We start from the raw sequence: 144179 nt of genomic DNA on the forward strand, positions 1-144179 counted from the left end.
ACAAGTCTGGTCAGACTCATCTGTAAGGCTAAGGAAAGGATAATTCTGGAATTAATAAATAAGGACATAACTAACCTACAAACTCTTGATTCAAGCCAGTTCAGATTTGTCAAGGGTAGATCCTGCCTACTTAACCTGGCTGACTCTTCAAGAATGTTACTGAAACTCTCAGACATCTTAACAAGATAAACATATGGAAGGAAAGGGTAAGGACAAATATAGGGTAAATCATAATAGAAAAAAATCCCCCCCCCCCTCTTGGAAGCAGTGGCCGGAGGATCCCTGAGGACACCCAAAGGTTCCTTGCTATCACCAGCCTGGAATCACAAGGTAGTCTGGGTATGGAAGGAGGAGCTGTCATACTCTGAGATGTACCGAGTCATTGGGGTAGGACTGGAAGATATGAAGCAACTGAGAGAGGGGATATTTTTTCTAGGTGCTTTCCCTTTCCTTCACCTGCCAAACATCAAGCTTTCAACTATCAGATATAAGCCCATTCACTCCATAGTAGCAGTGAATTCCCAAATTTGCGAGGGCAATAGCCATCCCAAGAGACAGTCATTCAAGCAGACATCAGGGAGTCTGTGTTCTAACTAATGTATGTGTGTGTGTGTGTGTGTGTGTAAGCACAGTAAGGATTTTTTTCAGATGATCACAGTCAAATATTAGAGGTATGCACTTTAAATGAGACAGCCTGTGTGTAAACAGTGCAAAAGCATGCCTTAAATTATTGTTTTATAATATTTCATAGACAAAATGAAGATAATACCAGTATTTTGGCTTTCAGAATTATTGCTTTATAATTATAGTTTCACAGCATATCCATTATGGTTTCTCATCCATTAGACTCAGACAGCATTAGATTTAGATCAAAACAAATGTGGTAATTTTATTTTTCCTCAAGGGAAGAATACAGAATACATCAGAGTCATAAACATGTTTTTGTTGTTATACCATCATAACTATATGCCATATTCCTTTGTTATTAAGCCTGATGCTTTCATGGATTAGAAATGTCCATTTTCAGATATAAACAATAGAATTATGATCAGAGATCTCTAGTTTCAAAGAGACATAGTGGATACAGGGGTTGGTATATGACTATTCAGGGTGAGGAATTCAACAGATATCCATAACAGATAGCGTTTACCTGGCAGTACATCCTACCCCTTGTTGTTGTTGTCTTTCAGCTTTTCCCGGTTAGGGGTCGCCACAGCGGAACTCCGGTCTGCTAATGATTGGCAGTAGATTTTCACAAACATTGAGGTGCCACATCGACGTTCAACCTTCAACGAAGGCACGCCCATTTACACATCTTTCGAATGCCCACCCAACCGCGGGGAAGACATGCAGACTCCACACAGAAGGCACTCCCCGCACTCCAGCCAAGAATCGAATGAGAACACCTCTTGCTGTGAGGCAACAATGCTACCGCTGCACCACCACGGAAGTCTGCAGTACATCCTACCTCTCCTACTTCAAAATCATATCTGTCTCTATAAAGTAACTTTTCTGCTTTTGAAAATAATGCTAGTTCCTCCAAAATATATCTGTATAAAATGATACACAAACCACAAAGATGAAATTATGTACTTATTTTTACAAGGAAAAATCACTGGGTGCAATCTGTAGCTGAAAGTTATAATAACTTATTCATGAAAATTTACCTATAAACTTTCAAACTGTTTTGGAGATGCGATACTAGATTTTAGGTCAAACAGTATGCCTACATAGCCATTGGGTTGTACAGTTTGCTTTTTTGTTCATTTCATTTATTTGTTTTATTTATGTGAGTTTAGTTAGTTAGTTAGCTAGTTAACCAGGTTAGTTTGACTAGGCATAACCTTTTTTTTCCAGAGGGAACCCAGAAAGAAAAGATCCAAAACACAGAAAAGAAAAAAAATATAACAGTTACATTTCATAGCACTGACTACAAAAAATATAGAGTGCAGAGCACTATTAACAACATTCCAATTAAACTGAAGAAACAGAACAGGTAACAAACAATGTAACAAGATAAAACAGATATAGATATAAATATTAAAAATACAAAGGAAAAAATACATAATAAGCTCCTCTAATGAAAATGAAGCAAACGTTCACAATATTTTGTGATTCTGTCCAGAATGTCCAAGATAATCGTATGGGAATTTAAGTGTATTGAATGTCTGAGGTACTTGCATGTACATATGGTAGTATTTTACTGAACCTGATGCTAGTACTTGCTGCTGAAATATTGTGTACTGAATTCTGTTTTTCTAAATACTAAAGGGAAAGCTTATGAAGATGAGTAGGGAGGTACAAAGGGAACGGGATTAAAAATCAGGGAAATTGCATTAGAAGGGGAAACTGGAAAAAAAAAAGAGAAAGAAAAACAAATGCTGGCAAAAAATTAGAAACACGGAGAGGGAAAGTCAACAAGAAACAAAGAAATACTGGTAATCAATTGAAACAGTGCTACAGGTGAGGCTTTAGTTTACATTAAATCAGTTGTTAAACACTTAGTACAATCTGTGATAAGGAGGAAATATTGTTTAAATTAGAGTTTGAACCAAGATAAGTGATCAACAGACCAAAGGGAGATATACTGAGTTTATTCCATTTAGCAGGACTTAACCAAGAGGCTTTGTCTACTGTTTTTTGTGTTCTTTTTTGTGTGGACAGAATATAGAGGAAATTTTTCTTTGTTGATCTCAGGACTCTGTTATTGGTGTGCCATGATATTAAGTTAGCTAAACCGGGGCATTTGATACAATGTAGAAGACTAGTTGGTCAACAGTGACTTCTGGTAGAACACCTCCCATTTCATTTTTTGTAGGCTGTGGCAATAATGGGTAGCCGAGGGGAAATCAGCAGAAAATTTGGTAAAATTACTGTATGCACAGGCAATTTTATCAGTGAGACACTTAGATGACACATGATGATAGGAAAAGGGAAGGAGAATTTTGGTTTCATTCCCATGAAAAACAGAAGTTATAGACTTACAATGCTGTATTTTTATTATCCCTAGTATATTCACCCCAACCAACTTCTCCCCAAGCATTTGAGTTCCTTCCATAGTCCCACAATACACCTATCTTTGCTTTCTCTGCTTGAGTTTACTGCCTATCTTCTGGACAGGGAACACAGTAAGCACTAGGAATTGGAAGTGAGAGAAGACAGGCTTCAGAGTAGATCTATTATGTCCATCCAGAACAAGGAGATGTGAGAATTTGCATGGAGATGGAAGGCAGGTTGTTGAAATAGATGGACTGGGGATAATAAAGATCCAGCATTATAGTAAGTACATAACTTCCATATCTTAAATTGTCTCATCTATCCACTTTGACTGTTGGGACAGATTTTCCAGCTCCCTAACTTTCTGTGTGGAATCATGATAAGATGCCCTTAAGAACAGCAGCCCTAAAAGAGGACCAGGATTTGCAGATTATATCCAATTTATAATGCTTAGCCAATCTGTGCAACATAGTCCAAGTTACTGTTGAGGAGCTCAAGGTTGTAGCAGTTGCAATGGATCGTGTGGTATACAAAAGTTGAACAATTTGTAAAGACATCTGGACAAAGTTGCTTTGCAAACATTGTTCCCACAGATGATCCATAAGAGATGAACAGTTGAATGTCTTGACTGATTGCTTTAGTTCAGTGTAAACAGAAGCTTAATTGTCTACGAACATCCAACGTGTGGTAAGCACAACCCTTTGTTGGAATGGTTCAGTAAAAAAAGATAGAAAGTTGTACAGACAATGGAGCAGAGAAGGAATCCAATGTCTAGTGACAAGCCCACAATAAACATTGTTTCCATTTGCTTTTATTGAGTTTCTGAGTAGATTCTTTCTACAGAGCTGACTGAAATTAGACTACTCTGGTAGTATTAGCTGGATTTCTGGCCATCAATGTTTGTGTCTTTCGGCTTTTCCCGGTTAGGGGTCGCCACAGCGGAACTCCGGTCTGCTAATGATTGGTAGTTGAGTTTTACATGCCGAGTTACCAGCCCTGACACACAACCTTCAAGAAGGTACGCCCATTTATGCACGTCTCCACGCAGAAGACGCTCTAGCTGAGAATCGAACCGGACAGCGTCTTACTGTGAGGCGACAACGCTACCGCAGCACCACCTGGAACTGGAAAAAAACATGTGGTTAATTTGAAGTACTGGATGTCTGTGTGAGGCTTGCTAAATAGATGGGAAAGGAAATCCAGCTGCATCTGGAAGCCATGGCTGTTTGTTGAAGTGAGGCCATAGCAAGGGAAACTAAATTTGCCTTAACCAAAAAGGGACTATTAGGATTATTAAAGCATTCCAAAGACATTTCGTTATTGATTGAAAAGGTTGAAAAGCAGGCAGTCACTGACAAGTCATAACTGGATGAATGTCCCTTTGCAGAGATGAGGTGAAATAGTTGCTACTTTTGGTATTGGTAGGATATGCAAATAGATCATAGTAAGGTTCACCCCAGTACTGCAATATCATACATGCCATTGATAGGTTAAGGAACCACTTCTAAGGCATCAAAATTGATATGCTGAGCCTGTTCACTAGGCTGTTAATTTATGCTGGAATGTGCATTGTTACTAGAAAGCACTGCAAAGACATCACCCATTACCACACCCTCACAGCTTTTCAGCATAGCAGTAAGATCTGGTTTCCCATTTCTTGTTAATATACCAGACTACTGACTGAGTGAATAGAAATTACACTCTGTGGAAGGCAGTCCTGGAAAACCTGTAACACCAGGATAACTGCTCTCATTAACAGGATATTTACATGAATATTTGTCTCTAGATTACTCCAGGGCAAATGGACCATTCTTCACTCAAACTGCCTACTTATCTCAAAGAGGAGGCATGTTTGGTCATTGTGGCCTTGGAAAGGGGATAAAAGTTCTCCAAGATGACGCTCTGGGGGACCCCATCTACCATAGTAATTGTCATCTGCAAAGCGAGGAAATGAGGATTAGACTGTTCATAAACTCCACTGATTGAGACTATTGAATTCTTAGAGTTCACTGTAGAACCATCAAGTGAAACCTAACAGAAGGTATAAGTAGAACAGAAGCTGCAATAACACTGCGAACTTTTAGAGAAAGTGAACCTGGTGGAGATTGATTAGCAAGAAAGGAGAGAAACTGCAGTTCTTATGACTCAAAGTCTTTCCTGTGGGAATATGACAATACATGATCTTGTGTCTGGATAGCTTCCTGTGAAACCCAAGGTTTGCAAAGGTTCTGGAAGAGATTTTTCCATACTCACTGAGATGCCTAATGACAGACACAAGTGAATCAAATAATCTATGGCTTACAGAAGGGACTACCTTTGTTGGGGCAGCAAGCAGCTACTTGTCTGGAAATGGTAATATGCAAAGCCCACTGAGTCGCAGATTAGCTGCAATAATAACCATGAATTTGGTGAACACCTGGGGGGGCAGTGGTAAGACCAAAAGAACAAGGCTTGGAACTGATAGCAAATTGCTCCTAATTAGAAGCTTAGATACCTTCTATACTCCTTGGCTATCTTTATGTGAAAGTAAGCATCCTGAATATCTACACAGTATATCCAGTTGCCCTCCTGTAGACACAGATGGATGGCTTGCACCATTTCCATGCAGAATTGTTTCTTCTTTACATTCTGGTTCAGACCACTCAAGTCTAGAATTGTCCTGAGTTCCTCCAACTTCTATGAAACTAAAAGAATCTGAAATATGCACTGGACCCTTTGTAGTCTGGGTGGACCTCCTGGATGGCTCTTTTTGGTTGAGGTTTACAATCTTATTGACTGCTGCCTTTTTTGATGGGTGGCATGTCTGGAAGGGGCAGGGATGATATTTCAGGGGTTGAAGAGAATGAAAAGAGATACCCTCTGGAGATTATACCATTCAGCTAGTTATCTTGTGTGATGGCCATCAGCACATCTAGGTGAAGAGACAGTTTGCTCCCAATTGCCTCCAGAGGGGATAAGTAAGGCAACTTTTCAGGGATGCTGAGGTTGATTCCTGTAGAAAGATTCCTGAATCCCTGGTTCTCCATACCTCCTCTTCCTCTGAGGCCATGTCCTTTAAAGGGGACTCGTCTGCCATAGTTGCCCCGTCTGAAATGAAGTCATAAAAAAATTGCGGGGATTTTTTGAACCACAGTGCTTTATACCACTTCTGTCTCCTTTTTGGGGTTCCAAAGCAAACCTATATGGCAAACAGTGTCTTACATTCTTGCTCACTCTTCAGGGGTTTTTTTGGCTTATGGACCAAAGAGTGAGGACCCATCAGAAGGGGCATTAACAAAGGATGCTTGACATTTTCCACAAGAATCACATAAACAGAGTCAGCCATGGCACCTTATGATAATGCCAGTACCTGCCACTCTCACCACTCCATTTACTGTGTTGTCCTAGAATCTCATGGAGAGATTAGAAATGGTTAGCAGAGTTGCCTTCTGAGATTCGAGTTGCTCCAGAGTGTCAGAAGTGGTAGGTTGCCGTCATGGAGTCTAACCCTTAATCTGCAAGATCTCTTTGGAATCTCATTATATGGGTCAAATATTTCAATGCTCTGAGGGCAAACATACCTGAAGTTTCCACTTCCTTCCCCTTGCAATCTATTGCCTTAAACTACCTTTTGAGAGGATGGACTGCTTCACTGTTATCTGACAGTTTCTGCATGGTGGCTGCTGCCACAATACTGCAGTGCACCAGAAAGCCCTTGCTCCAATATGGTCTGTCCTTAGATGGGCAAATAATTTTGTCCAGCTTTCAAGGGACTCTCCACTACATCAGACTCCTGTAATGTCATCTTCACCACCAGGTCCATCATAAGGACAATGGAAGAGATCTCCAAGAAGGTATAGCAGACTGACCTGAAGGCCTCAAAATGAACCTCCACACCCAATGAAGGGAGAGGGGTGCAGGCCAAGTTCCACTCTGATGCATTAATTCTAAGAATTTGCTGAGTTTGGCATGGACTGGAAGGGACTATGGGGACCTTTCCCCTTCATAAACTTTGGTAACCCTGGTGAGGGACTCCACAGGGGAATCAATGTGCCTCTTCTAGCACATATGTTTTTTTGTGGTGGTTCTGTACAGAACTCTTCCAAAACACCCAAAGACTCATAATTACCCTCATAGATGACTTGTTAAGGCCTTCAGATCTGTCATGCCCATAGGATGGATGACAAGTAGGAAAAACTTCAGACTAGGGAGTTCTAAAGAATGCAGCCAAAGTCATTGGAGCATCCCCTGCCTGCACAGAAGGACAGACTATGGTCCTCTTGATAAAGCTGAAAGTCAGTGTGGACTCTATCAGCACCAGAGACTAACAAGTCAGTACTGAGGTGAATGTCAGCAGTACCGAGGATGAAGACACCAGTGTAGATGTACCAGATGGCTCCAAAATCTAGAGCAAAACCTATGCTTCGAACACAGATGACTACCACACTGGAAAGTGTACTGAACATATGAGCACCATAGATGGCACCAAAGACCTGGAATCAAGAGGTCAGTACTGAGAAGCTGATTCCAAAGCAATCCAAGTCAAGTGAGTCAGATGCTTTGAAGCTGGCAGCAAAGGATCCAGTCCTACTGATGCCAATTTAGGAAGATTCAGGAAAGACAGTAGCTCTAAAACCTCCATACAAGGGAAGGGGGCCTCTGTCTATCTTTATCCTTGTCTTTGTCCTTATCTTTTTTCCTTGTCAGACTCTACAGAAGAGGCAGGAAGAAGACATTTAAGTATTAACTTATTCTCTCTCTCGCTTAGAGAGAGAAAATGAATGCTGGAGACCTTGCAGACATTGCAAGTGGTCTGTAAATCCTCCAATCCCATGCATACGACACAGAGACCTTTAGTATCCTGGGGGAAGATTTTGTTTCACCAGTGAGTACACCTTCTAAAGTCCTTATCTATAATATGGCTAGCCATTAATAAAATGCTACAAAGACATTAACAACAGCAATAACGGCAACCACAGTTATAAGAACAACAGTAATAGTAGAACCATAGCTGCTGTAACCAATTAGCTAACTCTCAAAAAAAAAGAGAAGTCACAAGAGTGGAAGGCAATAAAAAGTTGTTTTTTTTATCCAAAAGGATTAAGAAGAAAAGTGGAAAAAAAGGAGGGAGGACTGTGAAGAGAAACTTAAAAAAAAGAGCTTTAAAGAAGTCATAACTGAAAACTTATCTGAACACTGGTCATGTTATTTGCTGAAGCAGCAAACAAAATTTGTGAAGTACAGGACACAGGTGTACTACGAGAGCATGGAAGGAGCTTGAGTACTTGGAGAAATCAGTTGACCAATCAAATCTGCCGAATGGTGCAGACACCAACACTAAAAGTAGGTGACAGGATAATATAACATCATTTTATTCTGTGCAAGCTACCCAGTTGGTTTGGTTCCTTGAAAGTATTTCTAATGTGCTTCTTAAAGGTAGGGGCCATTACCAGTGAGGTCTCCTAGGAATTTTCAGTTATCAATTTCTCTATTGGCCCTCATTATAACTACATAGTCTGGCTCTGGTTGTGAGATTGAGAAGATTATAAATGTATTTATTTATTTTTGAGCAGATACTAGACAACTGTTGTTAACCTATTACTCAAAAGAACTAAATACCACCTATAAATCCTTGGAAGAGTTTCTGTCAGGTAATTGCACTATAGTAGAGAGTTGAGCTGCCAGCTCACTGAATGAACTGAATTATTTTCCTGAGCTGAACAGCGTCACTAGTATAGGTGGAAAGCAGCAGATGGACAAGGAGTGATCATTGATGTTTTTCAGAAATAACGGAATCAAGTAATATAATGACCACATAATACTTGGCTTGTTTAACATAATAATATGGGCTACAAAGTTAAATATTTTTTAAAAAGTCTTTGAAGATAGCAGAAATGTGTTGTCCTGTATCTAGGCATGTAGTAATACAGTACAACATTTAATTGTTAGTTGTGTAGCTTAATTCTGGCACTGTGACTTTGTGAAGGTTAGCAGACACAACCCAACAACTAACATTAATTCACTGCAGTTTTTATTATATTATACGCCAGTCTTAACATTAGACACTTTGCATGATTAGAAGGCATGACTCAACAATGGCCATTAGTAATCTGAAGGCTTTATTGATTACTTGCAAATAGCATCAGGCTACTGTTTTACGACTGGGCCCTTCCTATACGCATACTTCATAGAGGTTCACGAATGACATGCAAGTTTGGGCGTGCTCAAAATATATTAATGTACGGTAATAGAGAAACTGTATGTGAATAGAGAGGGAAATGTACCTATATTCTTTGGATTACATGGGAGACTTGGCAGCAGAATTCTTGGATCCTAACTGTTTGCAGGTGATAGTACAGCAGCCAGTTTAACACAGGTAAAACTTTGGGTGGTGCCTAGCAGCAAATGTCATATTTGTATTATAAGGGGGTGTGACTATGACTGACAGTCCTTTGATTTGTCCGGTATCCCTTTGAAGTATGATTATAGGCTCCGTTTCCCAGAAAGAATATAGAATTGTGTAGTAGTGTGGAAGAAAGAATCATTTATGCCACTCAGTTCAAAACAGATATAAAACGATGACATGTTCTGGCAGGTAGCCTCATTAAATATGAAAATTATATATTTACAGTCATTTAACATAAGAGCTAAAATATCTACTTCTGAAAAACTTAGTGCTTTTCTCATTGTATATGCTGCAGCAAAGAACACAGTCTTGACAAGTATACACTGATAGCTGCATATTCAAGATGGTACCAATCCATTGCCTTTAGTTATGTGTGTCCAAGTACTTTATTTTGAAAATGTAATTAAAATAATCTGAAGGCATTAGAGAGACATCAGCATTTTAGACAGCATCAAATTAAAGTCAGAAAGGCTACTTTGTAAACTGCAACAGAAAACATATATCTGAAAATAAGATCTGTATATATCCATTCTATTCAAGCTAGCAACTACAAAAATATCAAAATACAAACCAAAAGCCCTTAATGAGTGCATATTTCAGTCAGAAATAACATATTCCACAATTTATAACTCTGACAATAAAAATTACACTATTTTTTCATTAGATTTCAAGCTGCAGCTGCTATACCAGTGAAGCTTCTGGCTCAAGTTCACAGCATTTTATAGGTACATGATCCAGTATAGTCAAGAAAAATAACTTGCTCAACCGAATAAAGCAACCAACATAAAAATGTATTGGATAAAGACAGACAAAAATGCTGGTTCCACACTGCAACACTACTTTAATAGGTATTCACCACACAACTCAGATAGTAAGCGCTTTCACGGTTAAAAAAGGCTTAATCAGACTACAGTAGTCTGATGAAGCGGTTTTTAATTGTGAAAGCGCTTACTGAGTTGTGTGGTGAATACCTATTAAAGTAGTGTTGCAGTGTGGAACCAGCATTTTTGTCTCTCTTTATCCAATACATGACCCAGTATGCTTAGGGAAATTTCACAAGATTATGTCAACCCATTTTTGACATTCAGTTCTTTCCAGAGAGGAAGTAAAAGTAGACAAAACCAGCTAGTATCAGACTTAAAACCATCCCAAAAACTGCTAGGTCTAAATGGTGTTCACAACTATTTTTGTCAATATATCACTCTTATTGTGAAATTTGTCCCTGGATTTTTCAATATTAAGGCAAATTATTTGTTTTTCTTTGAAATAAATACAGATTATTGCATATCAGGCCATTCCTGTAATTTTGCTGAGTAACATTTCATGTCTACTCCTCCCTTTCTATCCACTATATTGTAAATATTAGTGTCATCAGCAAACAGGCAAAGAGTGATGCCTTACCTTCCAGCCACCCCAGCAATGACACCAATATATATATATATATATATATATATATATATATATATATATATATATATATATATATACACATACATACATATATATACATACATACATACATACATACACACACACACACACACACACTCACACACACACACACACACACACACACACACTAACAAACACTGATCCCAGTTTGTTTTGTCTTTTCGGCTTTTCCCGGTTCGCCACAGCAGAACTCCGGTCCGCTAATAATTGGCAGTCGATTTTTTTATGGTGCCGAGTTGCCAGCCTGACGCCCAACCATCAACAAAGGCACGCCCATTCACGCATGTCTTTCGGAGGCCACTCGACCGCGGGGAGCACATGCAGACTCCACACAGAAGGCACTCCCCGCACATTAGCTGAGAATCGAACGAGAGAACCTCTTGCTGTGAGGCAACAATGCAACCACTGTACCACCGTGGCTATTAACAAACACTGATCCCAGAGTGGACAGTTGGGGGCTAACCCTCCAAAGTTTACTTTGGTCTTCATTAAAGATCAATACTGGGAACAAACACTGATCCCAGTATTGATCTTTAATGAAGACCAAAGTAAACTTTAGTTTAGTTTAGAGTTAGCCCCCAACTGTCCACCTTTATCCACTTGCACTAGCCCGATGGTTGAGAACTGCACTCCCCTTCCCTCCAAAGACTGCAGATGAATAAATACAACATCCATCCCTAAAAAAAGTTTACAGACTTGTCTTTTTACTCAGTATAGTCATGGACTGCACTCCCAAAGACTGCAGCAGAGTAAGTACAACATCCAGCCCTGCAAAGATCTGCAGAACTTGTCTTTTTACTCAGTATAAACTGTGGACTGCACCCCCCCCCCCCAAAAAAAAAAAAGACTTCAGCAGAGTAAATGAAGATAAGATCTGTATATATCCATTCTATTCAAGCTAGCAACTACAAACAATATCAAAATACAAACCAAAAGCCCTTAATGAGTGCATATTTCAGTCAGAAATAATATATTCCACAATTTATAACTTTAACAATAAAAATTACACTATTTTTTCATTAGATTTCAAGCTGCAGCTGCTATACCAGTGAAGCTGCATAAGCTTACAGACTTCTATTTTCACTCAGTGTAAGGGGATATTACTTGTTCATTCTGTTATCCTAATCATGCTCTGTTCAAAATGGTACCAATTTAATGTCTCTTTTCTGCATGGTCAGTACTTAGTGGTCTACTTTTTGGATGTTTTTCCAAACTAGAATCAAAAATAATCACTGAAACCACTATCAAAGTTGTAGCAATGTAAAGAAAACGACCAGCCAGTAATCCAAAAAAAAAATATTAAAACTCTGAGGTCTCAGCCAAAGCCTTCAAGGAGTAAAACAGAATACTTTTCCTTAAAATGTCTTAAGAATTGCCTTAAACATAAAAAAAACATTCAATTAAATATTTAAATAGGCATTCTCCATTTACATTCTTCATTTAACCCTCTAGGGGGACAGAGTATCAAATTTTAAAAATATAAATAGATTCTTTAAACAATAATTGTTTCTTTACATATGTCACATCAAACTTAGATGCTTTTATTTTTTCCAAAACAGTTCCATGTAGTCCACTACTAGCTTCCTGATGAAATAAATTAAAATGCATGGCTATAGAGCTTTCTATTTTCCTGTTGTTACTATCTCTAACATGCTCTAACAGCCTTATTTTAAAAGTCCTTTTTGTCTCCCCAATATAGAATTTGTTACATGGGCATCTTAGGGTGTATATAATGCCCTCTGTATTACAACTAAATGTATCACATACTTTAAAACACATATTGTTAATTTTAGAAAAAACTTTGTTACATGCTTGCAGGTTTTACATTTACCACAAATAAAAATGCCATATGTGGATAAAGTGACTGTCAGATTAAAAGGTTGAACACTAATGAAAGAATCAAAAATAATCCCCACTGCTCTTAATTTTCTCCTCCTCTACCTCTCTGACTAATGAGCTACACCCTACTTATGCTGGCAGCCTGCACTTTCTTAACTGCTCTTTCCCGCTACTTCTTTTGTGCATCTCTGTCATTGCTGGTATAGGCAGTTTTATGTTTCTTTGCTTTTTCCCTTTTCCATTTCCTGAAGTTTAACTAGTAACTAATTGCTGTATTACTATTATGTCTTTCTGCCCTTATTGTTTTTTGTCTACTGCTTTTACTATTACATAGTCTAAGATTTACTTTTGCATTTACACTAGTAATCACCATTAGTAATTTGCATGCAAACTCTAGCAGTTCCAACTTTTTATTGATTATTTTTGGTCATGCACTGGCCCTAAACTGCTGAAACCCACTCCATTCACCCTCGCTTAGCACAGGCTTACTGCACTCCACTACCCTACCCCAATTCACACACACCCTCAATAAAACTGCATTTATACTTCCCTAACCCCACCTTCTCAATGCCTACAACCAATCATACACATTACAGCCATCCTATTTGCTCTTCCATCTTATACATGGCTATATTGTATCAAGCCACCTTTCTTTTGGTCCTTCATTCCTCACTCTATTTTTAACTCCCCCTACTATTCCACCCACCCACCCACCTCTATTCAAAAAATATACCTTAATTTATTCTACTATCACCCGTACTAAATTTTTTAAACCTACATTTCTCTACTTTAACTACATTATGTTGTCCTTTCACTTACTATCTCTGTTTCTACTATTTATTCTTGTCCGTGCCATATCTTATCCCACTCTATTGTTAACCAATCTCACTGTCACTTCCACAACACCACACCATAATTCGAAATCATCCCCCTCTCACCCTGCTAGACCACCCAGCCTATACTCTATTACATCTCCTACTTTCTTTAATTACAAATGCAGCAAATAATAACCCACACTACCCTTAGACAATTTAAAGGTGAAAACTAAATATAAAAAAAAATTAACTACACACACCTCTCATCTAACTTTGCCACTGACAGAAATACACATCTTAATTCTAGACCCTGTCTACCAACTTGCATCCCTACCACCTCAGCTACCCCTAGTACTACCTCTTCCACTCAGCCAAGATAATGGTCTACTTTGATAAACTTAAATCTTATGAGCAACTACAATAAACTACCACCATGAGATGCCTATAAAGCCTCATACACCCTTGATATACTAATAGCCACAGAAACCTTGCTTAAAACCAGGCACTAAATACCAGGAAATTCTTCCCCAGGCTACAATATCATCAGAAATGACAGGCAGCATAAGAAAGCTGGTGGCATGGCTATAGTATACAAAAAAAACCCACCTTGAAATCACTACTTAATCCCTCACCCACCCCAACTTTCCTAGGGCTGAAATAATTCTCTCTCTCCTGCAAATCAACGAACACAACAGCATATGCATCACTGCCATCTATATCCCTCTTGGAAACAACATTCTATTATTAGAAGAAACCTTGTATTGGATCTCTCATAATATCAACAGAGAAACCATCACCATAGGTGACATTAATATAGACTACCTGTTTAGCAATTCTGAGCCTCCCACACTATCCATCAATCTCTTTGGTTTTACCCAAATTATCACTACTACTACTCGAATAGACAAATGCAGTAATAGGGAGTCTACATTAGACTGAATCCTCACCACCACCCCTAACAAAATTAATACTGCTGGCTGCCTACCCAACACCATCAGTGACATGCCATGCAACAATCTAATCATGCACATAGACACATACTGTATAATAATGTGCATATACTGTCCTCCTTCAAATGACATCTTCATTAGCTAACTCAACAAATACAGCTGGGATATTCTAAAATACTTACCCTTAGATGATGCCATAACTCACTTTAACAACACATTCCTTAATATACTAAAAGAACTAGACGCCATCAGATCAAGACAAATCAAATCCAGCTCCACCCACAGCTCACAAGAGAAAGCAGGCAACTCATGCCAAACAGAGGTAAAGCTTGGAAAGCATGGTCTATTAACAAAGCACCACAAACATGGCAATATTTTAGACAGCTTAGGAACCTTTCTAAACAAAAAAAGTCAGATCAGACAAAACTACTTTTCCAAGCTCCAAGACAACCACAAACAAGAATGCAATCAAAAGACAAGTACAGTCAGGCCAAACTACAACTCCTTCACTAACTACAGCAACAACTCAGCCCCTATAGCTACCCAATTCAATACACATTTCAGACACTCTGTCCTCTCCCTACTTAACAACAAAGCAGTCACCAGCCTCATTATCCCAGACAGTACTAATTACCACCAAACCATTTTCTCACTGCAACTAATATCTACTATTTCTATCCAAAAAAAAAAAAAAACCTTCCTAAAACTTGAACATTCCATGCCAGCTGCTGAGAACCTGTCATCAGAATATCTCAGAATTGTTGCAGATGTTATAGCATACTCAGTATCTGTACTCATAAACTGATCAATTACAGACAGCTACATCTCTACCATCTGGAAAAATCCCGCATCATAACTCTACATAAAGAACATCCACAGACCTCTCCAATTACCAAACTATAGTCATTATACCTCCACTCTCCAAAATGTTAGAAAAATTCAGCCTTTCTTAACTCCTTTCCCTTCTTTACAATACCAGCCTCCTCTCCAACACTCAGCATAGTTTCTGACCTCACCACAGCACCACTACTGCTCTGCTCAATTTTACCAAAATGATAAACTCTAATAGAAACACCAGAAACCTAGTATCTTCCTCTATTAGACGGGTTAAAAGCATTTGACAAGGTTCACACCAACACCTGCTCCACAAACTATTCTGCCTAGGATTCTTCCATTCATCCCATAGCTGGTTCCACAGCTATCTCAGCAACAGACACCAGGATGTAAAATGTAAATGAGCTCTCTCCCCCTTTCTGTCTCTGTTGTCGTACCTGAGGGATCTATTCTAGGTCCTTTACCATGCAAAAAATTCACTAATAATCTTCACAAAGCTAGCAAAAAAGCCTCCTTAGTACAATACACAGATGATGCCATGCTCTTATGCTCTGCACCAAGTCTACCACTACTCCACAAGATGATCCAGGACTCCTTTTCCTTATTTGAGGGCTGGGTATATGACTACCAAGTACTTTTAAATGTTAAAAAAATACAAATTAGTGATGTTTTTACCCAAATCTCTGTCAGTACAGAAACAATCCTTCAACATCACATCAGCAGATAATACCTGAACTGAACAGTTTCGATCACAAAGCTTCTTGGTGTCTTAATTGATAACTTAAAATATGATCAACACATCACTCAAGCCATCAAGAAAACTCACCATAAGTTGAGCTTCCTCTACAGAAACAAACCCTTTTGCGCTGAATACTCTAGGAATTCTTTAGCAATGCCTTATCTTCTCCCTTTACTCCTCTATGCAGCACTCATGCTGACTAACCTTCACTCCACCTTAAAAAGTAAACTAGAGGTTTCCTACAATAAAGTAGCTAAGTTTGCATCCAGCTTACCCAGCCATTCACACTACAGCCTAGCACTGAAGCACCTACACTGGCTCAGACTACCTAATTACCTTACCTTACCTACTTCCAGCTGCTTGGTGCCCACAAAATAAAACACAAACCCCACACCTACACATCACTACAAAACATCCTCAAACACTACTTCCCACCTAGGAATCTTCACTCACAGAACAAATATCTCCTCAACAGTACCAAGTACCATAACAATGCAGGTGGCTCACTTTACTCAACCTATGCTGCTAAGCACTGGAAATCCATTCCACTGACCCTAAAAAAAATACATTACCACACATTTCAAACTCAACCTAAAACAACACCTAACTTCCCCATGGCTATGTTAATGCTCCCATCCTGATTAAACGCACCTTCTTTTCCATTTCTCTTCCATTGCCAATCTATCTATCAATCACCCTGACTATTTCACATTTCTTATCTCTGTCTCTCTTTCATCCTCACGACTGCTCCTCCAACTAACCTATATCCATAATACCCCCTCCTTACCCACCTCATCATCTTACCTATCTACTGTTATCTCAGCCTCTCCTCTATCAGAACATTTTCTACTTATGTTTTTCTTAATTATTTCTGCATATAGCCTTCCTCCTCCTCTATTTTCTGTTCCTACTCTAGTGACATCCTACCACATTTATGTCAATATACATTTTCTGATCCTATGTGCATTATCATTGCTCTCGTATCTCAAGCTATTACATGTTAAAATGTCTTTGACTTATGTAAAATAATATAATTTCTAAAACATATGATAAACGTCTTTACTCTTTGTCTCAATACTACTTGCAAAGGTAATGCTTAAAACGTTTAATTTTTACTGTTGTTCATCCTTAATATGCCTTGTATGTGGAACTATTCTCCCCAGGCCTCCACTGAAAATGGGACTTGTGCCCAGTTGGACTTCCCCAGTAAACAATAGACAATAAATAAACTCCCCTTTCTTACTGTAGTCAGTCTCTAAAATCTGCTGCTGAGCCATTGTTTTATCCCCAGTCCTTCACCTTGCCATGTACATGGAGGTCTGTTCAGCTACTGGATTTGTCTTTCAGGTGGCATCATATCAAATGCCTTACTAAATGTAGAAGAGCTCCATTCAGGGCTTAGCTGTGGTTTACAGCTTTTGTTTCCCAGTCAAATAATAATATGAAAATAATCAGACTTGATCTTACTGTTGTATGAATCCATGATGGCTGGGTTCTCCAGTCTGTTTGCCTTCCAATACAGTTTTTGCCTTCATAAGGATTTCATAATTTTCCTACAAAAGAACTCAAGCTAACCAGTCTGCATTTTCCCATCTTTGCCATGCTTCCATTTTAATCAGGATGAATTATTGTTTTCTTCCTCAAAACCTAGGGATTACTAGGTTAAGTAGCTTTCTAGTTCTTTAAGGAAGAAGAATCATTGTTTTCTTCCTACGAACCTAGGGGGTTACTAGTGTTTTAAGTAGCTTTCAAGTTCTCCGAGTATGATAAAATACATCCTAGCAGATCCATTTGACTTAGCATTTTCATTTATTTTTCTTTTTTTTGGCCCCTTTATAGCTTGTCTGACTATAAAATGTGTGCAGGGGACCGCTCTGAATCCTCTGCACCATTTTCTCCCTATCACCTGTTTGACATACCCTTTAGGCTAGAGCACTCATGAACAGAAGAAATGCTAGGTGTAAAAAGACCAGGGGACAGACAGGAACAGGAGATTAGGGTGTCCTGGTTCAGTGTCATTCACACAGCTGCCAAGGGAATTTTGGAGAACTAGGGGAAGGGAACCCTATCTGGACAGAGTTTACCAGTGTCACACAAATCACTGTATGCAATATCAGGTAGCTCCAGCAACCCCAATGGCAAACCATCAGTGATTACAGCACAGCCCACTGACCACAGAAATGTGCCTCCAGCCAGCTGTAAAAAAAACAACACTCCCTCCCAGAATGGGCAAGCTGACAACCGCCACTCACCCCCCCCCCCCCCAGCTTGGCTCCAACAGTGCCTGAGCTACTAATTAAACACCTCATGTGGGTCACACTCAGGGTTCCATCCCTCTGTATCAAGCAGTCAGACAATACAAATTTAGTCTTAAAACCTTCTTCTTTTTCCCTTCCTCTGAAGAAGGGCTTAGCTCAGCAGTTCTCCCATTCAAAGCAAATGTTCTGCTCTCAGGTGGGATTACTGTCCCATCACCCAGCTTTTTAAAACTGAGGTCAGTTTTATCTAGGTGAGTATGCCTTCCTGCTAATGCACAATGCAAATGTTTTCCCACTGTGGACCGTCTCCCTTCAGGTTGCAGTCCCACAATAACATAGTCGCCTGAGAATAGTTGCTTCATTCCATTGTATGGCTCTCAGTTCCTTCATGGAGGTATCTAGAAAGTGATGTGTATTATGTCTGGTCTTTCATGTGAGCACCAACTTTGAGATAATCACCTAAGGCATCATGTTCTGCACTGTCCAGGCTCCTACCCTTGTTTTGTTCTGTAGTACTTCCGCAGACTATTTGTGGCAGAATGGAAAGGAACTTTTAAGTTAGTGTGTGTGTGTGTGTGTGTGTGTGTGTGTGTGTGTGTGTGTGTGTGTGTGTTAATGCAGTGCGCTTTGCTACCATAGTTTTTCATATATCTGCTGCAGTCCAAATTATCCCCTTTGTGCAAGATGACTCATCTGAAGCTGAGAAAGATAACATTCATGTAACATTAGCTCAGACACAAATGTTACCTTTTACCTTTTATCCAAGTCCAGACTGGCATGGATATTAAACAACCTGACAGACTCCAGGAAGTAAACAATAAAAAAAGCGTTTTCAATCGCAATTAGTAGTAGCTAAAAAGTGTTCTCTCCCTGTCTACAAGAAGTTACTCTGCTTATTAAAGAAAAATGAATACCAGATGCATAAACTGTTCCAGGTAGAATGATAGTGGATTTATGGCAATAGACTATAATCTTTTCTCATTTGGCAATGGCATACAGAAAACATTTCTGTGCACATAAGCACATAAAAACAATATAGCAGAATAATGCTGTTTCATTTTACTAATAAACTGTATACTTTTGTATCATCTTAACACTAAGGAACTCTCTTGAAAGATAACATATCAGACTGTTACATGAATACCCCCTCCTGAAGGACTGTTGCGTGAATACCCTCTCCTGAAGTCCTAACAACATAATTGTAGCAGCTTCTCAGCTAGCCTGTTCTAAGTAACAGCATTCAGTCATATAAAGTGAAAACCAAAAACAGCAACAATTGTGCAGCAAAACCATGCTGGCACAGTACAACTTTTTTACATTTATACATATGTATTCTTATTCTTTGACGTAGGTTTCTAAAATAAGAAAATAAAGGGGTGATTTTAGGATTCAGTAATGAACCTAAGAAGTAGCAGTTGCCTTCTAGGGATCAGAACTTTCTTGTGATGACAGCACTGTATGACTGAGAAGAGCATGGATACAGGTTTCAGAACTTGCTCAGGAATAACATTCAGAAGTACTAATGTATCAAAACATGCATCTTTATGAAAGTATCCACTAAACAGTATGAATCCAATCTCTGCATAGGCACGCACTCTCTGTTACAAGAGTCAAATTTAAACCTAGAAGAATGTTTCCATGGGCCCTCTTTTGGTTGCTTGCCAGCCTTGCCACAGCAAAATTGTATACTACAGCCCACCCAGTAAAAGACGGTCTTCATCCATTGGTTTCCCTTTACCTGCTTTATATTATGGGCAGACAGCTGTTTACTATTTTCAGAACACTGGCACAGTCTGCTGCAAACTGCAAGGTTCAGATTTACTACAGCTTCAAGCTGTTCTGCTTTATGAAGATTACTGAATCATATCAGCATTTCAGAGCATAACAGCACTTTGTCTAAGCCAGACTGTTTCTTTACAGGAAGGACATGCCTCATATGTGTAACAATGTATGTGACTCTAAAGTCTCTATGCTAGCTAAAACATTAGATGCATGGGGGTTCTAGCCTCACAGCAATTATCAAACATCATGCAACTGATACTGTTGGAAGGACATGTCTCATATGTGTAACAATGTATTTGACTCTGAAGTCTGTATGCTAGTTAAAATGGGCGTTCTAGCCTCAGAGAAATTATCCAACATTATGCAACTGATACTGTTATGCAGCATCAAGGGCTTAGAACCCCGCCCAGTTCAAGCAACAAAAGCTTACAAAAATCCATTAATGGTTCGTTTATTACCAGAAACATTTTTAATATTTAGACAAAGAAACCAGTTATATATGAATTGATGTTTTTAGTTAAGTTATGTAAATTAGCATTTCCTATGGTAAAATCACTAATTTTGTCATGGAAATATGCAGAGGAAGTTGCACTGTCTATGTCCATATAAATTTACCTAACACAATGGATGAACAATTTCCCACAGTTTCTCCAGCCAGCTTGATCAACATGGGCATCCTGAGGCCATGTAGCAACTGCCTCATGTTCGCCAACAACCCTCTACGCCTAGTCCACACAAACTCAACATGTGAGAGATGCAACTATATTAAAAACCTTGAATCCATGTTCTCTCACACACTAGACAGTACATATGACAATGAGTGGGTTGTCAGCATGCACAACTCACCTCCTATTCCACCCAAACCCACATCACACATACCTACATATGTGGAGGTCCTCACCAGAAACATACCTAAACACCAGAGACCTCCCAAACAAAAACACAAGCACGCTACACATAATACTTCCTCCACATAACACAATACACATAACAGCTCATGCACCAGGGTCTCGCCTGTCAAGCCCTTAAGGCAAAACACAAAACCAAACATATTAGTCATAGGTGATTCCATCATGTGACACACAGATGTCCCTCTCACCAGGCTGGATAAGGAAAAGGTCACAGTCAGCTGTCTGTCAGGTGCCAGGACCTTCCAGTCTCTCAACAAAGAACACTGTTATGACTTCATCATAGTCCATGTTGGTGTGAATGACTTGAGACGTATCTCTCTGGACTATATGAAGAAGAGAGACATAACTGAGCTCTCGGACAATGTGTCTCAGGCAGGTTTGTCTCTAGCCTTAAGCAGCAGTTTACCTTCACCTAGGATGATGCCTCAATACAAATGGAAAATGACTGACTTCAATAACTGGCTTAGTTTCTGGTGTCATTCTAAGGGAATCCAGTATCTGTCAGCCTGGGATGACACAATCGACAGACTTTGATGCTTTGCCAGAGATGGTCTTCATCCATCACCCCTGGGATTTCAGGTACTGGCTAAGGCTCTTGCCACCCCCATGGTGCCTTTTTAGGCAGTATCTCAAGGACAAAATTCCCAACATAAAAACTCCATCTAAAAACATCCTCAAGGTTATGTTGCTAAATGCTAGGAGTCTTAACATGAAACTGTACTCATTGGAAGTAGTCCTCACCTTGAAGACATTTGTGCAGTCCAGAGACCTAGTTCAAGGCTGTGGAGAGTACCCCAGCCATATCAGGTTACACCTCCTTCCATACATTCAGATCACAAACTGAAGGCGTGAAAAATAAAGGAGGCGGTGTATCAATATTCATTAAAGATAAATACACCTCCAGATTGGTTAAACAGTATGATTCCCTGAAGATACCTCAGGTGCAATTAACTATTGGTAGGACATTTATTCAAGTTATTGTCAGCTGCAGGGCCCCCTCCATGAATCAGGACACCCACTATGCCCATTTGGATCTAATTGAGTCTATCAAGATAAATTCAAACACCATGGTTTTGGGTGACTTTAATTACCCATTCATTGACTGGCTAAATTACTCATGCTCAAACTCACTTGCCCAAATATTCCCCGACTTCATTAACTCCATTGCCCTGGATCAGCTGGTTGATACCCCAGTAAGGGGGGCCAACATCCTGGATCTGCTGCTTAACAATATGGTGGACGTGGACCACTCTAGCACCCCCCACTGTGAGGTCTTCCATGGTGCGATCTGACCACAAATTAGTCTCATTTGAAGTAACTATCACACTTGACCTCCCTCCCCAGCAGCAACTAAACTAAACTAAAAAAGTTCTATAAAGCAGATTACAACCTCTTACGGGATGGTATAAATAGATTCATTGCACCTCCCCCTCAGATGCTAAGTTCTATACCAATGCTTTATACAAACATCTGTATAACTGCATTGACTCAATCGTACCTGATAGGACCAAAACAAGCTCCTCAAGAAAGAGTAAACCTGCCTGGTGGACAACTGCCATTAACAGGCTTTAGAATAAGGGGAAGAAACTGCTGTCTAAGAGTAAGAGACGGAATGAGCCCTAAACTGAAAACACTCCCTCCTCAGCTTATACAAGCAAATAAGACTTCTTGTGAAGTCCTCCAAAGCAAACTATGAATCCAAATTAGCTTCCTAAACTAAGGACAAGCATAAGGCATTCTTTAGTTACATCTGTAACCTAAAAGGAAAGGCCCAGATTTGTGCCGAACTGGTAGTTAATGATACCACATATATTGAGCCTCTGGACATAGCTAACTTGTTGGCTGACAGGTTCTGCAAAAACATCACTCCCCTGTCCTCGCCACATGTACCCCATGACATCCCTACCACTTGTCCCCTACCTTGTATCTATAAATAGCAGATCATAAATACCCTCTCTAAGGCCAAAAACACAGTGTTCTACAAGGGTTCCAACAAGAATTAGCAACAACATTGGGTACTCTTTTCATTCATAGTCTAACCAGCAGCTTCGTCCCAGTTGAATGGAAAATGGCCATCGTTATTCCCTTGCACAAAGGTGGTACTTCCACTGACCCCAGGAACTACATACCTATTAGCCTGACTAGCCTTATCTGCAAGGCCATTGAGCAAATCATCATGGACCTTATCAACAAAGATATAGGTAATCTCCAAACACCTGACCCTACTCAGTTTGGATTTGTCAAAGGAAGATTATGCCTGTTAAACCTAGTGGACTTCTTCGAGACAGTCACCAAGGCCCTGGATAAGGGGAAATCTGTGCATACAGCCTACCTTGACTTAGCCAAGGCTTTTGACACTATCCCCCACTCAGGTATTATTGAGAAACTCACCCAGCACGGTATCAACCCTTACATCATTAGATATGTTGCTAACTGACTAACTGGTAGAACACATAGTCAAAACAGGGGACTCCACCTCAAACAGCAGACCTGTAACCAGTGGTATACCACAGGGATCAGTCCTGAGACTTCTACCATTTGGAAGCTTTTTCTCTGAAGTACGAGAAAAAACTAAAGGTCTGTAGCTGACAAAGTTTGCTGATGACTGCAAACTGGGAGTGGTCACAGAATCTCCAAATTATGTCAACATCCTACAAGAGGGTTTTACATAAACAAATAATTGGTGCCAAAGTCATGGCCTTAAACTCAATGCAAAAAATGTATTATCATCTCTTTTGGTAAGAGCGATCTTCCTGCTAACTACTGCATCGATAGCAACACTTTAGTTATGCACTCAGTGGTGAGAGACCTGGGCACACAGGTTGACATCAACCTTACCATCGATCACCATGTCTTCACAGTGGTAAGAAGGCCATTCTATATTGTTCATCTGATAAGTAAGGGCATTTCCTCAAGAAAAAGAGAAGTTATAATCTCTGTGTACTCTTCCTTCATCAGGCCAATAACCGAGTACAATGCCCCTTTTGGTATGTACCTTTCCAAGCACCTGGAGAAATTTGAGATACCACAAAGGTTCCTCACAAGGAAAATTCAAGGTCTTCAGCATCTGTCCTATGTGTATCATCTGAAATCACTGTCACTTTACTCTGTTTCATACAGACTACTCAGAGGTGATCTGTGTATTGCATATAAGGCCATCTCTGACCCTGCTTTACTGGAAATGCTGCATATCCACAAGTCAAATGGTACACGGGTTACTTGCTCTAAAGACCTTAACCTGGTAGGTGACATTAATTGAACCTGCTGGAGGGACAGATTTGTCTCCCAGAGGTTACCACACCTTTGGAACAGACTCCCACTTCATGTCAAACCGAGTACCTCACTGGTCCTCTTCAAACGCAATCTGGATGATTGGATGGGTAACTGTAAATTCACCCCAGGGGTTCCACCTGTGTCCCTCTTGGACAGGGGCAATATGTTCTGATCATGAAAATAAGGGTAGAACTTGGCTAGGCTTATAAGGGCCCTAAGGCTATTAGCCTTGTAACTTTCTATGATCCTATGAACAGAAAGCAATCTAAAGAAGAGTATGACACTAGTTAGACAACCAGATGTGCAAAAGTGCATGCTTGAAAGATCCTTATGTTAAATGAAACTACTCGCTTCATGAGGAAAATTTTCTTTCACTTCAAGGTGCAGTGACCTTGGAGTTGGTTAGAAGCCACAGGGTACAGAGGCAAAGCCCACTGCGTGGGCTGGGTATTTCATTTTCATAAAAAAAAAAAAAAAAAAAGTCTGGCACTGCAGCATAAGTGCTGTCTCAGACTTTTTTGACCTTTTTTTACTTACATTTGCACTGGCAGTCTAGAGTGCAGAACACCAATATAGTCTAGCCTTATGCGTTACTTTGCTAGCCACATGCTCGTCCATATATTTGTCATTTTTACTACAATAGGCTGAGTAAGGGAGTAGTATGGTTCATACCATACAACTCATGGGGTGGGAGTCATAGACAAGTGATGCACACCTGCAAAGGGCTATTTTGTATATTGTGGTGTATTTCATTGCACTGTGTTTTAATTGTATGCTGTTTTCTCTTCCATGTTTAAACTACAAAAGAGACCAGAGCTAGGACTCCTGTGAATTACACAGAAATTAGAATGTCCCCACCCTCCCACACTGGTGATGTTATGTTTTTAAACTCAACTGTCTCTCTAGTTGCCCACCCCTTATATTAATTTGACCACATATTTCCTTCACTCTCCTCTTTCATTAGCTACTGTCAATAAGTGCAAACCGGTCATTTTGTAAAGTCATTCTCCCTTCAGCTATTTGAATTTATTGGCCCTCCCACTGTATTCCATACAGCCAGAATATGAAATGACCACCCCCATCCAATCTATTGTGCTCTTTTAAAACTAGTGGTCTCCCCCTTAAATTGCTAAAGCTTGAGTTACCCCCTCTTTCATATCTAACTGCTTAGTGCACACTGCAACTCTTAGGATATTAAACAATTTTTTACATCTTACCTTTAAAATTTGCAACATCTTGTCCAAGACCATCAATCATTGGTAAGCCCACATTCTACCTCTCAATAGTCATCTTGGGATGTCCTAGTGAGAGAAGGGGCAAAGGGGCATTATTCCCTTTCAGAAAGTCTGATAAATGCTTCATAGGTGCTAGCTTAGAATTTGTGCTAATATTGTGCTCCTGGTGAGAGAAGCAGTAGAGAAAACTGATTCTTGACCGTCTCTTACTGGGCAGTGAGTGTCTGTGTAGGACCTTTTTGATTGGTCTGGTGTTGCTATTCAAGGAATCTATCAAAAAAGCTACAAAACGCCCTACTTTATCTGGGACAAGACTGTTGACCACCAAAGAGCCTGTGGCCTGCTTCTCATCTTAACTGGTGCAACCATTTCGCTTCTGGGGAGAGAAGAAGCAAAGGGACACTGTATCCCAGCAGAGTGACACTGTGGTGAGACCAGCACTAGTAGTAGCCAGGTAATAACCAATTAGATGAATCCCCACTATTAATCATTCTTAACAAAGCTAATTCTCTTTTCTTTTCAGCAAGTACTGCTTGATTAGCTAATGCTTAACCTAACCAGATTAATGATTTATGGATGAAGTACTTTGAGAGATAGAGTCTACTGTAGAAGTTTCTCCTCAAATGTTTTGCAGTACCTTGTATGGATTCAGATCAACAAATACAATGTATCATTGGATAAAATGTTGCTTTAGGCTCATGTGCACTGAAAACAGTTTTCACAAGTGGGTGAAGGAAGCATATAATGGAAGAAATTTTATACAGTACAGATATAAATACACACATAGATAACTTTCCAACCACCATTTTTAAGATAGGATAGCAGCATAGCATAATACACAGTTCCCATACTTGTGCAACTAATAATTTAGTTCAGACTGCATAACTTACATAAATACAATAATTTAATTCTCAAGAACTGAAAGAGTGTTGACATTGTTGAGATTAGTTGTTCAACAGTCTGATCGCTTGTGGAAAGAAACTATTCCGGAATGTTGATGTTCTAAACTTGATGCTTCTGTATCATTTCCCTGAAGACAGGAGGTGGAACAGTCCATGTGCGGGATGATACTTGTCCCTTATCGGTTTCATGACCCTACCATAGCATCTGCAAGAGTAAAGATGCTGTAAGGACTGAGGGGTTGATCCTGTGATTTTCTTGGTCTGCTTTACAACCTTCTCTAATGCCTTCTGATCTGTGTATGAGCAGGTTTCACACCAGACTGTGATGTTGTTGGTATGTTTTTGATTGTGGCCCTGTAGAAGGTCATGGGGTTGTGGGAGGGGAGATTTGCTCTGCGTAGCCTCTAGAGGAAGTGGAGACATTGTTGAGCTCTCTTTACAATGCTGGAGGTGTTTGTTGCCCAGCTTAGATCATCTGAGATGTGCACCCCTAGGAATTTAGTGCTTTTTACACTTTCCACTGCCATACCACTGCTGGTGATGGGTGTGTGGGACCCTTGCTACCTCCTGAAATCAACAGTGATTTGTTTTGTTTTATCAACATTTAGTGCTAGGTTGTTGTCAGTGCACCATCTGGTGAGTTTGTTCACTTCCTCTCTGTATGCCTCCTTGTTGTCATTCCTGATGAGGCCAATCATGGTGGTATTGTCAGCAAACTTGATGATGTGATTTGTCTCATGTTTTGCAGAGCAGTCATGGGTCAGTACTGTGAAGAGAAGTGGACTTAGTATGCAACTTTGGGGGACCCCCTGTGTTCAATGCGATGCATTGTGAGTGGTTCTTGACTACTCGAACGGTTTGGGGCCTGTCGGTCAGAAAGTCGAGGATCCGGTTGCAGAGTGTATTTTCCATGCCTAGTTGACTTAGTTTAGATAACAGGTGCTGCAGTATTACAGTGTTGAAGGCTGAGCTGAAGTCTATGAACAGCACACGTACATACCAATTTTTGTCTTCAAGATGGTTTAAGGTGTGATGTAGTACCAGGGATATAGCATCTGCAGTGGAGCGATTTGGTCTGTAAGCAAACTGTAAAGGCTCAAAAGATGCAGGCAGACAAGATGATATATGCTCTTTGATAATCCTTTCAAAGCATTTCATCACCACCAGTGTGAGTGCAATGGGTTGGTAGTCATTTAATGTGACTGGGGATGACTTCTTTGGCAAAAGAATGATGATGGCAGACTTGAAACATCTGGGCACACTAGCCTGTCTGAGAGATGTGTTGAAGTAGTCAGTGAAGACAGGTGCCAGTTGACACAGTCCTTGAGTAAATGACCCGGAATCATGTCAGGACCTGCTGCTTTACCTGGGTGGACTTTTCTTAGGTTCTTTCAGACTGCCTCTAGGTTGAGACATAGCAGTGTGGCATCCCCTTCCATGGGTAGTTTCTTTAGAGATGTGTTGTTTTTCTCCTCACATTTGCAGAAAAGGTGTTAAGTTTGTCTAGAAAGACCATATTATCTACACATTGTGTTGACGGAGGTTTATAATCAGTAAAGCACTGGATGCATTTCAACAGTTGCCTAGGGTCCTTTTGATCTGCGAAGTGTTTTTGTATTTTTATCCCATGAGCATGTTTGCTCTTATTCCCTTGTTCAGGTTGGCTCTGGCTACTTTCAGGGCATCTTTATCTCCAGACTTGAAGGCAGCATTACATGCTCTCAGTAGCTCATAGACTTCGCTAGTGAGCCATGGTTTTTGGTTTACCCTTATAGTTACATCCTTCAAGGCGGTCATGTCCTCAACACATTGGGTGATATACCCCACTACTGTTTCAGTATTCTCATCCAGGTTTACATGCTGTTCTGTAGTGGCAGCCTCTTTGAATAGGTTCCAGTCAGTGTGTTCGAAGTAGTCTTGCAGGGCTGAGACTGCTCCTTCTGGCCATATCCTTACTTGTTTCCTGGAAGGTTTTCCTCCTAACAACATGGGTTTGTAGACTGGGATCAGGAAGACACAACTGTGATCTGAGCTGCATAGCTGTGGGTGGGGAACTGCTTTGAAAGCTTGGTGACATTTGCATGCACTTGGTCTGATGTATTTGCTCCCCTTGTGGCAAAGTTCACATATTGATAGTAGTATGGTAGTACTGATTTCAGCTTGGCCTGGTTAAAATCTCCTGCCATAATATTCACACACTCAGGATTTTTGTTTTGTAGTTCACTGGATAGCCTGTACAGGCTGGCAAATGCATTTTTAGTGTTAGCACTCAGAGGTATATAGACTGCTGTGATATAAATGGCTGCAAATTCCCTAGGCAGATAGAATGGACGACATTTAAGTGTAAGGTATTCAATGGCTGCTGAGCAATGGCTGAAGGCAAGTTGTTTACATTTATGCAAACTCCACCACCTCTGGCTTTGCCACTGCTCTGAATAAGGTGCAATCCTGTATTCCCAAAGCATAGTCGCTGATATCTGAGTTTAGTTAAATCGCTGTAAAAGTGATTAAACAGCTGTTTCTTACCTTCCAGCTTGAGTTTAAGTCCAACCTGATGTAATCCATTTTGCTGTCCAGAAATCGAACATTTGCCAGCAGTATGGATGGAATTGCAGGCCTGTGTGGTGCTTTTCCTTGGTCTGTCACATCTCCTGCATTTTCTTCTGCTGATTTTTGCAGTTAATCCTGAAAACAAAACAAATGCAGCACACTGGATGAATCTTAATCAATATCCCCAGATCGCAGAGTGTTTCAGGCCTCACAGGGCCTGAAGATAGCAGCCCTACAAACCATTCACATGGTGAGCCAGATTCTAGAAGATTAAGCAAGGTAAATCTTTCCTCTATCCTTCCTGCATTCAAAATTTCAGTAGAAATTGCATTTTCTTGAAAAAAGATCAATGAAGAAGAGCCCGAGGGAGCTGTGTATTCACAAGCTGAAGCAGATGCAGCTGTACGGGGAGCCACTGTATTTATTTATTTATTTTTTTTTTTGCATGTGCCTTGAGTTGACATTTTTCCTTTAAAAGCACCCTTGAAATTTCACCAATACCTGCTGACACACAGAGAAACTAGTTGCAGTGACAAGTACTACTCCCAGAACTGCAGACCAGATACTCCTGACTTTACTTTTTTATTGATTAGATGAAAAGAATATAAAGGTTGTTTCCATGGACATGAATTTTCCCACTCTTTCCATGACCAATTTGGTAGATATGTGCATCCTGAGGCAATGTAGAAATTGCATCATGTTTACGGACAACCAGCTAATTCTCAAACTGATAAGGTATGTGAGAGATGCATTTACATAATGTCACAGGAGGCAAAGCTCTGCACTCCTAATGTCAACCTGGTTGTTAGTAATACACATGCTGCACCCATCCTGCATAGTACAAAGCAGGCACATTGACCCCTCGTGTGCTGAGACACTTAAATGTAACCTTTCTAGACCCCAAAGACCTCCTAGATGAAGCACACATAACAAATCTCCTCAACATGTATTCAAAATCAACACATACAGCCATATCTCATGGAGTCTCTACTTCTGAGCCCATAAGGCAAGCCACCACACAATCCAACATTCTTTTGCTAAATCCACAGCTTCACAGGGCAATACACACTCTCAGCAAGCAAAGGAGAGAAGTATTTCTGGAACTGAATTCAAGTCTTGGTGAGTACCTTCACATGGTGGACACTTTTTTTTTTTTTTTACAAAAATCTCACCAAGGCCACACTGATATATAGACTGTATTTTATATAACATATATCACTGGTAGAAGTAGATTAAAAAATAAAAAAGTCAGCTAGGTGCACAAGCCCCAGGATAAAAAAGTGCCCAATCCTGGTAGGTATACTGGTGCCAGGACTAAGAAAAAATGACAGTGTTTAATCCTCAAGACACGAAAACATTCCTATAATGGGGTTAGGCCAGGCTTAGGGGGAGGATGCCCCCCCATTGTAGAAGGAAGTAGTATTCCACAAAAATCACAAATACTGATAGGCCAAAAGAGAGCCATAAAGATGATTGACAGGACTACTGAGGATAATTCTCACTATTATGCAAGAAGCCCAGCATTTCTGGAAAAAAGATATACAAGAAGATTAAGACAGAAATTAGAGGAAAGAAAAATACTTGCAGAAGAAAAACTATTAAAAGCATCAAATGCAACTGTGTTAATACAGCATATTCATGAAAAACATTATACAGACCACGAAACCTTAGGCTATTTGGAAAAAGAAACAATTGAGGAAGTGCAAAAATATAAATAAAATCTACAGATTTTTGAAAGGTATAAAAAAGAAATATAGACATGGGGAAGCAGCTCCAAAAGATATTCAAAGATAAATATAGGCAAAAGTACCCAGATATGAAAAATTTCACAATACAAAATATAAGATCATGATGGGGGAAAGCAGAACAGAAGATCAGTAAAAAAGCAAAAAAAAAAAAAAAAAAAAAAAAAAAAAAAAAAAAAAATGAAAGCAGAAGTGAAACATTTATTGTCGAAAGTCTAACACAGGTTATATCACAGCATGATGAAACAGAGTTCCCAGGAAAAGAGAAACAGTAGGAGCAGGAGACATCTGAAGAAAAAATATGGACATAGGAAAGCAAAAGAGATTTAATATGGTGCAATATTTACAGGTTCATAGGAGGTCACTAGACTATGACCCTTACAACCCTAGCAAAGTTCAACCCTTGTTCTCTTAAGGATCTAGAGATATGGTCTATGTTACAAGCGGATCTAAATCAGCACCAACTGCACCTATCCAAGAGGGACACAGATGACACCCTGGGTTGAATTTGCACTTTCCCATCCAATCATCTAAGTTAAGCTTAAAAAGGGTTCATGAGGGGCTCTGTTTAACCTGCATTGGAAGTTTGTTCCAGAGGAAAGGCAACTTGTGTGAGACATGTGTGTCTCCTCAGCAAGTTCTGTTAATGTCACATGCTAGGTTAGGGTTCCTAGAGCGAGTGGATCGTGTACCATTTGACTTACAAATGTGCAGCATTTCCATTAAGACAGGATCAGTGGTTGCTCTGTATGCAAGGCGCAGGTTGCATCTGAGTAGTCTATACAATACAGAGTATAGCGACAGTGATTTTGTTCTGTCCACTTAAGACGTGCTGAAGACCCTGAATTTTCTTTGTGAGGAACCTCTGAGGTCTCTCCAGTTGCTGCAGGTGCCTGTTTAGGTACAAACCAAAGAGAGCACTGTGCTCTTTTATTGGCCTGATAAGGAAAGAGTATAGGGGGTTATAACCTCTTGTTCTGGAAGCTATGCCCTTGCTTACGACGTGAGCAATGTAGAAGGTCTTCCTTACTGCCATGGAGACAAGGTGATCAAAAGTAAGGTTGCTGTCAACCTGTGTGCCCAAATCTCTCACCACTGCTTCAGGATGTTATTAATATGATAATCTACAGGGATGTCGCCTTTGCCAAAGGGGATGATAATGCATTTTTTTTGCATTAAGTTTAAGACCATGACATTGGCACCAATCATTTGTGTACATACGTTCTTCTTGTAGAAAGTTGACATAATTTGGGGACTCAATGGCTGCTCCCAGTCTGCAGTCATCAGCAAACTGTCAGCTACAGACCTTTTGTTTTTGCATCTACTTCTGAGAAGTAGATTCCAAACAACATTGGCTCCAGCACCAATCCCTGTGCAATATTACTGGTAACGGGTCTGCTGGTGGAGATGGAGTCCCCTATTTTGACTGTATGTGTTCAAACAGTCTACAACTCACCTGACAGTATATGGGTTGACCCCCAGCTGAGTGAGTTTTTCGATGATGCCTGAGTGGGAGATTGTGTCAAAGGCTTTGCCCAAGTCTATGTAGGCCGTATGCAAAGAATTGCCTTCATCCAGGACTTTCGTGACAGTCTCGAAGAAGTCCACCAGGTTCAACAGGGAGGTTCTCCCTTTATACAAAGTAGAAAGCAAAATTAATCAAGAAAAAAGAGCAGCACCAAAGATATTTGAAGAGAAATACAGGCAAAGACATCTGGATATGGAAAATTTTACAATACAAAAGCTACGAAAACAAAGAGGAAAAGTAAAAAGGAGAATTAGTAATGGAAAAGTTAAAGAAACAGAAAATGAGGTTATGGATTATATGTGAAGTGAAGGATTTAGTGTAGAAAATCTAACTCTGATAACACCACAGCAGGATAGAATAATGAATCCCCAAATTAAGGAGAAACCAGTGCAGCAGGAAACATCTGATCAATTGCCTTATGAAGATACTTTGGAGCTTTTAGTAGGAAATCAGTATAAAAGTTTAGTTAGAGTTGCACAGCAAGGTAAGGAACAGGAAACTGTGGCAACTCTGACGCAGTCAATGTTGTGGAGTGATACGTCAGTGAGTTCCCATATGAAAGAGCAACGAATGACATAGGATGAAACTGAAAAGAATATGGTACAGGAAGATGTTCTGGAACTTTCTGTAGAATGCTCACAAGAAATTGAGGAAAAAAATGTGCCCTCAGTTTAGAAGAAAATTATTTAAGGGAACAGTTGCTCGATTTAATAGAGATGGCTAGACATATTAAGATCAATGAAAGAAACAGACTACAGAAAGTCAATAAGATCCAACATGTTAGAAGTTTGATAAAAACAAATGAACACAGTAATCAGGACTACTCATAGAAACTGATGCAATATAACAGAAGTAAATAGGATATATTACTGTGCAGCTAAATAAATAGCAGATAAAGTCTTACCACAAAAACACAGGGCAGTAAGGGAAAGGAAGGGGAGAAATCAAATGCCACTATAGCTGTATCAAACACAGAAAACTATAAAGCAATTAAGACAAGAAATGTCACTGTTGGAAGAGTACAAAAGACAGAACAGATCAATAAAAATACTCAGAAAGATGTGATAAAAGCAAAAAACAGTATCAGAACAGATTGGGATCTATCGTACATGACTGCAAATAATAAATAAAAGATATCAGTACAGGCATTAAAACTGAAAAAATATGTAGACAAATATAAAATAAAAATACAAAATAAGCAATTTATTGATGACCCAAAGAAGTTTTATAGAGAATTGGGAAACAAGGCAAAACACAAAATAGACATATTTTGGGGCAATATCTATGAAAATCCTGTGGAACATAACGATGCTGAACGGATAGAAGTTCAAATGTACAGGATATGAAATTGGATGAAGTAATGAACAGAAAGATTGAAACAAAATTAAGAAAAGCTCTTAATTGGAAAATCTCAGGCCCAGATGCTGAACCTAACTTCTAGCTAAAAGTATTAACATCTTCACATGAAAATTTAGCCATGTTCCTTCGTTGAAGGTTGTGCGTTAGGCCCAACAAGCCAGCACGTAAAAATCTACTACCAATCATTAGTGGACCGGAGTTCCACTGTGGCGACCCCTAACCGGGAAAAGCCGAAAGACAGTTTAGTAAGAACTATTTATATGCACACCCAGAACAGATGCCAACCCTGTTAACAATAGGAAAAAAACATACTCCTCCTTAAGAGCAAACCTGCAAGCTTTCCTAAAAGCTATAGGCCAATAACCTGCCTTCCAATGATGTATAAACTATACACTGGAATTAACGCCAATAGAGTTTATAGTCATTTAGAAGAAAACTCAATCATGGCAATAGAACAAAAGGATAACAAGAGAAAGTCAAATGGAAAAAGGATAATTTGTTGTTAAATAAAGTCATAATGGAGAACTGTAAAAAGGGGAAGAATCTAAGAATGGCATGGATAGACAACAAAAAAGCATTTGACAGCATCCACCATTCATAGATAAAAAACGGTGCTTACAAATGTAGAAGATACACCCTACACTGATCAATTAAATTACAGCGACCATGAAACAGTGGCAAACCACTTTGCAGTTAGGCCACAATAAAGGACAAATTATTATTCCAGGGACACAAATTCAAAGGGGGATATTAACTTTTGACTTGCCCTTAACCCATTACTTAACAGATTAGGTCATAGCTACAATATGGCTTCCTCTCATCTTCTGTGTGTCGATGATTTAAAACTGTATAGTTCATCAGATGAGGAACTGAAAGCTCAACAAAAGTCAAAACTTTCTCAGATAATATAAGAATGTCATTTGGTCTTGATAAATGTGCAAACGCAACCTTTAAAGCAGGAAAGCTGCTGCACCAAGAAAACATCAGTCAGGAACAGGAATGTGATATAAAAGAACTTGAGCAAGAGGAAGTGTATAAATATTTAGGAAATGATGAAGGATCAACAATAAAGTATGAACAATGAAAATAAAACTTAGTAAGGAATATTTTAGAAGACAATTAATATTGAAAACAGCTCTGACATCTAGGAACAAAGTCCAGGCTATAAACCAATTTGCTCTTCCTGTCCTAACTTACAGTTTTGGAGTGACTGACTATCCCCAAAAGGTAATGCATCAGTTGGATAGGAAAACAAGTAAAATGCTTCATGTTTATCAATGATTTATGAAAATCACTGTATACCAAGATTATACATTCCCCATTCTGAAAGAGGTATGGGCCTCCTCGAAACTGATTACATGTACAGATCTCCAGTTGTAGGACTGCATACATATCTGCTGATCTCACAAGATCCAAATATAGTGAAGTTTTAAGTTTTAAAACATGAGGAGAATAAGTCTAAGATGACTTCCCTGCTTAGTTTAGCAGAAGCATATCTGTGACAAGTGGGAAAGGAAATAAACCAGAAGTAGATAAAAATCAGGCAGCAACTGAATGTACCAAAAAAACAAAAGAAAGAATACAAGGTGAAGAATCAGATAAGAAAGCAAGAAATGTGGAAAATGCATAATTAGAAGTTATGTACCTACCATAACGTTCCATGTTAGTTGTCTTCTCGCCTTCTTTCTTGCTGGATGGGTTCGGAGCCAATCCTCGGCTCCGACTCGGCCACTCTAAAAGCTCGAGAGCTAGTTCCACCGGCGCGAGGCTCCCCTATATCCCACAATGCTAGGCGGTAACTCCACAGATCTCGTTTGAAAGCTAAGGCCAGCAATAAAATTCCATAAGGAACCAAGAAAGAAACTCTTCTAGGTCTGTCCTGGCTAGGGGCAAGGAGGGTGAGATGCAAGAAAGAAGGCGAGAAGAAGACAACTAACATGGAACGTTATGGTAGGTACATAACTTCTAAATGTTAAGTTGTCAATCTCGCCTTCATTCTTGCTGGATGGGACCGCGTCCCTAGCACATTGTCCCGGGTGGCCTATCGGAACAGACTCTTGAGTACAGTGGAACCAAAGTTGGCTCGGTCTCTGGAGGCCAAGTCCAACTTATAATGAGAAATGAAGGTATGGGGAGAAGCCCAAGTAGCTGCAGAACAAATTGAATCAATAGGCAGCCTATCTTGGGAAGCTACAGAAGTGGCTAAAGCTCTGGTTGAATGAGCCCTGGGTTTGGATGGCAACCGTTGATGTCTTATCTCATACACTAGGGTAATCAACGAAGTAAGCCATCTAGAGAGAGAGACTTTAGAAACTGGAAGGCCCATTCTACCTTCTGCATAAGAAACAAACAGTTGGTCAGACTTCCTGAATTGTTTGTCCTGTCTAAATAGTACCTAAGTTGGCGATGGATATCTAAACAGTGTAACTTTTGTTCTGACCTATTAGAGTAATTTGGGAAGAAAACAGGAAGCTCAATGGTTTGGTTCAAATTTGCCAATGAAGCTACTTTGGGCAAAAAGGACGGGTTAGCACGCAAGGACACCCTGTCTTTATGAAATACTAGATAAGGGGGTCGACTACACAGAGCATGAAGTTCAGAGACTCTTCTAGCTGATGTGATAGCTACTAAAAAGAGTGTCTTCCATGAAAGTAATTTTATAGAACATGAAGCCGCAGGTTCAAAGGGGGGAAGAATTAAGGATGCCAGAACCAAATTGAGATCCCATTGAGGAGGAGGATCTCTGATGGGTGGTTTGAGTAGAAAGACACCTTTTAAAAAGGCCTTGCAGAGTTTGTGAGACATAATAGAGGACTCTGAGACTCCAACATGAAAGTTCGAAATTGCAGCCAATTGAACTCTAATGGTAGATGGGGATGAACCTGCATGGAAAAGTTCGGCTAGAAAGTCTAGAACTGTTTGAATAGAAGCAGTGAAAGGATCTATATTCTTTGACTGCGCCCAAAAGGAAAAATGTTTACACTTGCTATGATAAATCTTCCGAGTGGAAGATTTATGAGAGGCAATCAAGATATCTCTAACTGAGTGAGATATCAAAGGAAGCCTGGCTAAGGTCGGAATTGGAGGAACCAAGCTGTGAGGTTCAGAGAGGGAAGGGAGTGGTGCAACTGACCCGACTGATGGGTCAAGAGGTCTGGAACTGGGTCCAGATGCCAAGGTTGTTCCAACAGATAACGGTGAAGAAATGGGAACCAAACCTGTCGAGGCCAGTAAGGAGCAATGAGGATCATGGAAGCTTTCTGAGCGATGGCTTTCTGAATTAATTGAGATATCAGTGGGAAGGGAGGAAAGGCATAAAGAAGTCCCTGGGGCCAAACGTGTACTAAAGCGTCTCTGCTGGGGTGGCTTGGTTGGGGAAAGAGGGTGAAAAAATCGTCGCACTTGCTGTTTTGGGGAGTAGCGAAAAGGTCGCAGCAAGGCCTGCCCCACTTTCGAAAAACTTCCTCCAACACTGAATTGTTCAGAGACCACTCGTGAGGCATGAGAATAGCTCTGCTCAATTTGTCTGCAATCACATTGGACTTCCCGGGGATGTGCGTTGCTAACAGAAATCGCTGAGAAGAAATCGCCCATTGCCACAGTCCGAGTACCTCTCAACATAGGGGGTAAGATCTGGTTCCGCCTTGTTTGTTGATGTACCACACTAAAGACATGTTGTCTGTTTGGATTGCTATAGTTCCCTTGGGAAGAGAGTCTTGTAGTGCTTGCAACGCTAGAAGCATTGCTCTCATCTCTAGGACATTTATGTGCAAGTGGCACTCGAACGGTTGCCACATGCCCTGGACTGTCCTGCCCTGGAAATGCCCCCACCCAATCAGGGAGGCGTCCGTTGTCACTGTAGCAACCGGTGGGGGAGGGACGAAAGGTCTCCCTAGGAGGAGCTGAGGAGATGTGATCCACCAAGAGAGATGATTCTTGCACGATTGAGTTATCCGAATAGGATGGGACATTGGGAGGCTTTGGTAAGACCATTGTGTGAAGAGCATCCATTGTAAAATCCTCATATGGAAGCGTGCTAATGGTAGAAGAGGGATGGCCGCCGCCATAATCCCCAAGACTTTCAGCATCCGTCTGGCTTTTTGACCCTGTGGTCTGCAAGATAAGAAAGACCTGTTTGTGTATGTCTGCTATCCTCTGCTCTGTGAGTCTGGCTGACATCTTGACTGTGTCTAGATTTGCGCCTATGAAAGTAATAACACGACAAGGCGACAAGACAGACTTTTCGTAGTTTATTGAAATGCCTAGCGCCTGACATGTTCGAAAGGTGTAGTCTCTGGCGAGGAGAAGAAGATGCTTGGTGGGGGCTGTAAGGAGCCAGTCGTCTAAATAAGGAAACACCTGGAATCCTTGTCGTCTCAGGTGAGAGGCTACCACTGCCATGCATTTGGTAAACACTCGGGGGGCTGTAGTGAGACCAAAGGGCAGGGCTCTGAATTGAAAATGACTGGTTCCCAGCCTGAAGCGGAGAAACCTCCTGGAGCGTCGATTCATCTTGATGTGATAGTACGCATCCTGGAGATCTATAGAGCACATCCAGCTGTCCCGCCCCAAAAGGGGAAGAATGGACTGCAGCGGGACCATCCGGAACTTTGTTTTCTTGACAAACTTGTTCAAGTTGCTGAAATCCAAAATGGGTCTCCAGTCCCCTGTTTTCTTTGGAACCAAAAAGAATTTGGAGTAGGTTCCGGATCCTACTTGGTCTGCTGGCACTGGTTGAATGGCTCTTTTTGTGAGCAGCTTTGAAATTTCTGATGCTGCTTGCTCCCTTTGACTGGGTGGAACGTCTGGAAGGGATTTTTTGGACAGCTTTGGAATGAAAAGGAAAGGGATTCTGTAGCCTTCGGAAAAGATAGACTGTACCCACTTGTCTTGAGTTAGGAATAGCCAGGCTTTTGGGTACAGTGACAACTTTCCCCCGACTGCCTCCGAAGGTGGACAGTCGGGCAACACCTCAGGGATGCTGAAAGGGCTTGTCGGAAAAGGATTCTCGACTGCCCTGATTCTGCGGGCCCCCTCTGCCTCTAGGGCGGCGTCTACCATTGTTGTTCCCCCCTCTGCCTCTAGAGGGGAATCGACTCTGTGCGTCAGGCAAGTCTCCTTGAGATTGTTTACGGAACCACATCTTTCCCCCCTTCTGACCTTTGGGGTAAGGTCTAGAAGGAGTAGAAAACGGACTCCGGCAGAAAGAGTTTTGCCATCAGTCTCGCACCTAGTCAGGGTTTCCTTCACTTGAGGACCAAAGAGGGATGATCCATCAAAGGGGGAATTAGTGAAGGACGCCTTAAAAGGGTCCGCGAAGTTACAAAGCCGCATCCAGGCGTGCCTACGCAAGGCTACACCTGTACCTGCAGCTCTACTTGCTCCATCAGCCGCATATGAAAGGAGGCGCATGGAGGAGTTGGTTATAGAATTAGGGGTAGCCAGCTGAGAGTTCATCCTATCCTGAAAACCCGCAGCTGTTGGGTCCTTCAACATTTCACTCGCTTCCTTGAGTAAGTCCCTCTGAAGTCGAGTAAAATGACACAGGTAATTCAGCGATCTCATAGTAAAGGTCGCTGATGAGAACATCCGCTTCCCGTACCTGTCCATCGACCTAGACTCCTTATTAGGAGGATGAACAGGCACAGAAGGATCAGCTAACTCCTTGGTAGCTGCAGCCACCACCATAGCATCAACAGAGACGCCTTTGGTCAGAAATTCTTTATCCTTGGGGGCCGTGATGAATTTTGATGGCCTCCTGGGGGTGGGTTCCACTGAGTCAGGAGCCGCCCAAGCCTTCTTTGCCACCACTTGCATAAGGGGGTCAAAGGGAGGGGACACCCAGGAGGTGGAAGGGCGAGAGCCAAACGCCTCAAGGTACACTGATTCATCCTCTGAAGGGTTGAGGGCTGACCAATTCCCCCTCTGTTTTAAGATTTCAAGGATGTCTGCGAAGGAGACATCTTCAGAGGGGGAACGAGGGGAACCTTCAGAATCCTCTAAATCAGTGTCAGAGGTGACAGACTCAGGGGAGTCAATGTGCTTCCTCTTACACTGCCTCTTCCTAGGGGGCTCTCCTACAGGGTCAGGAGAGGCCTCGGAAGAGGAGGAGATCCCCGCAGGAGAAACTTGAGGAGCTGGCTCTCTACGGTCGGGGATGAGAGAGTGAGTCAAAATCACCGGAGGCACCATAGGGGGAGGGGCAGAAAGAACCGACTGTGGAGTAGAACCTGGTTCTAACACACTCCTCATGACCTCGAAGACACCCCTGTCAGGCAGAGCCAGAGGTCTCCATTCCGAAAAACTGAAAACCTCCCCCGGCACCGACAGTGATGGCTCCGAGGCCGATGTCAGAGCCGAACTCACCAGCGCCGAAGCACCGAGAGGGAGAGCGGGGTCGGACAAGGGTCCGATGCCACTCGCCCCCTTGGAGCCGACGAGGGAAGTCCGGCGCCGAGATTCTTCCAAGGAAGACATCAGAGCAGACGAAGGAACCGAAGACAAAGGTATCGGTTCCGACGCCACCATAGTCTCGGGTCTGAGCCGCCCCGGCTCCGAACTCAAAAGAGTCAGAGGAGGAATAGTTTGAGTGGTAGGGGTAGGTCTCGACTGTTGAGTCGGACTTTGAAGCATCTGGGCTAATGCCTTGGACTTAAGAAGTCGACTCACTACTCTCTGAAGGTCATGGTCCGATAACCTGGAAGACCTAGAAGAGTGAGATCTATGGCTCCGTTCAGACAGCAATGGTGATGCTGGAGCCGAGTGAACGGAGCCAATAGATGGAGAGCGGGACCTCTTTCTGGATGTCGGTTCCGATAAAATAATCGGAGCCGACAGAGTAATGTTTTCCTCTGCTCCGGCCGGAGCAGAGGACACCGTAGGGGCTTGTGTTCGAGTTTCATCAGCTCTGGCTGGAGCCGATGTTTGAATAGCTTTAGGGCCTCCAGAAGACGGCTCCGAGACTGGAGCCAAAGGTCTAGAATGCTTAGAGGATTTCCCCGAAGACTGAGTCGAGGGACCCTCAGGCTTAAGTAAGCCCCTTAGAATAAGTTTATTTTTTCGCTCCTGCAGGACTCGAGGGCTGAAACCATGGCAAACAGCACATGAGTCCTGCAGGTGCAAAGGTCCCAGGCAGTACACACAAGAAGTGTGACCGTCTGTCAGAGACATCTTCTGACAGCACAAGTCACAAAGCCTGAGACCTTCGATTCCTTAGACATATCTAAGGGAAAGTGTAACACACAAGCACACACACACACCGATTACACTTAGAGGGAAATAAAACTAATTTAAACAAATTATAGTAGTTAAAATAAAAATCCCTATAAAACACAGTCACTCACTATAGGAAGGGAGGGACTGGGCCTAGGGCCCGAGGGAAAAATCTAAAGATTTTGTGGAAAAAAGGGAGTGGAAAGTCAACGGGACAGGGATAAACTAACTTAAAACTATCTATTTATAAGAAACAACTAACTTTAAAGGGGAAAAAAGGCTAAGAAACTAGTTCTTTACCAAAAAACTAACCTGAGCCGGTAGGAACACACCTCGATCGCTGTAGCGGCAAATGAGATCTGAGGAGTTACCGCCTAGCATTGTGGGATATAGGGGAGCCTCGAGCCGGTGGAACTAGCTCTCGAGCTTTTAGAGTGGCCGAGTCGGAGCCGAGGATCGGCTCCGAACCCATCCAGCAAGAATGAAGGCGAGATTGACAACTTAACATATATAGTTTCAAGTACAGAAAACTCTTGGAACAACCTCATGTCAATCAGGATTGAATGGATTAATGGTTCAGGAGAAATTAATTTAAACCAAAAGAAGAAAGGTTAATATCGCAGGCCCAGGACAAGACACACGTTGGTTCACAAAGTCCAATGAACATGTGGGAGAAACAGACAAACGCAGGTTCTGTAAAACCAAATTGGAAACAGTTGCACATCTTATTGGTGGGTGTGATACACAATGGCAGAAGGACTGTATACTGAAAGGCATAGTAATGTGGCAAGACAGTTGCATTGGGGATTATGCAAATATTATAATATTGATGTAGCTGAGAAGCATTGGAAACATGAGCTACAAAGCATTATAGAAAATGATGCAATGTAGTTATATCACATGGGGTAACCCATTACCAACAGTTCAAAAAAATAGATGCCTGAAAACCACATATAATAGTCCGGGAAAAGAAGACAAAAGTAACATTGATCACTGAAATTGCTACACTCCGTGACTAAAGTGCCTTATGTACAGAGAGACACAAAGTCATAAAATATTAGGATTTACAGGCAAAAACATGGGCAATGTGGAAGAAGGATACCCAGACAGTTCCAATAGTAGTAGGAACAATGGGTCTTACAAAAAAGAATTTACAGTCATACTTAGATATATTACCAGTACCTGCAACTCCATATGATTTGCAGAAGAAGTCAATTCTGGGCACATTGTGAATGCTGCAAAGAGCACTTTTGGCTAACATCAAAGATTGAACCAATACAAATTTCATGAACTTTAATTTCTCCAAGTCTTTTGGGTTTCGAACACCATGATGGAAAGGGACCCCATTCCTAAGTCAAAGTATGATTAAACAGCCAGAAGGTATAGCAAACCTGCTGGCAGACAAATTCAGCTCTAACTTTACCCTGCTCTCTCCCTCAGCCCCCCTCAAGAAATAACATTGAATATAACTCTACCTACTATCATGAGTGAACAGGTCCTTAATGCTCTTTCTAAGATAAAGAACACTGCATTGATGGACTCAGACAATACCCCAGGCTGCCTTCTAAACTGCATGAAACAAAACTTAGCAGTCCCTCTGGAATCACTATTTACCCATAGCCTTCAAACAAGTTTTGGGCCTCATGAATGGAGAGCAGCAAGTCATTACTCTGCACAAAGGTCTTCTACAGAACCAGGAAACTAGAGACCAATAAATCTCACTAATCTCATATGCAAGGCTATGGAAAGAGTTATCATGAAAATTATCATTAATGACAGGAAACCTCAAGATACTGGACCCAACTAAGTTTGGTTTCATCAAGGGCAGGTCATGCCTACTCAGCCTGATAGATTTCTTAGAGGTCACCAAACCAATGGATGAAGCGAAAACACTTCAAGCTGCCTACATTGACCTGGGCACACAGGCATTGTTGACAAGTGGTTAGGTATAAACCTTTATGACACCTGGTAGACAGCCAGCTGGCACACAGACGAGACCCAGGAAGTTAGAATTAGGGAGTCCACCTCTGCAAAGAGACCAATCACAAACACAGTCCCTCAGGAATCAGTCCTGGGACCTCTCCTTTTTGGCATCTACTTCTCTGAAATAAAGGCCAACATCAAAGGCCTCTGGCTGACCAAATTTCCAGAGGATTGTAAATTAGGAGCAGTCATAGAATCCCCCACTGACACTAATGTTCTCCAGGAAGGGCTGACACAGAAAATAACTTGTGTCAGAGCTATGGAGTAAAACTAAATACCAAGAAATGCATAATAGCATCTTTTGAGAAATCATCCACCCCTGGTAACTATCATATTGACAACATACCCCTAAGAGTCAATGCAGCAGTCAGGGACTTGAAGACACACATAGACAGTAATTTAGCCTTTGACCTCATGTGTCTACAGTAATGAGGCAAACATTCTATGTTGTGCAACTTATAAACCAAGATATGGCATCTAGGTCCAAGGAGGTCATTGCTCCACTGTATTTGGCATTCATCAGACATAGCATCGAGTACAATGCCCCTTTTGGTATGTACCTAACTAGGCATATCCAACAACTGGAATGTCCACAGAAGTTCCTCACTAAAGGAATACAGGGTGTAATAACATGTCCTGTTCAGATTGCCTCAAAGCCCTATCTCTGTTTTCTGTCACCTACAGGCTATTTGAGAGGAGATCTATACTTGACATATAATGCATTTTCAAACCCTGCCCGGATGGATCTCCTGCATATCCACAAAAACAAGTAGCATCAGAATTATCCATACTAAAGACTTAAGCCTTGCCTGTGATATAAATAGGGGTTGCTGGAAAGACAGGTATGTATCTCAGAGACTGCCCCCACTCTAAAACAGGCTCCCCATCCATGTGAAGCACAGTTCCTCGCTAACCCAATTTAAGTGCAACTTGGGCAACTGGATAGGGAACAGGAAATTCATCCCTGGTTTGGCACCTATGTCTCTCTCTAATGGACACAGACATCCTGTAAAAGGTTCATCTATTAGGCCCCTGCTTGTAAATGTTTCCTCTACCAAGCTTCTGCTTACACTTATCAAGGGTACCCAAATTTGTCACAGATTTGGGATGCATGCCTGGCCTTAAAGGGTCCCAGTGGTCATTAGCCTAATACACACCTATGAACCTATGAATATCTAAAGAGCACACTAGGCAAAACACCAGACAGCTACTTATACACACAGCAGGCAGGGAATAGTGCCTACATGTCAAGCAAAGGATCACCAAACAAAACATAGGTGCAGGGGTAACATGAAGAGTAGTGCTATGGTAGCATAAGGCAGGAGCAATGCTACAGCAGTGCACACACAGACACACACACACACACACACACACACACACACACACACACACACACACACACACACACACACACTGTGAAGGAAGTCAGAGCTGATATGTATGGACAGTGCATTGTGTACAACCATTAGTTCATAGCCAGTGGCAATATCTGGTTTCACTTGTATAACCACCCTGCTAACTCCCCACTGTTAGTGAAATATAAAGCACCACAGCTCTTATGCAATATTCCTTACAACCATATGACAAAGATAGAGAGGAGCCCTGCCTGGTAAAGTATCCCATCCACAAGTGTAAACCCTGTGGCGGTTGTCAGACAGAGTGAGGCACATGCTCTGTTGTATGTGTAACTGAGACCCGATCATACTGACAGGGCACAGTAATGTCTGGCTGTGTGTGTGTGTGGGGGGGGGGGGGGGCAGTTAGGCTTTGAGCATATATTATAGGAATTACATTACAAAAGGAGTGGAAGACACCCAGAGCCATATGTAGAGGCATGAGTACAGTACCAAAGGGAGGGGGGGGGCTGTGCATAGCAGTAACTGCACCTGTTAGTCAAGCTCATATGGAGGGGTCATAGTTATAAATATGCATACCACAGCATACTATATACCCACACTTAAATGGTATTTTTATTTTGTCAGGTGTACAGATATTGGCATGGTTACCCAAGGGAGGGAATGTCTACAAAAGTTCACTAGCCAGAAGAATGAACTGCTACTGCAGACAGTCTATACACATATCATGCACCTCCTGGGTAAAGAAGCTGCCGATAAGCATTACTGAGACCAGATTTGGCAGAGATTGGTACAGGATGTCAGTGCTGTGGGCAGCCATAATAGTTCCCTACAACAGGAAGGAGGAATAATGATACGATAGTCCCTGTCAAGGAAAGGCACACAACTTCATGGCATATAGGTTCACCATAGGGACTAAGCCGCCAAGACAAAAGCATTTGACAAAGTTTGAGGAGTTTTTAGTGTCATTTGCCAGTCAAGGGATCCCCACCCAGTGCCTGGGGGTGTCTTGGTCTGGCACCAATTATCCATGTGTTAATATAGGAAGTAGCAGTTTAGCACTATTCATTATAGTTGACTACACCACACAACACAGCAACCAAGTGACTTACAAACATTTGAATGGCATTAGATGAAACCTTAAAGGATGTTAAAGAAAACTGTCAATATCTGAAATGCAAGTTTTACATCTTGAGAGATATTCAATGCATTTTTATTGTTAATTGCACAAATAAGCATTGTTGCCATGTTTCTATAAATATCTCAAAAACAAGTACTCAGAAATAAATGTATTGCTGTTGTGGGAAAAATCAAGTCTAGCTGAATAAAAGTTATCAGATACTAAATGACTTGGCTTTACAGTTTCCATGATATGAAAAGATGTTTGTGAACCTTTAAAGAAAAATGTAAGTCCGGCATTATAATATCTTACAGTACCAGTATAAAGACTGTCTGTTCAATTATCACTCTAAAGAATACTTTTTTACTGGCAACAGTGCAGTTTGCAGTTTTGTAATAGCATTTACTACTTACAGCACATTTACATTAGTTTGGATTAAGCTTTTTAGCCTGTTTTTTCAGAAAATGTTGTGGAATGTAAGGATGTCTATAAGCTGCTAGAACCATTACATTCCATGGCTCAACAATATTAATGAAAGTGCACTGTTACATACCTCTCAACGGTCCAGATTTTCATCTCATAATTTTGGCCTATTCCACTTAAAATTTGTGGTTTTCTGTCAAATCAGTAAGGACTGAGTTCACTAAATAAGGACAGACATTTGAGTTTCAGACTTCATATCTTTTGTAAAATATATGGTAACACAAAAAGTACAGTAGTGCAAGTTGAACATACCATAACAGTAGACGTCCGATAATCACTGCTGCAGTAGCCTTAGCTATATGGGTTATATCCTGCCCAGGATATAACAAGACGGCCAGCTTCCAAAGCTTCAGGGCACATTCCATCCACCCAAACTTATAAGCAGCTCAAGCTGACCTGACTACAAGACAAGTTTGGGCACAAAGCCCTTGATAACTGTCCTGCCACCAGAGAGAGGGAGGCTGAGCCCTGAAAGAACAAGACTGGGAATAATAAAAAAAAAATTAATGTTCACACCCTGGCATAAAAAAACACACTAAAAGAACAAGGGAGGTGGAGAGAGGGAGCAGCTACTGCAGCAGTGATCATTCGAACATCTATTGTTATAGTAAGTTAAACTTGTACAACAGTACTATGTTCTACACATTGATCACTGCTGCAGTACCCTTAAGCTATATAGATAAATTACCACAGCTAACTATATTTGGGAGGCAGAAGGAGAAGGGTCCAGGAGCCCCTGGAGAATGGTCCTAACAAAGCATGATTGAGACCTATGAAGGAATACAGCTTAAAGTGTTTTGTAAAATATGAAGAGAGAACCAACAGCAGCTTCTAAAATACTTCTAGACTCCAACCTTTTCAAAAAGCCATAGAAGAATCCAAGGTCCTTGTAGAGTGCCTGGAACAGATTTGTCATGGTGAGTATAGCAAAAGGTAATAGCCTTAGACAATCATTTGGAAATAGTCTGTTTAATACCAGTTGCCCCTTCTTATTTTCACAAGAAATGAACAATTAATCCGATGATCTGAAAGATTTAGTTCTGACAAGATAGTACCCGAGTTGTCTGTGAACATCCAAGGTATAACGTATCCTCTCTCCCTCACTTTTAGGTTCAGGAAAGAAAATGGTGAGATAGATAGTTTGACTAAACTCAGATACAAAGTAAACCGTTTAATGGAAAGAAAGAACTGACATAAAAAACAAATAAAATCGATTCAGTTAGCGCTTTCACATTAATCCAAATGCTTCATCAGACTGTTAATAAATATATTACCACAGTTGAATAGTCCAGTCCATAGTGGTTGTACGTACTACACCAGAGGGATCTGGGATAAAACATGAGTGGTCTGAGGCACAACAAAAGCCACAGCAGAGTCGCCCACCTGCAGCTGAGGCAAATTGCTAGCTTGCTGTGGAGGCAAAGGCTGTTTGTTTAACTTTTTTTTTGCAGCTGGAAGAAGGATCGACTGTGGGAGTAACACTCTCTTCCACTGTCAAGTGGAAAATGGTGCCTCTATCCTGGGGGAAAACAAGCACCAATGCCAGTAAAACTACCAGTTCAAAAAAAGTTATTTTACTTTTTTTTTTGCTTTCTTAACAGAGGAAAAACTGAGTAAAAAACACTTTCAAAAAATTATGGCAGCTTATCAGTTAGATAACACTACTTTAAAACTGACAAAGAATGAGTGGTCCTTAGAAAAGAATATTACAGTCTTGAGACCGTCCATTAAAACACAACACTCCTAGCTTTAAAATAATTTTCCTGAAGAGGAAAGTAATAAAACATTAGTAAAAAATAAGAAAATGGAAGGTGTTCCCCCCAAAGGGAACTTATCTGCCCAGCTAAGGAAAGCACAAGCCGACCCTTGAAAGCCTCAGAGGAGCATGCTCCTCAGCAGCAGTAAAGCTCTTAAGAGCTTTGCACCCAAAGTTAGCCTGCTGTGATATCCTTGGCAGGATATAATCCATATAGCTAAGGCTACTATAGCATTGATCAGTATGAAGAATATCATATTAGTCTATCAACTTTATAAGTATCTAAGAGCAATATTTAAAATGTGTCCCTATTTTTGGGCCTTTTGTCCCCCCCCCCCATTACTTTTGGCTTTGTTCAGATTTATAGTGTTAAGAGATTAAGAGGTATGCAATGTTATGTTATGTAAATTCAGAACAAACTGATGACAATGTTGGTGGTGAAATGCAGAAGTCCAGGAACTTATCAAAAGAATAGCCTAGTACCTACTATGAACCTATATCCTGGCAGATCGATTCAGTGCCAACTACACCCCCCCCCTCTCACCCCCTAAATGGCCCATCTCAATACTGGAAGATTGCCTAATTCTGGTAATAACGGCCACACAGGTAAAAAACGCACTCTCCAAAGAATACAGCATCCATGGGACCAGATGACATCCTGGGCTGTTTACTACATGAACTACAAAATTAACTGGCACCTCACCTAAGTGTCATATTTAATCATACCCTCACCTCAGGCTTCGTGCCCACTGAGTGGCGCACAGCTACAGTTATCCCACTCCACAAGGGGGGATCCACCTTGGATCCCGGGAACTACCGCCCCATCAGTCTGACGAGCCTGATCTGCAAGGCCATGGAAGGTATTATCATGGAACTTATAAACAAAGACATTAAAAACCTTAAAACACTGGACCCCACCCAGTTTGGGTTCATGAAGGGCCGATCTTGTCTCCTAAACCTTATTGACCTCTTCAAATCAGTCTCCAGAGACATGGACAAGGGTAAGGCAGTCCACACAGCCTATCTGGACCTCGCCAAGGCCTTTGACACCATCCCCCACTCTGGAATCTTAGATAAACTTACTAAGCTGGGCATTAATCTCTACGTCACTCGATGGGTTGGCTTACTGACAGAATCCACAATGTAAAAGTAGCTGACTCCAAATCCAGCTCCAGACAAGTGACAAGTGGAGTACCTCAGGGTTCAGTCCTGGGACCTCCCTTGTTTGGCATCTACTTCTCTGAAGTACAGGCCAACACTAAGGGACTCTGGTTAACAAAGTTCACAGATGACTGCAAATTGGGAGCCATTATTGAATCCCCAAATGATGTGGATACTCTACAAAAGGGCCTTACAGAAACAGATGCTTGGTGCCAGAGCCATGGGCTCAAGATCAATGCCAAGAAATGTATTATCCCCTTTGGGAAAAAACATGTACCCGTGAATTATCACATAGGTGGCAGTACACTAAACAATGAAAGTGTGATAAGAGACTTAGGGACACAGGTGGGCAGTGGTCTCACCTTCAATAACCACATTGCCGCAACAGTCAGGAAATCCTTCTATGTGGCACACCTCATCACTAAGGGCTTTTCATCCAGAAAAAAGGAGGTCATTGTCCCACTGTGCTCATCCCTCATTAGACCCATTATAGAATACAACACCCCATTTGGTATGTACCTCTCAAGACATCTGCAACAACTGGAAAGGCCGCAGAAATACCTCACTAAAAGTATCACAGGCCTAAATCAGATGCCCTATGCTGACCGCCATAAAAAACTCCAGCTATACTCTGCCACATATCGTCTACTCCGAGGCCATCTCTACTCAACATACAAGGCCATGTCAAACCCAGAGCTGTTGGACATGCTACACTTAAAGAAATCCCAATCCCTCAGAGCCACATGCTCCAGGGATCTAAATCTTGTCATCACAATAAACAAAACATGCTGTAGGGATAGGTTCCTGACCCAGAGACTCCCCAGACTCTGGAATAGACTGCCCATACATGTCAAGCACAGCGCCTCTTTGGCCCTCTTTAAAAGGAACCTTGATGATTGGATGGGAGAAAGGAAATTCACCCCGGGGATCACATCAGTCACCCTGCTAGACAGGGGTCCAGGGAAGTAAATAGTGTGGGAAGAAATAGCCAGGGAATTGTTATGGCTAGTCTTGTATAGGCCCTAGGGCCGATAGCCTAGTACCAACTTATGAACCTATGAAAGGAGGATTGCAAGAAAAAGTGGAAGATAGAAAACACAGACCAGGGTAAGAAGGAATTCTGGTTGGCTAACAAATAGGGTTAGAGGGCAGTCACAATAGAAAAGAACAAGGCATCAGTGGCACTTTACCAGCTTCTGAAAAATGACCTCAGCAGATGGCATAAAGAAACTCTATCAGGTTGCAAGGCAAAGACAGAAAATAAAGAAGATAGCCATTGCTTAAACTGATAAAGCTGCTTTGTGTACTACAAGTTCCTCTTGCATTTTGTTTTCCGTTTTGAGAAATCTGTTCGTTTGTCAGTCAGTGATTTTGTTCTATGTGAGAGACAGGCGCACTTAATTACGTAGGTTTAACATTTTAATTTATTTTTTCATTGATTATTTTGTTTCTTGAGTGAACAAGTAAAATATATCTTTGGCCTTGTTTTATTCGATACGATTCAAGGCATACAACAACTACAAGCAGTGTTTGACTCTCTCCTGATGATTTTCCCATCAACGTTTCCATTCCTTGTTTGGCTTTTTAATCTTGATGGTCTTGACCTTCCTACCTCTACTGTAAATTGAACTTTGAAAGCTTTTCCCATTCTTATCTCATCTGTTCATTTTACTTAACACTAAAAGATCAAAACTAGGAATGCCCTCCTCTTAGACCCTTAAAGTCTAAGTTTAGGACTGAGATTCCATTAAGATTGTATTTCTTACACAACTAGCATTCAAATACAAGCAGATACAATCTCTTTTAGTTCTTCCACAGAAGGAGGGAGAAATCCAACATTTTAAAATATTAGTATTACTAATTTCAGACATTGCCAGAATAAGACAATGTGAATTAATCAGTGGCGGCTCGTGATATCAGACTGCAGCCTCCCCAGCTGTGAACCACAATGGTACAATCCAATAACATCTCCTAACCTCACATAGAAAGTGAATCTGGACTGCTGCCTTACCAGTCCGGATTCAGGAAGAAGGCAGCAGACTGCTGATGCCCCAGAAGTCTATGCTGGAAGGGGATCGGACTGCAAGGTCAGCAGTCTTGGAACAAACAGGAACTGGGATACCAGAAGGGTGCATTCCAGCACGAACACAGATGAGTCAATACTCAGGATGAAGCTGTGGAACAGCTTTGGACTTTATTTTATCATCATTGCAGAGCCAGCTTTGGATATTATTTAACATCATTGCAGAGCTGTGTGTGTGTGTGTGTGTGTGTGTGTGTGTGTGTGTGTGTGTGTGTGTAAAACACTCCAGTTGATTTATACTGGTGGCTATAGAGAGAACTCAGGATACCTGCTGATGGTGGTTCAAGAACACCTCAGGCTTGAACTCTGTATCCTGGGTGCAGGTAACAAGAGCCTGAATTCCCTACCCACCACCATTTGTAAAACTTTTGCAGATTTTTTGCCTCATAGTTTGTTTTGTTCCTCATAAAATCTGTGGTTTCTGAATTGTTAATTCCTTAAATAGTTGATGGTGCACTGGTAGTATTGTTACCTCACAACTAGAGGTTCTCTAGTTTGATTCTTGGCTGGGGTGCCTTCTGTGTGGAGTCTGCATGTCCTCTCTGTGTTTGTGTGTGGGTTTGTTCTGGTGTCCTCCCATGTTGCAAAGGCATGTATCTGCAGTATTTCTCCCTCGGCCTCTACTGAAAATTGGCATTTGTTCCAAGTCAGACTTTCCTGGTTAACAAATGTTAAATAAATAAAAGTGACAGGCATTTGAATTTTAGTCTCCATATTCTTCAGAAAGTACATAGTAACACAAAACCTTTTGTTCTAGCAATTTTCTAAGTTTATAAGATGAATATTTGAAATTTGTCCCTATTTTTGGGACAGTATTCCCCCATTATTGGCTTTGTCCAGGTTTTTTGTGCTAAGGTTGAGAGCTATGGTGAGAACTGAAGTCACTGAATATGTTTGAGGGCTGTATTCCCCCATTACTGGCTTTGTTTAGGTGTTTTGTGCTAAGAGGTTGACAGCTATGGTGAGAACGGAATTCACTAAATGGTAGCCATTTAAGTTTCAGTCTTCCTCTCTTTCATAAAACTGCTGATTCGGCATAGTGGTATGGTGCTCTGACTGTTTTGCACAGGGTCCTGGGTTAAGACTTGGCAGTGAAATGTATGGTGGTAGCACAGCATTTTATATTAGCAACTTTCTAAGATTATACAAGCAATGTTTAAAATGTGCCCCTGGTTTTTGGGCTTTTGTCCCCCCTCCAATAAATTGCATCTTTTTCCAGATTTCTTATGCTGCGAAGTTGAGTGTCGAGTAGCTTTTAGAAGGAGCTGAGAGCTGCAGGGGAGGAGAAGTTTAGTGCTGCTTATGCTAAGTCTGCTTGCATCGTAAATAGCACAACAGGTAGCGTACTTGCTTTTGATGCAGAAGGCTGTGGGTTCTATTCCCATGGGGGTGGATGCTGCTGTACTAAGAATGTTCTCTTTGGTGAAGATACAAGCACTTTATCTGGACGGCGCAGTGGTGCAGCGGTAGCATTGTCGCCTCACAGCAAGAGGTTCTCTGGTTCGATTTTTGGCTGGGGTGCCTTCTGTGTGGAGTCTGCATGCCCTCCCTGTGTTCGTGTGGGTTTCCTCCAAATGCTCCGGTTTCCTCCCACGTTACAAAGACATGCATCTGGAGCATTTCTCCCTGGGCCTCCGCTGAAAATTGGCTTTGTTCCAAGTCGGACTTTCCCGGTTAACAAATGTTAAATATAAATAAATAAATATAAATTTGTAGATGAAACAATGAAATATAAAGTTGTTTGCTAGCAGCAACCTCTTCTTTAGTTACAGATCTCTTTAATGTGGAATTATTTAGATGACTTTTACTTCTGCAGAGATTGCGCATAGTTACTGATACTAGTGGATTGTAGAAGTCTGAGTAGACTTATGATGAAATGCTTTCAATTGGGAAGTTTTGTCATTATTGGTGCATGCATTTGGTTTCATTGTTTACTGGAAAAATGTTCAAAACAATAAATTTAAAACACCCTCTAACAACTGTACTGTATTATAGAAGGAATATAATTTAATACAATCAGGAAGGTGCATCACACAACACATGTATGTCTTGTGTGCAAGGGGCCTATAATTTGAAAACAGCCCAAAGTTAATCTTTATACTAGCCAAATGTATTTTCTTTGAATGTGGATTTCAATGCTGTTTCAATGAATGAGAGAATTGTTAATGCTACGTCTATTTTCATTGTGAGACTGCATTGCATTGTTTAGCAGATGTCTTTAGTGTTTTGTGCTGTAAAATGCAAAATAAAACTTTCAAATTAAATCCAAATCATTGTAGAAGTAAAGCAGTATGCACATTACAGTTTTGATGGTAAATGGGGCGAAATAGTCAAGTAATGGGACATTGGAATGGCTGCAGGGGGATGCTCCATTCGACCATGATTTTGTGAGGGGGAAGGACGGCAAACTCAAAGACAGCCCTGGCTGAGCTATACCTCCCAACTGTCCAGATTTTCACAGAATTAACAGATTTTTGCTTCTTAGTTTTGGTTTGTTCCTCATAATATTTGTGGTTTTCTGGCAAATCATTTAGGAATTAAGTCACTAAATAATGACAGACATTGAGTTTCAGATTTCATAACCTTCAAGATAATGCATGCTAAAGCAAGAGAGCAATTTTTAGTACTGTTTGTATGTTCCCTCAGTATATTTGGCCTTGTCTAGATTTCCTGCATTAACAGGTTGAGAGGTACATGCAGATAAATTGATTTATAGAATTAGGCATATCAAAACCTCTCAATTGTCCCCGATTTTGGCTCAAAATGTTGCTCTCCTTCTAATAATCCCTCCACAAAATGGCAATTTTGGAAGAAAACATGAAGGGGTTACAATTAATACATAACTGCAATAATCAGTTATAGATTACTTTTATTTCAGAAATGCATGTAGATTTGTTTATTTTGTCAGCTGCTCAAGTTAACTGTGCTAATATTAAAAAAGTGTCCTTTCTTTGACAGGTTCCCAGCTGTACTGTGTGGCTATTTTATATTTTTGCATAGCATTATTGGCCCATTTTTCATAAAATTGTGGTTTTCTGGCAAATTAGTGGCAAATCATTAAAGATTGAAGTAAGAAAATAATGACAGACATTTTAGTTTCAGATTTCATACCCTTCAGAAAATTTATACTAATGCAAGACCTACTGTTCTATTAGAAAGTTTATAAGAGCAATATTTAAATATTGTCCTTATTTTTGGGCCTTTGTCCCACTTCTATGTATGGCTTTGTCCAGATTTTTTGCTCTGAGGTTGAGAGGTATGACAAATGTGTCAGGGCTATCACAGTCTGCCAGAGACATTTCAAATTGTGACATACTTGTTGCACCCCACTCCCCCATGTAATGACTCTGTATGTGTCCAAGCAAGGCAAGGAGCAGTTATGCAGTGTAAGTGTGCAGAATATCCCCCCATCCAAGGCAGACACAAGTACTACAGTGGCTTTTCATCTGTCCTTGCTTGACCTTGCAGAATGTTCTGGTTTTCTGTCATATTTTTATACGGCTGATTTATGCTTTTTATTATTCAGAAAGTGCCTGTTACTCTGTGTTTAAGTATGACCATCAGGTAAACTTGTCTGAGATTGTAAGATCCAAGTAAGCTTTAATAAGCATTCTGTTACCAACTTTGAAAGCCTTTTTTGTTGTTGCCCTGCAGACAATACTTACATAACTAGATGACATATAAGCTTTGGGCATTGAAATGCATATGACAGTATTTGTAATAAAAAACAGGATTACAGTATTTTAAGAGGTTCATTACCTTTTTTGAGACTTGCAGTCATCTTTGCAGACTTTACTGTAAACTAAACAGAATGCCAATTGATCATGTGTGTTCCATAACCTGTGCAGTAATCCTTTAAACAATTTATCTTAAGCTTGTTTCTTGTTTGCTGTTAATTTTTTACTTTGATCATATTTTCCCCATGAAACAAGTAGATAGTTGTCGGGCAGCAGGTCTTTTTTGGATAAGAAACATTTTTACAAGTGGGGGTATCACAGAGATTGCTACTTTCAGCATGTTACTTGGTACTTTTATAAAGCTGAATATAAAGTATAATTAGAACTGCAGTGCAAGGAGAAGTAGTTTGAGTTGAGTGCTGCTTGTTTTTCTTATACTTGACTTTGACTGGCATTCCAATAATGTATTTAAAAAGTAATTTATTTTTTCATTTCTCACAACCTTTTTGTTTCCATCTAGATGTTAAGTAAGCTGTCATGCAGCCAATGCAATGAAATATTTTTTCTTCTACACCTCATTTTGTCTTAATTGGACTCTCATAATGATGGGTTGGCACCCAGGGCTGCGTATTTAATTAAAGTCCCAGTTTTTGTGGTTTTGAGCATAGCTCCTCCCCTTTCTAGATGGCCACACCCCTTCCCACTGCCCCCCCCCCATTCAGCTATCTCCTGCAGGCCCCCTTTGATTTGAAGTCACCAGTCACCACTGGAATTAATATACATTTTCTGAACTAACCAAAGTCTATAACTCTAACTGTCATTGTTTACTGTTAATTCACCACCTTTTCAACAAATAGTCACCAATTTTAGGAATGAGAGCTAAAATTTGAGTCAAAATCAGGAGTTGTGTCTGAAAATCAGGGACATTTGAGAGGTACGCAGTGGTTACACACAAGAAGAGCATAGAACCAAGTAGTTTTAGCACTGTTCACACCTCTAAATTCCTCATTGGCACCACTCCCACTGAAGCCTATTACATAGATTCCTGAAACCATGGATATGCATTTTCTTTCTGTCTCTATAGTAAGCTTGGTAGAATTGGGCATCCCAAGACAATGTAGAAATTGTCTCTTATTTACTGACAACCATCTAATTCTCAAACAATGTGATACAGTATGTGAGAGGTGTACTTATACACTGGCTTTGGAGACAACACTCTCACATAAAATGACTGTAATTACCAACCGGTGTAAAAAACCACACAACACCGGTTTCCTACACTACCAGGCAAACACACAGACCCATATATGCTGAGGCCCTTAAAAGTAAACTATCCAAAACTCAAAGGCTTCCCAGATGCAGAAATGACAATAAGTATCCTCAGCAATTTCAAAAACACTACTGCAGCAACACTGACCATGCCACAATCGGCCACACCTCACTGTGCCTCAACATCTAAGCCCATAAGGCAGAGAATCTCACAATACAAAATCTTGATCATAGATGACTCCATTGTGTGGCATATCAGTGCCCCATTAACCAGGCTGAGCAAGGTGGGGGTTATCGTCAGTTGCCTATCGGGGGCCCAGGATCCATCAGATCACACAAGCTCTCAAGTCACTGTATCACAAGTACCAGGATGACTCAGTCATAGTGCACATAGGTGTAAATGACCTGAGATGTACCTTCCTGCACTATATGAAGAGAGACTGGAGGGAGCTCTTGGACTATGTATTCCAGTCCAGTATGTGCCACGCCTTGAGCAGCATCCTACCTACTCCAAGAATGGTGCTGCAATATGAACAAAAGATAACTGACTTTAATAACTGGCTTAATTTTTGTTGTTATTCGAAGGGGGCGTACAATATTTGTCAGCCTGGAGGAATATGATTGACAAACCACCCTGCTTTGCCAGGGACAGTCTGCATCCGTCCCCTTTAGGATTTTGAATGTTGGTTAAAACCTTGTCCACTCCCATACCCCCATACAGACTGTTTTTAGGCACTGCCAACCTGATAAACTAGCTAACATAACTAAACAAACTCAAGATAATCTAAAGGTGATACTGCTCAATGCCAGGAGTCTAGACAAAAAAACTTTTCCTGCAAGCTCTCCTCACCCTAGAGAACAAAGATGTCCGTAGTGAAGGACTATAATGCTTTTCACACTTTTTTATATCAGCTACTACACAGAAAGGAACAAAAGGTGGAGGTGTCTCAATTTATATAAAAAATAAACACACCTCAAGGCTGGCTAAGCAATATGACACACTTGAGCTTCTCCTTGTAAAAATCAACATACAAAAGTCCCATATTATATCTTTGCATGATATCCATCCCTCTTTATGACCCAGGGAACCCACCCACATCCCCGTTCAACATAACACCAAACTCATGGGTGACTTCAACTACCCCACTGTAAACTGGGAATCATATATGACCTCAACTTCTAGGGCACAAAGATTCTTGGATTTGGTCAACGTGAACACCCTGGATCAGCTAGTCCAAACACCCACTAAGGGTGTCAGCATCCTTGACCTAGACCACACCAATATAGGGGAATGTTACACCACCCCACCCCCATGTGTAACATCTTCACTCATCAGATCGGACCATAAAGTGGTCTTCTCTGAAATGAAAATAAAGCCTTTGACACCAGCTAACCCTGGAATTTTTAGGAATTATTCAAAGACAAACTTCGTACTTTTAGGTGGCATCCTGACAATATTTAAATCCCCCCCCCCAACCGAGGGACATTGCTACCTATGCGCAGTTGTTCACAAAAACCTTTCACAGTCATGTATTCATCTGCATAGAGGCAGTGGTACCTACCTAAAGCAACACAGGACAAACTCAAAAAAACAAGCCACCTTGGTGGAATCCCAGCATCAATAGTTTGTACAACAGAAGGAAAAAAATCAAGTCTAAAAAATATGAAGTGCAATGTCCAGCAGGGTAAGAACTTCCTCATCAAACTAAATAAGCAAGTCAAGAGACTAATTAAGTCTACCAAAGCTAAGTTTGAAGTAAAAGTAGCCTCTCAGAAGAAGGGCAATTATAAGGCATTCTTCAGCTATGCCTACAACCTCAAAGGCAATACAGAACAATGCACTGAACTAATTGTAAACAGAGTCACTTACTTATAGTGAGCCAGAGAATAGAGCAAATCTACTGGCTGATAAAGTTAGCTCTGATTTTACCCCACTCTCACCCCCAGACACCACTCAAGAAATATCCCCAATTATTATTCTCCCAGTTATCACTTGGGAACAGGTCATTAAAGCACTTTCCAAGGCCAAAGCACTGCATCAATGGGACCTGATAATATCCTACGATGCCTCCTTAATAGCATGAACCATGACCTATTGGGCCCACATGATCAGTATTTCACTGTAGCCTCCAATCAGGTTTCATGCCAAAAGAATGGAGAACAGCTACTGTTATCCAACTGCACAAGAGCGGGCCATCCATGGACCCAGAAAACTATCTACCCATGTCTTTCTAATCTCGCATGTAAAGCCATAGAAAGAATAATCATGGGTTTGATAAATGATGACACAGAAGACCTTCAAACACTGGATCCAAATCAGTCTGGTTTTGTAAGGGCAGGTCATGCCTGCTCATCCTGGTGGACTTCTTTGAGAGGGTTACAAAAGTAATGGATGAGTGTAGAATGGTGCAGACTGCCTACCTTCACCTGGCCAAGGCATTCAAAACAATACCCCACTCAAGCATTGTAGAAAAACTTACTAAATTAGGCATAAAATGCTACCTCACACACTGAATAGCCAACTGGCTCACTGATAAAACCCAAGAAGTTAGAACAGGGGACTCCACCTCCAAAAAAGAGCTTGGTCACTAGTGGAGTCCCTCAGGGCTCTGTGCTGGGTCCACTCATTTTTGGCAACTAAGTCTCAGAAGTCAAGGCCACATCAACAGCCTCTGGCTGACCAATTTTGCAGATGATTGCAAACTATGCTCGGTCATATAATTCACATCCTAAAGCACTAATATCTTCCAAGAAAGGCTAACAAATAAATGACTGGTGCCAGAGCCATGGTTTAAAACTCAGTGCAAAGAAATGCATAATAGTATCCTTTGGGAAGTTGCCTACCCCAGCAAACTACCTCACTGATAACAGACCCTTATGACTGGACCAAGCATTCAGGAATTTGAGGACATATATAGACAGTAGCCAATCTTTCAACCAAGTGTCTAAGGTAGTAAGGAAATCATTAGTATGTAGCTCAACTTATAGGCAAGGATATGGCATCAAGGTCCACGGAAGTCATCATTACACTGTGTTTAGCCCTTACCAGGCCATTACGGAGTAAAATGCCACCTTCAGTATGTACTGGAACAGGTACATGCAACAACTGGAATGTCTATAGAGGTTCCTCAGAAAAAGAATACAGGGCATTAACAATATGTTCTATGGGGATTACCTCAAAGCCCTATTCCTATACTCTGTCTACTACAGACTCTTGTGGGGTGATCTATATCTGGCATACAAGGCACCCCTGGATCCCACTCTGACAGACCTTCTACATATCCACAAAACAAATAGCATCAGAACTACCTGATGCAGAGACATAAATCTTGCTCATAAACAGGACATGTTGGAGGAGCATATATATCTTTCAGAGAATATCCCTTTTCTGGAACAGGATTCCTGTCCATGTGAAGCAGAGTCCTTCCCTGGCCCCATTCAACAGTAACATTGACCAGTTGATGGTAAATCAGAAATTTACCCCCTGGTCTGGCACTTATGTCTCTAATGGACAGATGCAGCCTGTAATTGCTTGATCACCCATGCCCTAGCTGACAAATGCCCCTAAAAATAACATCCAGGTTACCAAAACGTGTTGGAAACATTTGGGATGCATGGATAGGCTTATAAAGGCCCCTGTTATCATTAGTCTAGTATACATCTATGAATCTGTCAGACCCTATTGATGAGGGTGACCAGCAACAACCTGTTCCCCAGGCAAAAGGACATCAAAGGCAGATGAGAGGTGTACTTCCAGCAGTGTCTGAATGGAGAACACTCACAGAAGCTGTACTGTCACATACACAGTCTATGATGAAAGAGGAAAAGCCCACAGTAGAAAAATTAAGAATGGCATTAAGGAAAATGTAGTTCAGGAAAGCAGTAGGCTCAGATGAGGTCACAGCAATTATGATCAAGATATTGAGGAAGTTAGAAGAAAAACGTCTCCTGAGGGTACTCAAAGCATTATGGAGAGAAGGGCATATCCCAGAGGATTGGAGAATAAGCATCCTAGTCCCAGTGTACATGAACTGTGGGCAGTACAACGGTATCAAACTGCTGTCACACTGCATGTAAGTGCTTGGTAGGGTGATAGATAAACAAATACACAGAACAGTAGAAAAGATGGAAGATGAGCAGTTCAGATTTAGATCAGGATGCAGCACAACCAACCTGATGTTTGCAGTGAGACAGATAGTGGTGGAGAAGGTAGACCTGAGGAACGAGTCCAACTGGGTTTTGGTAGACAAAGAAAACATATGACAAGATACCAAGAAAGCTGTAATGGTTGAAGGTCATAGAAACAGTGGTAGAATTAGTGCAGGCTTTGTAAAAGGATCCAATGGCATAAGTTCCAACAGTGTTCTGACTCAAAGAGGGCTTCCCAGTGGAACTGTTGTGCATCAGAGTTCAATTCTGAGCCCACTGCTGTTTATACTGGTGTACAAGAACCATGTCAGTCTTTGGTAGAAAAAGTTAACAAAGGCATTAAAGACAAAGGTGTTGAGAAGAAAACCTTATGTTCATCAAGATGGCAGGACTAGGTTGTTATACGAGTAAAATATTGGCAAAAATTGTACAAAACAAATTTTAATAAACATCTGCATTATTAAACAATTTATGTAGTTTGATTTGGAGGAAAATCAAGTAATTTTAAAAACAATACAGTGGCATTTTCAGACAGCAGGTTGTACAAACTTTTCAACACCAAAAATTACAGACTTTACTTTTCATCAAGCTATGATACTGTGGTTACTAAAGGTTAGATCCCGGTCACTACTGTTAAACGCACTACTTATTTTTGTGCGATCACTGCTTGCAAAGTTTCTAAATGTGAAGGCACTGCACACAAGACTGACCCTCGTGTTGGTAGACAGTAACACTTTCATGCTCTGACCTGACAAGAGAGGGTGTGATGGACAGGGGTTGTGCACAGTGACGGTATGCTAATAACCACAACAGCAGCAGCAAAGGAATCTGACTCATGGGGTGAAAGATTCCTTTTGTGCCCTCCTAGAACTATATCCTTATCCCTCCATACTGCTGAGACTGGCAAAATAACACCCCCTTTCAACAACTATAAATGCAATACTAAGAAGGAAATTCCCACGTCCCTCAAATGAAACAAAGAAAAACTAATAAATAAAGAAATATTAAGAAAAACATTTCCTCATCTCCAATAACTCTTACAAACTACACTACCAACAACAGTCTATGGGAGCTGTTAGGATAAAAACAGTACTTGTATGCCTGAAGTTGTTACTGTAATTCCACAGACCAGGCAAAACAAAACCAGTGTATATTACCAAGTAGAATAGGGTAAGGGTCCCAATGAGTAAGAAGGTAAACTGTAGAAACAGTATACCCAACCTGTATGAGTTCAAAAGAGAAAGATGAGGAAATATATATACCATAATGAAAGAAACAAGCATATTACCTTGTCATCTAGTACTACAAGGCATAAGAACAGCCTTGCAAATTTACATGTTTTTGAACTAATAGCACTTGCTCCGTGGTCACAGACTACAGGCAAGCAGTCTGTATCACACAAGCATCTCATGTGGTTGCAACATAAATATTATACAATGACTGCCCATTAATATTCAAAAATGAGCATTCTGACTGGCCAGCCCAACCACCGTGCCCGAGAATATACTAACGGAAAAAGGAACGGTCACCTAGACCTTTTCCTATTTCCTGATATTTTTTTACTTTTTTCTGCTCTGCAGAGGTAGCAATGGAGAAAGGAAGATCTCTGTTGCTTTTATTTATTTATTATTTATTTTATTTATTTATTTTACATTTGTTGACCGGGCTAGTCTAGCTGGACATATATCCGTTTTCAGTAGAGGCCCGGGGAGAAAAGCTCCAAAAATATGAAAACAATGTACATCAAAAAAGCAAAGCAAATTACAAAATACAATGGTAGGCTTGTGTAATAATGTAAGAGAAAAAATGAACAGTTAGCAAGCACAAGGCAAGTCAACCAAAAACAGCTGGTTAACAATACAAATTTCAAGGATGCAACATACTGAAGTTGGCACAATAATAACTTATAAGAAAATATCACAAGATGGTAAAACATGCAGAAGGAAGATAAAAAAATGTATTTAATATAATATAAAAGAAGTAACTGGCATCAAATAGTTACATGATTTAGAGGGACAGTTAGTGGATAGAGAGGGAAGGAAGGAGTGAGGGAGAAGTAATTTCAGTCGGGATTAGTACAAGGACAAAGCCACTGAGTTTTAAGATATTCTTTGATGTGTTTTTTGAAAAGGGGTGTGGAGTTAAGGTTAGTTATTTCTTGAGGGAGCTGATTCCAGACTTTCCCAACAGAGTTAGCAAATAATGAGTCACCAGCTTTATTGTATGATTTAGTAGAGGCTACTAGAAGTTTATTTGCAGAGCGTGAGTAGCTAGGTTCTTATAAGGTGAGATAAGTTTTGTAAGGCTTGGGGTAGCTTCTGGGTAGTGAAGCGACTTATGAACGATAAGTAGTTGCTGATAGAGTAAGTGATTATTTAGTTCTAACCAGTCAAGTTGCAAGAGGTTGAGACAATGGTGAGTTCTAAAGGGAGTAGCAGAGATGAATCTTGATATACTATTATAACAGGTAGAGAGTTTGGTCAGGTTATTCTTTGATAAGTTAGTATATATAGCAGTGGCATAGAAAAGGGTAGAGATCAGGTGGGTCTGGGCAATGGTCTTTCTAGCTGCTGCTGTAAGAAAGGGTTTAATTCGGTAGAGAGTACCTATTTTTTTGTTCTGATTTAATGGTATTGTTGATATGGTCATCAAAAGTAAGACGGTTATCAATAGTTACTCCTAGAAGGCGCGTGGTTGTGTCTGGGTTAATACAAGTAGCATTATTAGAGGAGATGGTAAAGAAAGGTGTGGAGGATTTGTGAGTAGGGGTAAAGAGAAGAAGTTTTGTTTTTTTGGCATTAAGAAGAAGGGAGTGCTCCATAAACCACTTTTCAACATTGTGGAAGACTGTTTGTGTGAGGGACTGTAGGGAGGAGACATTATTAGCAGAACAGATTAAAGTTGAGTCATCAGCATATTGAATGCAGATGGCTTGAGGTGTATTCATGTGTAGGTCATTTATAAATAAAGAAAAAGAAGGGGACCTAGAATAGAGCCTTGAGGAACTCCAATGTTTACTGGTAGTAAGGAAGAAAGGGTGTTTTCCCATAGCACTGCTTGTTGTCTGTTTTGGAGATAGCTCCTAAACCATTGAAGTGCTTGTGAGCCAAGAGAATATTGATTTAGTTTATCGAGAAGTATGTTATGGTTAACCATGTCAAAAGCTTTTGACAAGTCTAGAAATAGAGCAGAGGATAAAAGATTGTTGTTTTTATTGTTATTTATGGTGTCTGTGAAAGAGAGTAAGGCAGTTGTTGTGCTATGGGCAGGTCTGAAACCATGTTGACAATTGGCTAGTAATCTGTTTTGAAGAAGATAGTTAAGAAATTGTTTGTGAATGCATCTTTCCATAATCTTTGCTAATGGGGACAGTAAGGCAATAGGTCGAAAGTTTGAGAATTCAGTAGAGGAGCCCCCTTTATGTAAAGGAATTATATGAGATATTTTCCATATGGTAGGAATTTTCCCCTCAGAGATAGTCCTATTAATAAGTATGGATATGGGGTAGTCTATAGCTTCTGCAGCAATTTGTAGATATTCTGATGGTAGTAGATCAGCGGATGGAGTACAAGGTTTAAGTTTCTTGAGAAGTTTGTGAATAAGAGATGTAGCTACAGGTTGAAGGTGAAAGGCATTCAAGGAGGTGCTGTGGGTATTTGTCAAGTTAACTGTGGATGAGGGTAATGAATTGGCTAGGTTTTGAATGACTTCTGTAAAATATGTGTTAAAGGCATCAGGGATCTGAGTGGAGTTGTTAAGATTAAAGCCTGAAGGGGTAGGAGTAGTAGGATGTCCTGGTTTAAGAAGTGTGTTAATACCTGACCAGAACTTTTGAGGGGTATGTTGAGTGGATTGTTGAAGGTGTAGATAATATTCCTTTTTGTCTGTAAGAGTATCTTTCTTAGTAGCATTTCTTAGCTGTTTAAAGAGGAGGTGATCTGATGGACATTTGGTGGCTCTCCATTTAGCCCACATTCTATTTCTCAGGACCATCTTTTTCTTTGTTTGTCTAGTTAACCATGGTGCTGTTCTGGCTCTTATTCTAGTAGAGTGAAAGGGAGCATGTAAGTCAAGGATCTGTAGAAAGTTTGTATTAAAGTAGGCCACTGCTTCATTAAGTTCAAGGTGAGTCAGTTGTGACCAGTCACATGCTTTTAGTTCAGCCAGGAACTTTTCAGGATTGAAGAATTTTTTTGATCGGGATATCTTGAGTCTATGTGTAGTTGGGATATGCAATTTTTGTCTAATAACATATGTGAGCATATGGTCACTAATATTATCTGGAAGAGTTCCTGGTGTGTAGATGTCAGGGTGGTTGTTAATAAGGATCCAATCTAGAGTTGTTTCTTTTTTATTAGGTTTGTGGATTCTAGTTGGAGTGGTTATTAATTGAGAGAACCCATGGAGGTTTATGTGGTTAGTAGGGTGTTGGCATGAGCAGGTTAACCAGTCAATGTTGAAGTCACCAAGTATTATGGTTTCTTGGGATAGTTGGTTCGACAGTGAGTTAAGTAAGTTTTCAAGAATATGTATATTATTTCCAGGGGGAAGGTACAAACAAATTAGAAAGATTGATTTATTATTGTTAATTTGAAGTTTGATAGATAATACTTCAGCTCTGGATTCTAGTGATGGAACTTCATTATAGAGAGTCACTTTAAGATTAGTTTTATAGATTATGGCTATACCTCCACCTTTCTTTTTTGTGCGGTCACATCTAAGTATATTATAGCCAGGAGGGTAATTTCTTGGTCTTTAGTAGAGGGTTTTAGCCAAGTTTCAGTAAGGCATAAAATATCGAATGAATGTAAGTCTAGAAGTGCATGTAGGTGGTGAGTTTTGTTATTTAAGCTTCTTATATTTAGGTGAGCTATCTGAAGGGAGTTGACACCTTTAGTATATGCTGGTGGTATTGGTAAAGAAGTATTGTTTAGATTTAAGTTACAGTTATTATTAGGACCAGGGTTAGGATGAATATCACCATGTAGGAGGAGGTTACACTGGGGTACAACTGGCATTTAAGGATCCTTGGTATGCTGTACAGATACTTTTGTTTAAGTAGTATGACATATGATATGTTCTATGATATTTTGGTAGTAAAAAGTTAGAGGAAGAAGTTATATTACTATGATTGAGGAAGTAGACACAGGAGGTAGGTAAAGTTTGTTGGAGGTGAAGGTTATGTTCATGTAAAATGCTGCTTTCAAAGAAGGTCATGTAATACGGTATGGATAGACAGGCTATTGTAGCAGAAAAGAGAAGGATAAGTTTGAGAGTGGTTATGAGTATAGGTGACATGGTAGTAAGTATCAAGTCAGATAAATCGGAGATAGTAAATAAGTGTAAAGGACAAGTCGTAGTGTGTTAACCTACAGTGAAAGGTGAAGATTGAAAAGGAACGAAGGAGAATAGATAAAGCAAAAAGAAGATAGGCAGAGGTTATAGTAGATAGATAGGTACTGTTTAGTAAGAGTACTGATTAAGGGTGGTTGGAGATATGGAGAAGTAAAGTGATAATGTTAAATAGGGGATAAGAGATAATGTGAGTTTGAACTAAAGGCAGAATGAGAAGATGGGTGGAGCTAGAAGAGGATGTAGAAACTAATGAGGTAAAATATAAAGGGGAGAGGTTTAGGTGTGTAGAGGAAGGTGATTGGTGGAGAGTGAAAGAAGGAGTGTCCAATTTGTAATAAGTTAAGGACCCCTGGGGGTGGGTGGGAATTGGGGGTAGGGAGGGAAGCAAAGCGGGGCACACACAAGTAAGGTGAGAGCAGTGGAGACAATCAGTAAGGTGGAAGCCCAGTGCAATAGGCAGGAGGAGGGAAACCAGTGTAAGGGTATGCAGGGGCTAAGGGAAAAAATGTAAGGAGGAGAGAGCAGGGAGAGAAAAATAGGGTAAGCTAGCAGGGATGGAGGTAGTGAAGAGGAGGTAAGTAGAGGGCAGATAGGACTCTCGGATAGACAAGGAAGGGTCACTGAAACGTGGAGATGGACTATGGTAGAAAATTAGTCAGAGGGAGGAGGTATGGGCTGCTGGCAGAGTAAGGTGGTAGTCTAACACATCTAACCAAGTATAGGACTACTAATAACAAAACTATGCTTTTGAAAAGATCAAAAACACTGACATACAAAAACAGGTTTCTGTGGCTTTTGTCCAGGGAGGTTACTTAACCCGGTGGATAAAACCCCCGGCAGGTTTTGTGGGAGGATTAGGTAGCTCTTAGGATTCCCAATAGGGCACTTCAGTCTTTCAGCAAGTGAGAATAATACTTTAAGCCAGCTGGTAGGAAAAATAAAATGAACAAGTGTGAGCAGATTATTACAACATGAATATAGATTAAAAGGTGAAAATAGTTATTAAACACTACAACAGTAACAGTCTAACACAATGAAGTTAGGACATAAAAATGCATAGTCTCAATCAGGCAAAAACAGTTAAACATACCAGGATAAGCCCCAGTATGAGAACAGTCTAATGATAAAATAAAAGGTACAAATTGTTGATCAGTTTATACTCAGCATTCTCTGGCATTTAAAAACCAAAATAACAGCAATTACAGAGGACAAAGTACACATAGCACCATAGTGGCTGAAAGGTACAAACTAACATTCAGTTAGAAATCTGCATCCGCAGGCGTTTAAAAATGTTAACAGCAGTTGCTGCGGGCTATTACACATTTCTAAATAGAGGCTTTCCCTACTGGAAACACTGAGACCTCACGCGCTAGTTCCAAGATGGCGACAAGGAGTAAATTAAGCGGGAACAAGAATATGAAACAAATACTCTCAGCGAGTAATTAGTATATCTGAGGAACAGACTCTAGTAGCTGCAGAGCATAATAAAGGCAACCTGAAAAAGTTATTGCGACATAGCTGGCGCGTCGGGCAAACCGAAAACCAAGTCTAGTTACAGATTATACAGATACATACAAGGACAGAAGTACTGTAAAGAACAAATAATCCCCTGTACATAGGTCAGCGCATGATAGGCAATAACAGTTTAGCGTTATTAGAATGCTGAAAGTACTAGGACACTAACTGTAATGTAAAGACCTCTGAATCCTAGTTAACCACACAGCGCTTGAACACTATACTCAACTAAAATCAGTGAAATACAGTAAGTACAAGAACCCTTGCACTCTTCAAAAGACAATAAAAAAGCCCTCTAAACCCTACTAACTACCCAGCACTAAACAAAATGCACAATTAAATTAGATATAATATAGTCACTATAATATATGTACCTTAACTCATAATATGATATAGTCGCTATAATATAAGAACCTTAATTCAAGTAAAATGTAGTCAGTATAACATAAGAACCTTAAAACTATAGCTTTTTTTAAAGATATCTTGCGGTTACACGAGATGAAGAACTTGTATAATATAGCAAGATAGCTTTGAAAAAAAGCAACCGAGATCTTCCTTTCAACGGACAAAGGAAGATCTCTGTTGCTTTTTAAGATATCTCGCTATGTTGTACGAGTTGAAGAACTCGTATAACATAGCGAGATATCTTAAAAAAAGCAACTGAGATCTTCCTTTCTCCGTTGCTACCTCTGCACAGCACTGATGTACTGCATAAGTGTGGGAACATAAGTCCCTTACTCATGCGCAGTATATCAGAAATGCCCCAGGATACCAGAAAACTGCAGAAGGGCAGCACAGAGGTGTTATACAATGACATTATTTAAAAAAAGTATTTTTTTTCTTAAATAATGTCATTGTATAATAGCAGTAAGCCACGGCTGGGTGCGAGCAATGCTGGATTTACCCACGGTTGGCTTTGTTTGGTCACTCAGACTTCGCCCTTGTAACCAAACCACACCAGCCGTGGGTAAATCCAGCATTACCCACACCAAGCCATGGGTTATTGCTTAAAAATACAATAGGCAGGTGGAGAACAAGAAGTAAAGTGAAATGAACTAGGCAAGTGTTACCTATTCTTGAGTAGCAAGTACCATGAAGGCATAAAAAGCTATGCCAATGAACATTTGTTAAAGGTTTAAAGAAAATAAATCTCCAAAATAATGTAGATCAGTAACAAATGCTATTACAATGACTCATACCTGCAGTCTGCCTTCAGGAAAGTGTGATGACAGGATGGCTTAAGTCTACTACTGTGATACCCTAGAAAAGCAGGATAAATAATACAAACAAAACATGTATTATAAGCATAGTATGGGCTTAAAACTTGAACAGGTCACTGTGTTACAAAGCGGTGTTTGCTAGACTTTGCTTATATCTGGTCAGGAAAAAGCAACAGCTGTTAAAAAGCACAGGTTCATTGGTAAGTACTTGGCTGGCTGTCCTTGTGGCCAATTTTAAGCCCAGACAATTTTCCACAGAGGTGAGATTTAAACTCTGCATCTTGTGTTTGGGAGGTAAACACCTTAACCACTATGCCAACCCCCAAGTCCACAGGTTCTACATTAAAAATTATGTCAACAGTGCACAGACATCACAATTTAAAAATGCATACTTTGTAAAATGGACTACTGTAGAATGCACATCATTTGGTCCTTTCCCTGGGATAAGTGGTTTCAGGACAATAATCAGCTCAAGTGCAGAACATCTCAGAAATTCATTTTTTTAGCCATGAAAGCATGATTTAAAGCAAATCAGCTCAGCCGCATAACATTTCATGAATACATTCTGATACAGTCAGTTCCTTGTCTAAAGCACTATGATTCAAGAAGAAAATCTTAACAATTACAAAGTGAGTCTTTAAATATAATACATGGCATGTCTGAAGAAACAAAATCAATAGCGGCCAAAAATTCACAAGTTGCATCAAAGAAATTAGTGTATTGTCTAAAACAAATGAACTAAACTGCTAAACATTTTCTTTTTTTTTTTTATTTCATAGTAAAAAATATACTATCACTGTAATTCAAAAAGAAATCCTGTTGATAAAATTGAATTAATACATTTGTTTCTGCCATTTTGCACTTGAACAAAAAATGACGTAATATTTCCATATGCAAGTTATTCTGCTTGTACATCTTTAGAGGGTTCAATAGCCTATAGCATAGTATGACCAGCAGCAGTCATAATGAGGAGTTTCATCTTATAATTCATTTCAATTTGTCTAGGGTCAAATATCCAGACTGTGCTCCTAGGTCACCATGAAAAAAGAAGTGGTCCACCTTGGATCCCGGAAACTACCGCCCCATCAGTCTGACGAGCCTGATCTGCAAGGCCATAGAACGTATTATCATGGAACTTATAAACAAAGACATTGGCAACCTTCAAACACTGGACCCCACCCAGTTTGGGTTTGTGAAGGGCCGATCTTGTCTCTTGAACCTGATTGACTTCTTCGAATCAGTCTCCAGAGCTATGGACGAGGGTAAGGCAGTCCACACAGCCTATCTGGACCTTGCCAAGGCCTTTGACACTATCCCCCACTCTGGAATCATAGATACACTTACTAAGCTGGGCATTAATCCCTATGTCACTCGATGGGTTGCCAACTGGCTTACTGACAGAACCCACACTGTAAAAGTAGCCGACTCCAAATCCAGCTCCAGATAAGTGACAAGTGGAGTACTTCAGGGTTCAGTCCTGGGGCCACTCTTGTTTGGCATCTACTTCTCTGAAGTACAGGCCAATACTAAGGGACTCTGGCTAACAAAGTTTGCAGATGACTGCAAACTGGGAGCCATTATTGAATCCCCAAATGATGTGGATACTCTACAAAAGGGACTTACAGAAACAGATGCTTGGTGCCAGAGCCATGGGTCAAACACAATGCCAAGAAATGTATAGTTATCCCCTTTGGGGAAAAAAAATGTACCCATGAATTACCACATAGGTGGCAGTACACTAAACACTGAAAGTGTGATAAGAGACATAGGGACACAGGTGGACAGTGGTCTCAACTTCGATAACCACATCACCACAACAGTCAGGAAATCCTTCTATGTAGCACACCTCATCACTAAGGGCTTTTCATCCAGAAAAAAGGAGCTCATTGTCCCACTGTACTCGTCCCTCATTAGACCCATTATAGAATGCAACACCCCATTTGGTATGCACCTCTCAAGACATCTGCAACAACTGGAAAGGCCGCAGAAATACCTCACTAAAAGAATCACAGGCCTAAAGCAGATGCCCTATGCTGACCGCCTTAAAAAACTCCAGCTATACTCTGTCGCATATCGTCTACTCAGAGGCGATCTCTGCTTAACATACAAGTCCATGTCAAACCCAGAGGTGTTGGACATGCTGCACTTAAAGAAATCCCAATCCCTTGACCACACGCTCCAGGGATCTAATCCTTGTCATCACAATAAACAATACATGCTGGAGGGTTAGGTTCCTGACCCAGAGACTCCCCAGACTCTGGAATAGACTGTCCACACATGTCAAGCAGAGTGCCTCTTTGGCCCTCTTCAAAAGGAACCTTGATGATTGGATGGGAGAAAGGAAATTCACCCCAGGGATCACGTCAGTCACCCTGCTAGACAAGGGTCCAGGGAAGTAAATAGTGTGGGAATAAATAGTCAAGGAATTGTTATGGTTAGGCTTGTATAGGCCCTAGGGCCGATAGCCTAGTACCAACCTATGAACCTACAATAAAGTAAATAAAACAGTAGCTCATCATAACCCCTTTTAAATATCAAAAACTGAGAGAAGCAATGTTCTGTGGATCGATCCCTTAATCAGTGACCTCACTGGCTGTTTAAAATAATGTACATTGTTATATAGGTACAAAATTAATGGCAAACAGCTTTTAGTTAAGCAACCTTTATCAAATGTAGTAACATTAACTCAGAGCAGTTTATATAGAAAATGGAAAATGTAAATTTAAATTCAGCAAGAATCAGAAATATATATATATATATATATATATATATATATATATATATATATATATAAATAAAAGTTAGTCTGGTTCATTCACTTACTTCTATGCAGATAATATATTGCCACTAGAAATTAGAAACGGTTATTTAAGCTTGTTTTTCTAGAGGTGCAGGCAACTCAAAAATGGGAAAAAAGTCACTTCTTACTAGTCAGAAAGGGTCAGTTTTTTGCTTATGTATCTGTAAGTAGTTAATACACTGTTAGAAAAGCATTTTCAGTCATTCAAAGGTATCCTACCAGCACTGCAGCAGTAGTTTTAAAAGTGTAGCAACATTTAATGCTTGCTGTACTTTACATAATAACTGCAGAAGTACAAAGCAGAATATGTGATATCAAATAATGCTATGAATATTTGCTCTAGAAAGACAGGCACAAGCCTTCATTGGTGAAGCAGGACAGTGTTCTGTTAATACATAAGGTGTAGTGCGTCAATAAGCCACGAGTGAGAACAGCATTGTCTCTTTGGAGAAGAGTATTTGAATTTCCCAGTTTGTACTGCAGTTCTACAATGATGTGCCTCACTAATGACCTGGGAGCCTGGTGCAATCAGTTTATGAATTATGTATTATGCCCACTTCTCCATAAGCCTCACCTCCCTACTTTATCTCATTGTTTTAACCAGTGTTGACTCAGCTAATGTAAATATGTTTTTCGCTACTGTATTGCAAATAATGCAAATATGTATCTATACTTTCTTTAATGTAAACACTTATTTATGTACATCTGCAATCATTTAAATATGTATAAATCATATAATCATATGCACTGTATCTATTTGTAACCTATATTTTCACATTGTATCTAATTTGGTATAATTATTTAAAGTGTAGATGTTTTTGCATTATTTTTGAAAATTGTAAAATTATTGTTATTAAAATGTTTTTTTGTAATACTTTGGAGCTTTTATCCTAGGGCCTACTCTGAAAAAGGTACCTACCCAGTAGGGTTTTCACGATAATCAAATGTCAATAAATAAATAAGTGTATGATATACAGCCTATGTTCAATGAAATCACAGTTTGTATCTGCTATTCAGAAATCACATCAGAAGTGCAAAAAAAATCTGTTCTTCCTGTGTTTTTTTCACAGTGTAAAATGCTAATGTTAATGACATCAGTACATACCTCTCAACAGTCCAGAAATGTGCAGAATGTCCCTAAACTTGCCTTATATTTTTGCCCAGTCCATTGTACAATTTTTGATGTTTTTATAAATCACTTGATTACAATCAGTTGTGCTAGACATTTAGAGTTTCATACTTCGTCATTCTGAAAATGCATGTTGATCAAATTTATTTGTCTATTAACATTTTAAGTGAAGTGGAGTATTATTTCAAAACTGTCCCTGATTTTAAGCCTTTCTTCCCATCTTCCCATTATTTTTGGCTTTGTCCAGAATGACTGAACAAAGTTGAAAGGTATAGCAATGGCAAAGTGTTATTGTATAAAATGTTTACTGTATCATTGATTGGCCATGTTTGTGGTTACAAAGGATCAGCTTGAGTCGCCCACTTACCTCACTATCAGAAGAAATAAATACATTTTAATAGCAATTAGCGTTCAAGGAAGATGACCTCCCTTCGAATGGATGCCTCACACTAATTCTGTCTGCTGTGAGATAACCTATGGCAGAAGTTACACAGATCACCTCAAAGCCCTACCCCTGTATTCTGTCTCCTACAGACTGCTGAGGGGTGGTCTATGCTTAGCCTACAAGGCATCCTTGAACCCCCACTCTGATGGACCTTCTGAATATCTGCAAGACAAAAAGCATAAGGATTAAACCCCATTTGGGATGTACCTTACAAGACACCTGCAACAGCTGGAAAGACCACAGAAGTACCTCACCAAGAGGATTACTGGCCTCAAACAGATGCCCTATGCAGCCCGAATGAAGAAACTCCAGCTGTACTTGGTTGCATACCGCTTACTAAGAGGTAATCTCTGCCTGACATACAAGGCCATGTCCAACCCAGAATTGATGGACATGCTCCACCTAAAAAAAAAAAAAAAAAAACAAATCCCCAAGAGCCACACGGTCTAGGGATCTAAACCTCACCACAATGATAAATAGGACATGCTGAAGGGATAGATTCCTGTCCCAGAGACACCCCATGCTTTGGAACAGGATTCCAATCTACATTAGGCAGAACCCCTCATTAACACTCTTCAAGAGAAACCTTGACGAGTGGATGGGAAACAGAAAATTTACCTCAGGGATCACTGCAATGGCTCTGCTGGACAGAGGCACAGGGAACTAATTGCTCTGCTGGAGAGAGGCACAGGGAACTAATCTAAAGGGGCGGCGAAAGCCAACACATTCTGGCTAGACTTACAGATGCCCTCGGGCAGATAGCCTAGTACTTACCTATGAACCTATAAGAATTACCTGATCTAGGGAACTGAATTTTGCCTGTGACATAAATGGGACATGTAGGAGGGACACGTATATGTCTCAGAGACTATCCCTTCTCTGTAATAGGCTTTGCATCTATGTCAAGCAGAGTTCTTCAATAACCCAGTTCAAGCGTAACTTGGACTAGTGGATGGGAAATTGGAAATTCGCCCCTGGTCTGGCATCTATGTCTCTAATGGACAGAAGCAGTCTGTAAATACTTGATCACCCAAGCCCTAGCCTACATATATCCCTTAATTACCTTAGGGTATCAAAACTTGCCATTTATATTTGGGTTGTGTGACTAGGTTTAAAAGGGTCCCTGTGGTTGTTAGGCTAGTATATACCTATGAATATATTTAATTAACCAGTATGTTCATAGGTTCATACTAGGCTATCTGCCCGAGGGCATTTACAAGCCTAGCCCATAGTTTTGTGGCTTATGCCACCCCTTTAGTATGGGGAACTATACCCATTATTTTGCTGTGCCTCTGTTGAGCAGTGACACTGAGGTAATCCCTGGGGTATATCTGCGATCTCCCATCCATTGGTCAAGATTTCTCTTGAACAAGGCCAGCGAGGTGCTCTGCCTCACATATACCGGGATTTTATTCCACAGCATAGGGAGTCTTTGGGTGATGAATCTATCCCTCCAGCATGTCCTATTAATAGCAGTGTCGAGGTTTAAGTCTCCCGCCCTTATGGCTCTGACGGATCTAGATTTTTTGAGGTGAAGCATATTCATCAAATCTGGGTTTGACATGGCCTTGTATGTTAGGCAAAGGTCACCTCTGAGCAAGCGGTAAGCGACTGAATAGAGCTGGAGTTCTTTCAGTTGGGCAGCACAGGACAGATGTTTGAGACCCTTTATCCTTTTGGTGAGGAACTTTTGTGGCCTCTCCAGCTGCTGCAAGTGTCGGGTCAGATACATTCCGAATGGGGCATTGTACTCAATCATTGGTCTGATGAGTGATGAGTATAGGGAGACTATGACCTCCCTTGATCTAGATGAGAATCCCTTCATGATAAGGTGGGCAATGTAGAAGGTCTTCCTAACTACTTTAGCTACATGGATGTCGAATGACAGACTACTATCAACCTGGGTCCCCAGGTCCCTGATAACTTCTTCTGTGCTCAGTGGATTGCCACCTATTTGGTAGCTAGGGGTAACCTTGTTTTTCCCGAAGGGTATGACTATGCATTTTTTGGCATTTAATTTTAGGCCATGGCTCTGGCACCAGTTATCCGTTTCTGTGAGACCCTTCTGAAGGATATCTGTGTCAGATGTGTTTTCTACTATGGCGCCCAGTTTGCAGTCATCTGCAAACTTTGTCAGCCATAACCCTCCTGTGTTTGCTTGTACTGGAAAAGTAGATGCCAAACAAGAGTGGGCCCAGGACTGAGCCCTGTGGTACACCACTTGTGACAGGCTTTGAGTCTGACATGGCGCCAGCAACTCTGACCCTGTGGGTTCTGTCACTCAGCCAGTTTGCAACCCATCTTGTGATGTATGGGTTAACATTTAAGCTGATGAGTTTTTCAATGATACCCGAGTGGGGTATTGTATCGAAGGCCTTTGCCAGATCGAGGTAGGCTGTATGGACTGCCTTTCCCTCATCAATGGCTTTGGTGACTGTTTGAAAAAGTCAACCAAGTTTAGAAGGCATGATCTGCCTTTGACAAAGCCAAACTGGGATGGATCCAAAGTCTGCAAATTCCCTATGTCTTTATTTATGAGGTCCATTATGATCCTCTCCATGGCTTTGCAGATAAGGCTTGTCAAGCTAATGGGCGGTAATTTCCAGGGTCGGTGGAGGCACCGCCTTTGTGAAGTGGGACCACAGTTGCAGTGCGCCACTCCCTGGGTACGTATCCAGAGGTAAGACTATGATTAAACAGCTGTCCTAGCTGTGGGTTTAATTCCTCGTTGAGTTCGTGGAGCACACAGCCGGGGACACCATCCGGTCCCATGGATGCTGTGTTTTTTGCTTTGGAGAGAGCAGTTCTCACTTGGGCGTTGGAGATGTTTGGGGGGCTGCAATCACTTGGTATAAATATCTCTCCTTTTGGGGGGGAGAAGTTTGCACTGAACCTGTCAGCCAGTATGTTGGCAATGTCTGTAGGATCAGTAATCTTCACATCATTTTGAACTAGTTCTGAGCATATCTGGGAGTTTCCTCCCAGGTTTCTAACATAGCTAAAGAAGGCCTTATGATTGTCTTTTGAGTCTTTAGCTATTTTTCTCTCAAAATTTGCTTTGGATGATTTTATGAGAGCTCTTAGTTTTTTACTTATAGTGATCAAGGGTGTCTTACCTTTTAAGGATTTTGCTCTATCTTGTAGTAGCTTCCTCCTTTTGTTGTAGAGTTTGTTTATGGCTGGGGTCCACCAGACTGGACGCTTGCCTTTGGTACAAAGAGTCTTTGTTTTGCTTGGGATTGCCTTATCCATGCAGTCCTGCAGGTGCTGGTAGAAGGCATTTGTAAGTGATTCAGCGGCTTGAGTACTGTTTCACGCCGGCTCGGGGGCCTTAAAGGAGACCACACTAGTCTTTAGAAGTGTGAAGTCGGCTTTCGAGAAGTTCTTTACTGTGGTCTTTTTTATTTCAGGTGGGGTGGGATGAGGACCTCCAGCGAGATTAGTTTGTGATCTGATCTCACCAGTGAGGGGTATACTTCCGGTGTTGAACATTGTGCTCCCATGTTCGTGATGATGAGATCAAGTATGTTTTCTCCTCTTGTGGGGATGGTGACTAGTTGTTCCATGGCATTTGAGTTTATGAATTCCAGGAACTTTTGGGCTAGGGTGTTTGGGCTTGAGTAGTGTTCCCAGTCTATATTAGGGTAATTGAAGTCACCTAGTATGATGGTGTTTGGTGATACATTTATCCCTCTAGTGTTTTCAGGAAGGCCATGTGAGGTTCCTGAGTTTGTGAGGGTGGCCTGTAACATGCTACAATTTGCAGAGCAGTCTTGCCTATGGTTAATTGCACCTGGATGGTCTCCGATGCATCGTGCGTTGCCACCAGTCTTGAGGTGTGGGTGTCTTTGATGAATATGGATACCCCCCCTCCTTTCTTGGTATTGTCCGGATTTTGGGGCCGGAACGCATGATAAGAGGTAAAACCTGATAGTGCTGGGGTGCTCTCAGGCGCCTTGAACCAGGTTTCTGTCACTGCACAGACATCGATGTTCTCCATACTGAGAAGGGCCTCGAGTGCGTGCATTTTGAGATTTAGACTTCTGGCATTGAGCAGCATTACCCTTAGTTTTTTTCCTTTTTTGTGTTCTAGGGTGGTAGGTTTAGAATTTGAGCCTTGCCTAAAAAAGGCACTATGGGGGTGGCAAGTTTTATGTTTACTAATATCAATACCATAACTTTCCTGTACCTGCCCCACTGGTGTATTCTCTGTTTTGCTAACTCCAAAACTGTCTGTAGACGTCTATTTCACTCTTTCATTCCAACACCTGTGTTGATCTTTTCTGATTTATTCCTTGTTGTCTGTCCTGACTCTAATAACTATATATTTTCTTTTCTTTTCTCAGCCAGTTCCTAGAAACAGTTAGGGCTAGAGGCAATGCAGGTCAGTGTTTGAAAAACAACAGAGGGACTACTGCGCTGATTCACAGCCAGCGCATAATATGTCCCATATTGAACTGCCTTGGCTCCTCACATCTCCCTATTATGTTTGATCAGTACCCAGAAGCAAGTTCTGTGCAGCCCACTCCCAGAAGGTCAGGACGACAGTTAATTTGAGATGTATCCTATGTGGTCAGTCTCTGATAGAAGTCTTGATGGAAGTATAAGTGCTCCCTGTGGCAGACCTACAAGGACTCTGCCTTGGGTAAGAGAGGTCAGAAGTTCCTCTCTCAGAAGCTCTAGGCCAACTGCAAAGTCTGTAAGGCAGATACTGTATGTCTTCCATGATTTCTCAGTGTACACCATCTTGGATTTATATGACATCCCATGCTACTTTCTTCAGAAAGTTGTCTCTTTGACTTTTGTCATATCACTCCTCACATTTGTAAGATTTATTGGCACAGAGAAAGCCCACATACTTCCTTCTTTTCCTCCCTCTATGGGTCATAAACTACTGAGTCTTTCAGGATTCATAGATCTTTTATTCTGCAGTATTATTCAAAACTACCTGGTTTCCTTCCTACAGGGGGCATAAACATACTGATATGTACTTTGGGATTCACAGCTGCTAGAATGTTCCCCCAGAAAACAACTGAGGTGGGAATGTTAAGATAACTGATACCATAGTAAATAAAGTCTCTGTAAATAATATATTGTTATGAAAATTAGCTCATGGGGATAGGTACTCGGATGTAGTAACTGTTGTCCTTAAAAAAGTGTGGGTTCAATTCCCATGGTATTCATTTCTTAGACGTCTGCAGTGGCGCATGTGCTAAGTACCATGTCCTCTAGATTGTATAATAGATAGATAGGTGGCGCTAATCTCATAGCTGCCAACTTGTGTGCATCTTGGTTATGTATATAGTCATGTAAATATGACCTTAAGTACTGCTAGCCTCACTCTACTAGCAGTCTGGAGAACCTTTTTTTTTATTCCATTTCCTAGCTTCACAAAAAATCTGACTTAAACACTATGTTGTAAATGAAGAATAAAAAGTTCATTGCAGCATTTAAAACATTATAGAGAACAGAATCCAGACAGTGCCACTGAAAAAAATATGTAAAGTCTATACAAAGATCCTGAAAGTAAGTACAGCTGCGGAGTACTGCCATCCTAAGTGAATGTAAAGAACAGACTGAAGAAGATGGATGGGAAATATCATGCCATCTTTTGAATACATGAAGTACATTGTAGGAAGGAGGAAAGCTTAACTAAAGACTACACTAAACCACATCAGTATGATCACTGCTGATATTAAATTTTGAAATAAAACAAAGATAAAGACAATAACAAGTTAAAGTGTTATAGGGACCTTAATACTGCATAGAGCATTTAAGGGTGGGATTCAAAATATGTTTTTTTTTTTCAGTTTGCGACCATAGCAATTGTTTAAGAGAGCATGCATTATTATTATTTGCTGCATATACTGAAAAAAATACATTAACTGGAATGGCCAATGCAAATTTTAGTCATGACTGCAGTGGTGGTGCTGCGGTAGCGTTGTCACCTCACAGTAAGACGTTGTCCTGTTCGATTCTCAACTAAAGCGTCTTCTGTGTGGAGACATGCATGAATGGGCATACCTTCGTTGAAGGTTGTACGTTAGAGCTGGCAACTCAGTATGTAAAAATCGACTGCCAATCATTAGCGGACTGGAGTTCCGCTGTGGCGACCCCTAACCGGGAAAAGCCGAAAGATACAACAACAACTAAAGCCATATATCAGTTCATATGACTGCCTGCCCAGAGTCTGTCTTATATACAGGCTAGACCACACACACACACACACACGCGCGCACACACGCACACGCACACACGCACACGCACACACGCACACGCACACACGCACACACACACACACACACGCACACACACACACACACACACACACACACACACACACACAAAGTGTACTCATACTGGTGTAAGGCATAATTTCTTCAGCACTATACAGAAATCAGCCACCAAAAGAAAAGCATATGAGGCACTGATAGTCAAACTGACACTGTTCAAAGTTAACCATCCCAACACAGCTTATTTGTACCTACATGTTGAAAATGCAAAAAAAAAAAAAAAAAAAAAAAAAAAAAAAAACTGCAGTATATGTTTAAGTAATTAGTTAAACCATCTAATGCCAGCTAATCATCACAGTGAATGTTAATTTTTAAAGGGTAATCACAAGTCACCTGGTGAAGACTGCTCCTATAACTAATATGGACTGGCGCAGCTAGTCTCATAGGTTCACAGATTCAAAGGATGTTACTAGGCTATTGACCCAAGGATCTTTACAAGTTTAGCCTATAAATCCAAATATAATACTAGATAAGAGATATCATCTATGTCCAAGGTTTTTCTAGCAAGGACTACCCATGTCTAGGAGAGAAGCTGGGGCAATCCCTGGCAGAAATTTATGGTTTCCCATCCAGTCATCCAGGTTGTGCTTAAACGGATTCATGGAGGTGCTCTGCTTTATATAGATTGGAAGCCTATTCCAGAGGAGTGGCAACCTCTGCCAGACGTATCTCTCTCCAACAGGTCCTGTTTATGTCGCAGGCTAGATTGAGGTCCCTGGTACGGGTGACTCTAGTCCCATTTGACTTACACATGTGCAGCATTTCCATTAGATTTGGGTCACAGATAGACCTGTAAACCAGACATAAGTCATCTCTAAGTAGTCTATACACTACTGAGTACAGTGACGTCAGTCTGTCCATTTAAGACATGTGCTGGAGATCCTGAATTTTCTTAGACAGAAATCTCTGAGGTCTCTAAGTCTACAAGGACTGATAAAAATTTAGTAGCACCAGGATCGGTGAGGTAGCCACTAAACATACAGATTTCAAAATGTAACTCCCTCCAGAATTATGCTTAAATGCAAAAGTGATCATTATCCTGTCTTTGCTAGCTGAGAGAATATTCAAATTCTAAGACTACGACATTTCATAAGCAGTCACTTCTCCATGAAATCTGATTCAACAAAATTAAAATCACTATGAAAATGGTGAATTTAAATGACATCCTTATATTTTTCACTGCTCCTGATGATGCACTCTTCTATTTTAGGGACAACATTCTATGCACATAAAATACTTTAGCTCTACTTAAATGAATTAGCCTCAAAAGGAATAGGGGAGAGCAAAGTGAGAGACCAGCCTTGGTAAAGGTTTTAGTCAAGTCTAGAACATTAGCCACTGTTAAAAAAGGATAATTAGGCATACATACATTAATAGAAAAGAAAGCACACCATATTGACATTTTTCCATTTAAACTCATTATGCACTACATTTTCTCTTTCTTTCTAAATGTCTTACAATCCATTACATAAATCACTCAATTCCTGCCTTCCCTTAAACTTCACTCCTCCTCCTGAACATTATTCTGCATGTATTGTTCCCATAAATTCCATTTATTTTTATGCAATTTTCTCCTTAACTTTTCTAAAGATCCCACCTCTAGTTCTTGTATCTCATTTACAATATCCACTATTTAATTTACAGCTAATTGGGTCTATATTAAATGCACAAAAAGACTTTGGTGCGCTCACATGAGCGAAAATGCCGGGAATCAAAACCGTGATTTGTGGGGTCGTGTTGCAGTGAGGAGTGGCATATTTGCCCTTTCCTCACTGTAGTGCGACTTTGAAGAGAATATATATTTAGCGGGGGGTGTGAGGGGCACAGCCCCCCACAACAGCAACTTCGATTACCAGCATTTTCGTTCATGTGAGCATTCACGGTAAAGTATTTTCGATTTTATAATATAGACCCCAGCTAGTTTACATTTTGATTTCCATTTTGTAGTAATTGATTTTGGCAGCCAACAGAATTAAACTTCATAAGGCCTTCCTATGTTTAGGCAATTCAGATCCTATGTCCGAGCTCAAAAGAATAATTTCTTTACTCACAGCCATTTGCTCCCTCAACATTTCTGAAAGAGGACTCTGTAGGGAATTTTTTAAATCTGCCAGCTCATCATTCTCCCAAAAAAATATGTTACCAGCTTCCTTTCTTGTTCCCATCATACCTCTAGAATTTGGTATCTACCTGAGGAAAAATTCACTGCAGTGTGCTTGGAGTATAAAAATGCCTACTCAAATACTTCCAAGCAAAAATTCCAAACCTTATTGACTTGGCTGCATACTTGGAAGCCATACAGATGCCTTCCCATTGTTGCCTTGTAAACTGCTTTTCCAGTCTCTTCCCAATCATTTCTAACCTCCTCTGATTGATTCTTATAACTATTATGAAATAATTTATATGCCCTACTGATTATCTTATTTTTAACAACTGCTTCTATTTCAGATTCGACTAAAAACTCTACCAGAGCAAGTCTTTAACTTTGAATTCCTTTATGCCTTTCTCTTTGTCTATAATCGGATATCAATCCCTGGTAGGTAAGGCAGTCTCTAGCCTGCAGTCTGAACTTCTTCTTGGGCTCATCTCCCACTAGTGCCTTTGCTCACTAGTCATTTGTTCCCAATACCTTGGTTCCTTTGCCAGTTTTCTCCAGAAAATTCCATTTCCCTCTTGCCTATTTCCTGTACCCCTATTTACAGTCATCCCTATTGGCAAAATCATCTTTCTCCATTCATGTTTTGGCTTAGTTCGATGCTATAGACTGTTGAGTCAGGAACATAAGATGCTGTCAAAAAACAGACCACTTACAAAATGTAGAAATTCCCAACTTCAGACATGTCAGGTAAAAAATTTGTCAATGCCAGTCATATAAATCCACATACACCTTCAAAACCGACTAACTCGTAGCTCATGAGAATACCAAAATAAAATTTTAATGCAAACCACTAGTAAAAACAAATATATCAAGCTGATTAAGCAATTTTGTCCCCTCTATATCCAGGACTTTATCAGAACATTCCATCCACACTGTTTAGTATGTCAGTGAATTTAAAATGTCAAAAGTAACTGTTTCAAGATGTGGATAGAATGTTAGGCCAGAGTCAATAAAGCCTACACTAAATGTACACCAACTGTATATAACATGTATTCAAGAACATTCTTGTCACATTTTTTGTGCTTTCTAGTCACTCAGAAAGATTACACTAAGTGTACATGTAGTCTACACTTTGTGGTAACCTTTATGAATCCCTGTCAATATTTAAAGCTGCAAGAATATCAGTAGGAAAAAAAGAAGTTATGTCTTACCATAACATTCCATCTGTGTTGTTGATCTTCTTTCATTCATCACTGATGGGGTTCGGCTCCAAGCCCTCAGAACCGAGTCGGCCTTTTACCAAGCTCACGCCAGCCAAAAACTCTCGAGCTGAGCTTCTACCCAGAATGCCCTTCTCCCTTTACCTCAGATCGAGTTTGCTAGAGATAGAGACGTAAAGCCGAGGCCACTTCTGTGCAAATAACCTAGGACACCACTTGGACCCAAATCATCCCCCAGGAGTCTTTTAAAAGCAGCAAATAAAAACCTCTTCACCAAAGTTGTTTTGCCAAGACACCAGTACAATTCAGAGCAAAACAAATAGCAGCAACCACCACTCTGATTTCTTGTTTTATTCCCAATAGCAGAGGCGTAGAGAATATTTTGCCTCTGGACTTGGGGCTAGACCCTAGGTATTGAACAATGATCCTAATAATGGGTGTTTTTTTCCCAATTTCCAGCACCAATAAAAAAGAAACTAGAGGGGAAAAGCTCGCACAGCGAAAGCAGAATAGTGAAGAGAAGGAGAGCGTCACATTGACTGGTGAAGGCATTGCTTTTAATTTGTCTCAGCATATTCTTACAGATGATGAAATGTATGTATTGAATAAGGGGTTAACATTTATCCCCAGTCAAGAAAGTAATTTTAGTGATGTTATTTTAGATATTCTGCTAACTGGTAGAAAAGTTATGTTAAAGGAAATGTTTGGGGGTGGCAATCAATCATGGGCTCGTAAACCAAGAGAACTGAGGGTCTTTGTTCCAGCTTTTAATACTACTTTGCAGACTTTCATTAAGGTCTGTGAACATGAAATGCAGGCATATTTGCAGCAGGAAAATAATAAAAAAATCACAATTTGACTATAGCTCAAATGAAAGCGATGAGGGATTTGCAATATAATTCACAGATAGTGGTGAAACAGGCTGATAATGGGGGTGCAGTAGTGGTTTTGGACAGAGAAATATACAATAATAAGTTACAACAACTGCTATCAGATGACACCACTTTTGTACAAATCTCTCCAATAATTTTGAATACTCTGATTAGGGAGATCAGACGACACCCTGAACTAATGAAGATGGAAGGCTTGGTAGATAAGGAGCTTAAGGAATTTTTATGGATTAAGAACCCAAGAACTCTGGTGTTTAAAGGTCTGCCCAAGATTCACAAAGATCTGCATAATCCCCCTCTTAGGCCAATAGTCTCTGGGAGAGATTGGGCTACAGAGAATATCTCAATATGGCTTGAATACACACTAAGGCCCATGTTGGCAACAGCAGAAGAGGTACTCAAATATACAGGACATTTTTAATGTCATTACGAGAGTTTCAAAATAATAATAAGGACAGTAAAAATAAAAAATATATCATGGTGACAATAGATGTGAATAGTTTATTCACAGTGATAAGTAACAGGTGTGGGACACAAGCAGTTGTGAATTTGCTAAGAGAGCTACAACTGATAGATGGAAAAAAATCAGAATTAATCAGCAAATTACTGACTGTAGTGTTGGAATATAATGTTTTTGAATGCATGGGAAATCTATATAGACTGACACAGGGGGTAGCCATGGGCACCCACTGTGCAAACACCTATGCTAATTTGGTAATGTCTTTCTGGGAGAGACATTTTGTCTTGAGTGTGCATAATCCTTGGAGAGACAAAGTTTGCCTATATAGGCGATTTGTAGATTATATTTTCCTGTTATGGGGAGGTAATGAAAATGAATTGACAGGCTTTATAGCTTACCTGGAATCCACCACAACCTTTCTCGGGTTTTCAGTTAATTTTTCAGAGATTACCATAGATTTCTTAGATGTGAGACTCATGCAGGATGAATTGGGGTTTAAAAGTACCGTATATAGAAAAGAATGTTGGAAAAATAATATCCTTACACAAGACAGCATGCACCCCAGATTCACGTTTGATAATATTGTTACAGGCCAAATGGGAAGGATTTCTAGATTATGCACAGAAGAATTGAATTATGAGGAGGAGTTAACCAAAATGATAGGACATTTTGAAACAAGAGGTAATGATAGAAATAGAGCCAAAAATATTACCCAGAGACAGAGATTTTAGGGGTAATAAAATGCAACCTTGGCTCAAACAAGAGGGGCTTAGTAGACCTATGGTTAACAGGAAAGAGAATGAGAACACCCTCAGGCGTATGTTAACGTACAGTAACAATGTTCATGGGGTGTGTGAAATCATTAGGAGAAACTGGAACATTTTATTATCAGATGACACTCTGAGAAAGGTTGTGGCGGACCAACCATCCTTTGGGTTTAGAAGGAATAAGAACCTAAAGGACATTTTGAGTAATGAAAAAGAAAAAGTGGCTAAACAGGTAATAATCAGTAAAGGAACTAAATCTTGTGGGACATGTAAAGTGTGTAATAGCATAGATAAGAATAACATTTTCATACATCCAGCCACAGGCAGGGAGTATTACTTTGGGGCAAAAGCGAACTGTAACACAATTTGGTATACCTTGTGACATGTCAATTATGCGTATGCTACTATGTGGGCAAGACTAACTGCAAATTTAAGGTCAGGATTCTAAATCACCTGTCTGCTATAAGAACACGGAACAAACATAATGCCCTAGCTAGGCATGTTTCCAATAATGAAGGTCATTATTATAAGTTTAAGGTTATCTGGAATATAAGGAAGGGACATAGAGGTGGGGACATACTGAATGACAGAGATGGAAGAAACTAGATGGATAATGGAATTGACAGCACATAGGTATCCAGGATTAAATGAGGTAGTCCCTTTAAAACCCGCACTCAAGAAAAAGCGGGTTTTGTACTAAGACATGATTCATTGCCACTCTATTTTTAAACAACAGTGTCATACAACATTTTTATCTGAAGAAGGGCATAGCCTGAAAGCGCTCATCTTTTCTGTATTTTTCTGCTACTCATCGCATTTTTTTGGAATAAAACAAGAAATCTGAGTGGTGGTTGCTGCTATTTGTTTTGCTCTGAATTCCCCAGGTGTCTTTGTTGAGGGAAGGAGGGTGGGATGAGATGAATAAAAGAAGATGAACAACACAGATGGAACGTTATGGTAACACATAACTTCTTTGTCTGATGTTGTTAATCTTCTTTCCATTCATCACTGATGGGACAGAATCCCAAGCTACCTTGAGGTCCATGGGTGGCCCTTATAAAAGAACATTCCTGAGTACTACTGAGCCAAAGGCAGCTCTCCCTCTGGAGACCAAGTCCAATTTGTAATGATTGACAAAGGTATGAGGTTTAGCCCAAGTGGTTGCTGCGCAAATGTCATCCATGGAAGCCCTGGAATGGAAAGCAACAGATGTTGCCATAGATCTAGTGGAGTGAGCTTTAACCTTTGGCATAGGTTCTTTTGTGAGGGAATAGATAAAATGTATGCAGTCCCTTAGCCATTTTGATAATGTAACCTTGGAAACAGAATTTCCCATTCTAGGCCCAGAAAAAGGAGATGAAAAGCTGTTCAGACTTATGGAGAGGCTTGGTCCAGTCTAGGCAGACTCTCAGTTGCCTATGTACAGCCAAGGAATGTAGGCAGTACTCTCCTTTATTGGAAATATTTGCAAAGAACACTGGTAGATCAATGGTCTGGTTAGTGGAAAAATCAGAAACAACTTTGGGAAGGAAGGATGGGTTCATCTGGAGTGATACTCTGTCTTTATGGAAGACCAGATAGGGCCTCTTGATACACAATGCCTGCAGCTCTAAGACCCATCTGGCTAATGTGATGGCTACTAAGAACAAAGATTTCCAGGACAAGAACTTTAGGTCACACTTCGCTGCGGGTTCAAAGGGGTTTTGAATGAAAGACTGAAGGACTAAAATGAGGTTCCACAGGCTGTCTGACAGGAGGCCTGATAGGAGTGGGTCCCTTGAGAAAGGCTTTGCATAGACGTAAGGAGATGAGAGGGGTGCCATCTATACCACTATGGAAATTAGAAATCGCCACCAGGTGTACTCGTACGGTAGAGGCAAAGGCTCCATTATCAAAAAACTTAGCCAAGTATTGCAGCACTGCAGCCACTGGAGCCGTATACAGGTCGAGCATGTTATCCTTAGACCAGATTGAGAACCTTTTCCATTTATCCTAATATAGTCTTCATGTGGATGGTTTATGAGAGGCCAGAATGATGTCCCAACAGGTGAGGTGAGATTAGCTTGCCTGACAACTAACGGAAGTAGAGAAACCAAGCCGTTAGCTTGAGACTGGGCAGATTCAGGTGGCTCAACCCTTGGGGGTGAGTAATCAGATTTGGAAGAGTGTCCAGAATCCATGGCGGGTATACTAGGTGAAGCCGAAGGAAGGGGAACCAAACTTGTTGGGGCCAAAACGGGGCTATGAGGATCACCTTGCATCTCAACCGAAGAGCTTTCCCTAGGAATTGTGGAATCAGGGGAATAGGAGGATAAGCGTAAAGAAGTCCCATGGGCCAATCATGGGTCAGAGCGTCCCTTGGGGACTCCCCCTCCGGGGGGGGAACAGAGCAAAATAGCTGCTGCACTTGTTCGATGGGGAGGTGAAAAGATTGTAGCAAGGCTGGTCCCAGTGGCTGATGATTTCTGTCGCCACCTCGGGGTTGAGAGACCACTCGTGAGGCAGGGGGAGGCATCTGCTCAGTTTGTCCGCAATTACGTTGGAGCTCCCCGGGATATGTGCTGCTATCAGAAAGCGGTTGGAAGCTATTGCCCACTGCCAAATTCTCATGGTCTCTTGACACAGGGGGTAGGACTTGGTTCCTCCTTGCTTGTTGATATACCAGACCACTGACCTGTTGTCTGACTGAACTGCAACTGTCCCAGAAGGGAGAACCAAATTAAAAGCCTGCAACACTATCAGCACCGGCACCATTCTCAATTCTAGAACGTTGATATGCAGGTTGGCCTCTAAGGTGAACCATGCATCTTGAATGGTCTTTACCTGGAAATGGCACCCCCACCCCGATCAGGGAAGCATCCATGGTCACAATGGCCCTGGGCTGAGGGGATTGGAATGGGTGACTCCAAAGTTCTGCATCTGGCCTCATCCACCAAAGAAGGTCCTGCTAGCAGGAGTTGGTTATGTGAATCTGGTAACTGAGGGGGAGATAGTTCAGGAACTACTGACAAAGAAGGAGCCATTGCAGGATTCGCATGTGTAGCTTCGCTAGGGGCACTATCGGAATTGAAGCTGCCATGGATCCTAGGCCTGAAGAACCTCCCTTGCAGAAACTTTTGCTTGACAGAGTATCACCCAGAGCTGGAGCCTCAATCGCTGGAGTCTGTGATTTGGGAGTAACACTAGACAGGACCGGGTATTGAAAACTGCTCCAATTAATTTTATTTGTTGCTTAGGAATAAGGTTTGATTTCTTCCAATGTATTGTTATTCCCAAAAGTTTTGCCAGAGAGTGTGTATAATGCAGTGCTGTTACCAGAAGACACTCAGTGGGGGTGGTGACGAGCCAGTCATCCAAATATGGAAACACCCGGAATCCTTGTAGTCTCAAATGAGATATGACCAGTGCCATGCACTTTCTGAACACTCTGGGGGCTGTAGAGACACCAAATGGCAGGGCACGAAATTGATGATGACTGGCCCCTAGCCAGAAGCGAAGCAGACTCCTGGAGCATTTGTCCATTTTGATGTGGTAATATGCATCCCAGAGATCTATCGAGCACATCCAATCAACTTCCCTTTAAAAAGTGAGAATGGACTGAACAGTGACCTTCCAGAATTTGGTTTGGGTGACGGACTTGTTCAAGCTACTGAGATCCAAAATGGGTCTCCAGTCCCCTGTCTTTTTTGGCACCAAAAAGAATCTTGAGTAGAATCCGGATCCACATTGGTTTGGTGGGACTGGTTGGATGACTCTGTTTTGAGACAGCTTTATTATCTCTGAAGCTGCTTCTTCCCTTTGACTGGGTGGAACATAGGGAAGCTTTTTTGGAAGATTTGGTTGACAAGAAAGGGGGATGGTGTAACCTCTAGTGATTACACTCTGCACCCGATGATCAGTGGTAATAGACTGCCAGGCAGCTTGGTGCAGAGAAAAACGACCCCGACTGCTTCCAGAGGTAAGCAACTGGGCTGCTCCTCAGGAGCGCTGGTGAGGCTGTCCAGAGAAGGAGTCCCTGGAGCCTTGTTTACGAGCACCCCCTCTACCTCTGTAAGGACATCTTCTGGAATTGTTACCCCCTCTGCCCCTGGGGGTATCATCACCACGTGTGGCACGGAAAGGACCCTGAGATTTTTTGTGCCACTGATTCCTGGAGAAGGAACGTTTAGGATTGGAAAACCATAGGCCTACGGCAGACAGGGTCTTGCCATCTTGCTTGCACCTGGTTAGCATGTCCTTCACCTTTGAGACAAAAAGGGACGATGCTTCGATGGGAGCATTTAAAAAGGAAGACTTGAAGGGGTCCACGAGGTCACAAATGTGCATCCAGGCATGACGCTTCATGACAATGCCCGAACCCGCTGCTCTAGCCGCCCCTTCGGTCGCATGTGATAGTAACCTCATGGACAAGTTGGAGATCGATTCCAGGGTTGCGAGCTGTGAGGCCACTTTGTCCTTGACCTCATCAGACACCTGTCCTGCGAGTGTCCCAGAGAGTTCAGAGATCAACTCCCTCTGGAGCCTCGTAAAATGTGCCAAATAGTTCAGTGACCATATAGCAAAGGTCCCTGGTGCAAAAAACTCGCTTCCCAAGTCTGTCCAACACCCAGGACTCTCTGCTGGGTGGATGGACAGCGGGACTTTCCTCAGCCAAGTCCATTTTCCATGGTCGCCACCACCATAGCGTTGACTGGTTACCCTCTGGACCAATGCGGGTTCTCCTCGGGAGGGGAAAGAATTTTGTCAGGTCTCCAAGGGATCGCCTCAATGGAATTAGGGTTCTTCCAAGCATGCTGCACAACAAGCTGGATGAGCTTGACGGCAGGCAGGGTCACCCAAGAGGTAGAAGGGTGGGTGGGAAATGCCTGCAGGAACACAGACTCCTCAGACAAAGGCTTGGATGGCTTCCAGTCACCTCTCTGTTTTAGCATTTCCAGGAGGTCTCTAAAGGAAACATCATCAGGAGGTGACCATGGGGACCCTTCACCATCATCATAATCTGTGTCTTCCATTAAAAACCCCTTGGGCAAGTCCATGTGCTTCCTCTTGCACGTCCTCTTTCGAGGGGGCTCCTCAGTGGGGGTCTCAAAGCAGGACTTGGAAGAGTGGGTAGCCTGAACAGGGGTGTTCTGTGGTTTCTCTGTCCGGTGCCCCAGAGGGGTGGTCTGTGGCAGTTGTAGCTCAGCGGGTGAAAACTGGGGTTCTGACGTCAAAGGAGTGCTTCCAGAAGTGAGAGCCCCCTCCATCGAGCGGAAAGCAGGTCCGCCCAAAAAGGGATGGGAGCCCAGAACCAATAAAGACAACCTCAGGACTGGGATCACACCCTGCTCCAATGAACCCGCCCCCACGGATGGAGCCTCAAGTAGGATCGACGCAGATGTGGCTACAGGCACAGAGGATGGAACCGAAGACAAACACAGAACTGCGCCCCAAGCCAAGGCTCCCACCCCCCCAATCCCCAGATTGAGGAAGGACCGGTTCCGCAGGAACCGAGGACCAAAGGGACAAACCCGGAGCCTGAGGTCCACTATAGGCGCCAAGGTGGTGGGTTCCGAGAAGGACATCGGAGCAGAAAGATTCGGAACCGGAATGGTTGAAGGAAGAGTGTAAGAAGGAGTCCGTGGAGAAATCAAAAGTCCTGCAGGCGGATGGGTCTTAGAAAGTGTGGGTATCTCCTTGGCTGCCAACAGCTGGTCCACAAGATGCACCACATCGTGTTCTGACAGGTTCCTAGTGGATCTTCTGGATACTCCGGACAGGGAGTCAGGTCGGTCAATGGGCTATACATCTGGCCCAGGAATGGATCTATGGAAGGGGAATATCGGATCCATGGTGCAAGTTCTGCTGGCACTGATGTCTCAAGTTTTGAGACCGTGATTAATAGGATCAAGTCCAACTTGGTCAAAAAAATGCTCGGTGCCAAAGCAGTAGGTTCCAATATCATAACAGACGAAGGTATTGAAGGCATGCCCTGAGCCATAGTGGCCACAGGTGCCAAAGTCGTAGTAGGCATAGTGAGGTCTATCGTCGGTGCCAGAGGCAGGATCAGTGCCGAAGCTGGTGCTGGTATCGTAGGTTTCAAGATGCTCAGAGCCAACAAGAATGGAGCCGTAGAGGCAGGTTTATGCTCCAAGGTCCCTGGGTGACTCCCCCTGAGGGGAGATCAGTGTGAAGTAGCTGCTGCATTTGGCATTGAGGGGGCTGGCAAAAAGGTTGCAGCAAGGCTGACCCCACCTGCGGAAGATCTGCTCCGCAACTTGACAGTTCAGGGACCACTCGTAAGGCATCAGAATAGCTCTGCTTAGCCTGTCTGCGATCACATTGGACTTCCCAATGTTTTCTGGTGGCAACACACATTCCAGGGAGGACACTGCCCACTGACACACTCGCATGGCCTCTCTGCAAAGGGGATAAGACTTGGTTCCTCCCTGCTTGTTCAGATACCACACCACTGACATATTGTCTGAGTGGATTGCAATAGTCCCGAGAGGAAGAAAACTCTGACGTGCTTGTAATGCTAGTAGCACAGCTCTCATCTCCAGGACATTGATATGCAGATGCATCTCGTGCTCTTGCCATGTGTCTTGGACTGTCCTGCCTAGATAATGCCCCCCCACCCCATCTGGGAGGCATCCGTGGTCACCGTGGCAACCAGGGGTGCAGGAACGAAGGGCTTTCCCACATTCAGGTTGTCGGTGCGAAGCCACCAACTGAGATCCTGTTTGCACCAGTCTGTGAGTAGAATGGGGTGAGAAAGTGGAAGACGTTGAAGAGACCACTGGGCAAAGAGTAGCCACTGAAAGAGCCTCATATGTAACCTTGCCAGAGGGACTAACATAATCATAGCAGCCAGTGTCCCCAACAACTGCAGGACCCATCTTGCCTTCGCTCTTCTCAGAGGGAGCAAGGTGTAAACCTGTTGTTGTAGGATTCTGATTCTTTCCTGTGGTAGAAATGCCCGCATGAGGACAGTGTCTAATTCAGCATCTATAAAAGTGACATGCTGTGAGGGCAACACGGCAAATTTTTCCCAGTTCAATGTGATGCTCAACTGTTGACATAGGTTGATAGTAGCGTCCATGGTCTGAAGTAGTAGATGCCTGGTTGTGGCAGTAAGGAGCCAGTTGACCAGATACGGAAACACTTGGAATCCCTGACATCTCAAGTGAGCAGTTACCACTGCCATGCATTTGGTAAACACCCTGGGGGCTGTGTTAGGCCAAAGGGCAGGGCTCAAAACTGAAAGTGACTGGCTCCCAGCCAGAATCTTATGTGACTTCTGGATGCCCTGTCCATCTTTATGTGGTAGTAAGCATCCTTGAGGTCGATGGGGCACATCCACACTTCTTTTCCCAACAATGGGAGAATAGACTGCAATGTGACCACTCGGAACTTGGACTTTTGCACATGGGTGTTCAATTGGCTGAGATCCAATATGGGTCTCAGGTCCCCTGTCCTTTTCGGCACCAAAAAGAATCTGGAGTTAAGTCCGTAATCTGATCTGGTCTGAGGGGACATGTTGGATGGCTCCTTTTTCTAGCAGCTTTGAAACTTCTGAAGCTGCGTAATCCCTTTGACTGGGTGGAACATCTGGGATTTTCTTGATTGGAGGGGGATTTGACGAGAAGGGAATGACATATCCTCCGGAAATTATTCGTAGAACCCATTGGTCCTGGGTGATATCTTGCCAGGCCTCCGGGTATAATGAGATTCGACCCCCGACTGGCTCTGGAAACACACAGTTGGGCCTCCCATCAGGAGCGGCGGTAGGGAGAACCACGAAAGGAATCGCGGTCTCCCGAGTTGCGGGGGCTTCCTTTGCCCCTAGGGCGGCATCTCCCTGAATAACCACCCCCCCGCCTCTGAAGGGGGGGCCTCACCTTGTGCACCGGGAAAAAACCTCTGTGATTTCTTGAACCACATTTTACCACCCCCCTTGGCCTTGGGATAAGGCCTAGAGGGAAGGGAAAAACTGACTCCTTTGGCAGGCAGAGTTTTCCCCTACTGCTCGCACCTAGTGAGATTGTCTTTCACCTTGGTTCCGAACAAAGAGGAACCATCAAAAGGGGTGTCGGTCAATGAAGACTTGAAGGCCTCCGCGAAATGACAAAGGCACATCCAGGCCTGCCTTCTAAGAGCAACTCCTGAACTTGCTGCCCTACTCTCTCCCTCAGCTGCTTAGGAGATTAGCCTCATGGAGGAGTTTGCAATGGAATTGAGGGTAGACATCTGAGCGTTGACCGTCTGGGCCACCTCCTCAGAAACCTTACCCATGAGAGTAACTCCAAGCTCCTTGAGGAGATCTCTCTGGAGCCGTGTAAAGTGTGATAAGTAATTCAGTGACCATAAGGTAAAGGTCGCTGAAGAAATCGTATGCTTCCCATACCGGCCCATAGTCCTAGACTCCCTGTTAGGGGGATGTACAGTGGAAGAACGGTGGAAGAAGTCTCAGCTAATTCCTTCTGGGTGGCAGCTGCCACCACCATGGCATCCACAGGGACTCCCTTGGACAGAAATTCCTTATCAGGAGGAGCAGACAAAAATTTATTGCGTCTCCTGGGGACTGGTTCCACAGAGTCAGGGGTTTCACACACTCTTCAACAAACCAAATCCAGAAGCTCGTCGAAGGGTGGAGATACCCAGGAGGTGGAGAGCTGAGCACCAAAGGCCTTCAGGAAGACCGACTCTTCCTCAGAGGGGGCTTTGGATGGCCATTCACCTCTTTGCTTCAAAATCTCTAGGATGTCAGAGAAAGAAACATCCTCAGAGGATGACTTAGGGGACCCCTTCAATTCCTTGAGGTCGGTGTCTGATGTGAGAGACTCATCCTGGGAATCTATGTGCTTCCTCTTGCATGTCTTCTTTCTGGGTGGCTCCTCAGGCAAAAACTCTGAGGGGCCCTCAGAAATAAGGGGACCACTCGTGGGGGTACCCTGAGGCCTTGGGGCTCCGCTGTCCAGAGATAGATGGTGATCAGAGACCTGCACCGGTGTAGTAGGAGACAGAATGACCGACCCATATAATGCCACTGACGACCTGGCCAGCGTGCTCCGCATGGCCTCGAAGGCTGGTCCTCCCGGGTCTGAAGAACGACCAGCCTCCGAAGCCAAGACAGGAGTCAGAATTCCCCACGCCGAGGCGCCGAGAGAGAGTATAGGAGCCGAGAGGTGTCCCGAAGCCTCTCCCTCAGGTCCAACCAAAGAATCCTGAGTCATGAACCCCATGGATGGCGCCGACGGGGTCGGAGCTGATGGAACCGATAAGCCAGGAGGGGCTGTCGGAACCGACCTAGGGACATCACACGGAGCCGAGCACTCCGGCGCCGAAAGCTGAGATGTGCTCGGAGGAGGAAGTATCAATGCAGGTTGAGGGACCGGCTCCAGAGCCGACTGGGTTGGAGCCGAGAATAATTTTGCCAGTACCAGTGACTGAAGAAGTCTCTGCACCACTCTATCGACGTCCACACCTGATAAGGTCCTGGAAGATTTGGAAGATTTGGAGGATAGAGAAGGAGATCGAGACCTCCTCTCTGTAGGGGACCTGCGAGGAGGGGATAATGGACTAATGCTAGGCGATCGGCTCCGAACAGGTTCCAAGATTGGAGCCGAAGCAGGTTCCATAACAACTGACACTTCCTGCGGCCCTGAGGACAATGGAGCCGAGGATGTCGATGCAGATTTTGCTATTTTCTCCGGTGGCTCAGAGGAGACTGATGGAGCCTGAGATCGCTTTTTTGCTTTTGAGGATTTTGCCTTAGAGCTGGAAGCACTCTCCAGACCCTCCTCGAAGGAGGGTTTCAGAAGTCCCTTCAAAATTAATTTATTCTTCCTTTCCTGAAGAACACGCGGACTAAAGGCATGACAGAAGCTGCACGATTCCTGGAGATGAATCGCTCCCAGACAGTACACACAGACAGAGTGTCCATCGGTAATGGACATTTTATAACTGCACCTAGAGCATTTCTTGAAGCCCGAGGGCTTATGCTCCTGAGTATCTTTGGACATAGTTAACCAACAAGTAACCAAATGAAAAAACAACCAACGGTCAAACAGTCACAAGGCGGGAAAAAGCCTACAACAGACAGAATACCACAAGATCTCTAAGTTAAACGATCCTCGGACACAAACACAAGGGCGGGAGGACTAATTCCTCTAATTTAAAAGGTTTTAGTCCCGGGAAACTTTTAGCACACAAGGAAAGCAAGGGGACTAGGTCCTCTAACTGAAATGGGCCTAGCCCATTGGAAACAACTAGAGGAATACCACAGAATAAACAATCAAGAAAAACACAACTTTTCCACAATACAGACAAGAATACACACAATAGCTATTAAAATAGCTTTTTTGCAAAAAAAATTCTCTGATAAAGAAGAAAAAGGGTACTTAGCCACAGCCAAAAGCGAGACCATGTCAGAGCTACACGAGCGGCAAACGAGATCTGGGGATAGAGAGCAGTGCAGCATGGGATACCATCTCAGCCCAGCCAATAGAAAGACTTCCAGCTAAAAAAGTATGGCTGAGTCGGAGCTGACATTCAGCTCCAAACCTACGGGTAAGAATGTAGGCGAGATTGGACTACATAACATCAAAAGTTTCAGTAAGTTTATGGCCCAAGGGAAGGGAAACAATGTAGCCTTATATGGCAGCACACAGTCAAAAAGCCTGAATTTTAAGCCTGAGTAGCTTTATGACTTCATTGGGTGAGAAATAAAAAAAGAGACCTACAAGTACCTTGCTGTACATACCTTCCTTGCAAAGAAACTTCAGATGTGATAAGCAAAATGATTCAAGAGCAAGGTAGACAATTTCCTAAAAAAGTATCATGAGATTGCATTTAGCTCCAACACAGTGCACACTAGGAAGTTGTCTAGGATAGAAATGCAAGAGATGGGAAGAAACTGCAAAGTTATGTTTTTAATATGTGAAAGTACAGGGTTTATACTCTAAGGAGGGAAATACTCTGGGGAAAGGGAGTGCTGTGTTTAAGTAGCTGTCCTTCAACAATAGTTAACAGTGCCTCCTGTCCCACAACATACACATGCAATTGTTATGCTCCAGCTAAATTTGTATAGATTACTGAAAGTGTACACACTAGAAGAGCAACACAATTCATTCTCACTGTTCACAAAAATAAATAAAACAAACTTGTACAGCGCAGCTTAGATTTTAGCCTGTCCTATTATTCACTTATGAGTTTTTGGGGGGCATGCATGGACAGCGTTCTACTTTTATTCATACATAATTCTGAAACTTCTTAAAAATTTTGCACATGCCTTGCACAGTGTTTCATTCCTAGAAAATACTAAATTAGTATGATGAGCTTGTGGTTCTGTTAATACTTCAGAAGAATTTGAAGGTTTTATGAAAACTACTATAAAAAGGTTTCTCATCTGAAAAGTTCAAATTAAGTTTTATTTAAAAAGCCATCAATGTACATTTAGTTCTCAGAGAAGAGCCCACTGTACATTGCCAGAGCATGTTCCACCAAAACCAAATGTATCAAATCCATTTCTAGTCACTTAAATCTTCCTCTCTTCCCCTAATGCCATCAAACAAGGGAAACGTACCCTCACACTCCTGATTCATTATCAGCCGCTAAGCTAATGTTTCCTGCAGTTGTCTGAATGAGTCAGTAAACTGGATTTGATAAACTGAGTTTCACCAGAATTTTGGTACACTCCTACACAAACATTTTCTCAATAATAACCTGTGTAGAGAACAGAGATTGAGTAGTCTTGGTAAAATCTTAAATGGAACTAGATCATTCACTGAAAGAGATAAGTAATATACAGTTTTAAAAATGTAAGGAATATATGTTGTAAAGTAAAATGTTTTTTTTTTCTCTTTTTAACAGTCTTAAATACAGAACCAGTTTCCAAGTGTATCTTTATTGAGGGCCTGTACACACTAGTCCTTTTGAGTATAACTGTTCTATATTACATAAAACAGACAAAGAAAAGCACCAGATGGTGAATCATTTCTGTTTTGGCAAATATATTTGATGTACTGCTGCCTGGAAACCTTCAACATTTCGAGCATCTGGTCTGCTATATCATGTGATTTCAAAATACAAATGCTTCTTTTTTTTTTTTTTTTTTTTTTTTTTTTTTTTTACAGATGTTTCAGTTGTTACAAAATTCAGTAGAGATTTTTTCTTTTCTTTCGGCATGAGCGACTTATACCTCGTAAGTTTCATGTGTATTATAAGAAGTGAAGGAAGTAAAATGCTCCCATGGGTGCTAACAAGTTTCAAAGAAAGACAGTACACAAGTTTCCCAGTGTTGTTTGACTTGTAACATGTTATCCTTTGCTGTCGGTTGGAAGAATATTCTGCATTTTATTAGCTACTGAGTAAACAGTGAAACCGTCTATTACCATAACACATCAGCAGCATATGACACCTGGCTTCAAAATACTGCTTCTTGAAATCTTCAGTGCAGCTACATAACACATAAAATCAGAAACTGGTTGTCTATGGGACAAAAATATCTGCATATTCCAGTATATTTCCTTGGATCAAAGATCTGCATGTCCAACCTTCCTTCGTCCTCCAAATTCTTAACAAATGGCATCATCTTGTTAGAGATATACCAGCTTCTCCACCCTACCACTGTGTCAATTATAAATCTTTCTTAGTACAAGTAGGTCAGAAATATCCATAGTATTACTGATGTTGTTTAATAAGCAAAATGTTGACGTGGTTATATGTTCTTGACTCTGCCTTACAAATATCTGATGCTGTTTATATCACATTTTGCTGTCTCTGACTTTATACAACCTTTTTTTTTTAAACAAAAACTGATGGATGTTAATATGTTATCTTTATCCTCAACCACAAATTCCAGTTTAAAAGACAGCATCCATGGAATACAGTGAACTGCAAAACATTTCTCACAGAAGAAAAGGAATTAACAAAACAGCAGAACAGATTAACAGAGGCCTGACACAACTTGAAACTGAGAAAGTATTTTTGGAATCACTAGTTTGCTGATTTAATTATAAACTGAAAAAGCATGAACAAACATCTTGGGTAGAATTCAGAGGGAAAAAAAATGGAGATAATAGAAAAGAGAAAAGCAATAAGAAGCAGATGACAGAACAAAAAGATTTCCCAGAGTACAGGTAAGAAGGTAAACGGAGAAGATTTGTAGGGTATGAAGTGTGAAACGTTGAAAAGTACAGTTTTGTACCTACCATAAATGTAGATGTTCGAAGATCCACATTGCTGCAGTCCTAACACTTGGGTAGTCCGCTGTCCCAGTCGGCCCGAATACCAAAGTATATGGCTGACGTCGGTCAAGGCGCATTAGTCTGACGTCAGGACGTCAGGGTACAAATGCGCATGACCGACGTCATATCCTCAGTCTTTTCTTGCCCCAGATGTCAGAAGACCCTAAAAAGATAAGGCTAAAACCAAAAACACCACACACTCCTGCACCAAATATATATACAATATATACAAAATTACAAGAGTATAACCTCACCCACACAACCACCCCTAAACACAGAGGGGAAGGAGGGAGGGTAAATTGGACTGCAGCAATGTGGATCTTCGAACATCTACATTTATGGTAGGTACAAAACTGTACTATGTTCTTCATACCACATTGCTGCAGTCCTAACACTTTGGTAGAATCCCAAAGCAGAGGTAAGGGAGGCTGGCAAATCATAAGGAAGCAGGAGCTGACAACATGCCCTGCAAAATAGCCGTGGCAAAACCAGCCCTAGATTTAGAGTAGAGAGGAAGGTGGTAATGCTTAGAGAAAGTATGCACTGAACTCCAAGTAGCTGCCTCCAAAATATCCTTAGTTGCCACCCCTTAGAAATGCTGTTGAAGTGGCAGTAGCCCTAGTGGAATGAGGCCTAATCCCAGCTGGAATCTCCTTGCCATGATGGGAATAACAAAATGCAATGCAAAACCCAATCCACTTAGAAATAGTTTGTTTTGACACAGGCTTGCCCTGAGAACTCAAAGCAAAAGAAACAAACAACTGCTGAGACTGCCTAAAATCCTTAGTCCTGCTTAAATAATAACGCAACTGCCTGTGTACATCTAAAGTGTGCAAAATCTGTTCCCCCTTATTTTGGGGATCTGCATAAAAGGTAGGCAAATGAATAGTTTGGTTTAAAGCCACACTAGAAACCACTTTAGGCATAAAGGAAGGATTAGTACGTAAAGATACCCCATCCTTATGAAAAATCAGGAAAGGCTCAACCGCCATAAGGGCCTGCAATTCAGACACCCTTCTTGCAGATGTAATGGCTAACAAAAAAGCAGTCTTCCATGACAAATATTTCAATTCAGCAGTAGCTGCAGGCTCAAAAGGTTGTAGAGTGAGTTTCTCCAACACAAAATTGAGGTCCCAAGCAGGAGTAGGAGCTCTACGTGGGGGTCTTATATTCTTTGCCCCTCTAAGAAATTGCTTGAACAAAGGATGAGAAAACAATGGTGGGTTACAATCATAGTGAGCTGAAATTGCTGCAGCATGAATCTTAATGGAAGAGAAAGACAAACCTTTGTCCAATAACTCAGTAAGATATTGAAGAGCCACACTCAAATTTGGCTCAGAAACATCCAAATCCTTTGCTGCACACCAAAATAAAAATCTCTTCCATTTTCCTGCGTACACTTTCCTTGTACTAGGTCTTCTGGCTTCCATAATCACATTCAAAACTTGTTGAGGAAGCTGAGACCTGCTATGGTTCAAAACAGAATATGCCAAGCTGTTAGATGAAGAGAGTGAAGCTTGACATTGAGCAGATGCCCGTCCTTCTGAGACAATAGGTGTGGAATCAAAGGTAAGGGCCATGGAGGCTTCCTTACCAGACTCCTCAGCAATGGGTACCAGTGCTGCCGAGGCCAATCTGGAGCTATTAAAATCATCCTTGGCTTGTCTTGTCTGACCTTTAGAAGTACCTTTGGGAGGAGAGGCAGAGGTGGAAAGGCATACACATGAAGATTTTTCCAACTGAAAGAAAGAGCATCCACTTTCCAGGCTGTGTGATGAAACCTTTTGTGCAAAACTTTGGCAGCTGGTGGTATAGTGGAGAAGCGAACAGATCTATGTCTGGAGTTCCCCATGACACTGTCAATGTCTGAAATACATGAAGATCCAGTTTCCACTCGTGGGGATCCATGATTTGCCTGCTTAACACATCTGCTAAGGAGTTCTGTGCTCCTGGCAGAAACCTTGCTTGAAGATTCAGCTGCAAGCTTAGCAGTCTCCCACAAAATCATTGCTTGCCTGCATAGAGGATAAGAATGTGTTCCCCCTTGTTTGTTGATGTACCACATGACAGTTGGGTTGTCTGTTAGAATCAACACCTGCCCTGGAAGAAGTAAATCCTTGAAAGCCAGTAATGCAAACTGGACTGCTAACATCTCCTTCATGTTGATATGTAGATGCTGCAGTCTGGCAGGCCACTTGTCTTGTATCCACTTTCCATTCAGATGAGCTCCCCAAGCTGTGTCTGAGGCATCTGTCGTTAGAATCTGACTCGCCTCTGGCCGGGTCACAGAGAGTCCCTTGTTTAGGTGACATTCCTGAGCCCACCACAAAAATTCCTTTTGAATGCAAGGTATTATTTGAATGACAGTGTCCAAATCCTGGCAGTGCTGTGTCCATACATTTTTGGGATACCATTGTAGCTTCCTCATATGCAGTTTGGCATTGGGAAGTACCAGAATACAAGATGCCATGAACCCTAAGGCTTGAAGGACTGTCCTTGCAGTCAGCCCGGACTGATGAGATAGTTGATGGAAGTAAAGAGAAAGATTCTTTTGTTTGTCCGGGGTTAAAAAGGCCATCTGGGTTGCTGTATTCAGTCTCACACCCAGAAAGCACATGTCTTGAGAGGGTACTAGACTGGACTTTATTTCATTCACAGAATACCCTAGGCATCTTAGCACTGCTATCACATATTCTAAATGCTGAAGAAGCACGTCCCTTCCTTGAGCCAGAATCAGGCAATCGTCCAAATAAGGATAGATTTGTATTCCTTTTAGCCTGAAGAAAGCTATCACTGGAGCCAGAACCTTTGTGAATACTCTGGGCGCAGTAGATAAGCCAAAGGGCAATGCAGAGAACTGATAATGAAAATTTCCAGCTCGAAAACGCAGATACTTCCTGCAAATTAGTCTGATAGGAACATGAAGGTAAGCTTCCTTGAGATCCAAAGTTACCATCCAATGATCTTTGCCCAGCAGAGGTAAAAGCTGTTGTAACGTCAACATTTTGAACTTGGGAATGTCCAGATAAGTGTTGAGGATAGACAGATCCAACATTGGTCTCCACGTGTTCCCCTTTTTTGGTACTAGGAACAGGCGAGAATAAAATCCTAGGCCCCTTTCTGGCACAGGAACCGGCTGAATGGCCCCTAATTGGAGCAACAGAGAAATTTGCTTGTGAGCCTCTTTCCTTTGTTGAGGAGGAATGTCTGGCATGCCTTTGAAAGGAGGCAAGGTATGGAAATAAAACCTGTAACCGTGGTGAATGATATCCAATACCCATCTGTCTTGGGTAATTAAACTCCAGTTTTCTTTGAAAAGTGCCAACCTTCCTCCCAAAGGTGCTGCCAGACGAGAAGATTCTGGCAGCTGAAAAGGCAGGTCATTGTGTCTGTTTACGAAAGGACTGACCCCTGCCCTCACCAGAAGACTGAGCAGGTGAACTCCCTGTTCTAGGCCTAAAAGAACCTTGAGCTCTGCCTCTACCACGTGTAGACCTACCCCTAGACTGGGAATCATAAGCAGGATATGTCCACCCCTTGGTAGGCCAATTTCTACTAAACTTCGGAGGCTGAACCTGCAAAAAATCTTTAACAGTCTGCATAGACTTAGCCTTGTCTTCCATTTTCTTTAGAACTGCTTCCACAGGCGAACCAAACAACACATCAGATTGTAAAGGAGCATCTAAAATCCTTGTTTTCACATGCTCAGCTAAATTCTGATCCCTCAACCAGGCGTGCCTGCGAAGAACCGAACCAGTGGCAGCCACCCTCGAAGAGGCCTGCACAGCATCAAAACCACATTGCAAAGAATGCTTACCCACCTGTTCAGAAACATGAACTAAATCCTGCAACTCTTTACACTCAATACCTTCCGCCAAAGCATCTACCTTAGACTTTAATTGTGAAAGGAGATAATTTTGGTATTTCAACATGTGAAACTGGCAATTCAAAGCTCTCATGGCCAAAGTGGAAGAAGTATACACTTTCTTTCCCCATCTATCCAAAGCCCTAGCCTCTTTATCTGGAGGAACAGGATTTTTAACAACAGAAGCCTTAACACCTTTAGGCCCCTGTGAAACAGTTTCTGGGTCTGCCCTAGGACTCTTAAAAGATACTTATGAGCTTCAGGCACCCTATAATATCTATCCGGTTTAACCGGAGCAGGAGGCAAAGAGTCAGGGTTCAGAGAAGCCTCTGCAAAAACATCCTCTACCACATCTAGAACAGGAGGTATAGCTAAAGGCCTATGCTGGGGTAGAAACAAAAATTCCCTAAGCCTTTTCCTGGAATCAGAGAAATCCTGACCTTCCCATTTAAAATGCTCCCTCATGGAATGAAGAGTCTCTGAAAATGAAAAATCCTCAGGAGGAGAAGCAGAAGGAGTAGAATCATCTACATCAGAATCAGAGTAAGGGGAATACTCCTGCAAGTCCTCAGCCGAAGACTCAGAAGCATCCGAACACTGCTCAAAACTCCCAAGCTCAGGTTCCACCCTAGGCCTCTTATCAGGAGGGGGCATAGAACCTCTAATCATTGTAATCAAATCTTCTGCCATCTTAAGCATATGCTTCTTAGGTACAGACCCTGAAGAACTAGGGGTAACTCCTGAAACAAAACCTGGCCTGCCCCTGGGAGAAGCCTTGGAAACAGCAGGGGAGGGCCTAACCACCTTAGGCAGGGAGGGAAGAACAGCTACCTGAGAAGCCCCTTCCGCCTGGCCTACCTCCTGAGAGGTCACATCTTGCAGTAATAAAGTCTCTCCCTGGGATTCCAAAGAAATTTCTGGCTGAAACCCTGGCTCCACCGAGCCCTCTAAAGAACCGACGTCCGGGACGGACGGTTCTTCCAGCCTAGGCTTTGCTGTTTTGTCCTTGCGCTTTTTTGACGAAGCGGGCGTCGGAGCATCCGACGGCATTTTATAATTACACCGCTTCCCAAAAACTAACCTGGCACAATCTAATCTTCTCTTTATAGTGCGTTTGTTAAATCTAGCACAAGAGCGACAGCCAACAACGTCGTGCTCAGGCCCTAAGCAAGGAATACACAAGGTATGGTAATCCCTATGAGGTATCTGTTTCCCACAAGAAATACAGTTATTCACTTTTTCTGACATCCGGTAAAATACTGAGGCAAGAAAAAACCAAAATAATCCCCAACGGGGTACTTAGCCAACTTGGATTCGGTCTGAAACTCCGACTTCGGAAAATCTCAGAATGCCAACCTGCACTTGCAAAACTGCTTCTGCATCGGACCATGCGGCAAAAAAGACTGAGGATATGACGTCGGTCATGCGCATTTGTACCCTGACGTCCTGACGTCAGACTAATGCGCCTTGACCGACGTCAGCCATATACTTTGGTATTCGGGCCGACTGGGACAGCGGACTACCCAAGTGTTAGGACTGCAGCAATGTGGTATGAAGAACATCTACAGGATGCTTTAGTGAGGAAAATAGAGTAAGACATTGAAAATATATGGCAAGATGTAATGAACTGAAAAACAACCACAGATGTTAAGATTTTTTTTAAATGAATACACTTTATGCTATTCAACAGATCTATGGAAAAAGCCTTTAGAGTGAAGGACAGCATATGAAATGCTGCCAGTTGCTAACTCTACTCCAGGTTTCCCAATCAACTGACAGCCAAGCCAATCCCAACCCTACTGATGTAGTAACAGTGAAATAATATTTAACAGCAACAGAACAGATGCAGCAAAAAGGGAATTATAGGTATTAATGTGAGAACTACATAAATATGAAGTTAAATTCTAGTATAAATAAAAGTGGTCAATACACCTAGTACTAAATTTTGAAGTTAGAACTCATGAAGTGGGAAGGATAGTTAGCCATGACAATAAATTGTATATGACAGCCTAAATAAATGTGCCCCTGTGGGGCAGATACTATAAAATCTTACAGAAATCAATACATAAACATGGATCTACAGTAGCAATCAATACTATGCCCTACTATGCATATTATAAAACAAGTAGCTGTATTAATGTGGTTCATTGTTAGGAAATCATACAGATTTTACATAGAATTTTCTGTATAACTGTATCAATGTAGTAGTACTAAACACACACTAGTACAAAATATCAGCCAAGGACATAGGAAACTTGATAAGATAAATTAAAATAGCTTAAGTGAGCATGCAACAATTAGAATAGATTCAGGCTGTGGTCTTATGGCAATGCTACTCTCTCTGCACCAATGTGCCAAGACCAGTAAAGACAGACACTTATTGTGTACAATGTTGATGCCTGTGTTGGAAAATGAAACTATGGCCAGCTTGTCACTTTTGAACTGCAACCTGCCCCCCCCCCAACATACATACACACACACACACACACACACACACATATATATATATATATATATATATATATATATACATACACACATACAAACATGTATACAGCTTCGCAATGATAATGACAAACTAATTTTAGTAAATACGAACATCGCTGCTTCTGGCAACCTACATGAGTAGCAGTTAAAATTTATTAAAAAAACAGCACGAGTGAGTCACTTTTAATCAACAGTTCCCCTCCATATCCATCAATTACAGATACTCTTCAGATGTCTGTATATGGTTTAAAAAAATGGCCACAGTAAAGATTGCCAATTTTCTTCATACAAATGAGACTACTAATCCTGCAGTCAGATTAATAATTGTTTGAATTAATCAAAAGAAAGCAAGATCAGTCACTTTCATCCATTCAAACAGCTTCCCATACCCAGCAATTATAGCCAGTCTGTTGATGGTGTTAATCTCAGATGTATAATTGTACTAACAAAAAAATAATGGCCATAGTAGTATATTTCAATTCTGCTTAAAGCAAACACATATAGACAGATAAATGTATACTAGCTTATTTCACAAAGATGCACATTATTCCTGCAAAGCCAGCTTAATGACAGCTTAACCTGGTCAAACAATAGCAAGGCTAGTAATTTTGTTCCACAAAAACAGTCACAATATACAGCAATTATAGCCACTTTGTTGATATTACACATCTGAGACAAAATAATAATGGCCACAATAATGTATTTTGACATTGCTTCACACAAGTACACACTAGCCCTGCTAAATTATTTGCACCACCTAATAAAAACTATTTATAGCCTACATGAAATTAGTCTTACAGCAGTCTTTTTCACATCAACTGCAGCTTCTAAAATAGTGTAAATATATAAGGTACTGGTTTCAGGTGAGAAGAGCTCTAGCTCCAGCTCTAGCTCCTCAATTATTTGATCATATGCGCTCCCCTTCATCTCACAGATCATATTAATGGCATCCTATCAGGATTTAAGACTCTTAAATGCAAGTCCCAAACCTCTGAAAAGGTACATGCGATCCTCAGAAGATAAAGAAGTATGAAACCTTCAGAAAAGAGGACATATTCCAATTTACAGCAGCTTTAGAGTTAGTAAATATTTCCATGAAATCACACTAAAGTAGAAGTTCTTATTGTTCAGAGAATCACACTTACAGTCCTCAAGTATATAATGTGGACCCTTTCAGACATCTTTCCTCTGAATTCTTTCCAGTATTCTGAAGTACTTTTATTGATAAGTCCTTTAGAATTGCCTGCAGTACTCAATCTGTAATAGGACAAAGATCCTCTAAGGTGGCTGCATTACCTCTTTGCACTGCAAAATTTACTACCCTTTGGATATACCTCAACATTCTGTTTTCTGCAGACAACCCCCACCCTGACCCAGTTAAGCCAATCCCAGCATTATCAAAGCCAAAGATACCTTTCCTACTCTGTTGCTTTCTGTTCCACTTCAGCTGATATTTCACATTGTGGTAAGTGTGTCTGAAGGTCAGTATTTTGCAGTGTTAGCACTGAAACTCAACTGCCACCTTTCTGCTGAATTGTTCAACCTTTCCAAATTCTTCTATAGAATCTTCCCCACCCTTCAGTGCTATAGTTGCCTGTATGTTATCAGCAAAGACACTGATCTTGTCAATTTGCTTATATATGTCTGAGACAAACACAATGAAGAGTTCTGGAGACCAAGAGTGACCTCTGCAGTACTTCAGTAATCCCTGCCCCAATTCTTGATATTGTCCATCTTACCATACCCCTCTGGGTCCTAATGGTCAGCCTTGCAGCTATCTAGTTCCTCAGTTTCACCCTAATCCCAAAACTTCCAGTTTTCCTATGAACTTCCTGTGTGGGTCAGAGTCAAAAGCTTTGCTGAAGTACAGGCAGACTGTGTGTGCCAGTGCATCTCTGTACAGTTCTCTTGTAAATCACTCATAAAACTGGATCAAGTTTAACATAAAGCTCTTTCTGCTATGCCAGAAGTGTTGTCCTTTAGAAATGACAGCATTCTTTCCCTCAGGATTCTGTTCTTAGTGTAATAACAGTGGCAGGGAAAGCAAGCAGGCCTGTAGTTGCTTGATTTTTTTTTCTGCTCCACTCTCTATAAGGATACCATAATTGTCATCTTTGAGTTCCAGGTATTTCTGCACTAGCCAGAGATTTACTGAAAGATCTTTGTTAGAAATCTGTCAACACACTGGCCAGATTTCTGAAAATGCTGGTGGGCAGTGCATTTGATGCTTGTGTTTTATCTTTCCTTAAGAGCAACCAGTTCCCTCGGAAAATCTTTCCGCCTGATCCTAACATCTGTTCACCGTTCTCCCCATCATGTCACAGGTATCACAGGAGTTACAAAGCAACCAAGCCATAAAGCCACGTCTGCCCTGCCTAGTTGAAAGTACAGCACTCCCTATTGCTTTCCTTTATGAAAATTGAATCATTTACTCATTCAGTACCCCTGCTTTTTCTTAATCTTCTGTAAACTCCCTCCCATCTTTGCCTAGGTTGTCCAGTTCTGTCCCTTCCTCCCTTCATTCTTTTTGATGTGAACCTAAAAAGTCCTTACTTTCTTTCTTGATCCTTTCAACACTAACCTCTGTTGCCCCAACTATACTTTATTTTAATGGTGCAACAGCAAGCTTCCGAATTCGCTGCTTTGTATCTGAATTATGGTTTATTTTTTGATGTGTTAGGACTTGTAAGACTAGTTCAAAAATGCAAATCCAGACTGATTTATCAATTACAGATAATCTGGAAACACCAGATATCCACCATTATAACCGCTGCGGTAATCCAGTCAGAAGGAAAAATTAATCTGGGTCCTAAATCACAATAAGTGATCTTCTGGAAGGATCAGCCGCTACATGTAGGTAATGCTTCCCAAATGAAAAAAAAATGACATGATAATAACCTACAATGAGTCTTTTAATGTCAGGCTACAGTCAAAGGTACAAATGAGAAGATATTCAGAGTTAAACAACCCAGAACAATAGTAGGAGGCATACTCTCAACTGTACAGACTTTTACAGAATGCCCACATTTTTTACTCATATTTTTGGCATATTTCTCATAAAATTGTGGTTTACTGAGGACTGAAGTCAGTAAATAATAACAGACAACCGAATTTCAGACTTCATATCCTTCAGAAAATTTTGTGCTAATGTAATACCTGTTATTCTATCAACTTTCTAAGTTTGTAAGAGAAATATTTAAAAATTGTCCCTATTTTTGGTCCTTTGTCCCCTCATGATTTGTGGCATTGCCCAGATTATTTTCTTTAACAGGTTAAGAGGTGTGGTAGGAGGCATTAAATGCCCTGTCCTTTCTCCCACTTTACTAGCTGAACAACAAGTACCTTAAGTGGACTAAAGTTCAAACAGCTGCTGTTTGGTCAGTTTTCAATTTATGTCAGACAGTTGTAGAAAATATTGCCACATTATGTGGCAGGGAGGTCACATAAGTAAATACTTCAGTTTTCATAAATTAAAGCAAGAGAAGGGTGACATGCTTTGAGCTAGGCAGGGCAGAAGTGGCTTTATGCACTAATGACATAATGAAGGCCTAGCCAACAGTATCTATGATGGCTTGCACCTGATATACAAAGCAGAGAACACACAGTCCCTATGATAAAGTACTCAACTGAGTAAACTAACAGGAACTAAACTACCATCTATGAAAGAAAACAATAAAACAGCTGAGGATCAAATACCAATAAAAGATCTAGAAGAACAAAGATAGAAATTCTATTAGAAGTTTGTTAAGCAACCTAATAAGTGCCACCTTGGTGCTGGGAGTTTTCTTGAAGCCAGACATGAAGAGAATGAAAACATAGTGAGTAATCAGAAGCTTTACAGCTGCAAAAGAAACACACTTCTCAATAACCCAGTGAAGAAAAGGGAGAATGGAGAGCTACTTCAACTGATGGTCACTTCAGAAATGGTAAACTCATTATTTGGCCTGTAAAAGTGGTGTAGAGGGAAAAAGCCCTGAAGCTTAGACACTGATGGAGCTGGTAGGGAGGACGGCTGTGTCCATCCTGGGGGTAAGGCAGTGTTGAGAGCTGTGCATACAGCTGCAATCCTTCTGAAGAGGGGCACCAGTGCAAAGTCCATCCTGGGGATGATGCCACAATACAAACAAAAAGAGATCCAACTTCAACAATTGGCTTAGCTACTGGTGTCATTCTGATGTGGTACAATATTTGTCACCCTGGGAGGACATGGTTGACTGACGACACAGCTTTGTTAGGAATGGGGTTCACCTCTAGTCTTTTGGAAAAGGACAAAAACACTACCCACCCCTATAGTGCTTTTTTTAGGCTTTATCAAACTGACAAACCTTCCAGCATAACAAAAGCTACTCAGTACAAACTGAAAGTGGTACTGCTCAATGCTAGGTGTCTCAACAAGAAACTATACTCCCTAGAATCTCTCCTCACCTTGGAGAATGTTGATGTCTGTGCAGTTACCGAAACATAGTTTAAAAGCCATGGAAAGCACTCTGGCAGTGCATGGTTGTAATGCCTATTATATGTTCCATTCACCCACTGAACATGAAAGAGTTAAAGTTGGATGTAAAGGATAAGCTCACCTCAAGGATGGTCAAACATATGACAAACTTGAGCTCCTCCATATCTAACTAACTATAGGAAAAGACCATTACAATATTTTTGCTAGATACCCGGTCACCATCCATGAACCAGGAAACTCACACATCATACCAAGAATTACTTGAATCGCTCACCATCCAGCCCGATACCATAATCATGGGTGATTTTAACTACTCCTCCATTAACTTGGTAGCATACACAGCCACTAACATTCAGATCCAAAGATTTCTTGACTTTGTAAATTCAAATACCCTGGAACAGCTTGTCTGAAATCCTACCAGGGAAACAAATATCCTAGAACTGGTACTGACAAATATTGCAGAGTGCTGCACCTTCCCATGTGTGATGTCTTCCTGATAAAATTGGATCACAAAGCAGTCTCCCTGGAAATTAAGGTAAAACTAGACTGCCCACCAAACCTTAAAAACTTTAAGAACTTTTCTAAGGCAAACTACCACGTATTAAGTGACAACATAGCTAGATTCAAAGCTCCCCCAAATCCAGAAAACACTGAAGCCTATGCAGAGGATTACACAAATGCCCTTTATAACCACATAAACAATTGCACAGAAATGGCAGTACCAAGCCAAAATAAGCAAAGATCAAGCCACCCTGGTTGACCCCTGGTCTTAATAGGTTGTATAACAAAAGGAAGAAAAACCTGTTGAGAAGTATAAACAAGTGAATCAGGGGACTAGTCAAATCTCTGAAAGCAGATTTGAGGTTAAAATAGCCTAAAAAGCTAAAGATAACCAGAAGACATTTTTCAGTTATGTCCACAACCTTAAGGACAAAACTCAACAATGTGTGGAATTAGCTATAGATGGCATCTCATATACTCAGCCAGAAGATATAGCAAATCTGCTGGGTGAAAAATTCAACTCAAATTTCCCTTCTCCATCACCCCCAGTTCTGCCCCAAGAAATCCCCTCCAGTACTCTTCTGCCAATTATCATCAATGAACAGTTAGCCACTGAGGTCTCTAAAGCTAAAAGCATGACTTCAATGTGGCCCAACAATATTAGGTTCATAGGATGATACTAGGCTATTGGCCTGGAGGCCCTTATAAGCTTAGCCAAGAATTTCGCCCATACTCCCTCAAAGTCAGCACCTGTTTCCCCTGTCCACCAAGGACACAGGTGGGATTCCCAGGAGTGCATTTTCTGTTTCCCATCCAGTCTTCCAGGTTCCTCTTAAAGAGGGCTAGAGAGGTAATTTGCTTGACATGGAGAGGGAGTCTATTCCACTGATGGGGGAGTCTTTGGGACACAAATCTATCCCGCCAACAAGTTCTATTAATGTCACAGACCAGGTTAAGGCCTTGGGTGTGGGTTGCTCAAGTGGAGTTTGTCTTACAGATATGCAGCAACTCCATCAAGGCTGGGTCTGAGATGGCCTTGTATGCCAGACACAGGTCATCTCTGAGCAGTCTGTATGAGACTGAGTAGATGGACAGGGCTTTTAGCCTATTTGTATAGGATAGGTGTTTCAGATCCTGGATTTTCCTGGTCATTAAACTCTGTGGTCTCTTCAACTGCTGCATGTGCTTGGGAAGGTACATGCTGAAGGGGGCATTGTATTTGATAATGGGTCTGATAAGGGAGGAGTACAGGGATGTTAGGACCTCCTTGTTCCTGGATGAAATACCCTTATTTATGAGGTGGGCCATGTAGAAAGCCTTCCGTACAACTGAGGCAATGTGGTGGTCAAAAGTGAGGTTGCTATCAACCTGGGTGCCCAAGTCCCTCACGACTGATTGCGTGCTTAGTACACTATTATTAATGTGGTAATTAGTGGGGATGCCATTTTCCCCAAAGGGGATAATGATGCATTTCTTGACATTCAGTTTGTGGCCATGCTTCTGGCACCAGTCATTAGTTTGGGTAAGGCCCTCTTGGAGGATGTTCTCATCACTAGGGGAATTTAAGACAGTGCTCAGCTTGCAGTCATCTGCAAACCTGGTCAGTCACAGACCACTGGTTTTGGCTTGTACCTCAGAAAAGTATATCCCAAACAGTAGAGGCCCCAAGAGTGATCCTTGGGGTACACTGCTTGTTACAGGTCTACTACTAGAGGTGGCTTCTCCTACTTTGACTGAGTGGGTTCTATCAGTGAGCCAGTTATCTAGCTACCTATCTGGTAACATACGGGTTGATGCCTAGATGGAAAAGTTTATTTATTATGCCTGAGTGGGGAACAGTGTCAAAGGTTAGATCAAGGTAGGCGATGTGCACTGTTTTCCCCTCGTCCACGGCTTTGGTGACTATTTTGAAGAAGTCGTCCAAGTTTAACAGGCATGATCACCCTTTGACAAAAATCAAACTGTGTGGGGCCAAGCGTTTGGAGGTTGCCAATGTCCTTGTTTATAAGGTCCTTGATAATGTGTTCCATGGCCTTGCAGCTCAGGCTAGTTAGGCTGATGGGCCTACAACTGCCTGTCACAGTGGACGCTCCACCTTTGTGTAAAGGGATGACAATGGCTGTCCTCCATTCAGCTGGGAGGAAGCTGGTATTCAGGCTTTGGTTGAATAGGGTATCTAATGGTGCTGAGAGCTCATGCCTGAGTTCATGTAGGATACTGCTAGGGATGTTATTGGGTCCCATGGAGACTGTAATTTTGCCTTTGAGAGGGCATTAAGGACTTGCTCCCTGGTGATGAGGAGAGGGGGCAAGTGTTGGGGATGTCCTGTTTTACTGATGGGGGGACAGGGGGGGTGAAGTTTTCAATTAACCTGTCTGCCAGCAGGCTGGCTATATCTATGATGTTTGTGTATGTGGTGTTATTGACCACCAGTTCAGATCAGATTTGGGTGTTACCTTTGAGATTACAGACATATGTGATGAAGGCTTTGTGATTGTCCTTAGTCGATGTGGCCAATTTGGACGCAAAGTTAGCCTTAGAGGATTTCACCAGTGACCTTATTTGCCTGTTCAGACAAAGGAGAGATTGCTTCCAACTTGGCACCTGCTTCTTCTTGGTCCTGGACAGCAATTTTTTTCCTTTTATTATAGAGTTTGTTTATTGCTGCTGTTCACCAGACAGGTTTACTCTTCCTTGAAGAAGATGCTTTGGTGCTGTCAGGTATTGCTGAGTCCATATAGCTATGTAGGTCCTCATATTTTTTAGTGTAGGCTTGGACATTAGTGCTAGTTCCAACTGAAGGGATGGTGGTTGTGAAGTTGCTTATACCTGCTCTGAGGAGACTGTAGTCGGCTTTGGAAAGGTTTGTTTGTTTGATCCTGTCAGGGGAGATGGTGACTTCAAAAGTAATCACTTTATGGTCGGATCTTACCAAGGAGGATGACACTGTAGGGGTGCTACAGTGGCTACTCATGTTGGTTAGGACCAGGTCCAGGATATTTTCGCCTCTCACAGGGGTGTCAACCAGCTGAGCCAATGAATTGGCACTGACGAAGTTGAGGAATCTCTGGGCGTTCATGTTTGGGTTAGAACAGGTCTTCCACTCTATGGTTGGGTAGGTAAAATCACCCAGGATCAGAGTAGAGGGTTGAATCTTGATGGATTCAAGTAAGTCCAGATAGGTGGAGTGGCCGTTCTGAGTCATAGTTGGGGGTCTATGGGTAGCTATGATTGAGTAGGTGTTTTGTCAACATTTAACTGCACATGGAGTGTCTCTTGTGTGTAATACCATCTGACCAGCCTAGAGGTGTGTATGTCTTTGATAAATATTGAAACTCCACCTCCTTTGGCTTTGTAGCCCTCCGTTCGGGGTCTGAAAGTATGGTAGGATGAGTAACCTGGTAAGGTTATCTTAAATTAGGATCTGTCAGGCCCAACAGGATCTGTTTAGCCACAGCCTCCAGACCAGCTTTATACCAGTAGAGTGGAGAACAGTCGCAGTTATCACTCTGCAAAACGGAGGACCGTAGGACTGACTCGGGAAATGACAGGCCCATAAGCTTGACTAGTCTTATTTTGGAAATGGAAAAATAATCATGGACCTGATAAATAATGAGATAGGAAACCTCCAAACACTAGACCCAACCCAAGTTGGCTTCATCAAAGGGCAGGTCATGCCTACAAAATCTAGTGGACGTCTATGAGAAAGTCACTAAGGCCATGGATGAGGGTAAAACAGTACATACCACCTACCTTTGCAGAATATACAGTGATGAGAGAATATACTTTGCAGCACCTGTCTTTAAGAGCAGTAACCAATAACTTTTATAATAAACCAAACTGGAAAAACGTTGCAGTTTAAAGTACTGTTCCACTTTACTTCTCATATAGTACAGATGATGTGAGAGATATAACATTTACCTCAGGGCACCAAATGTGTCCCTACCATACCCCTAACAACCAGATTTAATACAGACTTTTTATACATATTTTAGTTAAACTCACGCCCTCTAGGTTTTGGAAAGATACTGCCTTGATGACGCAAATGCTAAGTAAACTGTCTTCAAGGAAACGCCTTGTGGATTAGAAAAGCACATTTTTAAACTTTCTTAGAAAAGCATGTCCTGTTGTCCAGTGAAAGCAGATTACATTCCTGTCACGTCTGTAAGAAGTTCAGCTTTCTTGATGTGTGTGTGTCTTATTTTTTTAAGCCACAGTCATTTAGTATGGTTGCTGATCACATATTACTAAACCCTGTTTCTGCATTTAAGCAAGCTTTTTCTTTCAGCATATTTACAACAATTAATTTCAGCCGTAAATTCATAATATCTAACACCTTGACCTGGCCAAGGCATCTGACACAATTCCCCACTCAGGTATTATAAGTAAACTCACAAAACTAGGCATAAATCCCTATGTCACCAGATGGACAGCCAAGTGGCTCGTGGACAGGACACAGGTGGTTAAAGTGGTTGAATCCAGTTCCAAGAAGAAGCCAGTTACTAGTGGTGTGCCACAGGGATCAGTGCTAGGACCACCCTTGTTCAGAATAGACCTCTCAGACACCAAGGCCAATATAGTAGGCCTCTGGATGACAAAGTTTGCAGACAACTTCAAACTGGAAGCAATCACTGAATCCCTTGATGTTGATATCCTTCAGAAGGGGGGTATATCGTGTAAAGGATTGGTGTCGGAACCACAGCCTGAAACTAAATGTGAAAAAATGCATTATCGTACCCTTTGGAAAATCAAATACCCCTTTTAACTACAGCGTTAACAACACACCCCTTAAAGTAGGTGAGGGATCTAGATACACAGATAAATAGTAACCTGAACTTTGACCGTCATGTGTACACAGTGTTGAAGAAGCCATTTTATGTGACAAAACTTATAAGTAAATGTATGGCATTCAGATCCAGGGAGATTACAATTTCACTGTATACAATCTTCATTAGACCAATAATAGAGTACAATGTACCATTTGAAATGCACTTGACTGGACACTTACAACAGCTGGAGTAACCTCAGAGGTTCCTCACTAAGAAAATACAAGGTGTTAACAACACGTCGTATGCAGGCAGACCTGAAAGCCCTTTCCCTTTGCTTGGTCACCTATCGACAATTGGGGGGTGACCTATGCTTGAACTACAAGGCACTTGCAAAACCAACCTCGATGGAGCGGCTACATATCCACAAGACAAACAGCACAAGTGTCAACTGTTCTAAGGATCTAAACTCAGTCTGTGAATCAAACATGCTGGAGAGACAAATATGTGCCCCAGAGACTGCCCCTTCTTTGGAATATGCATCCTATTCACATTAAGCAGAGTCTTTCCCTGGCCATCTTCTAGACCAATTTGGATCGATGGATGGGGAATTGAAAATTCACACCCAGCATGGTGCCCATGCCCCTTATAGACAGGGCAACCTGTACAATCTGTAAAATCCTTAAGGCATAGGCATAAACCCATGCTATCCTCCAGCCCCTAGGGGCCATATACTGCATAAAACTGGGTTATATTGGCTAGACTTGTAAAGGCACTTGAGCCATTAGCCTAGTAATGTCCTACAAACCTATGAACTACAAAGAAAAAGAAAGAATAAGCATGAGGAAGGATCAAGCCTATCAGGTCCAGCTAAATGCAGTTATCCCCTGCATAGCTACTACTCTCAACATCCCCATCCTTATCTCCTAAACCCTTATCCTGTAATGTTTAGAAGTCACCCATCATGAGGTATCTCATGTTCTCGGTGACACACACACACACAAATATATATAAGGTGGGGTATGGAGACGAGTATTATTATTTTGAGAAGTGATTTATGTATCTACCACATGCATTTGTCTTCTGTATTTATCTGTGTTTATTGTGCACTATTTAGTTAACTTTGAGTATTAATCTTTTGATGCAACTTAATTCATCCTTTTATAAAAAGTACAACTGTATTTCTTTCCATACGGATAATTTTTGTTTATGCATTCATTGAATTAAAAAGTTGGGAAAAAACACTAAAACACACCTTGGTGCATTTTCAACTCCATGTCTTGTCTGTGTGTCTAGAGGTCATAAGACCTCCAGCTTAATTAGGTTATTGCAGTGTAGTTGTGGTCAATTAAAGTGTGTTAAAATCAGCCTAGGAAACAAAGGTTAAACAGCAAGACTGAATTTATTCCCATTAATCATGATTTTTGCTCAGGTTATCACTGGATGGAAAGGTTATTTAAAAATAACTATAAAATACACCTCAGAGCATCTAGGACCCCCGGCTTAATAGAATTATTTCCACTGCCGTTATTACAGGTTGATAAAATGACAGGTAAGTACTAGGCTAGCTGTTCTTTGTGGGCCATTTTAAGCCTTGCCAATTTCCCTCAAATGTGAGAACACCTTAACAATTCCCAACCCCTTTTCTGTGTGTAATGCAAATATAATACAGTGTAGTTTTGGTCTTTAAGTGTGTGTTAAAAGGATTCGGGGAAATTAAAGTTGACGAGTAGGACTGACTTTATACCTTTAATGATGATTTTTGTTCAGACCATCACTGGATGAAAAAGTTGTTTAAAAAATGTAAAATGCACCTCAGAGAATCCAGAACCCCACCTAAATGTAGTTGTTTCATACATAGTTAACTACAGCAGACTTGCCTAGTTAAAATATATTGAATGAATGTAAGGCAAAGTCTGAGAAAAAGGAGGAAAACCATTTTCTGGATGGTGTAGGTAGAACAGGATGAGGGCACTGTGTGGTATGTGGGGGGGAGGGGAACCATTTGACCAAAGGCTGGCCCTGGCTGGTATGCTGAAAACATTAACAGTAAGAAGCAAACGCAGCAATCATAATGAGCCTAATCTAAGAAATTGACTTACACTGGCTGTGCTAAAGTCACAAAGAAGGCCAACATTAAAAACGTACCAAAATCACTGTCTAATTTTGACTTTTAGTATTGACAGTGACCATATTAGGAAAATAGTGGTGTAGAATTGGGTAATTTTTTTCAACTGATAAGGATGTTTTGAGAATTGTTCATGATAAACACCATGTAGTCTACAATAAACGAAGACCATTTAAAAAATTGTCAGAATCCAAAGTTATTATGTAGAATAATTGTTTATTTAGTCAAAAAGGCACCTAAAAATGAGCCTCTTGCTCGCAGTGCAGCTATACACTGGTGGGAGAAACAGTGACAGCGAACAATCTGGTTATTCAGATTATTTCAGGTTATTCAATTTTATTGTAACTGTAATGCTAAAGATATTGTATACATGGATGTGTCAATGTTGCCCGTGTTTCTATGTGGGCAAGACAATAGAAATTTAGAGAGCATATTTATTAGCATTCGTACGATATAGCCCGTAACAATAAAAAAATGCCCTATACAAACATATTGCCCAGTTTAACAATCATTCTTTTTTATTTTTTGGGTTAAGTAAAATAAATAAAGACCCAAAGGGGGGACCATGGGCAGACTTAATCGAACTGGCTGAGAGCAAATGGCAAATTAGATTAACCAACCCGGGATGAATGAGACAATCTCAATTTCAAGTCTTTTAAAACTTAAATCATACAATATTTAGATTTATGAAGAATACATTTTTGAAAGTAAAAACTAACATGTTTTTAGATTTACTTCTGTTTTTTAACAATGTTAGACTAATTTAAATTGGTTTAGCGAAGTATGCAGTTTTATGTCTCAGGGTTGTGATTATTGCTTGCATCAAGAGGGTTTGTCTCTTTAAATTCAAGCCTTTTTGTGACTGGTCTATTTCTATTGCTGCAGATTGCTGAATAGCATTTTAATGATGTTGATATTAACATTGCCTAGTTCTGAAGAAGTCCCATCTTTTCGGGATGAAAGCGCTTAACTGTTTTATTGTGACTTTGTTGGATTTAATAAACTTTTGGATTCACCAAGTGCTTTTTTTTGGTACTTTTTTTTTGTCTGACTTTTTTGTGACTTTGCTGCGATCTGTGTTGCTGCTCCTTTAGAACAACAGGTGTTCTGTTTGGTTCCTGGTTTGGTGGTGTTATACTGACCTACACTGTGGGATGGGACAGTCCTAGTGCAATAAAAAATATTTTTCCCACAAATTCCATTATGAAGATCCATGGCATGCAAGCTCATGATAATGGATATACATTGTGGAATTTAATTAGTGATTACACCAATACTTTACAGAGGTCACAACCTGCAGCACATTCTAACTCAAAATAAATAAAAAATATATTTTGTGTGTGTGTGTGTGTGTGTGTGTGTGTGTGTGTGTGTGTGTGTGTGTGTGTGAGAGAGAGAGAGAGAGAGATAGAGTGTGTGAATTTATCTACACATTTACACACAAACACACAGTGTGTGATAATATATCATGTATAAACATCGATGCAAAGCAGGTCAATGCCCCCATGCCAAAAACTTACTTAATGAAGAAATGAAAGGATTGAAACTGCAAACCATGACAGTTTCCTTCAAATGATCAGTTAACCAAAATCCTACCACTAACTTCAGACACACTTTGAATTGCAGTAGTATTTTAGAAAGGGATTTAGTTAAAGTAAGGTGCAAGGCTGGGGTTGGGGCAGAGTTATAGTTAGGGTTCACTCTCCTATACCACCTTTCTCTAGCTCTGCTCCTAACCCCAACCCTTCACTTTTCCTTATCACAACCCCTATCCATAAAATTACCACTATACAAGACACTTGGGCACACTTCATATACACCAGCACATATGCACAACACTAAATCCATCTATTTCCCAGGCCCTTGCTCTAACCATACCCCTCCCCCAACACACACACGCACACACAAAAATGTCAAAAATTTCAATATATCCGAAAGTTTCAGCATTAAAACACAATCTCAAACCAATCCTAACCATAAGCACTCAGTCTTAATTCTTATGATACCTCCAGCACTCGACAAAATACATACAACTGCACCAAAAAATACACACACACACATATATATATATATATATATTTATATATATATATATTTATAATTTGAATTGTATTCTGCCTAACATTGTTGATATTATATAACTTAAAAGATGTTGATTGTACTGCATGTACTGGAGCTTTTCTCCCTGGGCCTCAACTGAAAAGGAGCCTTTGTGCCCAGCCGGAATTCCCCAGTCAACAATGCAAACTAAAGCAATAAATAAGTAAATACTCACTCACACACACACACACACACACACACACACACACACACACACACACACACACACACACGCATGCAACCTTTCAAGTATCACAACCCATACTGACATCCACATAACCACAATCAGCAGTTCATAAGTTCCAAGAACAGTATGTTTGGATATATTCAATCATACATTGCCATAGACAACAAAACTCACAAAAACATGTAAAAGTCAGGCCAGTGTTCAAAGATGCAGTAAACTGTAAAAACTCTGGTGGAAAATAAAATGTCATGTATGCACAGATTATCATTTTTAAATTTTCATTCACTTCTTTCTGTCTTAATCCTAAATTCTTATGTATGTTCAATAACAAATGATATGCAGATATACCCAAATCCAATGGTCTAGCAAGCAGAAAGCAGGAGTGACTAATGAGAAAAATGACAGCAAGACAATACAATAATTGTGCTGTTTCATAATGAAGTAATATTTTCCCATTTTTTGTCTTGTTTATTCCTATTCTGGAAAATATTTTTTTGGATTTAGCTCCAGTAAATCAGTGGGCTTCTCTGACAGCAGTTATTTATCTGCAAAGAGTGCCTTGCCAACTTGTTCATTCTTTACCTCTCTGGTTAGCTCTCTAGCGACCTAGCTCCTTTCCTGAAATCAGATTATCACTGACCTTGATCTACTAATAACCAAATATTTGGCTGTTTAGCGGTTAGATAAAGCAGCATAAGATGCTAACATTCCCATCAATGATTAACGTTCTGTCTAAATTTCCACCACAAATTAAAAAGTATGTCAGGGTCCTTAAATACATCTCAGTCTGATGCAATTCAGACTTTGTAATGTTGTTCCTGTTCACTATGTTAGCATTTTGTTAAGTGGTTTATTTATTATTTTATGTTTATTTCCATTGTTAATTTCTGTTTGAACTGGCTCTGGAATACTTTTCTCCTGCAGCTCAGGACTGTCTCCAGCACACAAACAAAAAATGCTGACTAATTATACAGGACAGGTCCCAACAATTATTGTTACTGACAATTGTGCAGATCCCATCCTTGAGATCTTTTAGTTTCTTAATTTATTTATCTGTTAACTGGAAAATGAACTGTACCTTATCTGTCAGAACTCTTTTCATAACTTAGGCTACAAAGGCAAATTCAGAAGCAGTATACATGGACAGCTTGCAGTAGTAAATCAACTAAAGTTTCAGTGAAGCAGTAAGAAACTAGAGTACTTAAGAAATACCCAAGCAAACAAGGGAGAAAATAAAATTCACACACAGTGAGCAAAGCTGATGAATGAAACACGAACCCTAGAGGTTAGCAGTAGAAACTCATCAGTACTGAAACAGCATCCTACCTAGATATAGTGTATTCAGCGCCATGACACAAGATGCAGACATGAGAAAGGAATACAGTCAGCAGCGTGGTTTGAGCATGTCAATGACAGTTTGAGCTGACTATGCGTTTGTCATTAAATAACAACTTGGCACAGGTGTAACAGTTCATACTAGTGAATCAGGACTGGAGTAAACGTAGGACATTGGGAGGAGTTTGCTTTTATGGAAATTAGGCATCTACAGTCACATCTCAAGATAATGTTTGCAGATGAAATGCCCTACTTTGGGGGAGACAGCCTCATATTTGTGTGTGTAAATTTTCTATAATGCCACTTGATCAAGGTAACCTTATTACAATGGGTGATGCACAATATTTGCAAAATGATGATTCCAGATAATTAGCCAGCCTGTTGGCACAGAGCAGGGTGTCCATCTGTGATGCTAGTGACCAGGGACTGATTCCTGACCTTGGAAATGGAAAGGATAGCTGTGGTGTAGCACTGAGTGGCTAACAGCCAGTTCCCCTACCTTGGCAGACGAGTGTTTTTTTTTGTGGCACAATGCTGTTCTCCAGTAGAGGTCTTGAGCATGTAGGCATACCAGGAAAGACAAACATCAACACATCATGGGCATAGTTAACATTCACTGGTGAGTGATTCTTTGTAGTATTGCACTGTGAAAATGTAATACTATGGAAGTTTTGTTGCAATTAATTGAATGGTGCGAGCTGGTAATGTGCTATTTCAAGGTTTTTACTCTTTTCTTCATTGTGGTGTGGCTGAGATGTTGGTATATATAATTTAAGGAGGGGTGGGGTGGAGCCCCCTACATGGGGCTGTAGGGGAGCTTGCCCCCCAAAACATTTTTTCTGTTTTAAGGGTTTTCAATTCAGTTTTCAGAATTTTATTTATTTATTTATTTAATTTATTTGCAGTTGGTTTACCAGGATAGTCCATTGGGCCAAAATAACCCGTTTTCAATGGAGTCCTGGGGAGAAAAGCTCCAATACAGACAAAATCAGGTACATACAAAAATTACAAAAATTACAAAAGATTGTACAGAGTAAAACATAAAACATTTAAGCTCACAATTCAAAAGCATTTAAATCAATACAGTGTGATAAATGAGAGGTAAGAAAAATAGAGAGAGTAATGTGATATACATCTATAGGAGTATGCATCTTTTGCTGAACAGTGAGTTGAACACAGTGATTTTTATCAGTTTACAGAGAAATACATTTTTACAAAGTGGAGGCTGCTCTCAAGGGAGGGTTACAGGTGTTTAAAAAATGACCATTTTGCATTTTATGGGAATCAACATTTCAGGTTTTGCAATATTGACAGGAAGCTTTCTGTGACTTATTACTGGAAAATGTTCAATGCATGTATTAAAAAATAATTAGAAGACGGTGAACAGTTATCTCAAGACCCTGATTAGGCTATCATGCGAGTGTTGAGTGATGTCTAACATGTCAGTGTACCCTGATTCAGCAGATTCCCTCTAGCATTGACAGAATAACTTGAACACATTGCCCTCTGCATATAGCAATGTGCTGCGCTTTAGTAGCTGACGATCAATTTGTAATTTGTATGTGGTTTTAGATTCTCATGTCTGCACTTACTACATGCTAGACAGGTGGTCTTTGTTCTTCTGGTCTTCAGCTGTAAACCTGCTCTCTGAAGACAACAGGGAATGTGATCTTACAGCAGAGTTTGAACTTTAACATTCTGATGTTTTGTTTTGTTTCTCTCCAGGCAACAAGCAAAAAATACAATGGTGTCAATAAATCTTAACCTCTGCAGTGTTCCACACTTCTGTAGTACGTTAGCAAATGCTCCATAGCACACCTGCGATAATCCAGGATAGGATGTATGCCAGGAACATGTAGGTAAAAATACCCAGCAGCCTCCACAATTTACCCAGCAGCCTCCACAATTAGACATTTGTGCTAGGAAATGATATGCAAGCACTATCGGCATTTTCTCATACTAAGTTACAAGTACCAAGAAAAGGCAGGAAAGAAATTTCATCAGTCCTATGAACTATCCAGCCTATTCTTTCCAGTTACCAGTTTGTTCCCATCACACCTCTGTGAATGCTGGAACAAAAGCAACATGATCACAGGGTCACCATCAATGCAGCCTTTAGCAGTGGTTGTTTTTCTCTAGCCAGTGGATTTCCCACTGACAACTCAAATCCAATCCTGCAATGACAGCCTCAATGCTATGCAGACACTCCTCTATGTAGCTTGCTGCACCCCCAAGCTTCCCTTTGGTGTCAGCACTGCAGTGGACCAAGTTGCCATCTCTACCCCTGGGATAGCAAGATGGTGCCCACCACTCACTGCCACCCTCACTCACCAACTACTCCAACACCCAGGCTGCTAATCAAACTGGGTCACAGTCAGAGTTTGATCTCTCTGTGCCATGCAGCTGGCACAAAGTCACTAAGACATTAATGATTACTACCACAGGAACAATGACATAAACACAGTGCTTCCTCTAATGGTACATTATAAAAAGAAGTTATGTCTTACCATAATGTTCCACCTGTGTTGTTGATCTTCACCAATCCTTGACAGTGGGTTCGGTTCCGAACCTCGGAACTGAGACAGCTGTTTACTTCAGCTCGCGCTTTTCAAACTCTCGAGTCAGGCTCTACCCATAATGCTCCTCACAGACATTACCTCAGATTGAGTTTCCCAAGGAGTGGCAGTCAGACATGAAAGGTCATGAATACATGATACTTACATTAATTGAGGCCAAATATGAGTCCTTAAAGGGGAAGCTAGCCAAGGGCTAAATTCGGTCTACTAAGAGTCTCAGGATGGGGGATGGAGGGTAGGGATGTCAAGGATTGAAGAAGATCGAAAACACAGATGGAATGTTATGGCAATACATAACTTCTTTATCTGATATGTCAATCTTCACTCAGTCCTTGACAGTGGGACAGAGTCCCCAGCTACTTCAGCCTCGGGAGGTCTCACGGAAGAATATTCCTAAGCACCATAGAGCCTAAGGATGCTCATCCCCTTGAGACCTTTGTAATGAGTGATAAAGGTATAATGAGACCAAGTGGCTACTGCACAAATGTCGTCAAAAGAAGCTCTGGCATGAAGGACTGCAAAAGTAGCTACTGCTCTCGTGGGCTTGAACTGCTTTTGGGAAGGGAGTCCTTAGAATGATAAATGAATGTGATGCAGTCTCTAAGCCACTTGATCAAGGTAACCTTAGAAACTGGATTATATTTATTTATACATACATATTTATTAGTATAGTTTTTCTTGATATGTCAATAGGCTTCATTACTATTACAATTTTATACAACATGTATTAACTATAGCAGTTTACATAGCATATATATATATATATATATATATATATATATATATATATATATATATATATATATATATATATATATTTCTGCAGCACAACTTTCTATTGGATTTTATGAATTATGTTTATGTGACTTTCTATTGGATTTTATGAATTATGTTTATGTGTATATATACAACCATTATATTATTATATTGCATATTTTTATACACATTTATGTCTTTGTAGGCTATTGTAGTTATAAGTGGTTATATAACTTTTTAGGATACATTTGCACACATCATTTGTCAAGACAATACTAAAAAGTATTTAAAGTTTTTAAAGTTTTTAAAGTTTCAAAGTTTTATTAAAATACTTGTATTAAAATAATTGTATAAACAAGTTTTAGGAAGACTGTTGGATGAGAATTGATTTTATATACAATTTATATAATTTATTTTGGATTAATTAATTAATTAATTAATTGATTAACTGAATGTTTGATTAGTATTTAAGGCATGTGACAGCACATAATTTTGGATTCTGAAGAAGTCTGGTATTAACAGAAGAAAGCGCGCTCAATCCCAGGTTGCTGTTTGTGTCTTATTTGTTTAATAAATCTTCTCTTGGCAAGTGGCTGGACTTTATATAATTATACCGAACTGCATTGGATTATCTGGCGTATTATAGTAACTTAGCTACAGGATAAACCCTTTATTGTGAAGCCGGCGGTGTTCGTCAAATAGCAAAATTCACCCCAGGGATCACTCCAGTGGTTTTACTCGACAGAGTACTCGGGTGGCACGATGCCAGAGTAATCCTATGGGCTTGTAAAAGCTCCAGGGCCATTAGCCTAGTACACGCCTATGAACCAATGATTAACAGCATGTAATAAGGTATAAGTAGCTATTTCCTTCCTATGAAGAGACATAAAAATATGCCCCTCAACCAGACATAAATCCAGTTCCAAAAAATAAATTGTATTCCACCAAATTGTCCAATAAAAATAATGCCTACCCTATTTTGATTAAGATGTTCCCTAAATATAGCAAACAATTCCTTAAAACTATAAAAAAATCATACTGCATTGAACAAGCAATCTAACTTATGAAGAAAAAAAACAGAGTCCAGGAGTAAATATAATGCTGTTCAAATAATTCATAAAGATATTAGCATAAGCTAGTACACTGTCTCCAGACATCCACCATGCCAGCAAGCCAATGGCCAATTGGAACAACTATAGCAGAAGAAATAAGGTCTCCCCAGGTGTAGTCCCTCTCACTCTTATTTGCAACTGACTAAAACCTGTAGAAGACCACTAGGGTGTGGGTTCCCTTCTCTAGTTACAGTGAGAAGAGTAAGTGGAAGACATTGCCACTGCATTCATATGTAACTGAAGGGCCTAACTATTGTACTGCTCTATGAGCCAACTATTGACTGATGCCACTAGAAAGGAAAATAATGCAATCAAAGCATTCAATGCATACCCCTGATTAAATGAGATCAGGAGCCCAGGGCAATTGCCAGAAACTCCAGGTTTCAAGCATGATAAAGCTAAGGCCAAGGTGAAAATTTCACCTAAGCAATCCACACATCCTCCTCTTATGTCCAAAGCAAACAGACTGACTGACTTGAACTGTTAAGATGCAATCCTGTTCTGTCGTGTTTTCAGTAGACTAGGTTTGACCTTTACAGTGCAAGAAGACCAAACCATGTTCCTGTCCATTGGTCTTACCACAATACTCAGACAAATGAGAATATAAAATGTTAAGGTATGACCATTCAGGTCCTCTAGGCATAACAAGGTTGCTATGTTATAACTAGAAGACTGCCATCATACTACAGGAATAAATGTTTTTTATGTGATTAAGCCCTGAAGTCACTATACTGTACTGACAGCAAAGGGTGAGGCAATTGATGACCACATCAAAGTCATAGCCCCAATTGTAAACTCGGTGCAAGAAAGCAAGAACAGGCAAGTTCAGTAATGCTTGATGACCAGTGAACAAAAAACAGCCATACCACAACATATACATCATGCCTTGGTATTAGAGTAAACAGCTAAAAGAGGCATAGCAGTGACAGCTCTAAAGCACTCAACACCCAAAGGGGGGGGGTGCCAGCAGCGACAGTGACTGAAGTAACCTTTACATAGTAATTAGCATGGAGTATACCCTACCTACAAAGATGGATACAATAACAGCCATATAATCCATCGCTGACAACCATCCCATAGGACAGTGGAGTCATCACAAACACACTGTCTACTCTATATGCCAACGAAATATACACCAGGATCTTTATTAAATAAAGCTTTCGGGTCTACACCCTTCATCAGTATAACTTAACATATAAAAAAATCACCATTTAAATAGGAGAACATAAAGCCACATGCTTCAACCCAACCCACCTAACAATAAAAATTTAAAGCTACAATGAATCAATAAATATATGCAAAGTAGCACATAAAAAATCACATCTATAAAGCATATATATTTTTATAAATAAACAATTTTATACCGTTTCATATGAAATCACATGCACCATACTTAAAAATTAATAATTAAAACTTAAACTTCTAAAACTTCTCTCTGTCTTTTAGCCAGAACGAGCTTTAGACTAACTGAATTATTTATGCCTGGAGCTACATCAGCTTGAAGTCTAATAATCCATTCTAGTTCTTTCAATTCCAATAAATTATTAATGTCACCTTTCCTCAGACCTACCTCTACCTTACAAAGGACCCTAAATCTAAAAGTATGTCCCATACCTTCATCCAATATATGCTTACTTAAGGCATTGGTGGGCAACTTCATCCTGATTTCAGACCTGTGTTCCACCATTCTCTCCCTCAATTTTCTTATAGTTTTGCCTACATAGAATGAGGTGCAACACACACAAGTAGCCAGATATACTACTCTCTCCTCATTACAAGCAGTAATTGTTCTCATGGTAAATGTCTCATTAGTTATAGGATGTGTAAATGTAGCATCACCTGTATAGATGTCATTGCAGCAAGTACAATTATAGCATTTCACTGTTTTAGCCACCCTTCTGTCATCTCCATTTTTATTCTGAAAATCCTTGTAGCACAATTTCTGCTTCAAAGCTTCAGAGCTCCTATAGGCGAACCTAGGTTTATCACCTATTATAGACCTAATCTCAGGCATAGCCATTAAAATTGCCCAATTCTTCTCAATTATGCTACAAACACTATGAGAATTTAGGTTATAAGTTGTCAAGTACCTAACAGCAATATTATTACCCAACATCACCTGTCTAGTAGCACTATTCTTACTACAGCCTCGTAATATAGGTTTATACCTGGACTCTCTCTCAATAATTACATCTTTAATTTCTTTATTTATAAATTCCTTCGAATAACCACTCTTCTCAAACTCCATTGCCATAGCATTTACCTGCTCTTGAAACACTTCATCCTTTGTATTTAATCAACTCAGCCTAATAAACTGTGCTTTCAACGTTCCTTTGAAAATATGAGGGGCATGCATGCTATTTTTATTAACATACCTGAGGGCATCAACATCTTTCCTAAACACCTTGGATTCCAAAATATTAGATTCCTTAAAAATTGTTACATCCAAAAAATTCATAACACTATCTGAAGTTTCCATCCTGAAACTCAGGAAACTAGTTGAATCATTCAAGTACTGCAAATACAGATCCAAATCCAGCAAAGTACCCTTCCATAGCATAAAGCAATCATCTACAAATCTCTTATAGAATGACACATATTTGTTGAACTCAATACTCTTATCTAAAATAACCCTTTTCTCCCATTCGTAAAGTACAAGGTTGGCATAGGTGTTGGCAACGGGCGTACCCATTGCCACACCTGTTAATTGAAGGAAAGGTTCACCATCAAAAATAAACAAATTATGTAATAAAACAACTTCTAAAAGAGAACAAATAGTCTCAATGTCTCTTCCATTCATTTTAACCTCTTGACACAAGAAGTCACGTATGGCATTAACACAATATTCGTTAGGTATTACTGTGAAAAGTGAAGCAATATCCAGGGTAACCAAAATGCAGTTATCCATATTATTAATACACTGCCATTCATATAAGCTATTCAAAAAATCGTTTGTATCTTTAAGCACAGTTGTACATACTTTCAAATACTTCCCCAAGACACCCTGCAGGTATTTCGAAACAGGTTCAGTGACCCAACCTCCACCAGAAACAATAGGCCTCAGGGGGGGGTCACTAGTACTTTTATGTATCTTGGGTATACCATATATTTGGGGAATTCTTGGGCAAGGAACAGTTAGATAATTAAATAGATCTATACTTATATCATCATTTATTTGAAGGTCATAAATGACCATATTCACTTCACTAATTAATCTTTGTACTTCAACTAAAGAAATCTTTTTAAAAGTGGTGACATCATATAAAAGATCTTTAAACCTCATAAAATAATCATCTCTATCCATCACCACCACTGCTCCCCCTTTATCAGCTTGCTTAATTATTATACTAGTACACATTTGCAACTGTCTTAAGGCCATAAATTCAGAACTTGATATATTATAAACATTCTTACGCACTAAATTGCTCTTATAATACTTCCATAGTTCACATTCAACAATATTTGAAAATGCATTCAAAATGGGACATAATACTGGCATAAATGTACTCGATCTTTTAAATAAAGATGTATTCAGCATATTATCTTTAAAAATCATTTTGAGACTTATATTACGTACAAAAATTTTTAAATCAATAATTGCCTTAACTATATCATCCCTAGCATTAGGGATGAATTTCAACCCCTTCGTGAGCAAAGAGAGCTGGGGTTCTGTTAAAACTAGTTTTGAAATATTAACAGTACTTTTATTAAGTCCATTGCTCGAATAGCGGGGTTGTTCAATAATTGCAAACTGTTCTTCCGTATCAATGTCTCCAACAGAACAACTCACACTTTTGCACAAAGTCCCATCATTAAAACCTACATTTGGCATCTTTAGAGAAGAAGATGCAGACTTACAAACAGCTTCAGTAGCAGAGATTAAGGAGCTCTGAAGCTTTGAAGCAGAAATTGTGCTACAAGGATTTTCAGAATAAAAATGGAGATGACAGAAGGGTGGCTAAAACAGTGAAATGCTATAATTGTACTTGCTGCAATGACATCTATACAGGTGATGCTACATTTACACATCCTATAACTAATGAGACATTTACCATGAGAACAATTACTGCTTGTAATGAGGAGAGAGTAGTATATTTGGCTACTTGTGTGTGTTGCACCTCATTCTATGTAGGCAAAACTATAAGAAAATTGAGGGAGAGAATGGTGGAACACAGGTCTGAAATCAGGAGGAAGTTGCCCACCAATGCCTTAAGTAAGCATATATTGGATGAAGGTGTGGGACATACTTTTAGATTTAGGGTCCTTTGTAAGGTAGAGGTAGGTCTGAGGAAAGGTGACATTAATAATTTATCGGAATTGAAAGAACTAGAATGGATTATTAGACTTCAAGCTGATGTAGCTCCAGGCCTAAATAATTCAGTTAGTCTAAAGCCCGTTCTGGCCAAAAGACAGAGAGATGTTTTATAAGTTGAAGTTTTAATTATTAATTTTTAAGTATGGCGCATGTGATTTCATATGAAACAGTATACAATTGTTTATTTATAAAAATATATATATGCTTTATAGATGTGATTTTTTATGTGCTACTTTGCATATATTTATTGATTCATTGTAGCTTTAAATTTTTATTGTTAGGTGGGTTGGGTTGAAGCATGTGACTTTATGTTCTCCTATTTAAATGGTGATTTTTTATATGTTAAGTTATACTGATGAAGGGTGTAGACCCGAAAGTTTTATTTAATAAAGATCCTGGTGTATATTTCGTCGTTTTATTCAAGCAGTTGCAGTAACACCTATTGCTGAATTTACTCTATATGCCAACCTCTGACGACCTGTCTGGATATGATAGTAGAATGTGCAGAAAGAGCTAAATGAAGTACAATGAGTATTTTATGTATATGTATATATATATATATATATATATATATATATATATATATATATATCCTGAATACACACACACATATACACATATATATATTTATACATTATATATATATATATATATATATATATATATATATATATATACATATTTTATATATATATATATATATATATATATATATATATATACACACACACACACATATATATATATACACACACACACACACAGATATATATATATATATATATATATATATATATACATATAGGTATACTGAATAACAACATTAACAACAGAAGGTTAACAACACAGATGTTAAGAGGGCACTATTGATGCTCGAGGAGCATCCTCACTACATGCAAATTTAAATTTTATAAAAAGAAAAATATAATTTTTTGCTGGAGGGGGCAACTAAAGAAATTCAGATTTCTGGAAAAATAAGTTTCAGCAAGTTGCCGATGATCCTAATAACTCTCCAAACTCTAACAGCTAAGAGAAACAAACAGACTGTCAAAAACTTCAAAAAGAAATTAATTACCAGTCGATATTATGTTAGCTCACATCATTTGGCTTCATTAGAATACAGAAGTTTGCTACTGCAAGATAAAGATCTGTCACCACTTCAATTACCAACTGGTCATAGACCAAACAGTAAAACTCCTGTGCCTGTGTCCTTATTAATGCTTTTCAGAATAAGTCACTTACAGGACATACTGAAACAAAACCAGTTTAAACATGTTATTGCGATCATAATTCAAGATGTTTTTAAATAAGTAGACAGAGTGAGAAGATGACAGGGTTCCAAAAAGAAGCAAGCAAGCAAATGTGTTGTTCCCAAGCTACTCATGCTGCCTACAGTGTTTCTTGTTCATAGTCAGGATAGGTTTGTTGAGAAGAAATCAAAAATATTAGTTCAAAGAGGATATTACTCATCATGACTGATAAACACAGACACTATTATCGATGCTGGCTCCCTATTGAAATGTCAGCACTCAAAATGCTGAAAAAAACGAATCTCAAAAATTGATCTTCTCCTTAAACCTTCTTTTAATGGAGCTGGGGTGGAGGCCCCTCTGCACCCCCCCAAAAAAACTTACATATGCCAACTCTGAGATTGCCATACCTTGGAGAAATGGCATCCTGGACTTAGCATATTTAAGTCTGATCATTTGGCCATTCAGTCTCTGGGAGTTTCAGTGCTCACTCTACTGGGTCCTGACATTTTAAATGGTTACCCCTTGGGGGCAGGCATGGCTCTGCCTACTCACGGTATTCAAAGAAGTGTCCAAATGTACATCCAAAGAAGTATTCCAAGAGACATTTCCACCAAAGATGTGAGAAGGGAGTTAGAATTGATTATCATTCAGAATTGACTTTACAGACTTCTTAGCAATGAAGTTTCTACCCCAGTATCTAAAGTGTAGACCACAGATTCTCTTAAGTATTCAAAGAATGGAAGTCCGTTTAGAAAAGTAGATATTTGAGCAGTTTAAGGAGTGAAAGTATTGAAAGATTTCAGCAGTGCTGATTTACTGCTGCCATTGTACCAACGCATTTTGGCTTTGCATCTTATAAAATTATTTGTTGATAAGAATAGCAGAAATATTTGAACAATGTGTTACATAAACGTAACATATCTATAGGTCATAGGCTAGTGTTTTACGCAGTGTATCTCAGACTAACCCAAAATAAAGGAAAAATCTGATGTGTATGAAGATGGATGTAATATATGTGTACATACCTTTTGAAAATATTGCTACCTTTGGCCTCTGTCAAAGTCCACTGTACATTATGTGGCCTGGTTTCCTGTGCATTATTATAGCAATAACCCACACCTGGGTGTGGGTAATGCTGGATTTACCCTCGGTTGGTGTGGTTTGGTCACGAGGGCGAAGCCCGAGTGGCCAAACAAAGCCAACCGTGGGTAAATCTAGCATTACCCACACCCAGAAGTGGGTTATTGCTATTATACAATTACATTATTTAAGGAAAAAAATAATTACTTTTCTTAAATAATGGCATTGTATAATGCCTCTTTGCTGCCCTTCCACAGCTGGATGGTATTCTGTGGCAGTTCTGATGTACTGCACATGCGTATGCCTACGCAGTACATCAGAGCTGTGGGCAAAAGCAACGGAGAAAGCAAGATCTCCGTTGCTTTTTACAAACGGTTTCGCTATGTTAAATGGGTTTAACATAGCGAGACAGCTTTAAAAAAAAGCAACGGAGAATCTCTGTTGCTTTTTTTAAAGCTGCCTCGCTATGTTAAACCCGTTTAACATAGCGAGACAGTGTTGCTGTAAGAGTTATAGTAATGGAAAAAGTCTGGGCGACCGGACCTTTTTCCATTACTATAACTCAGATTTACAACGTGCACGCTGACCTATCAGCATGCACATTTTTGAATATTAATGGGGGGGTCGTTGTATAATGCACATTATACAACGACCCTCCATTAATATTAAAAAACTTTGTGACTCTTGCTCTTGCTTCTATGTGGGCAAGACTATTTTACGGCTAAGTGTTTACAAACACATCTCTGATATGAGGAAAGGGGATGTTAGGAATGCCTTAGTGAAACATCTGATAGAACATCCTGGTCATCAGTTTTTGTTCAGAGTCATACAGTGTCTTAACATCACCACCCCTCAAATTCTTATTAACAACCACCTGGAACAAACAGAACTGAATTGGATTTTGAGGATGCAAGCACACAGGCATCCAGGGCTGAATAATTGTGTTAGTACCAAACCTATCTTGAATGGGTGTAAACCCAAGAGATGATTTACCCTATACTAGTAGTGATGTCATTTTAGCTCAATTTTTGCTGCATTATGATTGGTTGATTTGTATTATATATACTCTTTGATGTTTTAAATAATTTATAGGATCTAAACAAAATGCGACCACCAAAAGATGCAGTCTCTTCCACAAAAAGCCACACTGTAATTTTTGTGGAAGAGACTGCATCTTTTGGTGGTCGCATTTTGTTTATATGCTGTTACAGCCCTTGTGGTTGTTACGTTCTTAATTTATAGGATCTGAAGAAGCATATTTATATGCGAAAGCACTTGTCCCTTTTTTGGTTTTACATGTGTATTTATTAAAGTGGAGATTACTGCCATAGTTGTCCTGCTGGTTCTTTTTGTTAGCAATTGTAAGAGCTTGCAGCTCCGAGACTCTCTTCGCCGAAGTTACTGCCACCAAAGAGCAGTCCTTCCATGAAAGGAATTTGATATCACAAGATGCTGCCGGTTCGAAGGGTGGTTTTTGTCAATGCCTGCAGCACCAATGCCAAATCCTATGGAGGAGATGGATGCTTCACAGGGTTCACAAAAGAAAAACACCTTTTAAAAAGGCCTTACAAAAATGGGAAGAAAAGGTAGTATCATCATTAAGATGAAAATTTGAAATTGCCAATTGAACCTTGATTGTGGAGAAACTGGCCCCTTCCTTAAAAAGAGAAGAATCTCAGGAATGGAAGCTGAAAAGGGGTCCAAATTCTTATTCTTTGCCCAAACAGAAAACCTCTTCCATATACTGATATAAACCTTCCTAGTGGACGACCTCTGGGAAGCAAAGATAATATCCTTTATGGGTGATGGTACCCTGGATTTAGCCAAAATCACTAGAAGTGGACATACCACTCTGTCAGATGCAGGGTCTGAAGGTTTGGGAGCAGAAGCAGAGACGGATTAGATAAAAGATCCGGAATTGGATCGAGCAGACAGGGTTGGTGCCTCAAGTGAGACCGTAGAAGGGGGAACCACACCTGCCAAGGCCAGAAGGGGGCAATGAGGATCAATTGACTCTTGATCCTTCTGGCTTTCTGAAGCACTGTGGGAATTAAAGGCAAAGGTGGAAAGGCATACAGGAGACGCGGAGGCCAATCGTGAGTGAGCACATCCCTGGGGGAGTCCCCCTCTGGGGGGAATCAATGCAAAGAAATTGCTGCATTTGTGGTTGAGAGGAGATGCAAACAGATCACAGCTCGGACATCCCCACCGATGGAAGATCTGTTGAGCCACCACTGGATTCACGGACCACTCATGTGGGATCAGAATAGTCCTGCTCAATTTGTCCGCCAACAAGCTGGATGCTCTGGGAATGCATGTTGCAATGAGAAAGCACCCCATGGACATCACCCATTCACAGACCCTCATGGCCTCATGACAAAGCAGATAAGAACATGTGTCCCCCCTGCTTGTTTACATACCAAACAACTGCCATGTTGTCCAATAGAACTGCAATTGTTCCCCGACGGAGGCAATCCTGAAAAGCTTGCAATGACAGAAGGACTGCTCTCATCTCCAGAATGCTGATGTGCAGTTCGGTCTCCGATTGTGACCACGCCCCCTGGACTGCCTTTCCCCTGGAAATGTCTCCCCCACCCTAGTAGGGAAGCATCCGAAGTGACCCTGCCTGTGGGAACTGGTGGAGAGAATGACCTGCCCGTTAGGTCCAGTGAATGAATCCACCATGAAAGATGCTTTCAACACACTGGGGTGAGACGAATGGTGAATGACAGGGGATGCAGAAACACTGACCACTGAACTGCAAAGGTCCACTGAAGAACTCTCATGTGGTACTGAGCCATCTGAACTAAGTAAATGACAGCAGCCATGGACCCTAGAGCCCTAAGAATGTGTGAAGCCGGAGGACATGTTTGTCCAGCAGAACTTGATCAGAGACACCCAGCAAAGAGGAAGGGCTGCAATCTGCATTTTGGTATCCAACAGAGTGCCTATGAACTCCAGACGTTGGTTAGGAATCAAGGAACACTTGGCCATGTTTACCATAATTCCCAACTGATGGAACAGGGAAAGTAAGGTATGAATGTTCTCAAATAGTTGATGCTTTGTAGGGGCCGTTAGGAGCCAATCGCCCAAATAGGGAAATACCTGGATTCCCTGCAGCTGGAGATGAGCTGCCGCCACTACTATGCATTTGGTGAACACCCGGGGGGGAGCTGAGGTGAGACCAAAGGGCAGGACCCTGAACTGAAAATGATGGTCTCCCAAGTGAAAGCAGAGAAACCTCCTGAGCCATCTTTATATGGTAGTATGCGTCCTGAAGGTCCACTGAGCACATCCAGTCATTGCTGTGCAAAAGGGGCAAATTGATTGCACAGTGACCATCCGAAACTTCGACTTCTGTATGAACAGGTTCATATAACTGAGGTCCAGAATAGGACGTAGGTCCCCTGTTCTCTTTGGAACTAAAAAGAAGCGGGAATAAGTTCCAGATCCTCTCTGCCCTGTGGGGACCTCTTGGATGGCTCTTTTTCAAAGAAGGTTCGCAACCTCCTGTCGGGCCAACTCTTTCTGTCTGGGTGGCACATCCGGAAGAGTTCTGCATTTCAGGGGAACTTCCGAAAAGGGAATGCAATAGCCCCTGGATATAATTGTTAGCACACGCTGATCTCTTGTAATGCTTGCCCAGGCTAGAGGGTGCAAAGATAACTGACCACTGACTGCCTCCGGGGAAGGACAGTTGGGCAACATCTCAGGGATGTTGAAAAGGTTTCTCAGAGAAGGGCTCCCTGTAACCTTGATTCTGCGGGCCTCCTCTGCCCCTAAGCGACGTTTGCCATTGAAACCTCTTCCCCGTCCCCTGGAAGAGAAATCATCCTGAACATTCTGGAAGAAAGACTGTGCCTTCCAAGCCTTCCAAAACTACATTTTCTTATTCCTCTTCTGGGACTTAGAAAAGGACCTTTGAGGGGCAGAAAATCTGATCCCAACACCAGACAACATCTTCCCTTCCTGTTCACTGCGGGTCAATGTCTCTTTCACACTGGGAACAAACAGAGTGGAACCATCAAAGAGGGCATTGATAAACAGCGTCTTTCAGGCCTCTGCAAACTGGCTTAGGTGCAGCCAGGCATGACAACTAATGGCGATGCCTGAACCTGCCACCCATGAGGACCCTTCCAAAGCATTGAAAATTAGCCTCATGGATGAATTCACAACCGACTGAAAGGTAGACAACTTGGGAGAAATCACCTTAAATTCCTCCTCAGACATGGACCCAGAGAGGGAAGTTGACAGTTCTTTTATTAAATCCCTATGGAGATGGGTGAAACGCACAAGATAATTTAAAGCTCGCAGGCTAACGGAAGCCAAAGAGAACACCCGCTTTCCAAATCTGTCCAGAGCTCTCAATTCATGACTGGGAGAATGGACGGAAGAACTCTGCTCTGCAATTCCTTTTGGTGGCAGCAGCCACCAAAATAGCATCAACCGGGTCCACCTTGGACCAGAAAGTTTTATTCGCCAGGGGACTGAGAAATTTGTCCACTTTCTTAGGTACTGGCTCCTTCCAAGTCCTACTGGCCACAAGATTAATAAGAAGATCTGCAGGGGGGGGGGGCACCCAAGAGGTAGATAGGCCATGCCAAAAGCCTCCAGAAATATGGTGTCCTCAGTGGATGGAGATTGGGCAGACCAAATGCCTTTGGCCTGAGGATCTCAAGTATATCTCTAAAGGAGATGTCCTCTGGCGGAGATCTTGGGGACCTGTCCCCTTCATCAGCATTCGTATCTTCGGTTAAGGACTCCATGGTGGAGTCTAGAGGTCTCCTCTTACATGTCCTCTTCCTAGGAACTTCCTCCACCAGAGGCTACAGGGAAGACTCAGAAGAGGAGGGGACCCCTGTGGGGGATGCACACCCCTGGATGCTAGTCTGGACGGGCTGACCAGAAGCAGGATGAAGAGGTCCGCTCAGATACTGAGGCAGGGTAGGACGACCATGTGTGGGGGAGGCAGCTCTGATAGCAGAGAAGAACCTTTTCACTGCCCAGAAAGTGGAAGGACTGGAGGAGGTCCAGTCCCCCTCTCCTGCCAATAATACCATAGCAGAAGACAGGGCAGACACCTGCTCTGACAGACAGCACCAGACCAGCGCTGTCAAAAGCCGAAGTGCCCAGGGAGAGAGACTGGTCTGAAAAGCCTGGACCAGAATCCAACTCCATGGACCCCGGGTCAGCAGCTCTGCCCGGAGGGATGGCCTGCCCTGGGGGGGGGGGGTAGGAGCAGCACCAACCGACACTCCCGATGGGGTAGGGACCAAACTGGGCCCCAACACTCAGCTGGCCTCCACCCCGCTCACCAATCCCTGAGAATCCAAGCCAATGCTCGGATGAGGAGCAGTTAAATGGGAAGTAGAAGACTGGATTCCCGACCTTTGGGCCGGGAAAGCCAGAAGCCCCAACTCCATCTGAGCTTTCTGAAAGGCCTGCATCATCCTGTCCATATCCATAGGAAAGGCAGTCCTGAAAGATCGGGAGGATATGGAGGACCTGGTGTGAGAGCCCTGCCTGGATCCTGAGGGTCTTCTATTTTGCTCCCTGGAGTGAGACCTACTAGGAGAAGGAAAGACCTGCACCGAAATCAAGGGATCCAAAGGAAGGTCCTGCACTACAATCGGCTCCGGCACGTCTCTCAGATCTGACATACTTGGAGCTGAAATTAAAGAAGGATCCGAAGTAACAACCCTCAAATCCCTCGGACTAAAGAGGGTTGGATCAGTCGTCAAAGCTCCTACACTTGGATCCGAAGGCCTCAAATCTGGAGTCTTGGATCCAGGGAAGGGAGTCAAAGATTTCAGATCCAAAGGCCTTATATCTGAACCTTTGGATACAGGAGTAGACTCCTCTGGGACTCAAGGATCTCGGATCCGAAACTGCCCTGGCTGGAGCCGGATCCAAGGACTTAGGATCTGACAACCTGGGACGTTTAGACGGGGCTTTCTCCACCAGAAGAATTATCTTCTTTGTCCCCGAGGAGCTCACCTTGGCAAGGGAACCAGTGACCAAGGGGCTTCCCTTCACTAGGCCTTTGATTAGCAACTTATTTTGGTGGTTGACCAGAGCTCTAGGGTTGAAGGCGGCACAAATACCGCACTCCACCTCAAGATGGTGTCCACTGAGACAATACAGACACTCCTCGTGTGAGTCGTAAATAGGCATTTTCCGGCCACACCAGCAGCATCTCTTAAACCCTAAGGGTTTATCCGACATCACCAAAACCAAAGGGAAAATCCCACTTGAAGTCTGGAAACAAGTCAAAATTCAGATACCCAAAACAAAACCATCCGAAACACTCACTAACTACCTAGAAACTCTAGATTAAACCACTTTAACTCGACCAAAATCAGTGCACAATAACTCCAGCAAGCCCATGAAAAGGATACCAAAGGTAAAATTAGAAAACCAAGCCAGGAGGGGAAAAGAAAAGGAAAGATAACTATCACGAGCAGTATAATATGAAGGAATTCATCCAAACAACACAAATCCCAATAATAAACACTTACTACTAAGAGGAGCGGAGCAATCTGCATCTGTCTTACTGAAGCGGCAAACGAGATCTGAGGGGTTAGAGGGCAGCAGAGCATCATGTGAGGAGAGGAGCTTGAGCTAAGCTGTTTGTCTGTGTATGCCGGCTCGGATCCAATATCGGATCCAAGACCTTAATGTGAGGAATGATGACTAAGATAACATCAGACCTGTATCCTCTAGCATCCTAATTTGCAGTAGCCTTTTTTCCCTCAAATGATTGCGTATGAATATGACTGCTATGAGTCCATTATTGGGACAGATCCCTTCATGAGCTTAGTTTCATTTTCCAATACGTAATGAAGTATTTATTTTTATTATGTGCATTCATACAATATGAAAACACTTTAAGGAACTTTCCCATATGCATTTCTCCCAACAGCCTCACTGTCACCCTGATAGGACAAATTCCTGTGTAGATAAATTGAAGCAGAGACACCTGAGGCAGTTACTTGAGCTACAACATCAAGAATGGTACATGGCCTGTGCTAACCTGTGGACTTAATGCAGTACAAAATGGGAGAGGCACATTCGCCTGTCTGGAATTCTACTGTCACAGCTGTGCAGATGTATCTTCCTTCTAAAGTCCTTTGAGTAATGTAAATGTAGGACTACCAGTGGGCTGAGTCACCTTAATGTTAACTTCCTCAGATGTTTATCATCTTCTTAGTCATGCATGTAAGAACTTGTTGGATGACTGAATTAGGCAAAGACCTACAGTTCATATCTGGAGGGTGAGACATCTGAAGCACGTATTGCCAGTGGACCTGTAGAAGCAACATTTGTAGCTGCTGAAAACACAGATGAAGTTAATGTGGTAGAAGCTTGCTACTATTTTTATATTCCTAAAAGTGTTCACTAATAATTTACTGACATGACATCTTGCAGAACAGGGGCAAAGCCACAGCACCGAACATGGTGTATGTCTTAGCTATCTATTCATTGGTGAACAGTTTGGTAGAAATGGTCCTGGAGCAGCTGGGAATTGGTGTAATGATTTAAGACCACCTTTTTCATTGTGCTAATCCCAGTCCTAGAGGTGCAACGATCCCATAATAAGCTTGTATAGGTTAGACTGCACATGTTGCCTACCTTAATACACTGACACAAATATAAGAATTCTCAATCAGCCCTTCAAAAAAGGATTAGTTTAAAATGGTTAAGGGATATGTCAATAATAAATACACGCAGAGCAAGTGCCTTTAACCTCCGTATAGCTGCTGGTAACTGCACTGGAGACTCTGGCTCAAACAGGAAACAGTACTGCATTGTTTATGTGGCAGGCAGCCTCTCTAGGTGTGTGAGTGTCTGGAACTTGGTAGCTGTAATTGGTGCCTGTCCTGACTTGTGCTACTGATATGCCCCAAGGGGGTGCTAGCTATTTTAGTTTGATTCCACTGCTATGCATTTTGTGTGACTGAGTCACATTCTTTAAGTCATGCTAGAAAAATGTTTGCTGACATACAAAATATTTAACAAAAGACATTCCATGCCAGATGCTTAACATAAATGTGTATTATTATTATTACTATGATGATGCATAATGTCTCCTGACATTTACAACTGACTTCCCAGCATTTGATGACATCAAAACAATGAACTGTAAAACAAATTAAGAAAAAATGTTGATAAACCATACCTGCAGTTTATCACTGTGCATGTTCGCTGGTGAAAAAAACATTGTTCTATCAGGAAATACGAATGTTTTCTTAAGGTCCACCTAAAAACATAGTTGTCCTGTCTGATTTTCTAGGTCATCTACTGCATAAACTGCACAACACCTAGCCATAGTACTCCGATGTCTGGGCCAGATACAATGCTATCTGCTCTTCTAGTATAACATGAAAATGTGTGTAACTCCTGCCATGGCACATAATCAGCAAATACTGTAGGTCACATATGGATGCATGTCAGAATGTGTGTGTGTGTGTGTGTGTGTGTGTGTGTGTGTGTGTGTGTGTGTGTGTGTGTGTGTGTGTGTGTGTGTGTGTGTGTGTGTGTGTGTGTGTGTATTATAAATCATAAAAGGCTGAATACATAAAACAGAGAACCTCAAATGGTAGAACACAAAGCAGAGAATCATAAAAGAGTGAATACCTTTCTCCCTCTAAAACCAAGATCAAGTGTCAGAGAACCCTTTACCTGATTTAAAGGGTATTTCAGAGCTACACAGTTAAGGCTCCTACACATAACATTAGCAGAACCAGAACACTATAATTCAAAGTAGAAAGGGGTGATGATGAAATGGGGGGAAGCTCAAGAAGGAGAGACTGGGATTTTGGATGCAGATCCTTAAGGAGAATAATAACCATACAGAATATTATATTTCTTAAAGTAACAGAAAGTATTTTAAAAACTAAGCCAACACAGGAATGGAGAAAGGAGATTCTGCATATAGGCATGACTGCAAATGGGTACAGAGAACAGGCAAAAGAAGGCTGGAATTTACTGGAGAAAACCAGCAAAGGAACCAAGATATCGGGAGCAAATAATTAGAGAGGGAAAGGTAACAGAATGGGAAGAGGCCAAATACTCATTTGGACTGATGGCTGGAGATTGCTTTCCCTATCAAGGACAGATATCAGAATACAGACAGAGAAAAAAATAGGGCGATCCGAAGTGAAAGATCAGCACTGGCAGAGTTTTTAGTAGAATCTAGAACAGAAGCTACTGTTAAAAAGAGATAATTAGTAAGGCATACAAAATACTGCATGATAACTATAGGAATCAACCAGAGGAGGCTAGAAAGGATTTGGAAGAGAGATTCGATAAACAATCCACAAAGAAACAGTGGGAGGATATATGTATGGCTCCCAAATATGCAATAAAGTCTATGAGATTTGAGATCTTTGCTTGGAAGTGCTTTCATAGGTACTTCTATACCCAAAGCAGACTCCAAAGAAGATTTCCTCAGGTAGACTGCAAATGTTGGAGATGTGATGGAGAAGAGAGAGATAATTGAATATATTTTTTGGAGTGTAAAAAGTTGACAGACTTTAAAAATTCCCTACAAACTACTCTGTCAGAAATACTGGGTGAGCAAATTGGCGTAACTAAGGAATTTTTTATTTTTTTTTGAGTTGTGACACAGAATTGGAATTGCCTAGACACAATAAGGCCTTGCTAAGTTTAGTTCTGGTGGCTGCCAAAAAAAGGATTACTAGAAAATGTAAATCAAATTCCAAATCAACTGTACTAGAAGTAATGAATATAGTAACAGAGATAAAAGAATTGGAAGTGGGATCTTTTAAAAAGGGTTGGAGCAAATTACAGAGAAAAAAATGGGAACTGTGCGAAAATACATGCAGAATAATGTTTTGGAAGAGGAATGAAGTTTAAGGGAAGGCATGAATTGAATGAGCTACATAATGTCTGACTGACAATTACTTTATAAGTGACATATAATGTTTGCAAATGAAAGTATGTCAATATCGTTTGTTTTTATTTATAAACTGTATGATTGTCTATGTCGTGATAATTCAATAAAGATGTTTCTTGTTTTAAAAAATTGTGTCAGAAAACCCTAATCCTACCCCTAGCCCCAACGCTACACATTACATTACTAAAAAAGGTTGCCACCAGTCCCGTTGTCAGCGGGACACTCATGGGTTGAGCTTATTCATCCCATTGCCCGCTGTGGAAAGTAGTGCGACATGAAAAGTCCCGCTTTTCAATCGCACTGAATTGCCGTGGAAAAGCCGCGATTACTTCTGGCTTTTCCACGGCAATTCAGTTACGTCACCAACCCAGACCTGCAGGCAAAGCTGCTGCCTGTTAGGTCCGGGTGCTGTAATTTGTGCAGCAATTGGCTGCAATTCATGAAAGGGGTGGGGACTGGGGCAGGAAGAGCCCTGCAAAGATTGCGGCTGTAGGAGCGCTTTGTTTTAAGCGCTTCTACAACCGATAAAAAAAACAAGATTTTTTTTTTCTAATGAGCCAGTCAGCCATCCTTCCATTCTTCCAACCAGCCATCCATCTATTCATCCAGCCAGCCATCCATTCATTCAACCGGCCAGCCATCCATTCATTCAACCGGCCAGCCATCCATTCATTCAACCAGCCAGCCATCCATTCATTCAACCAGCCAGCCATCCATTCATTCAACCAGCCAGCCATCCATTTATTCAACCAGCCAGCCATCCATTCATTCAACCAGCCAGCCATCCATTCAACCAGCCAGCCATCCATTCATTCAACCAGCCAACCATTCATGCAGCCAACCAGTCAGCCATCCATCCATTCAGCCAGCCAACCAGCCATTCTTCCAACCAGCCAGCCAGCCATCCATTCATTCATGCAGCCAGCCATTCTTCCAACTAGCCAGCCAGCCATCCATTCATGCAGCCAGCCTTCCATTCATGCAGCCAGCCTTCCATTCATGCAGCCAGCCTTCCATTCATGCAGCCAGCCTTCCATTCAGCCAGCCAGCCAGCCAGCCAGCCAGCCATCCAGCCAGCTGCTGCTCCCACCAACCAGCTAGCCATTCCAGCAACTGGCCAGCCAGTCAGCTAGCCACTCCAGCAGCTGGCCAGCTAGCCACTTCAGCAACCAGCCAACCAGCCACTCCAGCAGCCAGCTAGCTAGCCACTCCAGCAGCCATCTGTCGTACCCATAACAGCATCTCCTTCACCGCTCATGTGGTGATGTCATGGTAGAGGGTGTGGCCAGTGTCATATTGGCCACACCCCCATGCCCCACTTTGGCCCGCTGAAAAGGTGGCAACCCTATAAAACACTCTTACCCTAACAGTACCAATATGCAACATAAAAGAACACATAACATGCACAACACTGAATCTATCAACTTACCTAACCCGCAAACATTTGTACATATATACCAACTGGTATATTGCAGTATTAAACATCTTCACAACCACCACTTTTTGATTCAAACATTAATTTGCTTGCACACTCCTGTTTACCAACAATACACAAAAAGACTAAAGCATTTCAACCATATGTGATTAACACAAATGTGCATCTACACAGTCCACATTCTCTCTTTTCTACACTAACAAAAACTTTTCAACCAAATAAGTCTTCAACCTTATATATACACACACACAAACACATACATACATGCATGCACAGACACACACACACACACACACACACACACACACACACACACACACACACACACACACACAACAGTAAGAGTAGGAGTGAGGCTTATCCTTCATGCAGTTTTCATCCAGACTGCTTTCTAAAAAGAATGTGAATCACATGACATGCAACTTCTCTCCTTTAAGTAATTAAGGTTATATACCCCATATATTACAACCTCCTTCTAGTTATAAAGAATAATATACACACAAGTGTGTGTGTGTGTCTGTATGCATATATATATATATATATATATATATAGAGAGAGAGAGAGATGGATAGATAGATATAGATATGGATCTACTACTTACTGAAATCCCGTCAAACTTCATAACAATGAGGCGAAGTTGCCGAAGATGTAATTTCACGAACACCTGGATCACCATAACATAACTCTGGGAAATGAACCACTTGTCCAGCAACACTTCAACAACAAACCAAAGCAAATCAAACTCACCCAAGTGGGTAAGCTTCGCCCCTCACACCCCGTTAACTAAATATACCAACTCTAAGATTGCACTATAAGGGAGAAAAGGGCAAAGTTCACTATAGTGGCCAAGTGATTTGTTTCCCAGAGTTATTTTATGGTGATCCAGATGCTCGTGAAACTACATGTTTGGCGACTTTGTCTCGTCATTATGAAGTTTGACTAAGTGGGATTTCAGTAAGTACTATATATATATATATATATATATATATATATATATATATATATATATATATCAGAATCTCAAAGTTTCGAATTTCGTATGACCGAGACCATATGATCGATGTTTCAGAATACTAAAATTCCAAAACAAATCAAAAAAAAAACAGACAAAAATAAAACATTTAAATGTTTCTGCAGGGGGAACAAACCCCCTTGCATCCCCCACCCCCACTACTTAAATATTCCAACTCCAAGATTGCACTACAGCGAGGAAAAGGGAAATCTCCCATTCTGTGCTGTATGCCGATCTCCGTTCACAATGTCGGTATTCCGAAAGTTCAATCATATGGTCTTCATCATATGAAATTCGATCTTTCAGGATTTCAGCATTGTGAAGTGTTCACATATATATATATATATATATGTATATATATATATATATATATATATATATATATATATATATATATATATATATGTATATATATATATATATATATATATATATATATATATACACACACATACACACACACACCACAGATTTATAGAGATACATATATGTCATATACTAACAGATTAAATGGGTTGCTCTTACACTTACTGCTGTAAAATGCAGAGTGACTCTAAAATTCTCAGATTACTTGTGCAAAGCAATTTTATGAAGACAGTTGTCAGAGAAACTGATGGAAACTACAGAAACTACAAAAAACTAAGCCATAAAAACCTCTATAAAAAGAGGATAGCATGTGAATTCACTTTGTAGTAAACTGAACACAAGGAAGAAGAATCTGTATGTAAACACCTTTGCTAAAAGGTAAAATTGGAAGTGTTGATGCTGCCTTGAGAAAATTGCTTCACTATAACAGTAAACATTATGTACAGCTTCTGCAAAAGATCAAACAACTTTGTCAAGTATGACTAACTGACTGAAAGTTGCTGTGGAACAATATTATAACTGCACAGTTTTGCCTTGGGACTTAAAAGTCCATTGTAGAGACTGGAGTCTGCCTGTACTGCTGCACATAGATAAAGAGCTTTACTGTTGGAGCAGAATTATAAACCAGCAAAACCTCAAAGCTAACGTGTGTTCTATTTTTACTTTCCTTTCTCCATTTCACTGACAGAACATGTTTTACATTTGTGAGTCACAGCGGAAGAAAAAGTTTGTTAGTTTGCATGCACACTGCAACCAAGTAAAAACAGTGACATGGATTAAAAGGTAACACTCTAAACAATTGCTGACATTGCTTTGTGACATTTTTCATACCACATAAAAAGCAGTTTTAACTTCACCAAACTGAATGCATTTAATTTAAGCTCTTCTGTCAACTAATTTTTCACCAAGCTGAATTAAAATAATGTAAGTTTTTTGAGCTTTTGAACTGACCTAAAACCATGATGAGTTTTTGTTTCTTTTCCCGAAGAACCCAACTTAAATATGTGCTTGTTTGCAAAATACACATGCACTGCTGTTTTGTACAGTACATACAGTTGTCTAGTTTGTTGCAGTTGTAGGATGCATTCCAGCGCTTTGGGTTGACAAAGTGTTCCCTTGGAAAAGTCTTTTGTAAAAAAGGATGCATGTACAGCATACCCCCACCACCACCATTTTTTTGTTAATTTCTTTTTTGTCCAAGTTGCACCCAGTTAAGTTGGAAAGAAACGTTCCTGAAATAAACTGTATACAGCAACATAGAAAATATTACAGACATTACTTACAAACATTCATTGTTGGCAGGAAA

This window comes from Protopterus annectens, chromosome 11.part0, assembly GCF_019279795.1.
Source record: "Protopterus annectens isolate FY-2018-M chromosome 11.part0, PAN1.0, whole genome shotgun sequence".
In the NCBI taxonomy this organism is placed as follows: Eukaryota; Metazoa; Chordata; order Ceratodontiformes; family Protopteridae; genus Protopterus; species Protopterus annectens.